This window comes from Lissotriton vulgaris, unplaced genomic scaffold, assembly GCF_964263255.1.
Source record: "Lissotriton vulgaris unplaced genomic scaffold, aLisVul1.2 SCAFFOLD_971, whole genome shotgun sequence".
Lineage (NCBI taxonomy): Eukaryota > Metazoa > Chordata > Amphibia > Caudata > Salamandridae > Lissotriton > Lissotriton vulgaris.
This window is the reverse complement of record NW_028255350.1, coordinates 489604-633782: the sequence shown is the minus strand read 5'-3', so window position 1 is coordinate 633782 and position 144179 is coordinate 489604.

The window sequence follows — 144179 nt, the reverse complement described above, 5'->3', positions numbered from 1 at the left end:
TATCACCCATTGAACCTTTGGCACATGTCATCCCGCCAATACATCAAGGCACGGAGACACCAGCCAGGTGTAGTGTAGTTCCTAGTTTCCCACTAGGCCCTGCGCATTGGAATAACAGTAGTATCGACGTGGAACTGCGGATATTCCAGGCCTCCACTGACTATGCTAAACTTAATTGGGTGTGTTACCAACTAGCTCAGAGGTCACTGGAAACTTTCTTCTCTGCATGGGAAGTGATCAGCTTTCCCTGGCACAGACAAGAAGGGATTCAGCTTTCCAACAACCGGGCAACATGACAACTTTGCTCTTCAGATCAAGAGTCAATCTCTAGGGTCGTGTGAAACAATAGACAGGTATTTCACTCAGTCAGGTTAGTGCAGTTTACTTTCACGATATGTAGAGAATAGAGAGACGGGCGTTTGTCAATAAAGGGTTAACATTTATTGAACAGTCTTTCTTCTCGTACAAGAGAAATGTATTGCCACAATTGCAAGACTTGTTATTATAAAAAGTACGTACAGTAAGATAAGTATTGCGAAATAGAACTGTAAAAGCATTGATATGGTTTCTTAGCCATACAATGGTTTAAAAGTAATAAAACATATATACATTCATATATACATTAGGCTAACATACTCAACTGGTGCTTCTAACTAAGCCTACCCCAGTGTGCCTGACCTAAGCCTAACACGTGGAAGGGGAGTAAGTAAGTAGCTTTAAGTTAAGTTGGTTTTGCCAAGGTTTGCTTCAAGAATTCTCGTCTAAGGGTTTAGTCAACACCATACCTCTGAATAGAATGATGGAAGTCTGGTATTTCCTTCAGGGGGCACTCAATATCCCAGTCACCCGCGAGGGCAGACCGGAAACGCTGGAGCTGGATTTCTCTGCAGGAGAAAGGCAGCGGGTCTCTTCAGCGCGTCGGGAGGAGGAGGCGGGGGACAGCGTCCGCGGCAGCTGGAATCTGCTGGGCTTCTTCGCAGAGGGACGGCTGTTCAGCTCCTAAGCATACCGCACCATCGTTCGCGCTTTAGCAGCGATAATGGTATCAGTAGCTTCACCACCAAGGGACAGCAGCAGCAGCGTACTGCCTGCAGCAGCAATGGGATGCACAACAGGGTGCACGACAGCATACAACAGCACGACAGCTTATTGCTTAAGGCAACGTTGGTAGTATTTATACCTGACAGGTGCCGGGTTTGACGCAAGTTTGCTGGACATAAAACGTCAATTAAAGATGTCACTAGGAAGTGATAGCTATCAGTTGCTCATTAGAGTTCCATTACTAATCAAAACACAGCAAGCGGGGATTTCCAGGTTTACTGAGTTTTTATCTTGTTGAAGAACTCGGAGTGTTAATCTAGGAATATCAGATAGTGACTTCTGCTCTGTCATTGCACTAATTGGTTGCAAAGGAAGTGGCAGAGAACTATGCTGGAATGTGGCTCTGTTCGTGTGAGGCCAGAGATGAGTTTCTGAATATCGCACTTGAACGGTTATGCCAATATAGGGAATAAATGGATTTATAGCCGAATAGGGGCATAAGGTCGCAGTATCGATCAGGAACCTAGATAAACACGCAACACAGGTTTCATATATCCTAAATGATGATGCTCTGCCACGAGGGTGGGCTGATAGGACTTTGTTTGCATCACTAGTGTCTCTTGACTACTGTAAGGCTGGTTCAGGGCATGTCCAGTTCTGAATTTTTCCGGTGAGAACACTTTAGACTCAGCTCAATTGTAGACCGTCAAGTTTTTTGTTGTTTCTAGTAGCTTGAGTAGGGGTTTTGACTTTGATGGTCTTTAAACTACTTACCCTTGACCCTCCTCTGAAACTTAGTATTTTCTGTACGTCAAGCGGACGGAACAGGAGGATGCTGTGCTCCAAAGGAGGAGGATGCAGGCCTGGGCGGCGAGTGCTCCTTTGCTGGCCCTAGTAAGTTTTCATTTAAATATAGAGGACCTATTGTTGTCCAAGCGTTCCTAATTTAATTTTTTCAAAATAGTGTTTAGATAGGAGCACAATCCATAATACTACTGTTGCACGGACTCATGCTTGCAAAAATTGCAAAACCTTTCGCTCAGTCACTCTAGTCTGGAGGACCAAAAACCACAGAGTCTATTCAAGTTTAAAAGCTTTATTAAAAGTAAACACATATATTAAAATTAAGTTAGCTGGAAATGGAAAAGTGCTTGGTGCTGAGTTGATGAGTAATGGAACACATTTCTTGTGGTCGAGCCGAGCTTTCACCTGGTTTGAAGTTGATGTTGCTCTTGTCCTTAGAAGTCCAGCTTCTGTCTGTTCAGAGAAAAATGGTGTGTGTTAAAATTAAGCAAGCATTCATCAATTGTGACAAAAAAGTGCAGCAAGACAACAGCCTTCCCTGGAAGGAGGGACATTTTTACTTTAGATTAGACAGTCAATTACTTTTTCTGTTGTTTTCACATTTCTTCATTCCTACACCAAATACTACTGAGTGGTGTAATCTAACATTCTTAAATCTACTTTGTAGGTGGAACATCTGGTGGCCGGGCCAGCTCGGATGTGGTGGTGGTGGTCGACTCCGAGGACAACTCTGGGGAGGAGGCGGCGCAAGTGGCCCAAGAAGATACTGTGAGGAAGCAGACATTGGTGTTGGCGGGTAGAGGTAAGCTGGATCATGGTACTATCTGACTCTTAGATAGCATATGATGTGTATCTACAGAGTAGACGGTCACTGGATGAACTACGAAAATACTATGAAATTTTCCAGGGGGGGGGGCAACATCATCACCATCTCCTGACATGATTGAGCACAAGTTTTAAATAATTTTTTTTTAAATCTTACACGACATAGAGCTTAAATAAACAAAGAACCCCATAGGGGGAAGAGAAAAATCTTGTGCGGCACCACAGCAGACGACCTGGCAACTACATTAAAACAGAGGGAAAAACTAAAGATGCCAGAAAAAAACAATTCTAAATCAGGAGGATGTGGTTATAGAGCATGGGTCCTCACAAACTTTCTCTCGGGCTGAATTGACAGTGTGGTTTGTGGTCAAGGGCCGCACCGATGGGGGAAGGGTCAGTGGGGGAGGGAGGTGGATCTAGAGCAACAAAAAAAACTATGACCATGAGGTTGAACTCATGCCCCTGCAGCGGACGCCTTCGTCCAATGAGCCACCAGACCTGGCATAAACACATCTTTCTTTCTCACTCTCTCTGTCTCCCTCCCACTCTCTGTTTCCCTCTCTCTCTCTCTCTCTCTCTCTGTCTCCCTCTTTCTGTCTCCCTGTGTCTCCCTCTACCTTGCTGTCTCTCTCTCTCTGTCTCCCTCCCTCCCTCACCCTCCCTCTGTCACCCTCTGGCTCCCTCCCTCTCTCTCTCTCCTTCTGTCTCCCTCTTTCTGTCTCCGTGTCTCCCTCTACCTCGCTGTCTCTCTCTCTCTGTCTTCCTCTCCATCTCCCTCTCTATCTCTCTGTCCCTGTCTCTGCCTCTATCTGTCTGTTGGTCCCAGCCTGCTGTAATTACCATACTGTCACTGGGCCAGCACTGGATGGACCTGCGATCCAGGGGGGGGCAAGCGCACCCCCTTGCCTCTCCCTGCGGACGCCTATGATACTGGCCTCAATAGTTTTGTACTGCGCTGGCTAGTTGCTAGTTGTACTGTGACACAACTTTCTGCTGAATCATTTTGTGTTAATCATATTCTTAAAGAGCATTGGTTACAGATTATGTCTTTCTTTCTTCATATAGTTGGTCGTACTAAAACATCCAGGAGTATGCAGGCTCTACTGGCCCGGCAACGGAGGCTGGATGCCACTGTTGCCGAATATCGGCGGCTGGTGGAACTGGAGGGGGAAGAAGCGCAGTCCAGTACATCTAATGGGACACCTGCATCCTCCTCCGCGCCCCCACGTTCTGCCGGTAAGCTTGCGCCATGCAACCCACAGAGTGTCCGACCTGGAGGCGGAGGTCCGCAAGTTGAAGGAATATCAAAATGTGTTGGAGAGCCTCCGCTTAGACCACGCCATCCTCCGGGAGCAGTACGATGCCCTGGCCCTAAGGCATGATGCCCTGGAGGCCAAAGTCCACAGCATACATCCCTAGAGTGTCCCTTGCCCCTTTTTAGAGACTTTTGGGGGGTGGGAATTGGGAGTTGGGGTTTTTGGGGACTTTTGAAGGACTATTTATTTGTTGGGGTTAGGGAGGGTATTGCGGGAGATTATTTTGTTAGGGATATAAAAATATACGTTTTCAAACTTTATCTGAGCATACCTGTTTTTTACTACTTTTGAGCCTGGTGGGTGGTGGTTTTGCAGTAAGTTCGTTTTACTGAACACTGTCATCGTGTTGGTTCACGTGTAATTGGCCAAATGTTTTCCAAAGTAAATGCCTGTCACAGAGTAAGTTAATTCAAGAGTCCTAGGACTTTACTAGTACCACTGTCACTCTCTCGCCTCCCCTAATACTCCATTATACTACCTCCCATCCAAACGCTTATCTTACCTGTAATTTGTGTTTGAGGGCTGGCTCCACCTGGAATTCACAGTGTCCTAAAGCGTTCTGCAGCAGGACCCCAACTGGAGTTTCCCGGCGTGGATTCTCTGCAAAACAAAAGCAATCAACATTAGAAATGTGGCAGCGGTGCTCACAGACCCCAAAACCCACACCCAAAAACCTAGTAGCCCCACAGACAGCAACCCTATGACAGGCAAGCGAGCAATAACGCCTAAACGTTCACGTGTAATTGGCCAAATGTTTTCCAAAGTAAATGCCTGTCACAGAGTAGGTTAATTCAAGAGTCCTAGGACTTTACTAGTACCACTGTCACTCTCTCGCCTCTCCTAATACTCCATTATACTACCTCCCATCCAAACGCTTATCTTACCTGTAATTTGTGTTTGAGGGCTGGCTCCACCTGGAATTCACAGTGTCCTAAAGCGTTCTGCAGCATGGCCCCAACTGGAGTTTCCCGGCGTGGAGTTTCTGCAAAACAAAAACAATCAACATTAGAAATGTGGCAGCGGTGCTCACAGACCCCAAAACCCACACCCAAAAACCTAGAAGCCCCACAGACAGCAACCCTATGACAGGCAAGCGAGCAATAACGCCTAAACGTTCACGTGTAATTGGCCAAATGTTTTGCAAAGTAAATGCCTGTCACAGAGTAAGTTAATTCAAGAGTCCTAGGACTTTACTAGTACCACTGTCACTCTCTCGCCTCTCCTAATACTCCATTATACTACCTCCCATCCAAACGCTTATTTTAGCTGTGATTTGTGTTTGAGGGCCTGCTCCACCTGGAATTCACAGTGTCCTAAAGCGTTCTGCAGCAGGGCCCCAACTGGAGTATCTCGGCGTGGATTTTCTGCAAAACAAAAGCAATCAACATTAGAAATGTGGCAGCGGTGCTCACAGACTCCAAAACCCACACCCAAAAACCTAGAAGCCCCACAGACAGCAACCCTAAGACAGGCAAGCGAGCAATAACGCCTAAACGTTCACGTGTAATTGGCCAAATGTTTTCCAAAGTAAATGCCTGTCACAGAGTAAGTTAATTCAAGAGTCCTAGGACTTTACTAGTACCACTGTCACTCTCTCGCCTCTCCTAATACTCCATTATTTTACCTCCCATCCAAACGCTTATCTTACCTGTAATTTGTGTTTGAGGGCTGGCTCCACCTGGAATTCACAGTGTCCCAAAGCGTTCTGCAACAGGGCCCCAACTGGAGTTTCCCGGCGTGTATTTTCTGCAAAACAAAAGCAATCAACATTAGAAATGTGGCAGCGGTGCTCACAGACCCCAAAACCCACACCCAAAAACCTAGAAGCCCCACAGACAGCAACCCTATGACAGGCAAGCGAGCAATAACGCCTAAACATTTTCACCTCCCATTTCCTCCTAACCAATTTCATCCCTTAATAGACCTTGCCAGCAATAGCCCAGCCAAGACCCGTAAACCCAGGCACAAACAAGTTTGACACCCCCAAACAGCCAAAAAGCAAATCCGGGAAAAAAGCCACACTTAGCAAAATGTATTCAAATGAGGACTCACTACTTCCAGTCCCTCTTTAGGTGACTTGTCAACGTAAGTTTCTTCATTGTGCGGAATCCAGGCATCAGCATTACGGGAAATGGATAGGGTGAGTCTGGAGGAGGAGGATAGACGACCAGGACTGAGTTCTTGTCAACTTGTGAACCTGAGGAATGCTGCGGCATCAAAATCAAGACAGTTCTGCTGATGGGCTTTTTGTTGTGATTGGGTGATTACAGTTTTGTTGTGAATGTGATCAAGCACTTGCTAAACAAAGAAAGACAGACACACAGGAATAAAAGTGAATAAGGACGAAAAATAAAGTTAGTGATTCATTGACTCATTTTCAGAACTCGCTGTCAGGGAAGCAGAACTCGTCCTCAAACTCTGCGAATTGAGTCTGTAGTACTTTTGGTAACTGAGGAAAACTTCCCTCAGGTAGGTCGGTGTCCTCTTCTTCCTGCGTGCACTCTCGTACTTTGTAATCTGGTGGTATGAAGTGCTGGTTCATCTTTATCATGGTGAGCCGCTCCACATTTGCGGGCAAGAGGCGGGACCTTTTGGAAGTCACAATGCCACCAGCAGAACTAAAAACACATTCTGAAGACACGCTTGCGAGTGGGCAAGACAAGTAATTGATAGCCAGGTTGGTGAGCTCTCGCCATATGTTTCTTTTCCCATGCCAATACGCCAATGGGTCCTCAGTAATATTGACCGCTGTTGAGTCATCCAGATAGGCCTGCACCATTGAAACAATGTTCTCCTGGATTCCTGTACTTTGCACTTCTGTGTCCTTTCTGGGACAAGGAAACCCTAGCTGACTTAGCCAATCCTCTTCAGACATATCGCCTGGGCCTGGTGCAGATGATACGGTTGCTGGTGTGGTTAACGGCTCAGAGGAAAAGTCACTCACTTCTGCCACAGGCACAGATGCAGAAGTGCTTTTTTGGGACGCCTGATGGCCTGCTGATTCACTAGTAGTACTGTCTTCTCCTACAGTTTCCTTTCGCTCTCTTTCAAAACGAATGGCTGACTGAGCTAGCCAACCTTTGTACTCTGTAACATCTGATGTTTCAAAAGGAATTAATACTTTGCCAAACAATGGCTTTTTGTAACGTGGATCCAGAATAGTAGCACAAATGTAGTGCGGTTGTTTCATGATATTTACAAGCCGTTCATTGCTAACTAGGCGTTGTAATAATCTCTGCGCCAACTCATATGCTTCATTCGTTCCAGCATCCTTTAATTTTGAAGACACCGCCTTGACTTGGTGCTCGAGCTTCAGCAACAATGGGATAGCTTTTCTCAAATTACAGTCCTCCCTGCTGACTTCACGCGTGAAGACCTCAAAAGGACGAAGCATGTCTGTCAGGCTTTTAACTAGCTGCCATTGCTCCACCGCTAGCATCATTTCTGTCGTCGCACCACCCAGGTTGTAGACATACTCATTGACTACTGGAAACAGCTCATGCAGACGCTCAAGCATGTAGAAGGTTGAGTTCCAACGTGTTGCCACCTCCTGGATAAGTGCTTTCACTGGCATTCTACGATCATTTTGCTTGCGCCTCAGCTCCTTCCGGGCCTTAAAAGAATGGTTAAAATGTGTGCATATTCTTCTGCAGATGGTCAGTATTTTGTCGACTGCAAGTTATTTTTTCAAGAACTTTTGCACGACCAGGTTTATACAGTGCGCCAAACACGCCACTCTGAAATAGTCACCGTCCTCCATGGCCTTAACTACATTGCTGCCATTATCAGTGGCAACATAACCAACCTTGCATTTTCTTGGGGGCATCCATTGCGAGACCTTTTTGTTAAAGTCATCCAAAATGTTGTCTGCAGTATAACTTTTCTCCAAGTCAAACATGGCTAATGTTGCATGTTTACGAGCACCCTTAAAAATCTCGACCAAGTCACCACCTGCATTTATCTGTTTTGCAACCCCTGAAAAAGAGACCCAGTGTGCAGTGATGCACATGTAATCAAGGGCTTGGCAACTGGTCCACATGTCTGTTGTCAGGTGTATAGTGTGAACAGCACTCTTCTGCAAAGCTTCCCCAATCAACTCAAGCACCTCTTTATGTAGTGCTGGAACAGCAACCCTGGCAAAATAGAACCGGCTAGGAACCTTCCATTTAGGGGCCAGTGTTGCCACGAGTTCAAGAAAACCCACACCTTCGACAAACGAAAAACGGAGAAGGTCCACCGCTAGCATTTTAGCCAGCTTAGTGTTATACAGGCGCACAATTGGGTGGTTGCATTGAAATGGCGCATCTGAGGAGAACATGGCTGTAATGGTGCGCTGGACAAATTTACTGGATGATGCTGATGACTTCTTCGACCCAGTTGTGCTCAGTGTTGACATTTTCCGCATTGGTGTGTCTCCCAGACTCTCAGTGTGCCTCCTATGTGTTGCGGAGGGTGTGGTGCTGCCAGGGGTACTGGGTGCAACCGGACAAATGTCTGGTGCTTCTTCTTCCTCCCCGTCATCTTCAGATGAAACACCTAGTACGGGTATATTTTGGCCACTTGCCCTTTGGGATTGCTTTCCCTTGATGTTTGCTAGGTGCGCAAACCATTCGACAGCGTGCCTTCTTTTAAGATGACCTATCTGGCCTCAGGTACCATAGTTGGTACCAGTCTTACCACGGCTAACTCTAGTCTTACAAATGGAACAAATGGCTATGTAATCATGCTTTGCATGGACACTAAAAAAGTTCCAAACTGGGGACTGGAAACTTCTGGTTTTGCCGCACGAGGTGATACTACCAATGCCAGATGAAGCAGTGGTGGATGAGCCTTGCAGACATCTACTGGGTTGTGCAATTATTGCAGCAACCCTACTTGAGGGAGTCGAGCTGGATGGAGGTCCCCTCTGGGGAGAAAATATGGGAGCTGTAGGTTTTGTTCAACTTGTTGTACTACTTGACTGCTTTGGTGGTGCTACCAGTGCCACGTCGCCAGCGTCACGCTCAGCATGACATCGGGATAGGGTATAAATGTCTGTCTGCTGCATGGCCGGTGTGGCTGGAATGACGTGTGTGATGACTAGGTCATTGCTGTCATCCTGTTCATCAACATCAGAATGCACCACTTCATCAAGTCCGACGTTCGGATCCATAAGTATGAGCTTTCCGGGGCCCTTCCTTTTAACATTTGATACCTTTCTCAGCTCATGGTGTGCCTCCCTCTCAGACGTCGGAGATGGTTGCCAATCTTGATCCAGATTATCTGATGGAGCGGGGCTTGAAGAGGAACTTCTACACACCCTCCGTGATCTTTTCCTTGCTGGGGAGCTGGGAGAAAATGAATCATCAGGAGGAGTGGCTTCATCTTCCTGACATGATACCCCGGCTCCAAAGTCAATTTCCTCCTGTGCCCCTACTTCTGGAAGAACAACCATTGTGGGCACTTGCACCGCTCCATGCGCCGCTACATGGGCCTCTTCACTGACCTCTACTTGCAACTCTCCATGGACCTCTCCTTCTCAGCCCTCTCCTTCTCGGCTTTCTCCTTCTTGGCCTTCTCCTTCTCGGCCTTCTCCTTCTCAGCCTTCTCCTTCTCGGCCAGCTCCTTCTCGGCCAGCTCCTTCTCGGCCAGCTCCTTCTCAGACAGCTCCTTCTCGGACAGCTCCTTCTCGCCAGCTCCTTGGACAGCTCATTGCGCATGTACTTGTGCTTGTACTAGTAGCCCATGCAGTTGTTGTTGCGGCTTTGGTTGTTGAATAGTACTTGTGAGATGAGTTACAACCTGTGATGATTGTGTGCTGCTACTTTCTTGCGATGAGCCAACATCACTGGTCGTTGGTGATTGAACCACTAAACAGGCTACCTGTGCAGCACTCATGGTGGACTTTTGTTTTTTCCACAAAAATTTAGTGGTCGAGGCACCAGTCTCCTTGGTAAGTGGTGCCACTTGCTTCTTCTTCTCCTTAGTAGAGACCTCTTTCTTGCAAGAGGAGCTACGGGCACCTCTTTTTGGAGCCATCTTCTTCAGATGTCGGAACAGCAGGCCGCAGCAGGACTTCTTCCTGGCACTGATGCTCAACGATGATGCGGAGTTCTTGACTTTGTGCACCTAAAAGCAAACGAAGACAGAGGAACATCAGTTAAATATATGTTGCATATGTAGTGCTTCAATTAATAATTTGCAAGTAGGCATTTATGAATACACACGTGCACACCACAATATGGAAATATCAAAAAAAAGGATTGCTAAATTTTTGGGAAACAGGAATTTAACATTGATCCAAGAGAGCCCACAGAGAGGGTTGTAGTTTCATGTACCACTGACTCACCCTGGGCACAATGGGTGAAAGCAAGGCAAAATGGGTGCAGGCCTATGGCACAAAGCTCACTGCCTGCCTTCAAAATGGCCGCTTGACCCCCATCCACATGGCCAGGACCATGCCTCAAAATGGCCCCCACCAACATAGCCAGCCCCCAACCCCTACTCCAAAAAGTAAAAAAACACAACACAAATCACCACAATCCAATGCCATCCATCAAGTTTCAGAAGGTTTATGCTGCCTGCTGGTGGTTTTCTGGTTCAGAATTGCAATTTTTGCAATTTCGCGAGTGCGAGATTGTTGCTTCACGACGCGAACGTGGCGAAAGACCCGCAGAATCCGCAAACAGACCAATTCTGGGCCCCCTGGGCATAATGAATGAAATCAGAGCACACTGGGTGCAGGCCTATGGCACAAAGCACACAACCTGGCTTCAAAATGGCCCTTAGACCCCCACCCACACGGGACCAGGCAATAAAATGGCCTCCACCCACATAGCAAGCCCCCAACACCACCCCAAAAAGTCGTAAAACACACAAAAATCACCACAATCCAATTCCATCCATGCCCTGGGCAGAATCATGTTAAAATTAAACAAAACAGTTGTATCATGCACCCATAACTAAGCCTGGTCCAACTGGATACTGTGGCTAGCCAGTAGCCACTATATAATATTTTACTTAATGTTTTGAAAAAAGTTCCAAAATTGTAGCTAATGCCCCAAACAAACATCAACTTATCAACTTACTTGTGAAATCAAATTTCTAATCCAAAAGTAATCCAAAGAAAGTCAAAAAGGCCTCAAATCCAAATATCCAGCAGCATCCACAATAAGTAATCCTTCCCAGTCAAGATCAAATTCAAAATGGACAAAGCAATGGGAGGAGCTTGCTGGACAGGAACAGGAAGAACTTGGTGACTGGGGCAATTCCTTCACCCCCCCCCCACACCCCCACACAAAATGGACTCCTTGCAATTAATTATGGTGCCTGCTGGTGGTTTTCAATTCATGTGCAGAATTGTAATTTTTGCAATTTCGCCAGTGCGAGATTGTTGCTGCGCGGGACGCGAGCAGTGCGAACACAAGCAAAAAAATCCGCAGCTCGCGAACTTGCAGATTTTGGGTAAATCCGCGGGAGTTCTAGGCGCCCTGGGCATAATGAATAAAATCAGAGCAGACTGGGTGGGCCTATGGCACAAAGCACACTGCCTGACTTCAAAATGGCCGCTTGACCCCATCCAGATGGCCAGGACCTGCAGGACCATGCTCAAAATGGCCCCCCACCAACATAGCCAGCCCCCAACACCACCCCAAAAAGTCGAAAAACACACACAAAAATCACCACAAACAAACAACATCAACTTATCAACTTACTTGTGAAATCAAATTTCGAATCCAAAAGTAATCCAAAAGGCCTCAAATCCAAATATCCACCAGCATCCACAAAAAGTAATCCTTCCCAGTCAAGATCGAATTCAAAGTGGCCAGGAAATGGACTAAGCAATGGGAGGAGCTTGCTGGACAGGAACAGGAAGTTGGAGACTGGGGCACTTTCTTCACCCCACCCCAATGGGAGGAGCTTGCTGGACAGGAACAGGAAGATGGAGACTGGGCCACTTCCTTCACCCCTCCCCAATTGTAATTCTTGTAATTTCGCGAGTCCGAGATTGTTGCTGCCCACGCCGCGGGCCGCGAGCAGTGCTAACACAAGCAAAATATCCGCAGCGCGCGGATTTGCGGATTTTCGGTAAATCCGCGAGAGTTCGCGGATTGCGGATTTACCGAAAATCCGCAAAATCCGCGAGCGTAACGGATTTTCCACCCATGCCTAGCAGAGATGCAGAAAGGTGCAGAAATGTGAAAGATAGAAAGGGTAGAAAAACGAGTGAAGGAGCAGAGTGAGAGAAAGGAGACAGAGGTCCACTGGACCACCAGGGATGAGGCGCAGGGAAACCTACAGGTGGAGGAGGGCCTTGATCACTAACACTCAAGAGTGCAGGGGCACCTCACTTAATGGTGGAGCTGCGAGGGTGGGAGAGCAATTTCACTGACAATGAGTCAGTGGTCTTGCTCGCCTGTCCCCGCAGTGGCCGCCATTAGGTAGGGGTCGGGGAGGGCTGGACAGCTGGGAGGCGGGAGCGGGGAGAGGAGCTGGATTGGGCCGGTCGCGCCTGGGGGAGGGGCCGCGGAGGCAGCAGCGGCAGGGAAAGGTAAAGGGAGGAAAGAAGGGATAAAGAAAAAAGGGAAAATAAGCAGAAATAAGGCACAAAAGAGCAGAGATGCAGAAAAGGGCAGAAAGGTGAAAGATGGAAAGGGTAAAAAAACGAGTAAAAACGAGTGAAGGAGCAGAGGGAGAGAAAAGGAAAATGGGCAGAAATAAGGCAAAAAAGAGCAGAAGTGCAGAAAGGTGAAAGATAGAAAGGGTAGAAAAACGAGTGAAAATGAATGAAGGAGCAGAGGGAGAGAAAGGGAAAATGGGCAGAAATAAGGCACAAAAGAGCAGAGATGCAGAAAGGTGCAGAAGGGTGAAAGATAGAAAGGGTAGAAAAACGAGTGAAGGAGCAGAGTGAGAGAAAGGAGACAGAGGTCCACTGGACCACCAGGGATGAGGTGCAGGGAAACCTACGGGTGGAGGAGGGCCTTGATCACTAACACTCAAGAGTGCAGGGGCAGGGGCACCTCACTTAATGGTTGAGCTGCGAGGGTGGGAGAGGAATTTCACTGACAATGAGTCAGTGGTCTTGCCTGCCTGTCCCCGCAGTGGCCGCCATTAAGTAGGGGTCGGGGAAGGCTGGATAGCTGGGAGGAGGGAGCGGGGAGAGGAGCTGGATTGGGCCGGTTGCGCTGGGGGGGGAGGGGCCGCGGGGGCAGCAGCGGCGGGGAAAGGTAAAAGGAGGAAAGAAGGGATAAAGAAAAAAGGGAAAATAAGCAGAAATAAGGCACAAAAGAGCAGAGATGCAGAAAAGGGCAGAAAGGTGAAAGATGGAAAGGGTAAAAAAACGAGTGAAAACGAGTGAAGGCACAGAGGGAGAGAAAGGGAGAATGGGCAGAAATAAGGCAAAAAAGAGCAGAGGTGCAGAAAGGTGAAAGATAGAAAGGGTAGAAAAACGAGTGAAAACGAGTGAAGGAGCAGAGGGAGAGAAAGGGAAAATGGGTAAAAATAAGGCACAAAAGAGCAGAGATGCAGAAAGGTGCAGAAGGGTGAAAGATAGAAAGGGTAGAAAAACGAGTGAAGGAGCAGAGTGAGAGAAAGGAGACAGAGGTCCACTGGACCACCAGGGATGAGGCGCAGGGAAACCTACGGGTGGAGGAGGGCCTTGATTACTAACACTCAAGAGTGCAGTGGCAGGGGCACCTCACTTAATGGTGGAGCTGCGAGGGTGGGAGAGCAATTTCACTGACAATGAGTCAGTGGTCTTGCTCGACTGTCCCTGCAGTGGCCGCCATTAAGTAGGGGTCGGGGAGGGCTGGACAGCTGGGAGGCGGGAGCGGGGAGAGGAGCTGGAATGGGCCGGTCGCGCTGGGGGGAGGGGTCGCGGGGGCAGCAGCGGTGGGGAAAGGTAAAGGGAGGAAAGAAGGGATAAAGATAAAAGGGAAAATAAGAAGAAATAAGGCACAAAAGAGCAGAGATGCAGAAAAGGGCAGAAAGGTGAAAGATGGAACGGGTAGAAAAACGAGTAAAAACGAGTGAAGGAGCAAAGGGAGAGAAATGGAAAATGGGCAGAAATAAGGCAAAAAAGAGCAGAGGTCTAGAAAGGAGAAAGATAGAAAGGGTAGAAAAACGAGTGAAGACGAATGAAGGAGCAGAGGGAGAGAAAGGGAAAATGGGCAGAAATAAGGCACAAGAGAGCAGAGATGCAGAAAGGTGCAGAAGGGTGAAATATAGGAAGGGTAGAAAAACGAGTGAAGGAGCAGAGTGAGAGAAAGGAGACAGAGGTCCACTGGACCACCAGGGATGAGGCGCAGGGAAACCTACGGGTGGACGAGGGCCTTGATCACTAACACTCAAGAGTGCAGGGGCAGGGGCACCTCACTTAATGTTGGAGCTGAGAGGGTGGGAGAGCAATTTCACTGACAATGAGTCAGTGGTCTTGCTCGCCTGTCCCCGCAGTGGCCACCATTAAGTAGGGGTCGGGGAGGGCTGGATAGCTGGGAGGCAGGAGCGGGGAGAGGAGCTGGATTGAGCCGGTTGCGCTGGAGGGGGAGGGGCTGCGGGGGCAGCAGCGGCGGGGAAAGGTAAAGGGAGGAAAGAAGGGATAAAGAAAAAAGGGAAAATAAGCAGAAATAAGGCACAAAAGCAGGGCCGGACTGGGATCCAGAACCGGCCCTGGCAAAGTGCTCGGCCGGCCCCCTCCTCACCTCCCCCCCCCCCCCTCCCCACCTGGGGGGCGCGACCGCGCTCTGTGCCAGGGTCGGTTTTCAGCCGTTTTTGTTACAGGGCCGTTTTTGCAGCAAAAACGGCCCTGTAACAAAAACGGCCCCAGGGGCCCAAAACCGGCCCCCAACCATGCGGCCCACCGGAGGATTGCCCGGTGCCCGCAACGGCCAGTCCGGGCGTGCACAAAAGAGCAAAGATGCAGAAAAGGGCAGAAAGGTGAAAGATGGAAAGGGTAGAAAAACGAGTGAAAACGAGTGAAGGCGCAGAGGGAGAGAAAGGGAGAATGGGCAGAAATAAGGCAAAAAAGAGCAGAGGTGCAGAAAGGTGAAAGATAGAAAGGGTAGAAAAACGAGTGAAAACGAGTGAAGGAGCAGAGGGAGAGAAAGGGAAAATGGGCAGAAATAAGGCACAAAAGAGCAGAGATGCAGAAAGGTGCAGAAGGGTGAAAGATAGAAAGGGTAGAAAAACGAGTGAAGGAGCAGAGTGAGAGAAAGGAGACAGAGGTCCACTGGACCACCAGGGATGAGGCGCAGGGAAACCTACGGGTGAAGGAGGGCCTTGATCACTAACACTCAAGAGTGCAGGGGCAGGGGCACCTCACTTAATGGTGGAGCTGCGAGGGTGGGAGAGCAATTTCACTGACAATGAGTCAGTGGTCTTGCTCGCCTGTCCCCGCAGTGGCCGCCATTAAGTAGGGGTCGGAGAGGGCTGGATAGCTGGGAGGCGGGAGCGGGGAGAGGAGCTAGATTGGGCCGGTTGCGCTAGGGGGAGGGGCCGCGGGGGCAGCAGCGGCGGGGAAAGGTAAAGGGAGGAAAGAAGGGATAAAGAAAAAAGGGAAAATAAGCAGAAATAAGGCACAAAAGAGCAGAGATGCAGAAAAGGGCAGAAAGGTGAAAGATGGAAAGGGTAAAAAAACGAGTGAAAACGAGTGAAGGAGCAGAGGGGGAGAAAGGGAAAATGGGCAGAAATAAGGCACAAAAGAAGAGAGATACAGAAAGGTGCAGAAGGGTGAAAGATAGAAAGGGTAGAAAAACGAGTGAAGGAGCAGAGTGAGAGAAAGGAGACAGAGGTCCACTGGACCACCAGGGATGAGGCGCAGGGAATCCTGCGGGTGGAGGAGGGCCTCGATCACTAACACTCAAGAGTGCAGGGGCAGGGGCACCTCACTTAATGGTGGAGCTGCGAGGGTGGGAGAACAACTTCACTGACAATGAGTCAGTGGTCTTGCTCGCATGTCCCCTCAGTGGCCGCCATTAAGTAGGGGTCGGGGAGGGTTGGACAGCTGGGAGGCGGGAGCGGGGAGAGGAGCTGGATTGGGCCGGTCGCGCTGGGGGGGAGGGGCCGGCGGGGCAGAAGCGGAGGGGAAAGGTAAAGGGAGGAAAGAAGGGATAAAAAAAAAGGGAAAATAAGCAGAAATAATGCACAAAAGAGCAGAGATGCAGAAAAGGGCAGAAAGGTGAAAGATGGAAAGGGTAGAAAAACGAGTAAAACGAGTGAAGGAGCAGAGGGAGAGAAAGGGTAAATGGGCAGAAATAAGGCACAAAAGAGCAGAGGTGCAGAAAGGTGAAAGATAAAAAGGGTAGAACAATGAGTGAAAACGAGTGAAGGAGCAGAGGGAGAGAAAGGGAAAATGGGCAGAAATAAGACACAAAAGAGCAGAGATGCAGAAAGGTGCAGAAAGGTGAAAGATAGAAAGGGTAGAAAAATGAGTGAAGGAGCAGAGTGAGAGAAAGGAGACAGAGGTCCACTGGACCACCAGGGATGAGGCGCAGGTGAACCTGCGGGTGGAGGAGGGCCTCGAACACTAACACTCAAGAGTGCAGGGGCACCTCACTTAATAGTGGAGCTGCGAGGGTGGTAGAGCAATTTCACTGACAATGAGTCAGTGGTCTTGCTCGCCTGTCCCCGCAGTGGCCGCCATTAAGCAGGGGTCGGGAAGGGCTGGACATCTGGGAGGCGGGAGCAGGGAGAGGAGCTGGATTGGGCCGGTCGCGCTGTGGGGGAGGGGATGCGGGGGCAGCAGCGGCGGGGAAAGGTAAAGGGAGGAAAGAAGGGATAAAGAAAAAAGAGAAAATAAGCAGAAATAAGGCACAAAAGAGCAGAGATGCAGGAAAGGGCAGAAAGGTGAAAGATGGAGAGAGTAGAAAAACGAGTGAAAACGAGTGAAGGAGCAGAGGGAGAGAAAGGGAAAATGGGCAGAAATAAGGCACAAAAGAGCAGAGGTGCAGAAAGGTGAAAGATAGAAAGGGTAGAAAAACGAGTGAAAACGAGTGAAGGAGCAGAGGGAGAGAAAGGGAAAATGGGCAGAAATAAGGCACAAAAGAGCAGAGGTGCAGAAAGGTGAAAGAAAGGGTAGAAAAACGAGTGAAAACGAGTGAAGGAGCAGAGGGAGAGAAAGGGAAAATGGGCAGAAATAAGGCACAAAAGAGTAGAGATGCAGAAAGGTGCAGAAAGGTGAAAGATAGGAAGGGTAGAAAAATCGAGTGAAGGAGCAGAGTGAGAGAAAGGAGACAGAGGTCCACTGGACCACCAGGGATGAGGCGCAGGGAAACCTGCGGGTGGAGGAGTGCCTCGATCACTAACACTCAGAGTGCAGGGGCAGGGGCACCTCACTTAATGGTGGAGCTGCGAGGGTGGGAGAGCAATTTCACTGACAATGAGTCAGTGGTCTTGCTCGCCTGTCCCCGCAGTGGCCGCCATTAAGTAGCGGTCGGGGAAGGCTGGACAGCTGGGAGGCGGGAGCGGGGAGAGGAGCTGGATTGGGCCAGTCGCGCTGGGGGGGGGGGGGCCGCGGGGGCAGCAGCGACGGGGAAAGGTAAAGGGAGGAAAGAAGGGATAAAGAAAAAAGGGAAAATAAGCAGAAATAAGGCACAAAAGAGCAGAGATGCAGAAAAGGGCAGAAATGTGAAAGATGGAAAGGGTTGAAAAACGAGTGAAAACGAGTGAAGGAGCAGAGGGAGAGAAAAGGAAAATGGGCAGAAATAAGGCACAAAAGAGCAGAGGTGCAGAAAGGTGAAAGAAAGGGTAGAAAAACGAGTGAAAACGAGTGAAGGAGCAGAGGGAGAGAAAGGGAAAATGGGCAGAAATAAGGCACAAAAGAGTAGAGATGCAGAAAGGTGCAGAAAGGTGAAAGATAGGAAGGGTAGAAAAACGAGTGAAGGAGCAGAGTGAGAGAAAGGAGACAGAGGTCCACTGGACCACCAGGGATGAGGCACAGGGAAACCTGCGGGTGGAGGAGGGCCTCGATCACTAACACTCAAGAGTGCAGGGGCAGGGGCACCTCACTTAATGGTGGAGCTGCGAGGGTGGGAGAGCAATTTCACTAACAATGAGTCAGTGGTTTTGCTCGCCTGTCCCCGCAGTGGACCTCCATTAAGTAGGGGTCGGAGAGGGCTAGACAGCTGGGAGGCGGGAGCGGGGAGAGGAGCTGGATTGGGCCGGTCGCGCTGGGGGGTGTGGGGCGGCGGGGGCAGCAGCTGCGGGGAAAGGTAAAGGTAGGAAATTAGGGATAAAGAAAAAAGGTAAAATAAGCAGAAATAACGCACAAAAGAGCAGAGATGCAGAAAAGGGCAGAAAAGGGAAAGATGGAAAGGGTAGAAAAACGAGTAAAACGAGTGAAGGAGCAGAGGGAGAGAAAGGGAAAATGGGCAGAAATAAGGCACAAAAGAGCAGAGGTGCAGAAAGGTGAAAGATAAAAAGGGTAGAAAAATGAGTGAAAACGAGTGAAGGAGCAGAGGGAGAGAAAGGGAAAATGGGCAGAAATAAGGCACAAAAGAGCAGAGATGCAGAAAGGTGAAAGATAGAAAGGGTAGAAAAATGAGTGAAGGAGCAGAGTGAGAGAAAGGAGACAGAGGTCCACTGGACCACCAGGGATGAGGCGCAGGGAAACCTGCGGGTGGAGGAGGGCCTCGATCACTAACACTCAGAGTGCAGGGGCACCTCACTTAATGGTGGAGCTGTGAGGGTGGGAGAGCAATTTCACTGACAATGAATCAGTGGTCTTGCTCGCCTGTCCCCGCAGTGGCCGCCATTAAGTAGCGGTTGGGGAGGGCTGGACAGCTGGGAGGCGGGAGCGGGGAGAGGAGCTGTATTGGGCCAGTCGCGTGGGGGGGGGGGGGCCGCGGGGGAAGCAGCGACGGGGAAAGGTAAAGGAAGGAAAGAAGGGATAAAGAAAAAAGGGAAAATAAGCAGAAATAAGGCACAAAAGAGCAGAGATGCAGAAAAGGGCAGAAAGGTGAAAGATGGAAAGGGTAGAAAAACGAGTGAAAACGAGTGAAGGAGCAGAGGGAGAGAAAGGGAAAATGGGCAGAAATAAGACAAAAAAGAGCAGAGGTGCAGAAAGGTGAAAGATAGAAAGGGTAGAAAAACGAGTAAAAACGAGTGAAGGAGCAGAGGGAGAGAAAAGGAAAATGGGCAGAAATAAGGCAAAAAAGAGCAGAGGTGCAGAAAGGTGAAAGATAGAAAGGGTAGAAAAACGAGTCAAAACGAGTGAAGGAGCAGAGGGAGATGAAGGGAAAATGGGCAGAAATAAGGCACAAAAGAGTAGAGATGCAGAAAGGTGCAGAAGGGTGAAAAATAGAAAGGGTAGAAAAACGAGTGAAGGAGCAGAGTGAGAGAAAGGAGACAGAGGTCCACTGGACGGGTGAAGGAGAGCCTTGATCACTAACACTCAAGAGTGCAGGGGCAGGGGCACCTCACTTAATGGTGGAGCTGCGAGGGTGGGAGAGCAATTTCACTGACAATGAGTCAGTGGTCTTGTTCGCCCGTCCCCGCAGTGGCCGCCATTAAGTAGGGGTCGGAGAGGGCTGGATAGCTGGGAGGCGGGAGCGGGGAGAGGAGCGAGATTGGGCCGGTTGCGCTGGGGGGAGGGGCCGCGGGGGCAGCAGCGGCGGGGAAAGGTAAAGGGAGGAAAGAAGGGATAAAAAAAGGGAAAATAAGCAGAAATAAGGCACAAAAGAGCAGAAATGCAGAAAAGGGCAGAAAGGTGAAAGATGGAAGGGGTAGAAAAACGAGTGAAAATGAGTGAAGTCGCAGAGGGAGAGAAAGGGAAAATGGGCAGAAATAAGGCAAAAAAGAGCAGAGGTGCAGAAAGGTGAAAGACAGAAAGGGTAGAAAAACGAGTGAAAACGAGTGAAGGAGCAGAGGGAGAGAAAGGGAAAATTGGCAGAAATAAGGCACAAAAGAGCAGAGATGCAGAAAGGAGCAGAAGGGTGAAAGATAGAAAGGGTAGAAAAACGAGTGAAGGAGCAGAGTGAGAGAAAGGAGACAGAGATCCACTGGACCACAAGGGAGGAGGCGCAGGGAAACCTGCGGGTGGAGGAGGGCCTCGATCACTAACACTCAAGAGTGCAGGGGCAGGGGCACCTCACTTAATGGTGGAGCTGCGAGGGTGGGAGAACAACTTCACTGACAATGAGTCAGTGGTCTTGCTCGCCTGTCCCCTCAGTGGCCGCCATTAAGTAGGGGTCGGGGAGGGCTGGACAGCTGAGAGGCGGGAGCGGGAAGAGGAGCTGGATTGGGCCGGTCGCGCTGGGGGGGAGGGGCCGCGGGGGCAGAAGCGGAGGGGAAAGGTAAAGGGAGGAAAGAAGCGATAAAGAAAAAAGGGAAAATAAGCAGAAATAAGGCACAAAAGAGCAGAGATGCAGAAAAGGGCAGAAAGGTGAAAGATGGAAAGGGTAGAAAAACGAGTGAAAACGAGTGAAGGCGCAGAGGGAGAGAAAGGGAAAATGGGCAGAAATAAGGCAAAAAAGAGCAGAGGTGCAGAAAGGTGAAAGACAGAAATGGTAGAAAAACGAGTGAAAACGAGTGAAGGAGCAGAGGGAGAGAAAAGGAAAATGGGCAGAAATAAGGCACAAAAGAGCAGAGATGCAGAAAGGAGCAGAAGGGTGAAAGATAGAAAGGGTAGAAAAACGAGTGAAGGAGCAGAGTGAGAGAAAGGAGACAGAGGTCCACTGGACCACCAGGGATGAGGCGCAGGGAAACCTGCGGGTGGAGGAGGGCCTTGATCACTAACACTCAAGAGTGCAGGGGCAGGGGCACCTCACTTAATGGTGGAGCTGCAAGGGTGGGAGAGCAATTTCACTGACAATGAGTCAGTGGTCTTGCTCGCCTGTCCCCACAGTGGCTGCCATTAAGTAGGGGTCGGGGAGGGCTGGACAGCTGGGAGGTGGGAGCGGGGAGAGGAGCTGGATTGGGCCGGTCACTCTGGGGGGTAGGGGCCGCTGGGGCAGCAGCGTCGGGGAAAGGTAAAGGGAGGAAAGAAGGGATAAAGAAAAAAGGGAAAATAAGCAGAAATAGGTCACAAAAGAGCAGAGATGCAGAAAAGGGCAGAAAGGTGTAAGATGGAAAGGGTAGAAAAACGAGTGAAAACGAGTGAAGGAGTACAGGGAGAGAAAGGGAAAATGGGCAGAAATAAGGCACAAAAGAGCAGAGATGCAGAAAGGAGCAGAAGGGTGAAAGATAGAAAGGGTAGAAAAACGAGTGAAGGAGCAGAGTGAGAGAAAGGAGACAGAGGTCCACTGGACCACCAGGGATGAGGCGCAGGGAAACCTGCGGGTGGAGGAGGGCCTCGATCACTAACACTCAAGAGTGCAGGGGCAGGGGCACCTCACTTAATGGTGGAGCTGCAAGGGTGGGAGAGCAATTTCACTGTAAATGAGTCAGTGGTCTTGCTCGCCTGTCCCCACAGTGGCCGCCATTAAGTAGGGGTCGGGGAGGGCTGGACAGCTGGGAGGCGGGAGCGGGGAGAGGAGCTGGATTGGGCCGGTCACTCTGGAGGTTAGGGGCCGCTGGGGCAGCAGCGTCGGGGAAAGGTAAAGGGAGGGAAGAAGGGATAAAGAAAAAAGGGAAAATAAGCAGAAATAAGTCACAAAAGAGCAGAGATGCAGAAAAGTGCAGAAAGGTGAAAGATGGAAAGGGTAGAAAAACGAGTGAAGGAGTACAGGGAGAGAAAGGGAAAATGGGCAGAAATAAGGCACAAAAGAGCAGAGGTGCAGAAAGGTGAAAGATAGAAAGGGTAGAAAAACGAGTGAAAACGAGTGAAGGAGCAGAGGGAGAGAAAGGGAAAATAGGCAGAAATAAGGCACAAAAGAGCAGAGATGCAGAAAGGTGCAGAAAGGTGAAAGATAGAAAGGGTAGAAAAACGAGTGAAGGAGCAGAGTAAGAGAAAGGAGACAGAGGTCCACTGGACCACCAGGGATGAGGCGCAGGGAAACCTGTGGGTGGAGGAGGGCCTCGATCACTAACACTCAAGAGTGCAGGAGCAGTGGCAGCTCACTTAATGGTGGAGCTGCGAGGGAGGGAGAGCAATTTCACTGACAATGAGTCAGTGGTCTTGCTCGTCTGTCCCCGCAGTGGCTGCCATTAAGTAGGGGTCGGGGAGGGCTGGACAGCTGGGAGTCGGGAGCGAGGAGAGGAGCTGGATTGGGCTGGTCGCCCTGGGGGGGGGACCCGCGGGGGCAGCAGCGACGGGGAAAGTTAAAGGGAGGAAAGAAGGGATAAAGAAAAAAGGGAAAATAAGCAGAAATAAGGCACAAAAGAGCAGAGATGCAGAAAAGGGCAGAAATGTGAAAGATGGAAAGGGTAGAAAAACGAGTGAAGGAGCAGAGGGAGAGAAAAGGAAAATGGGCAGAAATAAGGCAAAAAAGAGCAGAGGTGCAGAAAGGTGAAATATAGAAAGGGTAGAAAAACGAGTGAAAACGAGTGAAGGAGCAGAAGGAGAGAAAGGGAAAATGGCCAGAAATAAGGCACAAAAGAGCAGAGATGCAGAAAGGTGCAGAAGGGTGAAAGATAGAAAGGGTAGAAAAACGAGTGAAGGAGCAGAGTGAGAGAAAGGAGACAGAGGTCCACTGGACCAACAGGGATGAGGCGCAGGGAAATCTGCGGGTGGAGAAGGGCCTCGATCACTAACACTCAAGAGTGCAGGGGCAGAGGCACCTCACTTAATGGTGGAGCTGCGAGGGTGGGAGAGCAATTTCACTGACAATGAGTCAGTGGTCTTGCTCGTCTGTCCACGCAGTGGCCGCCATTAAGTAGGGGTCGGGGAGGGCTGGACAGCTGGGTGGCGGGAGCAGGGAGAGGAGCAGGATTGGGCCGGTCACGCTGGGGGGAGGGGCCGCTGGGGCAGCAGCGGCGGGGAGAGGTAAAGGGAGGAAAGAAGGGATAAAGAAAAAAGGTAAAATAAGCAGAAATAAGGCACAAAAGAGCAGAGATGCAGAAAAGGGCAGAAAGGTGAAAGATGTAAAGGGTAGAAAAACCATTGAAAACGAGCGAAGGGGCAGAGGGAGAGAAAGGGAAAATGGGCAGAAATAAGGCAAAAAAGAGCAGAGGTGCAGAAAGGTGAAAGATAGAAAGGGTAGAAAAACGAGTGAAAACGAGTGAAGGCGCAGAGGGAGAGAAAGGGAAAATGGGCAGAAATAAGGCAAAAAAGAGCAGAGGTGCAGAAAGGTGCAAAAGGGTGAAAGATAGAAAGGGTAGAAAAAAGAGTGAAGGAGCACAGTGAGAGAAAGGAGACAGAGGTCCACTGGACCACCAGGGATGAGGGGCAGGGAAACCTGCGGGTGGAGGAGGGCCTCGATCACTAACACTCAAGAGTGCAGGGGCAGGGGCACCTCACTTAATGGTGGAGCTGTGAGGGTGGGAGAGCAATTTCACTGACAATGAGTCAGTGGTCTTGCTCGCTTGTCCCCGCAGTGGCTGCCATTAAGTAGGGGTCGGGGAGGGCTGGACAGCTGGGAGGCGGGAGCGGGGAGAGGAGCTGGATTGAGCCGGTCGCGCTGGGGGGCGGAGGGGCCGCGGGGGCAGCAGCGACGGGGAAAGGTAAAGGGAGGAAAGAAGGGATAAAGAAAAAAGGGAAAATAAGCAGAAATAAGTCACAAAAGAGCAGAGATGCAGAAAAGTGCAGAAAGGTGAAAGATGGAAAGGGTAGAAAAACGAGTGAAAACGAGTGAAGGAGTACAGGGAGAGAAAGGGAAAATGGGCAGAAATAAGGCACAAAAGAGCAGAGGTGCAGAAAGGTGAAATATAGAAAGGGTAGAAAAACGAGTGAAAACGAGTGAAGGAGCAGAGGGAGAGAAAGGGAAAATAGGCAGAAATAAGGCACAAAAGAGCAGAGATGCAGAAAGGTGCAGAAAGGTGAAAGATAGAAAGGGTAGAAAAACGAGTGAAGGAGCAGAGTAAGAGAAAGGAGACAGAGGTCCACTGGACCACCAGGAATGAGGCGCAGGGAAACCTGCCGGTGGAGGAGGGCCTCGATCACTAACACTCAAGAGTATAGGGGCAGGGGCACCTCACTTAATGGTGGAGCTGCGAGGGTGGGAGAGCAACTTCACTGACAATGAGTCAGTGGTCTTGCTCGCCTGTCCCCACAGTGGCCGCCATTAAGTAGGGGTCAGGGAGGGCTGGACAGCTGGGAGGCGAGAGCGGGGAGAGGAGCTGGATTGGGCCGGTCGCGCTGGGGGGAGTGGGGCGCGGGGGCAGCAGCGGCGGGGAAAGTTGAAGGGAGGAAAGAAGGGATAACGAAAAAGGGAAAATAAGCAGAAATAAGGCACAAAAGAGCAGAGATGCAGAAAAGCGCAGAAAGGTGAAAGATGGAAAGGGTAGAAAAACGATTGAAAACGAGTGAAGTCGCAGAGGGAGAGAAAGGGAAAATGGGCAGAAATAAGGCAAAAAAGAGCAGAGGTGCAGAAAGGTGAAAGACAGAAAGGGTAGAAAAACGAGTGAAAACGAGTGAAGGAGCAGAGGGAGAGAAAGGGAAAATGGGCAGAAATAAGGCACAAAAGAGCAGAGATGCAGAAAGGAGCAGAAGGGTGAAAGATAGAAAGGGTAGAAAAACGAGTGAAGGAGCAGAGTGAGAGAAAGGAGACAGAGGTCCACTGGACCACCAGGGATGAGGCGCAGGGAAACCTGCGGGTGGAGGAGGGCCTCGATCACTAACACTCAAGAGTGCAGGGGCAGGGGCACCTCACTTAATGGTGGAGCTGCAAGGGTGGGAGAGCAATTTCACTGACAATGAGTCAGTGGTCTTGCTCGCCTGTCCCCACAGTGGCCGCCATTAAGTAGGGGTCGGGGAGGGCTGGACCGCTGAGAGGCGGGAGCGGGGAGAGGAGCTGGATTGGGCCGGTCACTCTGGGGGGTAGGGGCTGCTGGGGCAGCAGCGTCGGGGAAAGGTAAAGGGAGGAAAGAAGGGATAAAGAAAAAAGGGAAAATAAGCAGAAATAAGTCACAAAAGAGCAGAGATGCAGAAAAGTGCAGAAAGGTGAAAGATGGAAAGTGTAGAAAAACGCGTGAAGGAGTACAGGGAGAGAAAGGGAAAATGGGCAGAAATAAGGCACCAAAGAGCAGAGGTGCAGAAAGGTGAAAGATAGAAAGGGTAGAAAAACGAGTGAAAACGAGTGAAGGAGCAGAGGGAGAGAAAGGGAAAATAGGCAGAAATAAGGCACAAAAGAGCAGAGATGCAGAAATTGTGCAGAAAGGTGAAAGATAGAAAGGGTAGAAAAACGAGTGAAGGAGCAGAGTAAGAGAAAGGAGACAGAGGTCCACTGGACCACCAGGGATGAGGCGCAGGGAAACCTGCCGGTGGAGGAGGGCCTCGATCACTAACACTCAAGAGTATAGGGGCAGGGGCACCTCACTTAATGGTGGAGCTGCGAGGGTGGGAGAGCAACTTCACTGACAATGAGTCAGTGGTCTTGCTCGCCTGTCCCCACAGTGGCCGCCATTAAGTAGGGGTCGGGGAGGGCTGGACAGCTGGGAGGCGGGAGCGGGGAGAGGAGCTGGATTGGGCCGGTCACTCTGGGGGGTAGTGGCCGCTGGGGCAGCAGCGTCGGGGAAAGGTAAAGGGAGGAAAGAAGGGATAAAGAAAAAAGGGAAAATAAGCAGAAATAAGTCACAAAAGAGCAGAGATGCAGAAAAGTGCAGAAAGGTGAAAGATGGAAAGGGTAGAAAAACGAGTGAAAACGAGTGAAGGAGTAAAGGGAGAGAAAGGGAAAATGGGCAGAAATAAGGCACAAAAGAGCAGAGGTGCAGAAAGGTGAAATATAGAAAGGGTAGAAAAACGAGTGAAAACGAGTGAAGGAGCAGAGGGAGAGAAAGGGAAAATAGGCAGAAATAAGGCAAAAAAGAGCAGAGATGCAGAAAGGTGCAGAAAGGTGAAAGATAGAAAGGGTAGAAAAACGAGTGAAGGAGCAGAGTAAGAGAAAGGAGACAGAGGTCCACTGGACCACCAGGGATGAGGCGCAGGGAAACCTGCCCGTGGAGGAGGGCCTCGATCACTAACACTCAAGAGTATAGGGGCAGGGGCACCTCACTTAATGGTGGAGCTGCGAGGGTGGGAGAGCAACTTCACTGACAATGAGTCAGTGGTCTTGCTCGCCTGTCCCCGCAGTGGCCGCCATTAAGTAGGGGTCAGGGAGGGCTGGACAGCTGGGAGGCGAGAGCGGGGAGAGGAGCTGGATTGGGCCGGTCGCGCTGGGGGGAGTGGGGCGCGGGGGCAGCAGCGGCGGGGAAAGTTGAAGGGAGGAAAGAAGGGATAACGAAAAAGGGAAAATAAGCAGAAATATGGCACAAAAGAGCAGAGATGCAGAAAAGGGCAGAAAGGTGAAAGATGGAAAGGGTAGAAAAACGATTGAAAACGAGTGAAGTCGCAGAGGGAGAGAAAGGGAAAATGGGCAGAAATAAGGCAAAAAAGAGCAGAGGTGCAGAAAGGTGAAAGACAGAAAGGGTAGAAAAACGAGTGAAAACGAGTGAAGGAGCAGAGGGAGAGAAAGGGAAAATGGGCAGAAATAAGGCACAAAAGAGCAGAGATGCAGAAAGGAGCAGAAGGGTGAAAGATAGATAGGGTAGAAAAACGAGTGAAGGAGCAGAGTGAGAGAAAGGAGACAGAGGTCCACTGGACCACCAGGGATGAGGCGCAGGGAAACCTGCGGGTGGAGGAGGGCCTCGATCACTAACACTCAAGAGTGCAGGGGCAGGGGCACCTCACTTAATGGTGGAGCTGCAAGGGTGGGAGAGCAATTTCACTGACAATGAGTCAGTGGTCTTGCTCGCCTGTCCCCACAGTGGCCGCCATTAAGTAGGGGTCGGGGAGGGCTGGACAGCTGAGAGGCGGAGCGGGGAGAGGAGCTGGATTGGGCCGGTCACTCTGGGGGGTAGGGGCCGCTGGGGCAGCAGCGTCGGGGAAAGGTAAAGGGAGGAAAGAAGGGATAAAGAAAAAAGGGAAAATAAGCAGAAATAAGTCACAAAAGAGCAGAGATGCAGAAAAGTGCAGAAAGGTGAAAGATGGAAAGGGTAGAAAAACGCGTGAAGGAGTACAGGGAGAGAAAGGGAAAATGGGCAGAAATAAGGCACAAAAGAGCAGAGGTGCAGAAAGGTGAAAGATAGAAAGGGTAGAAAAACGAGTGAAAACGAGTGAAGGAGCAGAGGGAGAGAAAGGGAAAATAGGCAGAAATAAGGCACAAAAGAGCAGAGATGCAGAAATTGTGCAGAAAGGTGAAAGATAGAAAGGGTAGAAAAACGAGTGAAGGAGCAGAGTAAGAGAAAGGAGACAGAGGTCCACTGGACCACCAGGGATGAGGCGCAGGGAAACCTGCCGGTGGAGGAGGGCCTCGATCACTAACACTCAAGAGTATAGGGGCAGGGGCACCTCACTTAATGGTGGAGCTGCGAGGGTGGGAGAGCAACTTAACTGACAATGAGTCAGTGGTCTTGCTCGCCTGTCCCCGCAGTGGCCGCCATTAAGTAGGGGTCGGGGAGGGCTGGACAGCAGGGAGGCGAGAGCGGGGAGAGGAGCTGGATTGGGCCGGTCGCGCTGGGGGGAGGGGGCGCGGGGGCAGCAGCGGCGGGGAAAGTTGAAGGGAGGAAAGAAGGGATAACGAAAAAGGGAAAATAAGCACAAATAAGGCACAAAAGAGCAGAGATGCAGAAAAGGGCAGAAAGGTGAAAGATAGAAAGGGTAGAAAAATGAGTGAAAACGACTGAAGGAGCAGAGGGAGAGAAAGGGAAAATGGGCAGAAATAAGGCACAAAAGAGCAGAGATGCAGAAAGGTGCAGAAGGGTGAAAGATAGAAAGGGTAGAAAAACGAGTGAAGAAGTTGAGTGAGAGAAAGGAGACTGAGGTCCACTGGACCACCAGGGATGTGGCGCAGGGACACCTGCGGGTGGAGGAGGGCCTCGATCACTAACACTCAAAAGTGCAGGGGCACCTCACTTAATGGTGGAGCTGCGAGGGTGGGAGAGCAATTTCACTGACAATGAGTCAGTGGTCTTGCTCGCCTGTCCCCGCAGTGGCCGCTATTAGATAGGGGTCAGGGAGGGCTGGACAGCTGGGAGGCGGGAGCGGGGAGAGGAGCTCGATTGGGCCGGTCGCACTGGGGGGGGAGGGGCCACGGGGCAGCAGCGGCGGGGAAAGGTAAAGGGGGGAAAGAAAGGATAAAGAAAAAAGGGAAAATAAGCAGAAATAAGGCACAAAAGAGCAGAGATGCAGAAAAGGGCAGAAAGGTGAAAGATGGAAAGGGTAGAAAAACGAGTGAAAACGAGTGAAGGAGCAGAGGGAGAGAAAGGGAAAATGGGCGGAAATAAGGCACAAAAGAGCAGAGATGCAGAAAGGTGCAGAAAGGTGAAAGATAGAAAGGGTAGAAAAACGAGTGAAGGAGCAGAGTAAGAGAAAGGAGACAGAGATCCACTGGACCACCAGGGATGAGGCGCAGGGAAACCTGCTGGTGGAGGAGGGCCTCGATCACTAACACTCAAGAGTGCTGGGGCAGGGGCACCTCACTTAATGGTGGATTTGAGAGGGTGGGAGAGCAATTTCACTGACAATGAGTCAGTGGTCTTGCTCTGGCTTGACAGTTCGGGCTGTACTGTTCCCATGGGGCACAGGGTCAAGACTGATTTGCATATGGCCAGGTCTAAACTGGGGTGGCATGGTGAGCAAAATAATGATAGATTTAACCCAGATCTCTTGACTGGGTGTGATTGTTTTGATTTATTCTGCATTCCGTCCATCAATTGTGTGTCTTTTAGAAAGTTTAACCATTCTGTGTGCCTATGCCTGTTTGTGTATTGACTGTCTGGTTTTCAATGACAGAGGCTGGGGATGTGCGTTCTCTTAGACAGCCACCAGGGGGGTTGATGTGTGTCCTGCCTTTCCTGGATGAGTTCGAGCTGGGCTGAATAGACCCTGGCTGAATTTTGAGTAGTGGGAGGAGAATTGTTTGCACCTGAAGAGGGCTTGTCTCCCTTGCACAATGTTGTCTCCACCACTTGTGGTCATATTTCATCATTGAGGACAGAATTGGTTTGGTCTGGGCTCAAAGGCCCTTGCACAAAGAGAACACATACATTTTGGAGTATAAGTATTAGGCCTACGACTCCTGAACTTCAGACTCCTTCTGGAATCAAGAGGAACCTTTGCCAAGGAGAAGAGCTGGAGAAACTGAGGAGAAGTACTGCCCCTTCTGTGTGTTTGGGGTTGGTCTGCAATTGCTGCTTCTGCCAAGGAAAGGTGAAGTACTTTTTGCTGCTGGAAGCTGAAAATCAACACAACAACCAAAGAATTGTTACATCGCTCTTCTTGCAACAGTTTTCCAACGCAACGCCGTGGTGCGAGAAGAATCTCCATGCATCGCGGGTCTGCTGCCGAAACCGACACAGCGCCTGTCGCCGCTGCAAGAATCAATGCATTGAGGGATCATGAAAATCATTTTTTATCATACCTGTATGTTCGATTTTTGTCTTTTTGGTCTTGTTGAGTTTAGATTAGGATACTTTATTTTTCTAAAATAGTGTGGTGCCTCTTTGTGGTGTTATCACTGTATAACTGTGTGTTTTGAGTACAAATACTTTACGCACTGCCTTGTCTGCTCGTGCCAAGCTACCCAGGGGGTGAGCAGGGGTTATCTATAGTGTGTATCCCTCTTACCCTGCTTAGAAGCAAGGATCCCTATCTGTGGGGGTGGACATGGGACTAAGTCAGGTGGCCACCAGGAGAAGTCACAAGGTGACCTCTTACTTCCAAAGATAAGGATCTCCATTATGTCTGTGTTGCGTATGAGGCAGTTCTGGTGCATCCATTTGTCCATGATGGACATGCTGGCAGTGAAGTTGGTCCTGGTGGTGTTGTTCATGTCAGTGAGAGAAAGGATGAGCTAAGTGTAGATGCCGTAAGATGCAATGTTGATGCCGTTGGTTCTGATTATGCGAGTAAGAGGTGCCATGTACATGTTGAACAAGGTTGGGCTGAGGGATGAGCAACGGGGTCTCCGCAGACAAACTTCTTGCATTCCGAGGTGAAAGCAGAGAGTCTGACTCATTGTGTCCATTTGGAGAGGAAGAGGAGTTCCAGACTGAGCCCTGGTGTCTGGCAATGAGGGTGTCATGGGAGATGGCACTGAACGCTGGTAAGAGATCAAGCAGGATGAGAGCGGCAGTTTCTCCTCTGCCCATAATGGACTGGATTTCCTCTGTTGCTGCCATTCTGTGGTTGCTGAGGCACCCTAACAGAGTGGAGTGCAGAAGGTGGTGCTGTTCAGGATGGACCCAGAGCTGCTTGTTGATCTCTTTCACCAGGAGATTGACTGGAAAGGGCAGCAGCGAGATGGCCCTGTAGTATCTGAGATCTTTTGGGTTGACCAATTGTTTTTTCAGGAGGCTGTGACCTCTCCATGTTTCCAGCTGTCCAGGAAGTTTCAACTCACACTGTAGGAGCTAATGATGGTGATGAGGTTGCTGCTGATCAATGTACCTTAAAGGTTGTACAAGTGTTAAGGGCATTGGACTGTGGGGGCCCATGAGTGAATGGTCTACATGATTCTGCGGTGCCATTTGTTATAATGGGTCTCCAGTTCATAAGGAGGTAGATACTCCTAGTGATGGTAGGAGGTTGCATGGTGATGTCCTCTACAATCAGTTGGGGTGCAAAGTTGGCGTAGATCTTGATTATTTAATTGTGAAAAATGTCAAAGGTTGTTACAGAGGATCTATGAGGGGACGATAGTATTGGAGGCTGCTGCTGAATTGGTGAATTCTTTGACTGTGTTCAAGAGTTCTTTTCTGGCGTTGGTGCAGGATTCGAGTCTGAGCATGAGGGCAACTTTACTTGGCTTCTATGATCTGTGCCTGGTACCTTTTAAGTGCGTATTAAGTGTCTATGAAGATGTTGTTTTGGCTGCTTCTCCATTTTCTTTCCTCAGTTGTTTGCAATAGCTCTCGAAGTCTTTTAGGTCTTTCTTCTGCTATCATGCTTGAGCGCGAGTTCTTGTATATCTGATCTTCTTCATGGGACCAGGGTGTTGGCACAGTCTGAGATTCAATTGTTGAATGTTGATAGGTCATTCTTTAGGTCACCTGTTAGGATAGGCTGGTTGGATCTGTGGGTGTGGGTCCAGTCTGCCACTGTTATGTGCTGTCAGTTACAGCTAAAGTTGATGGTTGTCTTCAGTTTGCTGGGGTGGGATGCACAAACGTAGAATTGTACGATGAAGTTATCTGTCCATGTGAGCAAGGTGAGTTGGCTGAAGGTAATCTTGGTGTTGGCTATGAAGACAGGGTAGACTGTGTGTCTGGTGATGTGAGTCAGGCCTTGTTGGAGCTGTGTGAGTCTGATGTTGTCGAGGCTCTCTAGAAGGTCGGTGGTGGTGCTGTCCGTTGGGTCATCAAGATGAAAATTGAGGTCGCCGAGCAGGAGGAAGTCATTCGATCAGATGGTGATGGAAGTGAGGAGGATGCTGAAGGTGGTGCATGGTCCTGGCGGTCGGTAAGCAAGGGTACCTGAGATGGTCATGGAGTGGCTGAGATAAGGTTTGAATTGTAAGTGTTCCATGAGAATGGTTTGTTCATCCGTTGAGGTGGTGCAGGCGAGGGGGCGTTTGTGGGTGATTGTGAGGCCTTCTCCATGCTTGTGGATCCTGTTGCGGTGGACGATCTTGTAGCCAGGGGGATAGCCAGTGGCTGCAGACAACCTTGTAGCCAGGAGGGATGGCCAATGCGATAGCAGTAATAGATGACAGTTTCACCCATGTTTCAGTGAGAAAGAGGATGCCCTAGGAGTGTGTGCTGCTGAGTTGCCAGATGAAGTGGGCAAGTTCTGGTATTGAGGATTATGCAGGCAATGTAGGGGGAGGTGTGTGCAGAGCATTGCCTGGGGAGATGTTGCAAGGGAAACAGCAGTGATTGCATGAGAATGGCCGTGCAATGTGGTGCTGAGCAGTTGCAGCAGTGTTGACGGAGTCCGGTGTTGAGTGCTAGAAAGTCAGTGATTCACTGGAAGTGTGGCGAAGACGGTTGGATGGATCAGGGCCCTAGCCCTAGCACTGGATAGGGTATAGATGGGCATGTCTTGTGCGTGTCTTCGTCATAGGAGGGAGGAAAAGCGAGGGCTAGGGATGGGTGGAGAAGGCACTCTGGGACCAGTTGAGGAGAGGGGGAAGTGAGAAAAAATAGGTGAGGGGGCCTGCAGAGAGGGGAAACGTGAAGAGAGAGTAGGAGTGAAAGCCGAAGGAGCAGAAAAAAACAGAATTGAAAGACTGGAAAAGTGTAAGGAATAAACACAGAAGACTGAGCTATGAAAGGGGCAGAAGAGAAAACCAGGTCTAAAAGACAGGCAGGCACAAAAAGAAATGGGCACGGGAGGAGCTAGGCTAGTAACCAAGATGGCCGCGTAAACTCCCGGCTCCGCCGACCTTCGCCAGTTGCTTATAAATCCTGATATCGATCCTGAATTCGCACCGGATTCCCGTGTGGCTGAAGTGTCGCTGAGCCTAAAGCTGCAATCCCGAGCTTTTTATCATCTCGAATGGTGAAACTACGCCGTGTTTTCATTCTCGGCCTAACCCAGTGTGGAAGCTGGGGCCTTGATTTCTGACCCATCCGTGTTGGAGTTGAACAACATCAGCCGCGGGACCTGGGCGGCGTCCGTTCTCCCGAAGTGGAGATTATCCTGACCGGTTTGGATGGTGGTACTGTGGTCAGTTTGATACCAAGGGTATGGCGGCAAGAAGCACCGGTAGCTGTGGACGGGGGTCTGTGGCCCGTAGACCCTGCTGATCCCCGGGGTCGATGGGTTTGGATCCTTGCTGGCGGCGATGGTGTTGAGACTACGAGTCTAATGGGTGCACACCATTACCGTCTACCCAGCCTGTGCCTGTTACCCCGGAGTAGTCGATCTCCGGGGTTAAAGACCTGATCTGTTGCTTTGCGAGAGGAGATGGAACGGGCGGAATGTGTGCCATCGCTGCAGACCGTAATGGCTGCCATTGGGTCGCTTCACTCGCAAGTCACTGCCATCATCCATAAAATGGTCGTAACAGCTGAAAATATGTGCATGAGACCGGACTACGACCCTTTGCCAGATTTGAAACACGTTGTGTTACCCGCGCAGCATATCTCGCCTGAGACAGAAGGCCCTGCACGGAAACAAGATCTGGTGTTTTTTGTCAGCTCCAGAACAATAGCTCACGAACTTGGAACCACCAAAAACTCATCATTCTCAATGGCGATACCGCCCAAGATGGACACAGTCGATCTTATACTCCTGGATAACGTCCTCAGTGCCTATCGGATTGATTTATCATTCTTCCTCTCCCAGTTGGTTCCACTACGTTCTCGTGACTTACTGTTGATGGACGGATATCTTCCTTTGGCTTGGGGACTTCGAGTACTAAAACTTTGGATTCGATCCTACTGTATTGGTTTTGACTTTCTTGAACGTTTTGATTCTCCTGTCAAGATGGCGGTTCGAGCGGAGAGAGCTCGCACGAAAGATCGGAAGGGCCAGGGATGAGTTTAATTGTCTGGGTTTGATATAAAGGCTTCATTTGAAACGGGACTTGCAGCTTATAATGATGTGGGAGTCGGGCGGTTTTTGAAAACTTCCCCGGTTTGTTTGGCTTGTAATCGCTGCTTATACAATGTTTTGACTATACTTAGGGGTAGTTTGCTTCTGGCGGGGAATAAGGGAGACCGGGAGTCTGTATTACATCTCCTCCTCCACTCTTTCCTTCTTTTAGGTATTAGTTTTTGGGCGACAGGCACGCTGCTAGTGGGGTCAGGCCGTAGCCATTGCAGGGGTGCAGGGGGGAAAGGGGGGGGTTGTTTTGTCTTTGTTTAGTTCTATGGCCTTTTTCTTTCCTTTTCCTTTGTATACGAGAGGTGTTTCCCTATCCTGATTCGATCTTTATCACATTTCTGGGTGTCTACTCTAGTCTTAATTATTCTGAGTCATGGGTGGACGGGCCCTGCAGGTATCAGCTTTACGGGGTTGTTGATTGTACTGTTTTTCTTCTTTCACATACCTATTAATGTTGACACTCCATACTCTGTGCTTGATTTTACCACATTGGTTTATTCGCCTGCTCACCATTTTAGAGTACCCTATTGTATGATACCCGATATGTGTACTATTTCCTCTTGTTTTTCTTCAATTAATAAAAAGAAATATAAAAAAAAGAGAAAAAAAAAAGAAATGGGCACAAGAAATGGGCACTAAGGCAAATTGACACAAAAGAGCACAATAGCCAAAAAGATAGAAAAACAGGGGCAGAAGACAAGTGAGCTCGAAAAACAAAAGGGTGCTATGCATAAGGGCACAAAGAGCACAAGAGCCAGAGAAGGTAAACAAGCACAAAATACAAATCGGGCACGAAGCAAAAAAGAACACAGACGGCTGAATGCAGAAATGAGAGTATCAAAGCAGAAAGAGAGGGGTAGAAGAAGAGCACAGCAAGTTTGGACCTTGCGGCAGACAACCTGGTCCTGGTGCTGTGATGTCTCATCCAAGATGGAAGAAATGCACACAATTGTAATTTAGCATAAGCTTGGTGAATTGTAAACTCTACACATCAGTAAAAACAGATCCCACAAATTGAATTTGTTAGAAATGGGTGTATCTAGTTGGCAATGGCTGGCGCCAATGCCCAAATAGAGACCCTTCTTCCTAAGACAGGGCAAGTGGGCCACCCCCTTTGATAACCCCTGCTCAACCCTGTGGTAACGTAGCACGAGCAGTTAGGCCTATCTCAGAGGCAGTGTGTAAAGCATTTATGACCATGCACAATAAGGCAGTAACAACACCACAAAAGGATACAACTCAAGTAGGTATCGAAAAATAGTATCTTTATCTAAAGTTTAACTCAAGTCTCTCAAAGCATTTTAACAAGCTACCACGCACGTAAATCAGTAGGGACTAAAAAATGCAATAACGTATTCATCAGAACGTGGCACTGATTGAGTTCAAGGCCAGGGCCTACGCGACCCATTGCGCACCAGATACCTGCCGTTGGGAGGGGACTTAGCATGTAGCTTCTCGAAGAAGCGGAGGCGGTGACAGGCGGACTCCCAGCAACCACAAGTCTTGGCTGCAGTGGTCCACAACGTGCACCCACAATGATTCCAACTTATTTTCTTCTCCGAATTATTTTGTCCTCCTGTCCCCGCAGCTGCCCTCCTTTTCTCGGGCTGCTTCATGGACACCCGCACTGACTCCCCCTGACGACGATGTCCCAACATTACCTTTGGTTCCCTCCTGCCTTCCTCCCCCCAAATCTGGCAGCTGCCTTCCACATTTCAGCCCTGCTCCGGAGGTATATTTCCTTAGTGACTTTGTGTTTCACTGTAATGATTTTGTGTTTGGATCTCTGTCTCTCCCGCAATCCCGCCATTTTGTTCAGATTTATTTGGGGCTCATGACTTGGATTCTTGCCGCTGGTCTCCGCCTTGACCACAGCCTTCAGTCAACCCCTTCTTAATGGCTCTTACACCCTTAACTACTTGTTTTGGTCATAGTGAATCACCCTTGTGACCCGTTCGGATCCACGCCATTTATTTTTCGACACGATGCAGCTAGGTTGTATGACATTAGTTGTTGTTTTATCACCGGTCCCCTTCCGGTTTGTAGATTATCATACTAAGACGTTTTCTTTGATGCCCCCTGTAGTAAGGATCTTCATGAAAAGCCCTTTACTATCCCCCCACTGCTATCCATGCTCTACAGGACTTGCTCTCTTTTTTTTAATTAATGTCCTAGCTACTGATGTAATTTTATCATTTGGTTTTTCTCTATGCTATGTTTTATTCTCTAATAACTGATGTAACTTTGTAACTGTTGATCTGCAGAATTTTATATTAGTTTAAACTTATGATTGTTTCACCCCTATTCCACCCCTCTTCTCTAGTGCTACTTTTCCCTATTGTTTACACCTTGCTCCACCTCATTTCCAATGTTTTTCTAGTTCAATGCAATCTGCATCTTCGCATGTTACTTGTCTAATCTCTTATGTCAAGCGCTCTGTTTCCTCCGGGTCTAGCCAACTATCTACCTAAGTACGCCCTTGTCCAAAGCACTCCTACTCACCTTGTTGGGGATGGATCAGGCATCTTTGCACTGGAGTCTCAGAGACCCCTCTGAGAGAGTCCACAGTGATAAGGGTATCACACATAGTGGTGGACTGGGATTGATCCCTTTCCCCTGGGAACCGTATCCTACACTACTGGACGTCTGACACTGTATTCACGCCATGTTTTCCACCCCTCTTCCCTCCTTCTATCTTCTGAGTGTGCCCAGTGATCCAGAATCTATGCCCTGGAGTCTCAACGAGCCCGCTGAGAGAGTCCACCACGTCAAGGGAATCACACGTAACCGAGGACTGGAAATGATCCCTTTACAGCAGGGTGCTGTCTCCCACCCTGGACTGTGCCTGACCTGAAGATGGCATCTGGAATTCATTCGGTCCATGGTTTCTCCTCCATCCCCCACTCAAATCTGTACTGTGTACAAGGACTGTGCCTGACCTCAAGATGGCATCTGGAATTCATTCAGTCCATGGTTTCTCCCCCCCCCCAAATCTGACATTCTCTGAGTACTCCTGATCTCCATCCTGACAGCAGAGTCTGAGCACTATGTCCGATGCTCGGTGGAGCTGCTCTGTTAAACTATTGAGGAGTTTGGCCTTGGTTCATCCCCTGACCATCACCTACCCAGCCGGACTTTGGGCATAGTTTGGGCACAGTTTTTCTCCCCATCTCCCTGTCTCACTCCCCCCATCGAAGCAAAAAAGAACACAGACGGCTGAATGCAGAAGTGAGAGTATCAAAGCAGAAAGAGAGGGGTAGAAGAAGAGCACAGCAAGTTTGGACCTTGCGGCAGACAACCTGGTCCTGGTGCTGTGATGTCTCATCCAAGATGGAAGAAATGCACACAATTGTTGTAATTTAGCATAAGCTTGGTGAATTGTAAACTCTACACATCAGTAAAAACAGATTCCACAAATTGAATTTGTTAGAAATGGGTGTATCTAGTTGGCAATGGCTGGCGCCAATGCCCAAATAGAGACCCTTCTTCCTAAGTCAGGGCAAGTGGGCCACCCCCTTTGATAACCCCTGCTCAACCCTGTGGTAACGTAGCACGAGCAGTTAGGCCTATCTCAGAGGCAGTGTGTAAAGCATTTATGACCATGCACAATAAGGCAGTAACAACACCACAAAAGGATACAACTCAAGTAGGTATAGAAAAATAGTATCTTTATCTAAAGTTTAACTCAAGTCTCTCAAAGCATTTTAACAAACTACCACGCACGTAAATCAGTAGGGACTAAAAAATGCAATAACGTATTCATCAGAACGTGGCACTGATTGAGTTCAAGGCCAGGGCCTACGCGACCCATTGCGCACCAGATACCTGCCGTTGGGAGGGGACTTAGCATGTAGCTTCTCGAAGAAGCGGAGGCGGTGACAGGCGGACTCCCAGCAACCACAAGTCTTGGCTGCAGTGGTCCACAACGTGCACCCACAATGATTCCAACTTATTTTCTTCTCCAAATTATTTTGTCCTCCTGTCCCCGCAGCTGCCCTCCTTTTCCCGGGCTGCTTCATGGACACCCGCACTGACTCCCCCTGACGACGATGTCCCAACATTGACTTTGGTGCCCTCCTGCCTTCCTCCCCCCAAATCTGGCAGCTGCCTTCCACATTTCAGCCCTGCTCCGGGGGTATATTTCCTTAGTGACTTTGTGTTTCACTGTAATGATTTTGTGTTTGGATCTCTGTCTCTCCCGCAATCCCGCCATTTTGTTCAGATTTATTTGGGGCTCATGACTTGGATTCTTGCCGCTGGTCTCCGCCTTGACCACAGCTTTCAGTCAACCCCTTCTTAATGGCTCTTACACCCTTAACTACTTGTTTTGGTCATAGTGAATCACCCTTGTGACCCGTTCGGATCCACGCCATTTATTTTTCGACACGATGCAGCTAGGTTGTATGACATTAGTTGTTGTTTTATCACCGGTCCCCTTCCGGTTTGTAGATTATCATACTAAGACGTTTTCTTTGATGCCCCCTGTAGTAAGGATCTTCATGAAAAGCCCTTTACTATCCCCCCACCCCTATCCATGCTCTACAGGACTTGCTCTCTTTTTTTTAAATTAATGTCCTAGCTTCTGATGTAATTTTATCATTTGGTTTTTCTCTATGCTATGTTTTATTCTCTAATAACTGATGTAACTTTGTAACTGTTGATCTGCAGAATTTTATATTAGTTTAAACTTATGATTGTTTCACCCCTATTCCACCCCTCTTCTCTAGTGCCACTTTTCCCTATTGTTTACACCTTGCTCCACCTCATTTCCAATGTTTTTCTAGTTCAATGCAATCTGCATCTTCGCATGTTACTTGTCTAATCTCTTATATCAAGCGCTCTGTTTCCTCCGGGTCTAGCCAACTATCTACCTAAGTACGCCCTTGTCCAAAGCACTCCTACTCACCTTGTTGGGGATGGATCAGGCATCTTTGCACTGGAGTCTCAGAGACCCCTCTGAGAGAGTCCACAGTGATAAGGGTATCACACATAGTGGTGGACTGGGATTGATCCCTTTCCCCTGGGAACCGTATCCTACACTACTGGACGTCTGACACTGTATTCACGCCATGTTTTCTACCCCTCTTCCCTCCTTCTGTCTTCTGAGTGTGCCCAGTGATCCAGAATCTATGCCCTGGAGTCTCAACGAGCCCGCTGAGAGAGTCCACCACGTCAAGGGAATCACACGTAACCGAGGACTGGAAATGATCCCTTTACAGCAGGGTGCCGTCTCCCACCCTGGACTGTGCCTGACCTGAAGATGGCATCTGGAATTCATTCGGTCCATGGTTTCTCCTCCATCCCCCACTCAAATCTGTACTGTGTACAAGGACTGTGCCTGACCTCAAGATGGCATCTGGAATTCATTCAGTCCATGGTTTCCCCCCCCCCCCAAATCTGACATTCTCTGAGTACTCCTGATCTCCATCCTGACAGCAGAGTCTGAGCACTATGTCCGATGCTCGGTGGAGCTGCTCTGTTAAACTATTGAGGAGTTTGGCCTTGGTTCATCCCCTGACCATCACCTACCCAGCCGGACTTTAGGCATAGTTTGGGCACAGTTTTTCTCCCCATCTCCCTGTCTCACTCCCCCCATCGTATTTCTGTAACTCTGCTTTTTCCTTGTCTTCTATCTAGCTACCTGTTCCCATTTAGCACTCTTTCTTTCTAGCTTACTTCCTTTGCTCCTATTCCCCTCTCACCTGAATCTTTCCCCTTGCCCACTATACCGCCCATCCCCCTGACCTTTTGTGCCCTTTGACTAAGCACTCCTTCTCCCCTTGTTGGGGAAAGATCCAGTATTTATACTCTGGAGTCTCAGCGAACCCACTGAGAGAGTCCACAGTGCCTAGGGAGCCACTCACAGTTGAGGTATGATATGGGACCCCTTGCTAAGGCACTCCCTCACCCCTTTTTGGGGAAGGATCCAGTATGTAGGCCTTGGAGTCTCAGAGACCCCTCTGAGAGAGTCCACTGCATATAGGGAGCCTCTTGCAACAGAGACAGGGAATATGATATCACTTCCCTTGGGATCACAGTTTACTGGACTTTGGAAGCAGCTCTGACTGTCCCCGTCACCCCACTTTCTTTTTCCATGCTGTGTCTCTCACCCTCCCCTCTTCTTCCCTCCTCCATTCGGTCTTCTTCCCCTGCTCTTACCCCCTCCTCCCCTGAATCTCTCCCCTTGCTTGCTTTTTCCCTTACGTATATGACCTTTTTGTTTGTCTCAACCTTACTTATCACTATGTTGCCAGGCTCTTATAACTACGTAACCTTTGTAGCAATGTAACCTGCAATTATGGTCTTAATACTCATGTAAAGCGCTCTGATACCTCTGGGTCTAGCCAGCGCTATATAAAACCTTTAAAATAAATCAATAAATAAATAGCAGCAGCAGCACGCGGCTGCGGCGGCCTGGGCTGGTGATGGCGAATACTCTCGTCGTGCAGCTTCGTCGTGGGCTCACAGCAGCAGCAGCTCTCTCTTAGCTGCGGTGGCCTACAGGACAATTCACGATGATGCAATGTTGGCACAGGTGCAGGCACTCAACGGCAGCAGCTCTCTCTTGGCTGCGGAAGCCCTCAGGACAAATCACGATGATGCAAAGATGGGAAAGGTGAGGGCACTCAGCGGCAGCAGCTCTCTCTTAGCTGCGGCGGCCACAGGACAAATCACAATGATGCGAAGTTGGCAAAGGTGTGGGAACTCAGCGGCGGCAGCGCTTCCTTAGCTGCGGTGGCCCACCGGACAGATCACGATGAGGCACAGTTGTCAAAGGTGCAGGCACTCAGCGGCAGCAGATCTCTCTAAGATGCAGCGGCCCACAGGACAAAGGATGGTCTCAACCTGGCTGCCACAATGGTGGGCACTCAGCGGCTACATCTCTCTCTTAGCTGCAGCAGCCCACACAGATTCAGTGAAGGTACCGAAGGTTTAAATCCAGGCGGGCTTACAGCGGCGGCAACTCTCTCTTAGCTGCAGCAGCCCACACATAGAGTTAATAAGGGTTACCAGTCTGCGCTTCTCACAGTAGAACTAGAGACTCCAGATTACTCGACGGAGGCCTCACCTGTAGGTAGAATTCCCCAGACAGGGATTCCGACGGCTGACGGGGTGAAGTCTAATGTCCCTGAGACTTCAGCAGGAGGCGCTCTCGATTCAGGCCCTCGGGTAGTTTCTTCAGCAAGCTTGGTGAAAGTTTCAAAGTCCTTTCCTCTGTTCGCTCGGACAGAGTGTCGTCTTGAGATCCAGAAGGAACACATTTGAACAAGGTTCCAGCGCAGCGTTTTATACCTAAAAAGTCTTTGTTCTCTAAAGTCACATATCCCTCAATCCAGCCAGAACCGGTTCGGTGGGGTCGGGGAGCACTTGGTTAATGAGGCGACATCCTGCACTTTCAGAATGAGGGGGTCTGCTATCAGATGCCCAGTGGGAGGTGGAGCCATCATTCACCTTGTCAGCCACGGCCCTGCTCAGATCAAAAGTCACTCCTCCCCATGGGCTAAATGCCGATCTCTCACCCCAGCCAGGTCTGAGCCAGCTGGCCTTGCTGCTCTAAAACCAGAGGGCCAATACACATACTAGAAAAGCCTACACAAATGCTTAGGCAAGAAAATACCGCATTTCCAGAAGAGGCATTTTCGAACATATAAAGGGCCCTTACTAAAAGGTGTAGCTCAATGTCCTGAGATTAAACATATCAAATTCGAATTTCCTATCAAGTTCCTGGGGTCAGATAGCATTAGGGAAGGTAATCCTCAGCCTGCCCATTGTGGCCTATAAGAACGGATAACTTAACAATAGTAAACAGCGAAATGGAGGGTAACTCGCTATTAGAACATGCTACACAGACCTAGGCATTATGGTTAGCTCAATTCATACAGTCATCTTTACACAGGGAGCATTCGCCCTGTGGCACTGATTAGCAGTAGCACAGTGCCCAGAGCATCTAAATCCAGCCAAAGTAAAAGATAGAAAGCAAACAGAGTAAGGGAGAACCACGCCATTGATGCCATGTCTAACACACGACCCCTCAAACTGAAATGTGGGGAGAACTAACCATCCCCTTGGGAGATCTCGTCACTAAGGCGAGAAAATCTGGACAGACCATCAGCATTGGTGTGTTCTGTACCAGGGCGGTGTTCCATAACCCTGGGCGAAGCACTACGCTACGCTCACGCAGTTTGCGAAGTTTGCGCAACTTTGCCCTACGCGAGCTGCAGGTAGCACAGTGCGAACACGCGTAGCGCAGCGTAGCGTAGTGCAGCGGCCTTTTTCTGCTTGTTCACGGTCCTCAACGTCATGTTTGCGATCGCGAGCAAGCAAAATGACATCCTGGCGAGACTCTCAACGCGGGAAGGTCAGGTTTCTCATTGCGAGTGGTCGTGCATGCTCGCGACTGCTCGCAATGAGAAACTACCAGTTCGCGTTGAGAAAGCTGCCGCTCGAGTAAAAATTTACTCGAGCGGCAGAAAACTACAGCTCGCACTGTTCAAGATGCCGTTTTCAATGATTGCACAGTGCCGGATGCTTGTTCACACTGTGCAATCATTGAAAATGCATCTTGCACAGTGCGAACATGCTACTTAGCAGCTTGCGTAGTGCTACGTGAAGTTCGCGTAGTGCGAAGTGCACTTCGCATAGCTTCGCGTAGCGCTACTTCACGAAATACGCCCACCCCTAGTGTTCCACCGTGAAATCCATACCCTGTAGAGAAATTGACCTCCTCAACAACTTGAGGCTACTGGTTGGTCTAGTCCCGCCTCATTGATCTATGACAGAACTGCCATCATACCATGCTCAGGTGTCTGTCTGGACAACAAATTCCTTTGAAAAGTTAGGTGCCTGAAGCACTGGTTTGGTGCAGAAGGCAGTCTTCAGGGCATCAAAAGCTATCTGACAGGTGTCAGTCCAGTACAACTATTTTTGGCTGCTTCTTAGAAGTCAGCTCAGTCAAGGGAGAAACAATGTTGCCATATCTCTTCCCAAACCTCCTGTAGGACCCTGTGAGTTCTAAGAGGGCTCTCACCTGCGTCTGAGTCTTGGGGGTTCCCACGCAAGGATAGTTTCAATTTTGGGTAGTATGGGTGCCACCTCGCCGCTCTCCATCTGGTGCCCCAAATACACTACAGAGCCCTGCCCAATCTGGTACTTACTGACTTTGATTGTGAGGCCTGCCTTCCGCAGTGCCATCAATACCTCACAGGGGTAGCACAGGTGGTCCCCACCCGGAACTGGAAGTGCCCATCGGGTGTGGAGAATGCCGACCTCTCCTTTGCTCCCTCGGTCAATGCGATCTGCCAATACCCAGACGTCAAATCAAATGTGCTGAGGTATTTTGCAGCCCCTAACCGTTCTACGAGTTCATCAGCTCTAGGAATGGGGTGCGCATCAGTCTTCGTGACTGAATTGAGGCCCGATTGTCCACACAGAACCGAAGTTCTGGGGTGGCACCAGGCGCTGCAGTTTTTGGGACCAGGACCACTGGGCTGGACCAAGGGCTGCTAGAGGACTCAATCACCCCAAGGGCAAACATTATGGTAACCTCATCCTTAATGTAGGCCCTTACCCTGTCAGTCACTCGGTAAGCCTTGCGCTTAATGGGAGGACTATCCCCAGTGTCCATGTAATGTTATGTTATGTTATATTGTGATTTATAACGCGCACAACTACTCCTGAGTATCCTGGTGCGAATCAGTCTAGAACAAGTGGCGAGAGAAGATGAATTAGTAGGCCTGTTTAAAAAGGTGGGTTTTGAGTAATTTTTTAAAACATCTTAGGTCCTGAGTGAGCCGCAGCACTAACGGGAGTGCATTCCAAAGGATGGCTGCTTTAACCAAAAGAGACTGACCACCCATCCTAGCTCGACGAAAATGAGGATTTACCATCAGTCGTTGGGCAGCAGACCTAAGCGAGCGTCGGGGAATGTAGAAAGCCACTCTCTTCTTGATATAAGAGGGGCCGGAGTCATGTAAAGCTCTGTGTGTTAGGACCAGAGCCCCTAATTGTACCCTCTGGATCACCGGTAGCCAGTGTAGTGTGCACATTTGTGTTCTTATACTGGTCTGTTTAGAGACGCCTAGAAAACGTCTTGCTGCCTCATTCTGAATAAGTTGTAGCTTGTTGGTCAAGTATGTTGGAATGCCAAGGAAGAGTGCATTGGCATAGTCTAAGCGGGACAAAATAAGTGCCCGGGCAACCATCTCCTTGGCAGGTTGCGGGAGCAGAGGGAGGAATCTGTCTAAGGATTTGAGGGTCCCGAAGCAGATGCCTGTAAGTCTTTTTATATGCTCTGTAAATCTAAGATCTGCTCCAAACCAAATGCCTAGATTCTTAGCTGGACCACCCTCCGATAAAGGCCGGGGAAAATCAGGGGGCCACAGAGCTTCTGTGAACTGGGGGGGAAATTGACCATAAAGTATGATTTCGGATTTCCCCTCGTTGCATTTTAATTTCGCCTGGGCAAGCCAGGTGAACACGGCGGCTAAGCATCTTTGCGCCGCTTCTGTGCTGACGATCGGGTCATCCCAGGTGAACAGCAGCTGGGTGTTGTTGGCTTATGCCATAATCTTGGCGCCCAGTTTTTAAGCCAGAAAGAGCAGTGGGGTGATATAGATGATGAAAAGAAGCGGGCTTAGCGTTGAGCCCAGCGGGACATCCGTCTGAACTTCTCTGGTCGATGAGGAATAGGGGGGCATCCAGATTTGCTGGGAGCGGGAGGTCAAAAAGGATTCCAACCATGACCACACTGACCCAGAGAGGCCGATGGCGGATAGGCGCGTCAGGAGAAGCTGGTGAGGTACCGTATCGAAGGCGGCAGAGAGGTCTAATAGAATCAGCGCCGCTCTGCCGCCCTTATCCAGACATTCTCTGATTGCCTCCGACACCTCCACCAGAGCAGTCTCCGTACTATAGGAGGATCTAAAGCCTGACAGTGCTGGATGGAGGGCCCCTGAGTTTTCAACAAGGACATTCAGTTGTCGAAAGGCCACCTTCTCACAGACTTTGGCCAACGCTGGTAGCAGGGAGATCGGCCTATAGTTTGCCGTTACAAGGGGGTCAGCCGATTTTTTTTTAATAGTGGAAGGGGCTTAGCCTGCTTCCATTGTATCGGCACCATAGCAGACTGCAGTGACCTATTAACAATCGCTGTGACTTCTGTGCCTATAATATCAGCAACTCCAGCCAGAACTCTGGCCGGGCAGGGATCTGAAGGAGATCCTGATTTTAGCGATTTGAGGATGGAGAGGATATCTGGCGGTTCTACCAGGTCAAACTGTGAGAAAGACTTGTTGGGGGGCGAGCAGAGTGGCAGATCAGGTAGAGGGTGTGAGGGCGTGGCAGACACTGCTAAGCTTTCTTCAATCAGTTTGATCTTATTGATGAAAAAGGACGACAGCTCCTCACCAACCTGCAGAGATGGGAATGGGTTTTAGTTCTGCTTGAGGTGACATAAAGCTTTGTACGATGGCAAAGATCTCTTTGCTATTGTTATCTGCCTTCAGTATTCTGGACGCGTAGTACTCGCTTTTGGCCTTCCTAACCGCAGTGTAATATATTCTCTGCGAAGAGCGAAGCTTGGATTTGGCTAGTGGGCAATATGCCACCCTCCAAAGTCGGTACAAAAGGGGGTGGTGATGGACGGAGCATCTGAATCAATCAAAAACTCACACCCAGTCAAAAGATCTGGGTTTAATCCATCACTGTTCTTTAGCCCACTCTGCCACCCCAGTTCAGACATGGCTATATGCAAATCAGTCTGACCCTGTGCCTCATGGGAACAGTCCAGCCCGAACTGCCAAGCCATGTCTTCCCTGGACCGGAAACAAGCTTCCGGGGACCGGTTTCTGGCATTCCAGCCGTCTTCAGCCCGGCTTGCTTGAATCCAGTGGCAAAGTGAGCAAGGGACTCACGTCTGAGCATACCCTGCCACACTTATGGTGGCCAAAAGCGGTACAAAAGGGGGTGGTGATGGACGGAGCATCTGAATCAATCAAACACTCACACCCAGTCAAAAGATCTGGGTTTAATCCATCACCGTTCTTTAGCCCACTCTGCCACCCCAGTTCAGACATGGTTATATGCAAATCAGTCTGACCCTGTGCCTCATGGGAACAGTCCAGCCCGAACTGCCAAGCCATGTCTTCCCTGGACGGGAAACAAGCTTCCGGGGACCGATTTCTGGCATTCCAGGCGTCTTCAGCCCGGCATGCTTAAATCCAGTGGCAAAGTGAGCAAGGGACTCACGTCTGAGCATACCCTGCCACACTTATGGCGGCCAAACGCGGTACAAAAGGGGGTAGAAAAGGGGGTGGTGATGGACGGAGCATCTGAATCAATCAAACACTCACACCCAGTCAAAAGATCTGGGTTTAATCCATCACCGTTCTTTAGCCCACTCTGCCACCCCAGTTCAGACATGGCTATATGCAAATCAGTCTGACCCTGTGCCTCATGGGAACAGTCCAGCCCGAACTGCCAAGCCATGTCTTCCCTGGACCGGAAACAAGCTTCTGGGGACCGGTTTCTGGCATTCCAGCCGTCTTTAGCACGGCTTGCTTGAATCCAGTGGCAAAGTGAGCAAGGGACTCACGTCTGAGCATACCCTGCCACACTTATGGCGGCCAAAAGCGGGGGTGGTGATGGACGGAGCATCTGAATCAATCAAACACTCACACCCAGTCAAAAGATCTGGGTTCAATCCATCACCGTTCTTTAGCCCACTCTGCCACCCCAGTTCAGACATGGCTATATGCAAATCAGTCTGACCCTGTGCCTCATGGGAACAGTCCAGCCCGAACTGCCAAGCCATGTCTTCCCTGGACCGGAAACAAGCTTCCGGGGACCGGTTTCTGGCATTCCAGCTGCTTCAAACTGGCTTGCTTGAATCCAGTGGCAAAGTGAGCAAGGGACTCACGTCTGAGCATACCCTGACACACTTATGGCGGCCAAAAGCTGTACAAAAGGGGGTGGTGATGGACGGAGCATCTGAATCAATAAAATACTCACACCCAGTCAAAAGATCTGGGTTTAATCCATCTCCGTTCTTTAGCCAACTCTGCCACCCCAGTTCAGACATGGCTATATGCAAATCAGTCTGACCCTGTGCCTCATGGGAACAGTCCAGCCCGAACTGCCAAGCCATGTCTTCCCTGGACCGGAAACAAGCTTCCGGGCACCGGTTTCTGGCGTTCCAGCCGTCTTCAGCCCAGCTTACTTGAATCCAGTGGCAAAGTGAGCCAGGGACTCACGTCTGAGCATACCCTGCCACACTTATGGCGGCCAAAAGCAGTAAAAAAGGGGGTGGTGATTGACGGACCCTCCAAAGTCGTTCCAACTTCTTACAATTGAGCTTCAGATCTTTTAGCGTCAGGTGAGTACCAGGGTTGCGATGGCGTCTCACGCTGATGGATTCTAGACATGGGTTTGCACGTGGCTTCGACCCCGTGGCTAACCCAAGCATTGAATTGGTCGATTTGCCCTTCCAGATCATGTACTAGGGCTGCCTGCGAGTGAGACAAGGCCTCCACCAGCCCAGGTATAATAATCTTGCGGGCAAGAGGTCCCAAAGGAGAAGGGGATTGGCGGGACGACTTGCTCATGGCCCATGAAAAAGTAATCAGAGCATGGTCTGTCCAAGTCACCGGCTGGGGATCATCAACCTCTAGTAGAAAGTTAGAACATACCAGATCTAATACGTGGCCCTGTGTGTGAGTAGGTTTAGCGACCCACTGGGTCAGTTGGATCAGACCCAAGAGATCCAGAAGGGCCCGAGTGTCAGGGGCCTCTGAGGAATCCAAATGGATATTAAAGTCTCCAAGAAGTAGAAATCTGGAAAAGCGAAAAACTCGTTCTGCCAGGGATTCACCTAAAGATTTTATAAATGGCCCAATCTGCCCGGGAGGGCGGTAGATCAGAGTTCCCCCTAATGTAAAATGGGGCGTTAGGATGAAGGAGAAGTCAAATGCTACCCCCTCCACTACCTTTGAAGATTTTTCACATACAAATGTCCATGATTCCCTAAACACCACAGCTGTTCCTTCTCCTCTCCCCCAACTGCGATCGGCACGAGCAAGGCGATAGCCTTGGGGGACGGACAGCTCGACCACCGGTGTACAGGACTCCCTAAGCAATGTTTCTGTGATAAACAGAATATCTAGTTTGTTATCAATTCTAAGTTCGTAGATATTCACTGCATGTTTCACCATAGAACGGGCATTAATCAGGGCTGCCTGTACTGTCGGTACTTGCAGGACCGTCCGGTGGGCTCTCGTCCGGAGAGTGGGCAGATGGAAATTGCAGTCAGGGCATCCCCACACCCTGTCAATGGTCAGGTTACAACATTTCTGACCTGTATGAGGGCCCGGATTCCAGGACAATAAATCTGCTCGGCTATAAGGGCGCCGGCTGGCATCTCCCTTTCCAAGACGGGCAGAGTAACTGGCCCTCGGCCCGGTCCCGGCGCGGACGGGCGCAGACGGGCTTTCCTTGAGCGCACCTTAATGGACACACCAATCAGTGACACTAGGCACCAGGGTGAACAGATCACTGAATTGCCCCAATAGTTGGTGACAATCGCTTCGCTGCTCAAGAGTCAGTGTGGTGGAAAGGACCACACCCTCCACTGACCCATCTCGCTCCCCGGCACACAGGAGGTTAGGAAGGGGCTCGCTCTCCTCCTCCATCCCAGCATCTGTGGCCAGAAGCATGCCCGCTTCAAACCTCTCACAGTGGGGCTTTAGGCGATTAACATGCAGGACCCTCAAGGGGTTTCGAGGAGATTGCAGCCATCCACGTAGGTAACAGGACTCTTGCGCTCCACCACCTCAAAGGAGCTGGTCCAACTATCCTGGAGCGCACAGGACTCCACTAGGGCCATGTTACAAACCTTTTGTCCAGGCTGAAACTCGATCATAGTGGCATTCTGATCATGCCAGCATTTCATCTCTTCCTGGCTGGCTTCCAGATTTGCCTCTGCAAGTGTCCTGAAGCAACAAGTCTGGTTTCTGATGGCCAGCATGTAACTAAACACATCCTGGGAGATTGCTCTCAGCCTTCCTTAACCAGACTCAAAGGCTCTCCTACCGGGTGACCATAGAGCAGCTCAAAGGGACTGAACCATAAGGACTTCTGTGACACCTCACGGTAAGCAAACAACAGGCATGGCAAGAGGGCATTCCACTTACGCCTCTTGGGCTCACCTAGGCCCATAATCATGCCCTTAAGGGTCCGGTTGAATCTCCCAACCAGCCAATTACCCTGGTGGTGGTAATTGGGTAGTAAGGAGTAGTGTACTTATTTGTTATCCCACACTCCTTCCACAGAGACTTCATGTACTTGGAGATTAAATTAGGTCCCCTATCGGACACCATCTCTCTGGGGAATGCCACACAGGAGAAAATCCCCATCAGTGCCCGTCTCACCACAGGGACCGTCACTGTCCTGAGGGGGATGGTCTCAAGGTACCTGGTGGCATTATTATTAGGGAGTTTTGTAAAGCGCCTGGTTTACGCCCAAGGCGTGTCCCCGCGCTGTGGTAGGTAGGGTGTCCGTGAGCAGCCAACAGTAGTTAGCGTCTAAAGAGATAGGTCTTAAGTTTTCGCCTGAACAGGGTTTCCGAAAACTCCATGCGTAGTTCCATCGGCAGATCATTCCACCGCTTAGCGGCCAGGTATCTGAATGATCTACCCCCCATTCGTGTTTTCTTTATTTTGGGGATTTTCAGAAGACCTGTGCAAGACGAGCGCAAACTCCTGGTGGGCTCATACCAGGTGACCAGACTTTGTAATGGGGCAGGGGCTTTTCCTCTCAGAATGCGGTGGCATGTGGCCAATGCCCTGAATTCCACCCTACTCCTGACCGGAAGCCAGTGCAACTCCTGGAGCGCTGCCCTGGAGGGGGATCTTCTAGGAAGCCTCAAAACAAGGCGGGCGGTAGCATTCTGCAACACCTGGAGGCGGTTTAAAACCTTTTCCGTTGCCCCCAGATACAGCAGATTGCTATAGTCCATGCGAGATGTAACTAACGCATGCACCAGCGTCCGGCGAGCATCAATGGGTAGGAAATCCAGGATCTTCCTCATGGTTTTTAGAATGCCGAAGCATGTCCCCACCACTCGACTAACCTGGGAGTCAAAAGCAAGATCCTCATCTAGCCATACACCCAGATTCTTTGCTTCATGACATGGAGCAGGTACCTCTCCCAGGCAGGGTGGCCACCATGCCGACGACCAGACAGGTGGACCCCCCCCCACCACGAGCACCTCGGTCTTGCTGCCATTAAGTTTTAGGCAGTTGGCGGACATCCAGGCTGCCAGTTCTTGCATGCAGGCTCTGAACTTGTCCGCCATTAGACCAGGTGCGCGTGAGAGGGATACCACCAGCTGAGTGTCGTCAGCATAGGACACAAGACGTAGTCCGTGGCCTTCAACAATGGTCGCCAGCGGGGAGACATAAAGATTGAACAGGGTAGGGCTCAGGGACGAGCCTTGCGGCACTCCCTGGCCCAACCCAATCTCCCTAGAGTAACACTCTCCCTGACGAACTTGGAAACACCTGCCCGTCAAGAAGGACCGGATCCATCCAAGCGCAGCTCCTACCACCCCTCCATCATTCAGACACTGTAGCAAGGTGGAGTGAGCTACAGTGTCGAATGCTGCGCTTAGGTCCAAGAGGATCAGGGCCATGGTTTGGCCCTCATCCACTCCCTGTCGCAGAGCTTCCACTGCCATGAGCAATGCTGACTCCGTCGAATGGCAAGGACGGAAGCCAAATTGAGAGTCATGGAGTAGAGAAGCTTCTTCGACAAAACCCATTAGCTGGAGGTTCACGGTTTTTTCGGCAATCTTCGCCATATATGGCAGGAGGGAGATGGGGCGAAGATTGTCTAGCCTATCATAGCTAACATTGGGCTTTTTTTGAAGGGGGAGAACCACCGCTCGTTTCCAAGCATCCGGGACAGTATGAGTCTCGAATGAGAGATCCAGAAGACGACGGATATGAGGCTCCAAGACATGCAAACTGCCCAACAGGCGTCCAGGAGTGGTGGGATCACGAGGGGAGCCTGATTTAATTGAGCCACAAATCTGAACGAGTTTTTCAGTGGGTGGGGTTACGAATGTTGCTAGCATCCGTCGTTCATCACATGCCTTAGATACCTCTACCACCTCGGGGTCCATGTCAACCCTACTGGGGAAGGTTGAGTATATAGTAGCGACTTTGTTGGAAAAAAATTCCGCTACTCGGTTGCAATGGTCAACTGTACAGAGCTCCTCTGGGACTGCTGCAGGCTTTCCCACTGAGAGGGATTTGTATATTGAAAACAATTCTTTCGAGGAATTTTCGGCTTCCCCAATCCTAGTACCATAGTAGATTTTTTTGGCCTTTTTGATTAGTCCATGTCCCACCAAAACCAGGAGGAACCTGTTGCCCATGGCTGTTTCGGGATCCAGAGGCCCCACAATATCAATGCCCACTCTCTCAAATGGGGTACTCACAATGGGAAAGGGCTGTAGTGGGGCCTTAATCTTCCCCCCACTCTTTCCACTTGCATGGCAAGTCTCACACGTCCTGCAGTGAGTGTCCGAGCTCCTGCGCATCTGGGGCCAGTAGAAGTGGGTGATCAACTGGCAATCAAAAAGAGAATAGACACTAGTTTCTGCAAAAAAAACCAAATAGTTTTTTATCGAGAACCCTCATAGACTTTCTGGAATTGTATCGTAGCGGTATATCTTTTTTCCGCCCCGTCAGGAGTCATGGCATAGTCATAGGGTCAACGATTAACGTGCAGGATGCCTGCCTCACCAGAGGCTACTTCTGGTATTTACAGAAGTGTCCAGAAATAAAAAGTGGGTAGGAACATTTTTTAAATTAATGACTAGATCAAAAATAGACTTTATTTACAAAAACAGGAGACTAATCACTATACTTAAAACCGTTGTGATATATCGGTAGTCGAGTTATTGAACTACCATATCGTTTTCAAAAAAGGTGTCGACATGTTTCAGCTCTCGGGGCCCTACAGGGTCAGGGGAGCTTTCGTCAGGACAAGGACAAATAACAAACATACATGAAAGCACACACACTTGTTGTGTGGTTCGAATTTTTGATGAAATGGAATTTCCAAGCTGTATTCAACAAAAAGGAGGAAAAAACCAACAATCAAATTGTAAGTTGGTTTGTATGTGAGGTACGGCATTCTAGAGCACACATTATGTACAAAGCATGATTAACGCTATATAAGACTACCCTTATTGTAGAAGTAATCTCGAGGAGAGTTAAAAAAGGGAGAAACGGCAGGTCTAAAATAAGGGGAGTGGGAACCAGCCAAATGGCCGTTAGGTGATCAATGTCTTAAAGACGGATGTCATGCAGAAGTCTTTATTTGGTGACCGAGTTGGGAGCAGAACATTGGGTAGTGATCATGATCCAAATCTCTGCTCTGTAACCACACCATACATCAGGCAATCAGTGTCTGTTTACAACTGCCGTGTGTAAAGTATCCAAGGGATACCCATGCATTCATTAATGTTTTACCTTTTTAGTTGAGTTATTTGGCATCAACAGGGACTGGGAGTCGCTCCTGGAGTTTTACTGAGTGGGAGACAACAGAGGGTCTATGGTTATTAGCAGAGGCGTTCTTACCTGGTTGCTGCAGGAAATGTCAGGAAACGCCATTCTTACCCATGTGGCCCGGATTTCGTGCCTAGTGCTGACTCTGCCCCTGGTTCAGGGTGGGTCTAAACTCTCTGCGCTTATATACTGGTCGCAGACACTAAAAAAGGACTCATGGCTGGAAAGAGAATCGGCACTGTAAGATGGTGGACTCACTAGTGGAGTATTAGGGTATCCTTTGGATAAGATGATTGGGTCCGTGCGGTTATGACTCCATTGATTGGCAGGATTAACCGAACTGATGCCATGGAATGTGGTCATTCATACCTACTACGTCAGTTCTCAATCGATCAACCCATCTCTGTTCTTTGTTGAACAAGACTTGTTCTGCATTTTGGTCTTTGAAATCTAGCATTTCCAGAACTGTCCATTTTAGATCATCACACGTATGACCCGCTTCTACAAAATGGGCACACAATTTAGTTGTGTTCTTTTTCAGCCTCACATTGCTCCGGTGTTCTCCTATACGGAGTTTGACTTTGCGGCAGGTCATGCCGATATATTGTTTTTGGCAGGGGCATGTGATTAAGTAAATCACATGTGTGGAGTTGCAATTCGTATGACTCCTTTGTGTCCAGAGTAGGTTTTCATTCAGTTGAAGAGTTTTAGTACAAGTGGTAAATTTACAAACCCCGCATGTGCCACAAGGGTAATGTCCAGTGACTGGTATCATATTGATGTCTCTGATGTTTGACCTAGGTAGAGATTTTTTCGGTCTCATGTGAACAAGAACGTCTTTTATGTTTTTCGTTCTTTTGTTTGCAAACCTTGGTTTAGGCCAATTTAAGTTTCCAGAGGTGAGTATTTGCCATTTTTTCTTTATAAGTTTTTGGACTTCATAGGTGGCAGGGCAATAGGTCGTTACACAGGTCACGAGATCTTTCACCGGTTCTTTAGTGATACTTTGTAGGAGGCACTCTCTCGGCTGGTGTTTAGCTCGTTTCTCGCACTTCTTTATTATTGCCGGTGTGTAGTTTCTTTTCTTTAATTTCCGACTGAGTTCCTCGGCTTGTTTTTTATAATCAGTTGTTTTGCTGCAGTTACGCTTGTGTCTGAGAAATTGGCTGTACGGAAGGTTGTCTCGTAACGGCCGGGGGTGGTAACTGTAGTATGACAGCAGGCAGTTTTTGGCCGTCGGCTTCGTATAGGTTTTTGTTTCTAGTTTTCCATTTCATCAAAAATTCGAACCACACAACAAGTGTGTGTGCTTTCATGTATGTTTGTTATTTGTCCTTGTCCTGACGAAAGCTCCCCTGACCCTGTAGGGCCCCGAGAGCTGAAACATGTCGACACCTTTTTTGAAAACGATATGGTAGTTCAATAACTCGACTACCGATATATCACAACGGTTTTAAGTATAGTGATTAGTCTCCTGTTTTTGTAAATAAAGTCTATTTTTGATCTAGTCATTAATTTAAAAAAATTTCCTACCCACTTTTTATTTCTGGACACTTCTGTAAATACCAGAAGTAGCCTCTGGTGAGGCAGGCATCCTGCACGTTAATCGTTGACCCTATGACTATGCCATGACTCCTGACGGGGCGGAAAAAAGATATACCGCTACGATACAATTCCAGGAAGTCTATGAGGGTTCTCGATAAAAAACTATTTGTTTTTTTTTGCAGAAACTAGTGTCCATTCTCTTTTTGATTGCCAGTTACTCATATAGGGGAACCGAATGGACTCTGTATCCTCTTCCCTCCCTTTTTGATATCGAAGTGGGTGATCAGCCTTACAAAGGTCTTGGGCTGACCCAGATGTCTGGGAAATAGCAACGCATCATGAGCCAACCCCAGTAGGAAGGTCCTTAAGCGCTGGGGTACCACCAGAACATGGGCTGACCTAGGCTCAGCAACCTTTGGCTCGATGTAAAGGAGGTGATTCTCCCAATAGATCCAATGTGACCCTGCCTAATCACCTGCTGCCTGGGAGGCGGCTTGTCACCGCACCCCCTCAAGAGAAGGGCAGATTCTTTGTTGCTCACAAAATTCCTCCCTGGAGGGCCCCCTTCTTGCTGCCAATGGGTCAGCTCTGGTAGGTCGCCCAGTTCAGCTACTTGTTCCCCTGTAGGTTCCAGGGCATCCCCTTCAGGGTCTGCTCCCTCTGATACCATGGTAACCGCTGGGGTCGGTTTCCCACACCCCTACCCCTTCTCTTTAAGGCAGGGGCCTGGGCCATACTTTAAGGCTCCAGGCCCTCCTGAACACACTTCTAAGCTGTCATAGCTACGGACGGGTTTAAGTATTTAGGGATATTTGTTTCATTGGACTCCGCAACTCGAAATTAGAGGAATCTCCTTCCCCCCTTGATTAGACTTAGAAGCGATGTGGCCAGCTGGAAGAGGATCCCTCTCTCCCTGCTGGGGCATGCAACCCTCTTTAAAATTATGTCCCTGCCCCGTTTTCTTTATGCTTTTCAAAATACATTGGATGTGGTGCCAGCTAGCTATTTTCAAGAGGTCGAGGGGCTACAGCGTATGCTGTTATGGGATGGCAGACCCCGGATCGCATTAGCCAAATTGACGCTTCCGTGCTATGATGGTGGGATTGCACTCTCAGATATCAGGCGATACTATTGGGCCTCTCAATTGGCCGCCATTAACCTTAGTACTTATGGGCCAGCTTCGGACCTGGGATATGCGATGGACGGATGGCTTCTTCCTGGAGGCAATTATAGTAGAGAATTGTATGCTACATTGGCGGGAAGAAGTTTGACGGGCCGACTATGCATGCGGTGCGGATCTGGTGAGATGCCACGAGCTCTCTGGGATGGAGGGATCGATTGACGTTGGCCACCCCACTATTTGATTCCGAGAAGTTGTGTAAGCTCTGGAATACAAAGGGTTTTGATAAACGGGACCTGATTGGGATTTCAACTATTGGCGATGTTTGGCCAAGGAAAGGATTAAAACGTTTGAAGAATTGCAGGCTGAATATAAATTAGGTAGGACAGAGTATTTTCGCTATGCACAGGTCAGGCATGCGTTGACAGCGGCTCTCCCGGCAGAAGCGGACTTGCCCGAGTCGTCGCCTCTTGAAGACAGAATTTTAGATGGCCATTTGCCCAAAAAGACGATTTCCCTAATTTATAAAAAGCTGATTAATCACAGGGCAGATCTATTGGTTGAATTGAGGGAAAAATGGTCGCAAGATGGTGTTGAATTGGATGATGAGGATTGACAGTCTGCTGTGTCGTTGCCAAAGGTGGTGGCGATCCCAGCACAATTGAGGCTTGTTCAGTTGAAAATATTGCACAGAGTGTATGTCACAGGGCCCAGCCTGGTTTGAATGGGGCTGTCGGATACGGATTTGTGCAGACGGGGGTGCGGTCATGTGGGAACATTCCTCCATATCATCTGGGAGTGTTGCTCTGTGGCCGAGTATTGGCGTGGGATACATGATGTCATGCAAGAGGTTTTGGGGGTGGCAGTGCCACCAGAGGCGAGGAGATGCCTCCTAAATATTTGGGAACCCACTGATCTTAATACAGCACAGACTAGCTGGGTGACTCTAGGTGATATGATAGCGAAAAGGAATATAGCACAGAGGTTGGGATCCGAGAGGTTACCAACGGTCGAAGAATGGAAAGAGAATATGGATTGGTGTATGTTCTGGGAGAAAACTGTATATAGCTAGGGGCCGCCCCCGTTATTGGATATCTGTGTGGGGGTTCTGGAACCGCTACAGGGGAGACATTTGTAGGCCACCTGTTGCTTCTCCCATTGATGTTCCTACTTCTCTGTGTTCTGTAATTGAGTATCATGTTCTCTGCTTTCCCCCTCACCCCCCTTTTTTTTTCCTGACGAGATGATGTGCAATGTTGAAGAATGTCTCCTCCCTGTAATGTCCCCTTTTCTGTTGATGCCTTGTTTTAATGAAAAGAAATATAAAAAAAATGCAATAACGTATTCACCAGAGCGTGGCACTGACTGAGTTCAAGGCCCGGGCCTACGTGACCCGTTATACACCAGATACCTGCCGTTGGAAGGGGCTCAGCACATAGCTTCTCGAACAAGCGGAGACGGTGACAGGCGGACTCCTAGAGACCACAAGTCTTAGTTGCAGTGGTCCTCAGCGTGCACCAACAATGATTCAGGCACTCAGTCTTAGTTGCAGTGGTCCTCAGCGTGCACCCACAATGATTTAGGCACTCAGAGACATGCAGGCTCTCAGCGGCAGCAGCACGCGGCTGTCGCAGCCCGGGCTGGTGATGACGATGACTCTCTTCATGTAGCTCCGAGGTGGGCTCACAGAGGCAGCAGCCCTCTCTTACCTGCGGCAGCCCACAGGACAATTCACGATGATGAAATGTTGGCACAGGTGCGGGCACTCAGTGGCAGCAGCTCTCTTTTGGCTGTGACAGCCCTCAGGACCAATCACAATGATGCAAAACTGGCAAGGTGCAGGCACTCAGCAGCAGCAGCTCTCTTTTAGCTGCGGTAGCCCACAGTACGAATAAAGATGATACAAAGTTGGCAAAGGTGTGGGCACTCAGTGGCAGCAGCTCTCTCTTAGCTGCGGCGGCCCACAGGGCAGATCACGATGAGGCACAGTTGGCAAAGGTGTGGGCACTCAGCGGCAGCAGCTCTCTCTTAGCTGCGTTGGCCCACAGTTCAAAGGATGGTCTCGACCACAATGGTGGGCACTCAGAGGCTACAGCTCTCTCTTAGCTGCAGCAGCCCACACAGATTCAGTGAAGGTTCCGAAGGTTCAATTCAAGGCGGGCTCTCAGCGGCGGCAGCTCTGCCTTAGCTGCAACAGCCCACACACAGAGTTAACAAGGACAGAGTTAACAAGGGCTACCAGCCCAAGCTCCTCACAGTAGAACTAGAGGCTCCAGATTACTCGACAGAGGCCTCACCTGCAGGTAGAATTCCTCAAATAGGGATTCCGACGGCTGACGGGGTGAAGTCTAATGTCCCTGAGACTTCAGCAGGAGGCGCTCTCAATTCAGGCCCTCGGGTAGTATCTTCGGCAAGCTTTGTGACAGCTTCAAAGTCCTTTCCTCTGTTCACTTTGACAGAGTCTCGGCTTCACATCCAGAAGAAACACACTTGAACAAGGGTGCAGCGCAGCGTTTTATACCTAAAATGTCTTTGCTCTCTAAAGTCACAAATCACTCAATCCAGCCAGAACCAGTTTGGTGGGGTTGGGGAACACGTGGTTTACGAGGTAACATCCTGCCCTTTCAGAATGAGGGGGTCTGCTATCAGATGCCCAGTGGGAGGTGGAACCATCATTCACCTTGCCAGGCACTGCCCTGCTCAGATTAAAGAGTCACCCCTCCCCATGTGCTGAATGCCGATCTCTCTCCCCAGCCAGGTCTGACCCAGCTGGCCCTGCTGCTTCAAAACCAGAAGGCCAATACACATACTAGCACAGCCTATAGGAAAGCTTAGGCAAGAAAATACCGCATTTCCAGAAGAGACATTTTCGAACATGGAATATATAAAGGGTCCTTACTAAAAGGTGTAGCTCAATTTCCTGAGCGTAAGCATATCAAATTCGAATTTCCTATCAAGTTCCGGAGGTCAGATAGGATTAGGGAAGGTAATCCTCAGCTTGCCCATTGTGGCCTATGAGAACGGATAACTTAACAATTGTAAACAGTGAAATGGAGGGTAACTCGTTATTAGAACATGCTACATAGACCTATGCATTATGGTTAGCCCAATTCATACAGTCATCTTTACACTGGAAGAATTCGCGCTGTGGCACTGATTAGCAGTGATACAGACTCCAGAGCATCTAAATCCATCCAACATAAAAGATACGAAGCGAACAGAGAAAGGTAGACCCACGCCAATGATGCCAGGTCTAACATTACAATATTTCGTTGAGTTATTGCTTTATTTTCTGCCAGTCCAGTTCAGGAATTAATTCACATGTGGCAAATATAGGAAGCTTGGTTTCATATGCTGGTAACTTTCAGTTTCCCAGGAATATAAACCATGAATGCAGGAAAGGAACGTCACTGTGTGATTTCCACTACCTTTGAGACAATTCTATGTAATTTTAAATGTTCAAACAAGAAGATGAGTCTGAGCCATTCCTACATCTCCAGCAAACAAATATAGGAGATCATAGGCGATAGACCGGACTTCTGTAAAGAATAAAACGGCTGCAAAAACAGGTATGCCTCAAAAGGTTATATTTTAGAAAATGTTGTTTTGGTTTTTCTTGCTTGCTTTAGGCTTATTTCAATTTTGAGACTGATCCAATTCCGGGACTCCAAAACACTTACAGAAGTATCTGGCGGCATCTTAGAAAGCAGGGCTTTAAGGAACTAATCAAAATGCAGCATAGCAAAGTTGGTATGTTAAACACCATGATATATGAAGGCCTCCATTGCTGTCACCTGGTAAACGCAGGGCGGTGTGAACTAAACACTACCCATATAACAGAGTTTTTCCACATGCAAGGTCCATGATACAAAACACTGTTGAATAAATTACTTTCCTAAGTCTCCCTATGTCAATGTCAGCTGCACCATACGCAATGTGCATTAATGTTCTTAGAAAAGCAGAACATTGCCATCACTCATGCTCCAATCCACCAGGAGGAACTCATGCAGCCTTAGGCTGCACCCATACTTCAAAACTAACAGCTTCAAGAAAGACAGCACAAGTTGGAAGAAGTGAGCAGTGCTTGCCTCCTGCTGTTTCCGAGCTCTCCTGCCTGAAGTTCATGGTTTAACTCTCACAAATTCTGAGTTATAAGTATCAAAGTTGAATGAATGTGATATACTCTGATACCATATAGTGTCTGATATGGCTCTTGCACTGGTGGTGTTTACAATATAGCTATCACAGATGGGATGGACACAAAACACAGCAGTCAGACTCACACTCAGACTCAGGCTCACAGCCAGCATGCACATAACCACAGACATCAGAGGGCTCCACTGGATCCCCGTCCACAAACACACTATCTTCAAGACAATTATCAAGTCTTTTTTTAATTACTTTTTTTGTTGTCTTCATTTGTGCAATCTTATTGTGAAGAGCAACAGGGTCACCTCTTACTATGCGCCCTTGGGGAAGAGGTAGGAGACCATGCCTTGATGCCAACATATTACAATCTGTACATGGGTTTATACATTGCTGTCCCAGCCCCTATTAACCTCATGCGGCTCTTGATCGCATTAGTTTAAATCATTGGACATCCCTTCCTATCCTACCATCTGGAAGTGTCTCACAGACCCCAGTACTTTGTACGCTTACTTTCCCCTCTGAGTCTATCCAAATTCCTGAATTTGTCTACTGACCTAACCCAGTCTTCAAACTTAGGGGGAGAGGGAAGAATCCAATTTATATAGATCTCGCGTTTGGCAATTAATATTAGTGTAAACAAGAGGAATTTTTAGTTACTTGTTAGAAAAGTATTACGTTTGTTGGTATCTAATATGCCAAAAATAACATTAAAGGTTCTTACCTTAATGGACGTTTTTAAACTTTCATCAATAATCTTACCGATTTCACTCCAGAATATGTCTAATTGATGACATGAATGAAACATATGGATATCATTGGCCTCCGTCTCTCCACATTTTGGACAATTCTTAATCACCTGGGTATTCATTTTGGATAGCCTTTTGGGGTTCCAATAGGATCTGTGTAAAGTAAACAAATGATTTTTCCTGAGAGGTGTAGAAATTATAATGTGCCATAAACAAAGTACAGGACACTTGCCATGCTTGTTGCAGGTCTTGAGATGGAAAGAACTTCTTCCACTTAATCTCTGGGGTATCGTTTTCGGCTTCCATTTTTTCCACCAAATGGCAATACCACTTTGAGACTCCTTTCTTCCCGGGGGCCTTATGAAGTTCATGGTCAAGAAACCCAACGTAGTTTGGCAATGACGCTTGATCTTTAGCCCAGCTCTATTAACCACAACAAGGCATGACCAAACTACACAACACCTAATTCTAAGGTTGCAACACTGGAGGGGTTTCTTAAACTTTTATGACTCCCTCTCATACATTTTTAGCCTAAGTGTTGTTGTGTGTCTTAATGAAATCAACCTATCATCATAACCCATCCATAAGCTGAAAAAAAGTGTGGGAAAAGAGAGAAAGCACCTCACGGTCGTAACACCAAGAAGGCCGCTGGCTGGTACTCACCAGTAAGCCCGCTTATCATCATAGGTTACTTTCTCTCCAAAGAAAACAAGTGACTGTTCTATCATAAAGGAATCTCAAACCCATGAAATCAGAATGAAAGATAGAGAAACCTGAATGTGAATAAACTATCTGTGCATACCATCATAGCAAGTGCCCATTGGACCCCGTGAGAATATAGGCAAATAATTCTCACTGTTAAAAAATGGTAAAGCTTACTAGCTCAAAGTAACTTTATTAAGTGCTGTAAGCCTTCCCAAATTAAAAATGGTTCCGATCAAACCATAGTCAATCTTCTTAAGCCAACATGTTTCGTTGCCAAAAAACAACTGATAAAATTTGAACCTAAATATTCCGTCCTTTGTCATCCACTAGCTCATCCCATGATTTTAGTTCACCAAATTCCAGTAACTCTCATAACCTGGTGATTCCGGCACTTTTCAGTGGAATAGCTAAAGAGTCTCTCAAACATTCAGGTGTTCCAGGAGAGTTGCATATCGGAGCATGAGGGCTATGGTATGGATACTGCCATAATTTCCTTATATCTGTCCAAAGTTTGAAAGCAGCTCTTGGTATCTTTAACCTAATTTAAAAAAAAAAACTTTTAGTGGCCAAACTTATATAAACAGTGACCTGCTTTCCAGTAAGGAGGGCATGACTTATAGCCTCAGAGAAGATGTCTTATGTTCTTAAACTCGAAGGCTTTATAGTAAGCAATGAGGTCTGGGCTAGCTATACCCCCCTTCTTCCGGCTCAGTTTCCTCCAATCTACCCTGACACTTTTGAATGCCCAGATGAAAGAGTTTATTTAGCCCTGAACTTTTTTCAATCATCGTAAATCAAACTCCAAAGGAATCGTATTGAAAAGAAACGTACATTTTGTAAGAATGGCCATTTTTATAACATTGGCCCTCCCCATAAAAGTAAGAGATAAGCAACTCCAGGACTTCAATAATTTCCGCATCTCTTTAGTTATTATTTCTGAGTTTGTCTGGGCTATATCATCAATACTTTTCATGGCTTGGATGCCAAGATATTTAATTTTACTTTTAGACACAATTCGTGGAATTAATATATTCCAATGCATTACCTTGGTTTTAGGATGGTTTATTTGGTAACCAGATATTTCCCCAAAACTTCTCAATATATCAGTTACACTATTAAATGACTCATTAAGACTACTGGAATAAATCATCAAAGCGTCCGCATATAATGCCACCTTTAAATCCCAACTATTATAGCTAAAAGGTATAATCTCATCCTGATCATGTTGGCTAGCGGCTCTATACATAAATTGAAGAGGTGTGCGGAAATGGGGCACCCCTGCTTGGTGCCTCTTTTAATTTGAAAACTATTTGAGGTGCTTCCATTAATAAGTATTTTCCCTATTGGTACTGAATAAATATTATTTATTACCCGAGAAAAATTCTGACCTAAGTTATTGTGTATAATGACTTTTTGTAGATATGCCCAATTGACGCGGTCAAAAGCTTTGGCTGCGTCAAAAGGGAAAATTGCTAGGGGTACCTTCTCCTGCGTTGCTATGTCAATGGCTCCAAGCTGTTGGTGTGTGAGATCGTGTAACTGCCTCCCTTGTGAATAAGCTTGTCAGATAAGGAGTCTTGGGGCAGATGTATCAACCTATTTTTTAGTCGCAAACGCTGCGAAATCGCAAAAAACAGCGTTTGTGACAAAAAAATAGGGAAAAGGTATGCATGAAAGAAATCGCATCTCAAAATAAGAAATCGCATAAAGTGCGTTTTCTTACTTTGCGAGAACCTGAAATCTGCGAATATTATTGCAAATTTTTATTTTGCGATATTCCAAATTTGCGAAATTCGCAAACCTGATATCGCAAATTAAGAAATCGCAATGACATGTATGAAAAATTTGCAAATTGCGAAATCATGAAAATCGCAATTTAAGAAATTGCAATTACCACTAAGAGGATGCAGGTTGTAACCAGGTGGAAGGTATAAAAAGCAACCCACAATGCAACAGAATCTTCCACAATGGCAGGACTATATGTGGTAGCCAGGAGGCTGCGTATCCGTGCCCTTGCACGGATGAGACTGAGACAGGAGAGAATATTCAGACTGCGCATCACGCTGTTCCAGCAAACTGAAGAGAACATCCATGAAAAATACAGGCTACACCCACACACCATCTTGGACCTCATAGATGAGCTGAACCCCTATTTGGAGCACCCAACAGGCAGGACACAAGTAATTCCCACCCATGTGCAGGTATTGTGCTCACTGCACCTTCTGGCCTCAGGGAGTTTCCAAGGAGTCATAGCAGAGGTTGGTGGGGTGTCCCAAAGTACTCTTTCATGCTTTTTTCATGCCTTTTTGGATGCAATGCTGAACAGTCTAGGACATCACATTTACTTATCAAGCACCCAACAGGCATTACAAGAAACCAAATTAGACTTTTATCAAATTGCACGTTTCCCCCATGTTATTGGCTGCATTGATGGGACCCATATTGCCATCACACCGCCAGAAGCTACAGAATATGTCTTCAGGAACCGGAAAAGCTACCATTCCCTGAATATCCAGATTGTGTGCAATGCAAACTACATCATCAATGACATTGTGGCAAAATACCCTGTCAGCACACATGACTCTTTCATCTTCTGACATAGTGGGATACATGGACGTCTGAGTGCTGGACAGTTTGGAGAGGGATACCTGCTAGGTAAATAAATATCACACATCCATCCATCCATCCATTACTCATTTTGCAGGGAAACATTTACTTACTTTAAAATTCCATCCATGCAGGTGACAGTGCCTACTCCGTGCGAGACTTCATCCTAACAACATATCTTAATCCAGCAAATGCAAGTGAGAGGAGGTACAACAGGACACACCGGTCAACGGGCAGCATCATAGAACACACATTAGGCATTTTGAAAAGCCGTTTCAGGTGCATACATAAAAGTGGAGGGGCACTGCAGTACAGCCCTGAGACATGTTGTAAAATAGTAACAAGCTGCGAAATGTTCCACAACATGGCAATGAGGAAAGTTACTATAATTGAAGTGAGTGACTCAGACACATCGGATGATGATTGTACACCTCCCCGAGGCAGGGCAGCAGCAGGAGTAGGGGCAGCGGCTGGACGCCAGAGACAGTCTGAGATCACATGGAATTACTTTCAGGTAAGAAATGCATGTATTGTAACCAAATATCTGTGTCACATGTGCTGTGTTTATTCACACTTCACACACATTTTTGATATAAGAACCCATAACATGTTACAACACAGTCATGGCACTGTTAAGTAAAGTAATTACAAAATCATAGTTTGGTTGATTCACCATTTTATACAATAGTGTTCTAAAGCACTTCACTTTCTACAGTGGCGGCTGGGTGCAGGGTGGTGTTCAGATTGTGTGCTCTCCATTCCATGGCTACTAGCAGCACCATGTCTGGCACTGCGGCGTTAAGTGAGTGGCAATGTAGGAGTGTTACTGCTCCTGCTGTAGGTCTTCTCACTTTCTCCTGAGACCATTAGGGTGCTGGCACCAGAGTTGTCTGTTTGCAAACGTTCAACAGCATTAGTGACTTGCTCTAGACCTCTAGCAATATCTTGGCTGCAGTGAGTCACCTGCATCTGCTTGGTGATGCTGCGACGTGTGAGGTTGGATGATGCTGTGCAGAGGCGCTTCACAGCCTTCGTGTAGCTGTGCATACGTGCATGGGCACGTTGTGCAGCCCTGTTTCTTGCACTTTCAGTGCGCTCAAGTGTACAACATAATTTTTCAATTGCACCTGCCATCGCCATCATGCCCTCACCCATGTTACGCTGATTTCTGTTCAAATTGGATAGCTGCCTGTTTATTGACCGCAGTGCTTTGTGTTGCAGGCGCTGCACTTGAAGCATGTCCTGCTCCAGTCCTGCAAATACAATTGCCGCCTCTACATTTACACTACTACTCCTGGACAAGGACCTTTGTGCTCCATATGTGCGTGATCTTTGTTGTGGTTGCTGTTGTCCTTGGCTCTCACCAGGTTCGTGAGTGTCTTGACTACTGTCTCTTGCATCCATGTCATCCTCCAAAGGAGGCAGAGGTGGCACATGTTTACGCTTCCTGTGCACTATTGGTGCTGTCACACATTCCTCACTACTTACCCCTTCATTGCCAGAATCCACATTAATTTGGGAGTCCTCTCCCTCAGCAATGTCCCCTGGTGCCCTTGATTGTGCTGTGGATGTAAAGGGGGACATATGAGTTTGTGTATTGTGATGCATCTTTGACCAAATAAAGTTTTCAATTTTGAAGTTCTATCAATCCTGACAATCTCATTTTGCCTACAATGCAATCCACAATCTAAGCATGTGCATCATTGCTCTCATTTACAAAATATCCCTCATCATACTACAACTCCCATGATGCATTTGTATGTGTGTAGTAAGGAGTGGACCTGAAGCCAAATATGTTTACTTAATGTCCCTCTATCTACACTGTGTGCATGCAACACCTAGCTGATTCTATCTTTTTGCCATGCATCTTACCTTGAGAACTGGGAGCAGGGTCGGAGCTGTCAATCTCAGCCACTCCACTAACACTCTTGGGCATGAGAGTGGCCTCCACAAGCTCCTCATGTGGTGTTGGTTGTTCAACAGTTGAAGTTCCACCACCGGTCTTGTGTGCCTCTTTCAACCTGGCTGCCACCCTCTCTTTTGACCTCTGGCGCATGTCGTACCATCTTATTTGCGGTTCCTCTATGGTACGTGTGGTGACTCCAACTGCATTTACCTTTTGTTGAATTTCAAGTCAGATCTTTCTCTTCCTTGACTCTGGAACCTTCTAAGCTTTCTTCGCAAACAGCAGTTCATGGCTGCAAACTATTTCCTCTATCAAGCTGCACCGGCATTGCAGATTCCCGGATTGCGAATTCTTAAATTGCGAATTTTGCAATTAAGGAATCGCAAACCATGATCCTGCAATTATTTTGCAACTTTTAAGAAAACGTAAAAATTACGCGAATAATTACATACATCCCGTTTTACGAATCTGCAACTGCGAATAACAAAATTTTGCAATTTGAGATTCGCGTAACGGAATCTTGATACATCTGCCCCTTAGTCTCTTTGCTAGAAACTGAGTGAAGATTTTATAGTCTGCGTTAAGAAATGAAATTGGTCTATAAGATTCGCAGTAGTGGGGATCTTTTCCAGGTTTTAGTATCAGGCTGATTACAGTTATAAAGTCTTGAACAATTTAAGTCTCTCATATATTAACAGCCACATCAGTTTCCATTCCCCTACCACAAACTTATCATCAGCCGGCCGCCTTCTCACTGGCATGTCTGCATCCATAGAGCCTGCGGCTACACCTTCTTGTAATTCACACTCAAACAATAGCCTAGAACAACCTCCCTCTACACATCAGAGCCATCTCCCCGCTCCCTGGATTCTGCAGGAAACTGAAGACATGGCTCTTCACCTAGACCTAATACTCAGGCAGTCCAGTGTCCCCTCATCTCATGCCTGGATACCGTCTTGAGTGAGATGTCCACCGTACAAATAGTCATAACATCACATGTAATGAAATAGTTAAAAAAGATTTATATATTTCCCCGACAAAATCATTGGGCTAATCACCTATAGGCGAAACACATGTTGGCTGGAGTTCTTATCTTGATTTAAAGTCTGAAACAAAAAGAAACCTGCTTATGCTTCTTTATTTTATAATAACTACAGTGGTTCTGTCGGGTACACAACCTGATTACTTCAAGCTATGAATTGAATCATTCATAATTTATTTTGTCATACAGCTATTTAGACCAGAGCTCCAATTATTTGAGCTCATTCACAATGCAAATCCACAATACACAAGACGTTTTTTTAGGATAAACATCCGTTTTTAATTCATGAATTGATTTTTCATTCATAAATACGTACCCTGTTTATACATGAAAATTACTCAATTGGAATTCATTTACAGTTCATAAATATTGTGACACAACGGCACATTATAGAAAGGGTGATTAAAGTGTGACATAAAGTGCAACAGTGACATTTAGAGCGTACTTATTAGCCAGTAAATCGGGGAGAGGGGAAAGAGAAAAAAGCAACAAAGTTTTATGTTAAAGTTCTGCGAGGGGTTTGTGAGTATTCAGAAATGAAATGGCGCACAACATAATGGTTGGGTCAAAAAGAAATGTTAATTGTGGTTGGTGCAACTGGATCAGAGAAAACCCTAAACTCTGAAAACAAGGGTGGAAGAATTCCTGCCTTGTGGTAAATATAAGTAAGGTCCGATCCACACAACAGAGTATGTGTGATATGATTGATCACAAACACTTAGCAAGGATGGAGTCGTACAAATGTGTTCTTATTGTATTGTTTTATTGGAAATCAATAGTTAGAACATGAGACCAGCCGACACGTGTTTCGTCAAGAAGGGTGATGACCCTTGACTCTTCAGGGGGGGAAAGGGTGGAGGATGACGTGGAAATACGACAGAACACATTACACTGTATACAAGAAGGGAAAGGTATAGGCCAGTGGTTAGGGGGAAACCAGAGTGTGTGTGAAAAACCGAAAGGTGAGGTGAGGGGAGACGATAGTGACATTATGTGGGTGGTGATAGCAAAGGAAAACCCCAAGTGGTTGTGTGATCAAGCTATGGTATAATAGCAACTTAGTCATTGAGGGGCAAAATAAACATGATAATTTGCGTATGTACGCTTGATGTAAGTTGAGGGAGGAAAAACAACTTGTTGAGTGAAGAGGAAGAAAAAACACAAAAGGAGGAGATGGTTCCTCTGTGAAACATCTGCGCCTGGGTGGCATTATTGCAACCTGTATTACAACCAAAAGTTATATGCAAACATCTGCAAGGCATCTAGGTGAAATGTGAAGTGAAAATCCCAGAGTAAAGGAAAAATTATATACATTGGTTTAGAATATAAATTTTAGCCTATCAAGTACAACAGTTTCTCATTGATAACTTGGTTTATCCGATGAACATGGCTGACCAGGGAAGGAAAACAAACTGGATACGGAAAGCACACAGAGAAATCAAATTCACTGGGTAATCTTTTTTTGAGAAAGTTGTTGCATCTTTCTTTTTGAGCGAGAAGAACCTGTAGAGGGAAGAAGGGGAAAAGGAAAAATATACAGGCTCCATATGTATCAATGCCTCGCACGGGCCATGGGTGGCTTCGTGTTCAGAAACAGTAAACCATCATTGAATATCTAAACAATAGGTACTTAGCGATAACCTCAATGAGATTATTGGCACATTCAAAGCAAATGATCTTAAAGCGTGTGTTCATTATGGGTTAAAAGACCTTATGCCGACAACTGGTCGAAATGTCCAATTTTACAGCCTGTATTTTGAAATGTATGGTATCTGCAGAAAAAGTTTTTGGGGAAAAAAAGGAAGAACATCGAAACCCACTATATCAGGTGTGCTTGTCCACGTTTGGAGCTACTCCAGACAAAATTAGGATGACAATCATTGGGCGGTCATATACAGCCTTCCTGCAATCAGGTAATCATACGGCACCAAGTTGGTCTTTCGTGCGCTGGTTAACCGGCACGAAGAAATTAGGCTAATACAACGGATACAAACACAAAATGTGAACGTGCCTAGTTCGGAAAAGAGAAGGAAAATGAGATAGAAATACAAGGTGAAAGGTAAAGAGCGGTACAGATAAGAGGATGGCAAAATAAGGAAAGCTGAAAAATGTACCTGTTGACAGGTCATGAAGGGAGGGGTCTGTATAAAAGAGAGGGAAGGGGGTAACAATAAGTGGCTTTAGAAAAACATAGGGGATATTGCGAGTGTAAATCGCAAAGAAACCGTGCTACTGTAGCGATTAGCAATTGGAACTGACTCACCGGGGGACCGGTGATAATTCCAACCCGGTGCTAGTTGGGTATAGTCACAGCAAAAGACAACGCACTCGGAGGTGCGTGTAGAGTTTGTGGGCCAATATGTTTGATGAAATCCAAAGCTGCGCAGGCGGCGTGTATTGCCGTATCTGTAGGCAGAGGTGTTTGAGCACTAAAGGGAAAATGGAAAAAAGGCATGCCAGCTGTCAGTCGGGCCACAATTTAAATTTAAGTAAAAGGTTCGGGTCAGTAACGCTCTTAGTGAAAAGCAAGGCGGGCGCTAGCGAGGTCTTACCTTAATGCGTGCGAGATGCGGGTATTGCCGGAAATGGTTTTCGCCGGGTACAGGGAAGACCAAGTCGCACAGGAAGTGCGTACTATTTATACAATAGCGCGTGGCGCTTTGGATGCAAAAAAGACTAGACCGAGTAGGGAGGGTCGAGTCGGGAACTAATTGTTGGGACATAGGAGAAATGGAAACTGGGCAGTAAAATAAAAAAGGGACTTAACCCTGGTGCACAGGCAAGAAGGTGGTAAATATGGAGTCCTGGAAAGGGTGTTTCAAGATTAACATGAAAATTGAAAATGAAAAGGGGGTGAAGTTTCAGGGAACGTGTGGGTTGAGGGAAAGAAGAAAATTAGGTAATTTAAAGAACACATAGGGGAAAGAGTATTAGTATTGTATACATTTTCTTCAGAAACCAATTAAATACAGGCTTCCTGGCATCTTAGTCTCAGTTCTCTGTTTCCGCCTCTGTCACGTCTATTCCGTAAAAAAAGAAATTCTTAGTGTTTCCTTGTGAAGGGCAGGTGGCCATGTGAGTGGCCATTGGGTATCGTGCATCCTGTTGAAGTATGGCCCTTGCATGTTCTCTGATTCGTTCTTTTAGGGGCCTGATGGAACTTCCAACATACATGCTGTGGTATTTGCATTCAATGATATAGATGGCGTATCAAGTGTTACAGTTGATGTTAGTGTTGATAGTGTATTTTTGCTTAAGAAAGCCTTTGAAGAACTTGGTGCCATGTTTGGCCCTGCTACACATACTACAACTGCCACATCTGTAGAAACACTTGGACTTTTCTGTTATCCACGAGATGTTTTTGGTTCCTCTTGGAACAGTGGGACAAAGTCTGTTTCTGAGGTTCTTGCCTCGTCGGTAAGTAATCTGTGGTTTGGTGTCAATGGCATGTTACAAAGATTTATCCGCCAAAAGGATGCCCCAGTGTTTATTCATGCTTTTTTTCACTACTGTGCTTATTTCATTGTAGTCCATGATTAACCTTACCGGTTGGTGAGCATCTGTCTTGGTTTGTTTGGTAGCTAATGTCAATTTTCTGTCAATTTGTTGGATTCTGTTTTTGGCCTTTCTTAGCACTTGAGGTTTGTACCCCCTTTTGGTGAAGCGCCTGGTCATGTCCTGTATGCAGAGATTAAATTCATCGTTGTCACTGCAATTTCTCTTAGCGCGGACAAATTCTCCATATGGGATCGTATTGATTTGATGACTTGGATGTGAGCTCTCAGCGTGTAGAACCGCATTGCACGCTGTTTCTTTGCGATACATGCGGCTATGGAGGGTATTGTTTTTGATGTACAGTTCTACGTCTAGAAAAGAGACCCTGGAGGTGCTGATGTGACTGGTGAATTTCATGTCCATATCATTATTATTTAAATGATTGCAAAATTCTATTAGGGCTTCTTGGGTGCCCGACCAGATCAATAAACAATCATCAATATATCATTTCCAGTATATTATGTTATCCATCCAAGGCTGGCCTTTGTTACCCCAGATGTATTCTGCTTCCAAAGCCCCCATGTAGAGATTGGAAAAGGATGAAGAGTCAAGGGTCATCACCCTTCTTGACGAAACACGTGCCTGCTGGTCTCATGTTCTAACTATTGATTTCCAATAAAACGACACAATAAGAACACATTTGTACGACTCCATCCTTGCTACGTGTTTGTGATCAATCATATCACACATACTCTGTTGTGTGCATCAGACCTTGCTTATAACAAAGTTTTATGGCCAGTTTCACCATTGATTCAAGATTATTCCAGTGGACTATTCAAATTGGCTTATTTTCAACTGGAAATCCTATACTGGTCAACCGTTAAAAAGCGTTGACGTTTCGACCCTCTGGACGCCTTGGTTGTGGGTCTAGAGCGGGTCTTCTTCAGGACATGGGATGGAGGTGTAGCGCCTGAAGGGTCAGAAAAATATGCTATCAGAGTGGATTTGCAAGTTAAGAATGAGCGTGAGGAAAAGATTTAATTATGTGTACACTCACCAAAAGGGTCTTTCTAAAATGGGACCTGGGATGCAGTTGAAGAAGTGGACTATTAAAATCTGTAGAAATCAGTAAGCGTATGAAGTCATTAGTACATATCGCTTTTTGAGGGCTAACTTCCTCAATACGTAAAAGCAGGGAACATAATCCCTAAATCCGCACACTGAATGCACTCACCCAATTGCTGGAGGTAATGATTCAGCCAAGAATATGCAGCTTTCCTAAGTCCAACAAAGTGCGGAGCCGTGAACAGGTAAAGGTCACCGTGACACTCGTGCAATCTATAAAAGAATGGGTGCGCGTAATTAGTGTTGCTACGAAAGCAATTAATGGTGGATGGTGGTCGGTTTAGGTTTAGGGGACCTAGTAGGGGTCTTACCTGTCAAAGTAGACCTAGTCCCTTAGTCTAGAGTCGAGCGGCAAAAGTCCGCTTGAGTCCATTTCTTCCTGCACATGAATTGCAGGTCTCTCAGGATAACGTCGCCGTGTTGTACGATCTAAACAAAGGCGCATGATTAGTTGAGTAATCAATGCATGTATGCAATATTTAAGCAAAACCTGTTCGGCAGGGATTACAGGCCATCTTACCGTTTGCTCGATGGGCCGCTCGTTCCAACGCAGGAAGTCCATTGACTTTCTAGACCTGTCTTTCCAAGCAGAGGATGGTTTATTGTACAGTGATCTATATCGTAAACCTATGGAGAGAAATACACTACTAATATACGGCTCTCACCACCCAAGAAACCTAAGGGACAATCTGCCCTATGGCCAGTATCTTAGACTTAGGAGGAATTGTTCAAAAAGAAAAGATTTGTTTGACGAGGCAGATGAACTAACAGAGAGGCTGAGAAATCGAGGATATCCTAAAGGTCTACTAAAGCTGGCCAAGAAGCGGGCATGGTACCAACCAAGAGAGGAACTACTGAAGATAAAAGAAAAGTTTGATGAGCAGAAGGGGATCGTATGTGTGACAGCATTTAACACTAAGAGCAATGGTATACAGAAAATCATTAAAAAGTACTGGAACCTGGTACAAGGGGAGTTACAAACGACACAACAACCGCTGTTCGCTTTCAAGAGGGACAAGAACATAAAAGATGCTGTGGTGAAAGCGTTTCTGGACCCCCCCAAACAACCAGATTTGAGAAACTTATTAAACCTGCCACCAGTGACGGGATACTATAAATGTGGCAGTTGTAGAGCATGTGACTATTGCTTGGAGAGCCCGAGCTTTACCCACAGCACCAGGATATATAAACTCGCACTATTTACCAACTGCAACAGCACACATGTCATTTATGCCATTACATGCCCCTGTGCCTTGACCTATGTGGGACAGACTAAACAAAACGTTAAATCCAGGATCCTACAGCACATGAGTAGAATTAGGTGCAACACAGTGGGTGCCCCGTTGGTAGAGCATTTCCTTACCCATAACCACACACCAGAAGACATCAGGTGGAGGGTATTGGAAAAACTGACACCCAGTGCTAGGGGCAGGTCCATCACAAAGTCAATCAATTACAAGGAGTGTAGGTGGATACACTCCCTCAATGCAGTGCAGGGACAGCTGAATGAGCGAGAGGAGACAGCCAAGCAAATGGGGCAACTGTAAAAAATGAGTTTAACTGTGTTATGATTTAACTGTCAATGTGGGCTTTGGTACATTTTGCGTTCCAGACTTTGCATCCTGTGTTTTTGCATTATCGCATAAGCATACTCTGGCACTGGTTGTAGGCAGTGTGAAATATGTCTATCCCTACAAAAATGCTGCATTGTATATATTGCATAAATTACTGTGTAAATAGTTTTTAACCTTGTTGGGCATGTAAGGACCCATGGATGATATAATTTGTTAATGTGTGTCGTATTCATGCGTAGTTATGAGCACCAGTATGTACCTTTTTGTAAATATAGATGGGCATTTGATCATTCCATTCTGCCCCTTTTGTACTGACCTAACCCTGGTCGGTATAGCTATGGCATAATCTGGTTTAATGTAGCCCAATTCGGCTACGCAGTAATAATTGACTTTCACATCACGAGGAGTGTGCACGCCCTCCTTATCAGTCCCAAAAACCTCCCACCGCGTCACTTAAGCATAGCGTAATCCAACTCCTTGCTCGCAATGTGTTAGCATGAACGCTATAGTGCAAGGAATGCACACGCCCTCTCTGACAGTCAGGGCGTTGCCTAGCAACCTCCTCAAGCGTCATACGATCATAGCGTATGGTTGCATAGTAACGAGGCAACGCTAACGTGACTGTGCGTCCTCGCACCGAATGAACTTAGCCACTCCCAAGGTCCGGCTTCACTTCGTCTAAGCGAGCGGACTGAAGCGGGACTCGCTGCCGGTATTGGAACGAGCGGCCCACCGAGCATACGATAAGATGGCCTGTAATACCTGCCGAACAGGTTTTGCTTAAATATTGCATACACCCATTGATTACTCAACTAATCATGCGCCTTTGTTTAGATCACACAACACGGCGACGTTATCCTGAGAGACCCGCAATTCATGTGCGGGAATAAATAGACTCAAGCGGACTTTTGCCCCTCGACGCTAGACTAAGGGACTAGGTCTACTTTGACAGGTAAGACCCCTACTAGGTCCCCTAAACCTAAACCGACCACCATCCACCATTAATTGCTTTCGTAGCAACACTAATTACGCGCACCCTTTCTTTTATAGATCGCACGAGTGTCACGGCAACCTTTACCTGTTCAAGGCTCTGCACTTTGTTGGACTTAGGAAAGCTGCATATGCTTGGCTGAATCATTACCTCCAGCACTTGGGTGAGTGCATTCAGTGTGCGGATTTAGGGATTATCCCCCAGATGCATCAAGCATACATTTTGCGAATTCTAAATTGCGAAAAATACTGAATCGCAATTTAGAATTCGCAGAATGGTATGCATCATTAAAAGCAATGAAAAAAAGCAAATCACAATCGGCAGCAAGTGCTGATTGCGATTTTCGCAAAATCGTATTAAATTCGCAGAATCGGCCGATTCCCATGTATAAATTGTGAACTCGCAATTATCAAAATCGCAAATTGCGATCTCGCTAATTGCGAGATCACAAAAACGGGAAGTCGCATTTCGAGCACATTGATGACATCACAACCAGGAAGTAGGCAGTTCCCTCCCTCATTCAGATCACTGAGCCTGAAAGTGGTAGCAGCACTGGCCAGAGCTCCACAACAGACCACCTGCAGCACATCACCAGGACACAAAGACCTACTCAAAATGTCCCAGGAAGCAGCAGGGAGCAGTGCATCAGGAAGGAAAAGGAAAACTAAATTTTCAGAGCAGGAACTGGAGTACCTCATTGAGGGAGTGACAAAGGACCATGATCGCCTTTTTGGATAGGAGTCCCGGAGGGTGCCTGAGGCGGACAAGAGGCGCATCTGGGTGCGCATCCGCGCAAAGGTTAACTCAGTCGGAGTGACCCAGCGCTCAATAGATGAACTAAAAAAGCGATGGTACGACCTCAGAGGGCGTGCAAAGGAACGCATCGCTGAGAGGCTGGGGGAGCGACTTTCCACCGAAGGAGGAGACCACACTGTTGCACCCAATACTCCACTGGAAGACCTTGTGGAGGACACCCTAAATCCTGCAGCCTGCGTGGGGATCACCCGGCTGGACTCCTCCCGACCCACCCAACAATCCCAAGGTAAGTGCCATGCACTGCGACCCCGTCCCCTAAAAATTGCCCATGACTCCAGAGCTAGCTATTTGATAACCCCAGTAATGCAGGCCATGCACACCTGAAATTCCCTATTGCATTTTGGTACTTGTAGTGTGACTACAATTCCCGGATACCCCCACACAGCCAGACCTGTCAAGTGAAAGTAATTCCTAAAGCCAGTCAGGGAATGCAAGCCTGCATGCATGTAGCAACATCCCATGTGCAAGATACATATCATTAATCATGCACCCATTTACATCACAGGTGCGTCTGAACAACCCAGCACTGATAGTGAGGCCCTACACATAGAGGAGAACCTGGAGGACACCAAGGGTGAGGGCCATCCAGCCCCACGACCCGGACCATCTCAGCCACCAGCAGCAGTACCACCACCTCCCCATGTGGACAGGGCCACCCCTGTAGCCACAGGTGCCCAGCAACCACCCCAAGTGACACCCATGGCAGTGGTACAGGCCACACCACCAGCATCCAGGAGGCAGACATGGCACACAGCCATTGTGTGATCCCAGTCCAGCGGACTGAGGCAGCAGCGCAACGTCACAACACGCGCTGCCAGGGGGGTACATGTCCGGGATCCTGGGCTGGCCATAGAACGCTGGATGCTTGCAGTACACCAGAAGCAGGCACGGCACCTGGCAGCCATCCACATGCAGCTGAACAAGATGGCGCGAAATGTGGGCCAGCTCACAGAATGCATCCAGGCCATGACCGCAGCTGTCCATGAGAACAGCCAGCTCCTGGTGTCCCAGCCTGATATCACCCGCCGCCAGCTGCTGACCCGCCTGTCAGCCTACACCAGATCGAACCACATCATAGGGAATGCCACCTCCCAACTATCGCGCCGCTCCCTTGCGATGCAGATGCAGATGGTCCAATGCATCCGGGACGTCGCCAGGGCCCTTGAGCAGGTGACAACAGCTGTGCAGTGTCTGCAGGCTTCTGGCCATGGCCAAGCAAGTGGGGGGGATGATGCCAGCGAGGGCACTTCCAGTCACATCAGCCTGTCCTTGCCGCAGGTAACGGAACGCCACCACAGCACCAGGCCCACTGCAGCATCACGGGCCAATAGTAACGTGGAGGACGTGGAGAGGCGACCGGGTGCATCCGGCCGGAGGCGCCAGTGATACTTTGATCTCTACCAGCAGGGCCATGCTGATTACACAAGCATGCCCTCTACCCTCTCATGGGGCTGTATGAGGGAATACAGTCCGCATGTAAAATTTACAATAATTGTAGTACCCATTATTGTGAAAAAACAATAAGAATTTATGGTCACAAGTAAATCCGACTCATGTCATTATTACATTTGTCATGCATGAGTGCAGTGTTGCATGAGGGGAATGGGTGCACTAGAAACAGTTCATTGTGATTTGGTTGCGGTGCCTGTGTCCTACAGCAGGATTCTCCCCGTGTGCATGATGCACATGTGCAGGTGGGCGGTGGTCCCCTTCCGACTCACTGCCAGAGATATCCACAGGTATCCTCCGCTTGGTAGCAATGTTGTGAAGTATTGCACACACGGCCACGATGCGGTAGCAGACTTCAGGCTGGTATTTGATGGCCCCACCAGTCTTGTGTAGAATGCGGAATCGGCTCTTTAAAAGCCCAAATGTCCGCTCAATGCAATTTCTAGTGCAAATGTGGGCAGCTTTGTAACGCCGTTGCTGTGGTGTGGCAGGGTTGAGGTATGGGGTGAGGAGGTACTCACGGATGCCGTATGCGCTTTCACCTGAATGAAAGGAGCAGAGGGTGAGTGCCTGTCATGCGCAGCTACATGGTCTCCATGTACTGTTTGTTGGCATGTGTACTTACCTAGAAGGTGTCGTTCGCCATAGTGTCCCCTGGCCAGTCGTGTGTGCATGCCGCTGTGCCAGAATATGAAGGAGTCATGCGTGCTCCCTGGGTATTGTGCCACTATGTCGGTGATGATTCTCTTAGCGTTGCACACCATCTGGATGTTCAGTGAGTGGTATGACTTGCGGTTCTGGTACATGTATTCTGTCTCTGTGGGTGGGCAGATGTGGATGTGGGTACAGTCAATGCACCCAATTACATGGGGGAATTGCGCAATGTTGTATAATTGTAGCTTGGTTTGATTCAAGTCCTGTTGGGTGGTTGAGAATGTAATGTAATGGTGTAGCCGGGTCAGCATGGCCTCCAGGAAACCTCTTAGGCAGCGGGACATGGTGCTCTGGGAGATCCCCCCTGCAACGGCAACTATCCCCTGGAAGCTTCCGAAGGCCAGGAGGTGCAGGCAGCACAAGACCTGGACATGGGTGGGAACGGCATTGGTCCTCCTCGTTGGCTGCTGCATCAGGGGGTCAATGTCCCGGATGAGCTTTGTAATCATTGCCCCATTCAGCCGGTACTTTGAGTAGATTTCCTCCTCAGTTTGGCCCAGTAGTGTGATCCGCTGGTGGAATATTCGCTCCTGGAGCCTGCGTCTTTTCCTTGCTGCAGCCTGGAGCCTTCGCCGCCTGACCACAATGTAGAGTCCTGGCATTGTGAATGTCCTCATGCTCCTACTGTGTCTCCTTAAGTGTGTTTGTTCAGCCCCGCACCTGCGGCTAGTTAGGTTTTTATTTATTTTTTGACTTCATGGTTACCGCCTGGTTGGGGTTCTCCTTAAATTGTGCCTCGCAAATTGCGATTTTGAGGTTTTTCGCTAATTGCGATGTTTCATGCATTTGGTTTGCGAATATTTTGCGTATTCGCTAATGAATTCGCAGAATCATTGGGAACTCGCAATTTCTGAATCGCAAAGGGGGTTCCACCTAGATTCTGTGATTTTCTTTGCGAAGTCGCAAAATATGTTTTGCAAATTCTGAATTTGGTCAGGTTTTATTTCATGAATTGCGATTCATTGGATTGCTATCCCAATAGCTAATTCACAGCTATTGCGATCGCAATTTGTGTTGATGAATCTATGTGTATGTTCCCTGCTTTTACGTATTGAGGAAGTTAGCCCTCAAAAAGCGATATGTACTAAGACTTCATACGCTTACTGATTTCTACAGATTTGAATAGTCCACTTCTTCAACTGCATCCCAGGTCCCATTTTAGAAAGACCCTATTGGTGAGGGTACATATAATTAAATATTTACCTCACGCTCACTCTTAACTTGCAAATCCACTCTGATAGCGTATTTTTCTGACCCTTCAGGCGCTACATCTCTATCCCATTTCCTGAAGAAGACCCGCTCTAGACCCACAACCAAGGCGTCCAGAGGGTCGAAACGTCGACGCTTTTTAACGGTTGGACTAGTATAGGATTTCCAGCTGAAAATAAGCCAATTTGAATAGTCCACTGAAATAATCTTAAATCAATGCTGAAACTGGCCATAAAACTGTGTTGCTTTTTTCTCTTTCCCCTCTCCCCGATTCACTGGCTAATAAGTACGCTCTAAATGTCACTGTTGCACTTTACGTCACACTTTAATCACCCTTTCTATATTGCGCCTTTGTGTCACAATATTTATGAACTGTAAATGAATTCCAATTGAATAATTTTCATGTAAACTGGGTACGTATTTATGAATTAAAAACGGATGTTTACCCTAAAAAAAATTCTTGTGTATTGTGGATTTGCATTGTGAATCAGCTGAAATAACTGGAGCTCTGGTCTAAATAGCTGTATGACGAAATAAATTGGGAATGATTCAATCCATAGCTTGAAGTAATCAGGTCGTGTACCCGACAGAACCACTGTAGATATTATACTATATTGCCAAGGTTCTGAGGGATACTGGGTCACCCCATGGTGATTTACATATGCTTCTTTATGGACTTGCTTTGAGTAAGCTTTTATGAAAAGATTACTGCACTAATAGATTTGCTGGTAAAGCAATTATTTTAAAAATGCTAAGGAACTTTAGTGTTCTAAGTTTTAGACCCATGGGGTAGCTGCTTTCTTTGCAAGCTCAGCACCCATTTAAACATATACATATATTTGTGCTTTTAGACATTCATATTTTCTGTGCAAACGTGTATTAGGTGTGCACCACTAATTGCTGTTGGTACCCAAAAAATGTATACTGTGAAAGGTATCAATCCACCAGTGACACTCTATTCTGACATATCAAATGCTAAGACTCTGGAAGTATTTAGAGGAATTGGCTACCCCAGATTTGAAGATATCTGAATAGTTGGGTGAAACCTAACTACCTTGCCAGTCACACTGTCAAGATAGTCTCTTCAGCTCTTTCCTCTAACCTGAGCTTCTGTACCCTGCTCCATAAAAGCCTCTTCAACCCTTTATGTTATGTTATTATCATTTGTGTAGTGCACAAGCTGCAGTTTGTACAACATTGAAGTGGGTTAAGCTTTTTCAGTTTCCTACTCTTCTCATCCCTCCTCTTGCCCTCCCACACTCTCCCAGTGACCCTTACTTTCCCAATAACCCAACCTCACCTCCGCCTTTCATTGTAGCACCCTTCATTAAGCCTCTGTCTGGGTGTTCTTCTGCCTGATCATTTAGCTCTACTCATTTCACCTGTGGCATCCATCTGCCCTCCCCATCCCCATTCTGTCTGTACTTTCTCAGAAAAACCTCTAATTCCCCCGTCATTTAGTGCTACCCTGTTGATGTTCTTTCCTGACTTCCTAGCCTATTGCTCAATTCTCTTCAACATGTGTGTATGTATGTCTGTATGTATATGTATTTTGCATGTGGAATTTATCTGAAAGATAAAACAAGAAAAAATATTTCTCTGCTTCCCTATCACTCGCCCCCTCTCCCAGCATCTACTGAAGCAGAAGTGAAGCGATTAGTGAAGGGCGTGCTTAGGATGACAAAAGTCCAGAGATCAAAGTTCTTTATTGATATTTAAGATACATATCATTAATCATGCACCCATTTACATCACAGGTGCGTCTGAACAACCCAGCACTGATAGTGAGGCCCTACACATAGAGGAGAACCCGGAGGACACCGAGGGTGAGGGCCATCCAGCCCCACGACCCGGACCATCTCAGCCACCAGCAGCAGTACCACCACCTGACCATGTGGACAGGGCCACCCCTGTAGCCACAGGTGCCCAGCAACCACCCCAAGTGACACCCATGGCAGTGGTACAGGCCACACCACCAGCATCCAGGAGGCAGACATTGCGCACAGCCATTATGTGATCCCAGTCCAGCGGACTGAGGCAGCAGCGCGACGTCACAACATGCGCTGCCAGGGGGGTACATGTCCGGGATCCTGGGCTGGCCATAGAACGCTGGATGCTTGCAGTACACCAGAAGCAGGCACGGCACCTGGCAGCCATCCACATGCAGCTGAACAAGACGGCGCGAAATGTGGGCCAGCTCACAGAATGCATCCAGGCCATGACCGCAGCTGTCCATGAGAACAGCCAGCTCCTGGTGTCCCAGCCTGATATCACCCGCTGCCGCCACCTGCTGACCCGCCTGTCAGCCTACACCAGATCGAGCCACATCATAGGGAATGCCACCTCCCAACTATCGCGCCGCTCCCTTGCGATGCAGATGCAGATGGTCCAATGCATCCTGGACGTCGCCAGGGCCCTTGAGCTGTGCAGTGTCTGCAGGCTTCTGGCCATGGCCAAGCAAGTGGGGGGGATGATGCCAGCGAGGGCACTTCCAGTCACATCAGCCTGTCCTTGCCGCAGGTAACGGAACGCCACCACAGCACCAGGCCCACTGCAGCATCACGGGCCAATAGTAACGTGGAGGACGTGGAGAGGCGACTGGGTGCATCCGGCCGGAGGCGCCAGTGATACTTTGATCTCTACCAGCAGGGCCATGCTGATTACACAAGCATGCCCTCTACCCTCTCATGGGGCTGTATGAGGGAATACAGTTCGCATGTAAAATTTACAATAATTGTAGTACCCATTATTGTGAAAAAACAATAAGAATTTATGGTCACAAGTAAATCCGACTCATGTCATTATTACATTTGTCATGCATGAGTGCAGTGTTGTGTGAGGGGAATGGGTGCACTAGAAACAGTTCATTGTGATTTGGTTGCGGTGCCTGTGTCCTACAGCAGGATTCTCCCCGCGTGCATGATGCACATGTGCAGGTGGGCGGTTGTCCCCTTCCGACTCACTGCCAGAGATATCCACAGGCATCCTCCGCTTGGTAGCAATGTTGTGGAGTATTGCACACACGGCCACGATGCGGCAGCAGACTTCAGGCTGGTATTTGATGGCCCCACCAGTCTTGTGTAGAATGCGGAATCGGCTCTTTAAAAGCCCAAATGTCCGCTCAATGCAATTTCTAGTGCAAATGTGGGCAGCTTTGTAACGCCGTTGCTGTGGTGTGGCAGGGTTGAGGTATGGGGTGAGGAGGTACTCACGGATGCCGTATGCGCTTTCACCTGAATGAAAGGTGCAGAGGGTGAGTGCCTGTCATGCGCAGCTACATGGTCTCGATGTACCGTTTGTTGGCATGTGTACTTACCTAGAAGGTGTCCTTCGCCATAGTGTCCCCTGGCCAGTCGTGTGTGCATGCCGCTGTGCCAGAATATGAAGGAGTCATGCGTGCTCCCTGGGTATTGTGCCACTATGTCGGTGATGATTGTCTTAGCGTTGCACACCATCTGGATGTTCAGTGAGTGGTATGACTTGCGGTTCCGGTACATGTATTCTGTCTCTGTGGGTGGGCAGATGTGGATGTGGGTACAGTCAATGCACCCAATTACATGGGGGAATTGCGCAATGTTGTAAAATTGTAGCTTGGTTTGATTCAAGTCCTGTTGGGTGGTTGGGAATGTAATGTAATGGTGTAGCCGGGTCAGCATGGCCTCCAGGAAACTCCTTAGGCAGCGGGACATGGTGCTCTGGGAGATCCCCCCCTGCAACGGCAACTATCCCCTGGAAGCTTCCGAAGGCCAGGAGGTGCAGGCAGCACAAGACCTGGACATGGGTGGGAACGGCATTGGTCCTCCTCGTTGGGTGCTGCATCAGGGGGTCAATGTCCCAGATGAGCTTTGTAATCATTGCCTCATTCAGCCGGTACTTTGAGTAGATTTCCTCCTCAGTTTGGCCCAGTAGTGTGATCCGCTGGTGGAATATTCGCTCCTGGAGCCTGCGTCTGTTCCTTGCTGCAGCCTGGAGCCTTCGCCGCCTGACCACCATGTAGAGTCCTGGCATTGTGAATGTCCTCATGCTCCTACTGTGTCTCCTTAAGTGTGTTTGTTCAGCCCCGCACCTGTGGCTAGTTAGGTTTTTATTTATTTTTTGACTTCATGGTTAACGCCTGGTTGGGGTTCTCCTTAAATTGTGCCTCGCAAATTGCGATTTTGAGGTTTTTCGCTAATTGCGATGTTTCATGCATTTGGTTTGCGAATATTTTGCGTATTCGCTAATGAATTCGCAGAATCATTGGAAACTCGCAATTTCTGAATCGCAAAGGGGGTTCCACCTAGATTCTGTGATTTTCTTTGCGAAGTCGCAAAATATGTTTTGCGAATTCTGAATTTGGTCAGGTTTTATTTCATGTATTGCGATTCATTGGATTGCTATCCCAATAGCTAATTCACAGCTATTGCGATCGCAATTTGTGTTGATGAATCTATGTGTATGTTCCCTGCTTTTACGTATTGAGGAAGTTAGCCCTCAAAAAGCGATATGTACTAATGACTTCATACGCTTACTGATTTCTACAGATTTGAATAGTCCACTTCTTCAACTGCATCCCAGGCCCCATTTTAGAAAGACCCTATTAGTGAGGGTACATATAATTAAATATTTACCTCACGCTCACTCTTAACTTGCAAATCCACTCTGATAGCGTATTTTTCTGACCCTTCAGGCGCTACATCTCTATCCCATGTCCTGAAGAAGACCCGCTCTAGACCCACAACCAAGGCATCCAGAGGGTCGAAACGTCGACGCTTTTTAACGGTTGGACCAGTATAGGATTTCCAGCTGAAAATAAGCCAATTTGAATAGTCCACTGGAATAATCTTAAATCAATGCTGAAACTGGCCATAAAACGGTGTTGCTTTTTTCTCTTTCCCCTCTCCCCGATTCACTGGCTAATAAGTACGCTCTAAATGTCACTGTTGCACTTTATGTCACACTTTAACCACCCTTTCTGTAATGCGCCTTTGTGTCACAATATTTATGAACTGTAAATGAATTCCAATTGAATAATTTTCATGTATAAACTGGGTACGTATGTATGAATTAAAAACGGATGTTTACCCTAAAAAAAATTCTTGTGTATTGTGGATTTGCATTGTGAATCAGCTGAAATAACTGGAGCTCTGGTCTAAATAGCTGTATGACGAAATAAATTGTGAATGATTCAATTCATAGCTTGAAGTAATCAGGTCGTGTACCCGACAGAACCACTGTAGATATTATACTATATTGCCAAGGTTCTGAGGGATACTGGGTCACCCCATGGTGATTTACATATGCTTCTTTATGGACTTGCTTTGAGTAAGCTTTTATGAAAAGATTACTGCACTAATAGATTTGCTGGTAAAGCAATTATTTGAAAAATGCTAAGGAACTTTAGTGTTCTAAGTTTTAGACCCATGGGGTAGCTGCTTTCTTTGCAAGCTCAGCACCCATTTAAACATATACATATATTTGTGCTTTTACACATTCATATTTTCTGTGCAAACGTGTATTAGGTGTGCACCACTAATTGCTGTTGGTACCCAAAAAATGTATACCGTGAAAGGTATCAATCCACCATTGACACTCTATTCTGACATATCAAATGCTAAGACTCTGGAAGTATTTAGAGATATTGGCTACCCCAGATTTGAAGATATCTGAATAGTTGGGTGAAACCTAACTACCTTGCCAGTCACACTGTCAAGATAGTCTCTTCAGCTCTTCCCGCTAACCTGAGCTTCTGTACCCTGCTCCATAAAAGCCTCTTCAACCCTTTATGTTATTATCATTTGTGTAGTGCACAAGCTGCAGTTTGTACAACATTGAAGTGGATTAAGCTTTTTCAGTTTCCTACTCTTCTCATCCCTCCTCTTGCCCTCCCACACTCTCCCAGTGACCCTTACTTTCTCAATATCCCAACCTCACCTCCGCCTTTCATTGTAGCACCCTTCATTAAGCCACTGTCTGGGTGTTCTTCTGCCTGATCATTTAGCTCTACGCATTTCACCTGTGGCATCCATCTGCCCTCCCCATCCCCATTCTGTCTGTACTTTCTCAGAAAAACCTCTAATTCCCCCGTCATTTAGTGCTACCCTGTTGATGTTGTTTCCTGACTTCCTAGCCTATTGCTCAATTCTCCTCAACATGTGTGTATGTATGTCTGTATGTATATGTATCTTGCATGTGCAATTTATCTGAAAGATAAAACAAGAAAAAATATTTCTCTGCTTCCCTATCACTCGCCCACACTCCCAGCATCTACTGAAGCAGAAGTGAAGCGATTAGTGAAGGGCGTACTTAGGATGACAAAAGTCCAGAGATCAAAGTTCTTTATTGATCGATTTATATGAAAGTTCAAAACAGAAGGTTCAGCCAACGCATTTGGTTCTCTAGGGAGAATTTTGTCAGGGATTCTAAAGGCAATAACCCTTACGAAGGTAGAATAAAATGACTTGGCAAGCGAGATGCACAGAGAAAGAATCCTGGACTGTATATGGGCCTGACCACAGCTTCATATTCTAAGTCAGACACAGGTCCATTGGAAGTCCAGGTCAAGCTCTCTAATCAATGTCCTCCAATTAAGCTCATCAGTGATGTGGACCTAGAGAAGTCTGTCCGAAGTCTGTGTGAAGACCAGCGTGTGTCGGCACTCCGAACGCTGGTCTTCAGGCGAACAGGCCCTACATGGCCGTGGGGTATTCTCCTTAGGACTCCAGAGTTACTGAATGGAGTATCTACTAATTGTATACTTGCTCCTGTATTACACATACTTCTATAGTTCCACATCATTGATGAGCTAAATTTGTCTATGTTCGTCTATGTTCGTCTATGTTCTGGGCACGAACATAGACACCACGCTACCCTGCCTACTGAACGACTGGTTGAGTTACATAATAAATAACGCATAGGATACCCTTGTCTCCATCCCGGTCGCTCAACAATTATGTGCACCTCGCCTTCGGAGGAAAGCTGTATGCTCCTTTTATATCTGAAATATAAGATATTTACTTCTCTTGAAACTGGTTGACTTTCAACTGTGCTGGCTCCAAATTGAGGAGGACAGATTTTGATTCCACTCCACATCTGACATATTAGATAATGACGCATCTCTAGTTTTGAAAGAAAATTTGTAAAAGTGGAAATATATAGTGAAGATTTTAGACCGAGTGTTCTATCCTGTTTGTAGCCCTGAAGAAGTCTGCGAGGATGAAAAGCGTTGCCTATGGTCATTTAACTTGTTGACAAAAAGAAAAAGAGAAGTCATATTAATAAAGGATTTGGAGATACAACTTCTGCTGGAATTGCCATTATTTGACTTTGATATATGAATGATAAATGTTCACTTGTATGTTAGCTTATTTTTTGACAAACTACAATTTAGTTTAATTATAACATCAGTCAATCAGAAAAGTAAGCACAAGAAAGGGCGAACGCACCCCAGCTGTGAGCAGCAAAAAAGAAGGAAGATGGCTGCCTCACTCTGGATTATATGGTCTTTGGAATGTTTAAGACTACTATTCTAAGTTCTTTTACATTGTTTGCTGTTGCTGCTTGTGGGTTGGCAATTAAAGAAATATGCATAATATTGGCTGCCGTGCCTAGCCATAAAATTGGGATTACACTTAAAAAAGGAAACAAGGTAATCCCAGTGTTATCCTATGGGAGAGATATGCCTTGTAGTGCTGAAAAACGAATGTCTAAGTTTTTCACTACCAGGACATGTAGGGGGCATATTTACGAGATTGTCACGCAGTGCAGTGCAGGAAGTAACCTTACTGTACTGCACTGAGTGACAAGGATAGGCATGAGCTGTATTTAGGACAACTGGGCACATTCTTGCCTATTTCCCCTGAGCTGGCACCCTTTTAGCTGTCTAATGCCAGCGCAGGCACCCTTGCACCATGGTGCAAGGGTGCCTATGTAGAATGCAATATTGTGTCTGTGCAGGAAGGCCACCAATCCTGATAGGCAAATTCCTGCAGAATGCAGAACACTTAGAAAGAATAGGTAACAAGGACAAATAAAGATATTTCTCCTTTTTACATCTCCCCAGGGATAACATATGTTTTTGGCGCATTTGCTTATTTACCAATTCTGGTAAATCTCGGTAATTGTCAAAAACCGTGGGAGATGCATGGGAACACCCATGTAACGCCCCTGGAATGCTTTCTCAGAATAAGGCAATTCTGTGATTTGCGTTTTGTTATTTTACATCAGATTTTTGAAGCTTCTCAGTCCCAATGGCTTAGCCTGGCTTCAGAAATCACATTTAAGGTTTACACCACGCAGGAACGATTTTGCATTTGCAAAGTGCTCAGCAAAACATAAAAGTACATGCCCTGCCTTTAAAATACATTGCAACCTGGCCTCTGGATTATCCAGGGCCTACCATAGGGGTATAAAGAGGGAAGGATTGGCCCTGGCAAAATGTTTATTTTGCCCGGTCAAAATGGCAGTGTAAATTGCACACAGGCTCTGCAATGGCAGGTCTGAGACATGGTTAGTGGGGCTACTTAAGTGGGTGGCTCCAGAAGTTCTACAGGATCACTAGTAGCATTTAATTTACAGGCTCTGGGCACATGTAGTGCACTTTACTAGTTGTTTGTGAACAAATTAAACATTCCAGTTGGGGATGAGACAGTATTACCATGTTTAGGAGAGAGAGCACAATCACTTTAGCAATGGTTTGCAGTGTTAGCATGCACTAACAAAACAAGGTTAGAAAAACTGAGGAGGTAGGCGAAAAGTGTGGGGGGCACCCTAAGACTGTCAGGTCTAACAAAGATGCTACAAAAATGTAGATGGCACTGAAGTCTCTGCTCTGTATGGCCTTTTGTTGCTATCTTCATGCGGGCCAATATAGCAAACTTCAGCTCGGAGGTGAGATGATTAAAAAGGTGAGATCTTTTCCTGAACTATCTTTTATGTATTTGCGAGATTCAGACATCGCAGTCATGCTATGATCTTTTTCACTTTTGACAACTTCAGGCGGCTTCAAGTAGATTGCAGCCAATTCACCAGTTTATGGATGGCGGATACCATTTACTTTTGTTGCTGTTACTTAATTTGTGTTTTGCATAGCACTCTCAGCCTTTGGCTCAGATTCCCAACCCATTAAAATAAAGATTGATGAATAAATGCATATTTTATTTATTTTTTGTTAGTTTACATTTGCTCACAAAGTGTTATTATCATTTGCTCCAGATTTATTTTTGTTGTGAAGGCAAAAATTAATCTAGTACTAAGAAATTGATCACTGCCCCTCGTGATCAGTGCTGACAACAACATAGCACTTTTTGCCTAACTTTCAGCCATGTTGCACAGCAGCCGCGCTACTTGATAACATGGCTAAGAGACACTGACAAAGCCAACAGCTCTTACATAGGCAAGACCGATTAGCTTTGGATTCTGGTCTGTGATTTTTGGTTTGCATTATAATTCCTGGACTACAAACACCAAAATCCAAAAATCGCCACTGGAAGACATGTAAGAACTTGGGATCAGCCCATCTGGGAGACGGGGAGGGGAAGTGGAGGGGGAGGGCTGGATGTCACATCTTGGAAACAAACACCAACATGCAATGAATCTGTTAGTATGACTACAGCACCGTACAAACCTAGCAGGAGAGCAACCTTTGACCCTGCCCTCATTTAGGTCACCCCCCCAGCCGCCACACGGTCCTCCTGTGACGCTACCCCCGCAATTAGCTGTCGCCTGCTCCTGCCGCTGCCTGTTGTAACATGAGTCCCCTGCCGTCCCCTTTACCTCCTCAGGTCTTTGTCCCTCGCCCCTCTTGTTGCCTTGCTGCCTTTTGTATTTTGTTGCCCTGTTGCCTTGCAGCCTTTTGTATTTTGTTGCCCTGTTGCCTTGTTGCCTTTTGTACCACCTATTTTCAACTGGTGTGTGCCCTTTGTGCCCCTCTCCCCAAGCCAAGCAACAACAACCACCTCAAGTGAATCCTCCTCAACACACGCTCCGTCCACAAGCACGTCATCAAACTCTGGGACCTCCTCGACACAACAGCACCAGACATCGCCTTCCTCACGAAAACATGGATGAACGCCTCCTCGGCCCCCGACATCGCCATAGCCATCCCAGATGGCTACAAGATCACCCGAAAGGACCGCATCAACCAAACCGGAGGAGGAATCGCCATCATCTACAAGAACACCATCAACATCTCGACCAACGCTGAGGACACACTCTCCTCCGCCTAACACCTACACTTCCAGATTCACACCGACCCTAAGACCACCCTCAGAGGAACACTCATCTACAGACCCCCGGGCCCGCGCACACAATTTAGCGAAACAATCGTCGACTTCGTCAGCCCGCACGCCCTAGCCTCACCAGAATACATCCTCCTAGGGGACCTGAACTTCCACCAGGAGAAAAACAACAACAACAACACCACCCTGTTCGCCAACCTTGCCAACCTCGGTCTCAAACAACTGGTGGACACCCCCACCCACCTCGCTGGCCACACGCTCAACCCCGTCTTCTCCGCCAGCAACCACGTCTCCTTCAGCCACTCCACCGGACTACACTGGACCGACCATAGATGCATCCACTTCACCTTCAAAAAGACTACGGGCCCGATGTAGGTCACCAAATCCCGGTCGGTAATGGTGGAATTCGGCCGTTACAGACCGGTATTTGGTGATTGAGATGTAGGGGGCATTATTTTACAGAATAGGTAAATTTACCGATTCTGTAAAATACCGAATCGGTAATTTTACCGATTGGTAACTCCCAGATGTAGGTAGCACTGTTTACAGTGCTACAGGCCTTCAGAATTCGGTATTTTACCACCCAATACAATTGGGTGGTGAAATACAAAATTCAGGTGTACATGCACATCTGTGCATGTACACCTGTGCCATGTGACACACAGACATGCCCTTAGGGCATGTCTGTGTGCCACATGTCACACAAGCCCGTTCTTGGGATGCTAGAGAGTGTCAAAGGGACACCCCCTGCACCCTTGCAGGACTCGGTATTTACCGATTCGGTAAATACCGAATCGGTATTTAACAATGATTCCTATGGGCTTCAAGGCCCATAGGAATCAATGGGCAATACCGATAAATACCGAATCCTACCGAATCGGTAATTCTAAAATAAGAATTACCTACATCTGCCTACTTCCGATTTACCGACTCTTAAATACCGGATCGGTATGATTCAGTATTTAGGAGTTGGTAAATCGGATTTACCTACATCGGGCCCTACATCCCACCACCGCACGCAACAAATTCCCCGCAGATGCTGGAGCAAAACCACCACAGACCAGCTCCTCTCATCACTGAGCCAGAACCCGCCAACCAACACTGCTGGCACCAACGACGCAGCCCACAACCTCGCACAGTGGCTCACCAACTGCGCCAACGACCTCGCTCCACTGAAGATCCACCCAGGCAAGACCGGCAACAGGAAAACCCTGTGGTTCACAGACGCCCTCAAAGACTCAAAGAAATCCTGCCGCACCCTCAAAAAAACATGGTGCCAAGAACGGACAACAGAAAACATGACAGCCCTCAAGAACGCCACTCGCAAACACAACCAGCTGATCTGCACCACCAAAAGGACATCATTCAAAGAGCGGCTAGACAACAACACCCACAACAGCAAGGAACTCTTCAACATCATCAAAGAGCTCTCCAACCCCAGCAACAACAACATCACACCGTCACAAGACCTCTGCAACTCCTTCGCCACGTCTGCCACCAAAAGATCGCAGCACCACCCTCAGCACCTGGACCCCCATCAGCACTGAAGACACCACCAATGTCATGAACTCCATCCACTCCGGCTCCCCCTCTGACCCATGCCCCCATCACATCTTCAAAAAATCCAATACCTGGCTAGCAGCCGGAGGGAATGGCCGCTTGTTAACGCGACTCCCGGCCCTAGCCCGAATATCCGTAAAAAAGATCTGTTTTTAGGCTGGGGACTCCCCCGTAACTGGGAGGCCCCCCGGCCTTGACCACCGTAGCACGACTGGTCGCGGTGCTCGGCCGATGGGAAAAACTTTGCCGGGGATAGAGCTGCTTCTACAGAGGCCCGCCCAGAGCTCGCAAGATGGCGCCTGTGCTCGAGCTCCGACCGGAATACTCCCTCAGCTGCTGAGTGTGAGACGGAACCTGCTGGAGCCCTAACTGCCCTGCCACTTTCCATCGCGCCTGTGTCGTGGCCTTCTGCAGCTGCCGGAGCTTCCCCTCAGCTGACTCGGAGCCTGTGGGTGACCTGCGGATTGACCGAGAGTACATCGCCAGCCTTTTGGGGCGCCAATCACGCGACACCCCGGCTTTGAGGCCTACCATCGCCAGAGCTCCGGTGAGGGGTTGTTTGTTGGCCCACGGATTGCGGCAGACCTGCCGCCTGCTGCCCATGGGACACACTGGCACCCTGGGGACCAAATCCTGCTTCTTTGCCGGGCTGCGGCGCTGACGTCGATCTGGGCCTTCCGGAGCCTGTATTGCCTTGCTGCCCTATGCCGAGCCTGAGCTCCGACCTTATATGTTTGCTGGGACTCCCCCCCACCCGATGTATTAGAGCCTGTGGGAGGCTCATGGGCCGATCGAGAGGACTAATCCAATAATATTCAGAAGTAGGAGGCGCACAGCTGATTTTCAAACAAGTTACAAGAACGTTATGCTCTTAAAAAGTTTTCAAGGGTTGGGTGCTCCCAACAGGTAACGTGTCCGTCCTAGGTACGTCTCTCAAACACTGTGTCATGCGTCACCATGAGACCATAGTGACATCCCTGAATGTCGGGCACTCCGTAGGCTAGGACGGACACGTTACCTGTTGGGAGCACCCAACCCTTGAAAACTTTTTAAGAGCATAACGTTCTTGTAACTTGTTTGAAAATCAGCTGTGCGCCTCCTACTTCTGAATATTATTGGATTAGTCTATCCGCCCAACCAGGCGGCAGCACGCACTAATTGAACATGCAATATGAAGAAATAAGCAGATCTACTGATGCCAAAGCAGATGTTTTGGCTTTTGACGCAGATGAAACGGCTCGTATCTACGCGTTAATTAACGAAGACATAGCCTCTAATACTTCTAATCGCACTAAGGAACAATGCATACGACAACTGTTGTATTTATCCAAAAGGGAAATAAATAAGAAGCTACATGCTAGCACGCTTTTAAAATACCATCGCGCCTTACGCATCCCGAGGGGTTTACGCATAGCATTGAACAGCATCACTCCCACCACTTTTGACCCCTTAAAAAATTGTTTACGAACCATCGCCCAGTGGATGGATCATAACTTCTTGAGGTTGAATGCTGGAAAGGCGGAGGTCCTTTTCTTCCATCAGCCAACCCCATTGGACCCTAACATCTGGTGGCCTCTGGATCTAAGTGCACCTCCCATCCCCAAGGACTCAGTGAAAAATCTAGGAGTCAGATGGGATTCCAACCTCTCTTTTAACCATCAAGTTCACACAGTTTCCATGGCCTGTTTAGCAAAAATTCGAATGATAAAGAAGTTTATTCATTTTTTGCCCAGTAACACCAGGAAGACAGTGGTACAGGCGTTAATCACTTCACACCTTGATTACGCCAATGGCCTTTACACTGGTCTGTCTGTAGGACTTTGCCACCGCCTTCAGACGGTCCAGAATGCCGCGGTGCGACTGGTCCGCGGCATCCCTCTGCGTGAGCACATAACCCCTCATCGTCGCGACCTTCACTGGCTTCCAGTTCATAAGAGGGCAGAATTTAAAGCTCTGGTCCTGGCTCATCGAGCCTTGCGAGGCAAGGGCTCTGCTTATCTCTCCACGTGCCTTATTCCCTATAACAACTCCAGGACCCTTCGTTCTTCTGGCAAAAACTTACTTTCCGTACCTAGATTCAGGAAAACCCGCTCGGGGGGGAAATCCTTCCCAGTGCTGACAGCGGCCATCTGGAATAAATTACCCAATGCCATTCGCCTGATCAAGGATGAACAACCCTTCCGGAGAGCTTTAAAAACTTATCTGTTTTGCTGATTCTCTTCTTTTTCAACCATCTCATGCAGCTTGAAGTTACTCAGAAGCGTCGGGACACCCCGTTGGGGTAGCTGTACGCTATATCAAGATACACTTAAAAAAAAAAATAATAATAATTGAAACCGTCGCTATGTAAGAACTCGAAATCCTTTCAAGAGAAATGGAACGCAGTGTTAAACAAATGCAGCTTAGATCTGATTTTGTTAATCATACAAGAACTTTCAAATATTCTAACTGAATTGAATAAGGAGATTAAAGAAGTGGAGAACGAATTGTCAGAGATGACTACTTCTGAGGAATGGAGCAAGATACTGGAAGATATCAAGGTGCAAATTGATAAACGCTCTCGTGAGATTAACAACAGAAAAATTAGAAAATTCAAGAGAGACACCCAAGATTACAAATTGGGAGAAGTATACACGTGGGCTGATGTGTACGCCCAACGTAGAAGAAATAGACCTCCTAATTCTCAGACTGACACATCCTCCTCAGGGAGTGACACCTCCAATCGTCCACTCAGAAAGACTCCTATACCTACAAACAAATCAACTGAATCCACCACAAACGTTGAATCTCAGAGTCAACAACCAGGTTCCTCATCTGCGGTGCCTTTTTTAGACGAGGGCAGAGACATTATAAACGACCCAGGCGGGGCCTTAGAAAAGGAAAAAGGAAAAGAGAAGGAATCAGTTCAACCGAGCACACGGAGCAAGAAAGACAAGAAGAAGAACACTTGATCATCAATATTTCTGAAACTTCTTTGAACAAACACGAAATGGATTTACTATCTAAAGGCACATCTTTTGTACCGACATACAGGACCAATGCACTAGAACTACAAGTCAATACGTATAAGTTTATCAGGAAACTTAAATTGAGACATTACTTTGATCATGTACTACCTCCATTACCCAACAAACAAGATCTACTCATGGGCCTTAGACCGACCAGCACTTTTGAAGCACCAATAAGTCACAAAAGTATTGATTTATTTGAAAACTTGGTAAATCAAGACATCTTAAAATTGAACTACAGTAAGAAAAAACAAAAAAACATCACACAAAAAGATCAGGACACCTTGAGAAGACTTTCTGAAAACACAGAAATAAAATGCATCCAAGCAGACAAGGGCGGCGCACTGGTGATAATGAACTCATCTTTATACCATCGGAAGATGCAAGAACACATTCAAGATGAACAAACTTATATGAAACTACTGAGTAACCCCACCATGCAATTTAAAGAGATTTTGACTAACATTGTGCAAAAAGCCTACGAAAGTGGAACAATCGATGATAGGACAAGGAAATACCTACTTAAACCCTTCCCAAAGAGTCCCATCATCTACCTAATACCGAAGATCCACAAAAGCCTAGAGGATCCCCCTTTTAGGCCGATAGTTTCCACCAAGGGTTCAATACATGAACCTGTTGGTAAATTTATTGATCGATACCTACAACACAGTGTCAAAAATATGCAGAGTTACATTCAGGATACTACAGATTTTCTTCAAAAGCTTGCCAGTGTGAACATCACAGAAGGAGAATGCATAATATTATGCACAGCGGATGTCCGCTCTCTTTACACTTCCATCCCCCATGCAGGAGGCATTGAAGCCATGGAAAAATCCATCCTAGAGAGCAACCTTGAACCTGATATGCAACGATTTCTCATGGAACTAACCATATTCACCCTATATCAAAGTTACTTCCAACTTGATAACGACTGGTATCTACAGCTGTCCGGAACCTCTATGGGTAATTGTGCAGCGCCCACCTACGCTAATATCTATATGAAGTACTTTGAACAGACACACATCTATGAAAACCCTACTTGGATTAACAACACCAAAATGTATGCAAGGTACATTGACGATGTGTTCATCGTATGGAAAGATACGAAAGAATCCTTGACACAAGCCCTCACTGTTCTAAATCAAGCCAACGAATGCATTCAACTCACTTGGGAGATTGACAATAAAACCATTACTTTCCTTGATGTTAGGATCACAATCACCACCAATGGTTTTGAGACAGATCTGTTCCGCAAAAAGACTGACCGCAACAATGCATTGCATTTCTCAAGCCACCATCAAGGATCTCTGAAAACACATTTGCCCGCATCTCAAATGCTGAGGATTAGAAGGATCACCTCTAACCCTGATCAAACTCAGATCAGATTACAAGAAATGGGAGAAAGATTTTTAACCAGAGGGTATCCTCCAACTCTTAATGAGAGTGCGAAAAAGAAAGCCTTGGACATTCCCAGAGAGTCACTGTTTGCTAAAACTCCTCCTAAAATCACAAATAGGATGGTACTAGTTTCCAAATTTTCAAACATGAGTTCCGTATACAAACGGATAATCCTAAGACATTGGCCTATTATGAGCGTTGAACCAGATTTTGGTACGACTTTCAAGGAACCACCTCTTTTTGAGTATACCCGCAGTGCAAACCTTAAAGAAATCTTAACAATTAAACCTCAGGAGAGAACATCTTCTAAAGGCACAAGGCCATGTAAAAATTGTGGAAACTGTAATAATATCATCACAGGAACAACAGTCAACCACCCCATGAGAGGCAACCCCATTAAGTTGTATGTAAATGCCACATGCGACTCTACCAACGTCGTATATATGATTAAATGTCCTTGCGGTAAAAGCTACATAGGAAAGACTGAAAGAAAGATAAAAATTCGTATCAATGAGCATAAGTCCAACATTAGGCTCCAGAACACCAAATCCAATGTGGCTACACATTTTAATGAGAACAGACATAACGTTTCCCAACTAAAGTTTTTGGTTTTGGAACAAGTGTGTAAAATTGAAGGAATGGACAATACCAAGCACTTACTACAGAGGGAAATGGCTTGGATTTATCGTATGCAGACTATGAAACCAGTCGGTCTTAATGATCGCCTGGAGTTTTCATGTTTCATTTAACTGACTGGCATTTGTTTCCAGAAATGCGATTATTCTTGGTACCATTTGTTATCTGTATCCTCATTGTTTATTATTGATTGTACTGATTTTGGTAACCTTCCAAGATGGCCACCAGTTTCACACGGATAGTCCTTTGTCTACCTTCGCACTGCTCTGATAGTCCTTTGTCCACCTTCGCACTGCTCTGATAGTCTCGTTTCTACTGTTCCGATTTTTACTTAACTAACAACACTTCCCGGTCTACACCGACTTCGGCGTTTGAAGCCTGTGACCTTACGAGCACCCGTGAGTAAACCATTCCATCATAGACTGTCACTTTTCAGTGGTTGTTCTAATTGTTAAACGCTACATGCGTGAACTTGAATTTAATGATATACACACGCGTTTGTTGGTTTCCACTTTCCTTCTTGGGCACTCTATAGTAATTTTTATTGTTAAGCTTGCTGTCACACTTGGAGTTACACGTTAGTCTAACTCACTTGTACGTTTCCTTTATTTCCGTCATTTCACCCGATCTAGTTACTTGGCCATCTTACTATACCTACCTGTTCACCTCATTTTATTCCATCACATGCACGTATGAATTTCACCAACTTTCTCATCGGATATACTCGTTTGACTAAGGTTACTTTAGCACCATTTACACTCACTAACAATTGACGTTACCATCTCATTTAGTTTGTTCTGACTGCTATGTCTGGGTTAATTACAGAGGCTCCCCGATGAAGGGCTAGGAATGCCCGAAATGCATTGAAGCATTGGGAAAATTTACTTTGGATGCATTTAACTAATGAAAATTTGAAAATTTAACAAAACTTGGATGACTTAAACTCAAGTTGAATGATTAAAATTCTATCTTGAACCTTATTTGGAGTCTCATTTCTTATGAGAACCTACGGAGTGCCCGACATGCAGGGATGTCACTATGGTCTCATGGTGACGCATGACACACCGATCGAGAGGACACCATTGACCTGCCAAGGTGTAATTTACGCGGCACCCAGGCTTTGGAGCCTACCACCACTGGAGATCCGGGAGGGAGGTCCTTGGCCCACGAAGAGCTGCGATCTTTCCGCTTGCGACCTCTGCCAGGCTACTTATTTGAGGGCTGACACCTGCCTATTTGACTACCTGGAGCACTAGACACCGGACTTCCCAGCGCTGATCCAACTGCGTATTGCTGCATTCGAAGCGTAGACCCAGCGGGGCCCAAAAGTGACTCCTTTGCCTGCAGCGGCGGTGGGCCTGTCGTGGTAGCGGTGAGTGACTTGCCGAGGACCCTCTCCCTGAGTCGCGATCCACACCGTGTCTTGTATCCTGAACCGTTCCAAATTGGGCAACACGTGGGTCACCCTAGAGAGTGGAGGATGTTTGGACCCTACATTATTTACGCCACTGATTGGTTCTGGCCGCTCTTGTGGCCCGCTCTGCGGACGGTGATGTCGTCTAGCAAGGGCGGCAGGTCCTCGACCCAGAGGCAAATAACTAAAAATTCCTGGGGCTCCAGAGCAGAGAACAAGGACGCAGCCCCCCCCCCCCCCGCTGACTCAAAAACTGCATCTCCGTCCCAGGGAGGGAAGTCGCTTACACTGGAAGACGTCATGGAGGTGATTGCTGGAGTCCGATCCTCCCTGAAAACCCGAATTGACTCTGTTAATATTGAGGTGACCCTCTTGCGAGCTGACCTGCGAAAGATGGACACTAAGGTCAAAGATGCGGAGGTCAAAACTGCGGCCCTCATTGACAATACCTCTATGCTCCAAAAGCAAGTCGTCCAGCTCCAGAAACAACAGAAACAGATGTCTGACCTGCTGGATGCCTATGAAGGGAGGGCGCAACGAAACAATGTCCGACTATTGGGAGTTCCGGAGAAACTGGAGGAGCCGTCAGCGGACCTGTTCGTTGAGGAACTGGTCACGAAACATCTCCGACCTAAACAACTCTCGAGTTATTTTTCCATCGAACGGGCGCACAGGGTCCTGGGGGGCAGACCGAGACCGGGGGCTCCACCTCGCCCCATCATCGCGAGGGTCTTTAATTTTAGGGACCGAGACGCTATCCTCCAAATCGCCCGATCTGGACCGCATCTTCTCCTTGAAAACACTTGCATCTCGATATTCCCAGACTTTACTATGAAGGTGCAGGCAAGACGACACAGCTTTCTTGAGGTCAAGAAGGCCCTGCGAACTCAAGGCATTAAATACTCCATGCTTTTTCCTGCTAAGCTCCGCCTACAGATGGATGGCAAAGCTTGGTTCTTCCTATCGCCGGAGGAAGTGTGGGACTGGCTAGAGGGCTGGCGCCGAGCGGGAAGGTCTCCGTGAGCCACTGGGGGTTTGGAGGACCCTCCGAGAGAGGACCATCTGCCAGAGAGCCAAGACTTATTTACCGGAGCTACAGACAATGGACAGGGATGATTCCCGGTCCAGCAGGAGCCACTTGGATAGCTCTTAACTGGTCTTCTGCCGACTCCCTTTTGTTTCTTATTATTGACGGGGACGGCGGACCTCTATATTTCATTAGATATCTGCTCTTGAGCAATGCTCTATTCGCCCCGATCGGGCTGCACCGGCTGACTAACAAGTAACTTTTCTAATTTGTGATTGCTGAACAGGGTCTATTTGTAGTCTTACACATGTATATTACTTGCATCGCTTTTAGAATCGGGCGAGTGGCTCTAACGGCCAACCAAGTACCTCGATTCTGGTGGGGAGGGCGACAGGCACTCTGCCTAGTTGGGGTGTGGATAGTCCTAAGTCCGCGGGCAGGGAAGCAGGGAGGGGGGAATAGGGATATGGGGTGGTTTTGTTATTGTTTTGATGCTTTTTTATGTTTTCAGCGGAGTCCTCTTTGGTCGTGATTTTCTGCTTACACATGGGGCCCGATTCACAGAATTAACTTAAGACTCAATCCTAAACTTAGTACTATTTTAGTATTCACAGAATGCACTTACTACTTTTGGCATTCACAGAATGAACTTACTACTTTTGGTATTCACAGAAGTTAGGATTTTGTCTTAAGTCTGTCTTAAGTCTGTCTTAAGTCTGTCTTAAGTTTGTCTTAAGACAAAATCCTAACTTCTGTGAATACCAAAAGTAGTAAATTCATTCTGTGAATGCCGAAAGTAGTAAGTGCATTCTGTGAATACCAAAATAGTAGTAAGTTTAGGATTTTGTCTTAAGTTAGTTCTGTGAATCGGGCCCATGGTTCCTTCCTGACAGATTGGCCACCTTGGTTGGCCTCCGGCCCCCCTGGGGCCGGAGATCCTTCTGATCCTATGCTCCGATGGGTTCCGGGGTTTCGCCGCTACAAGCGGTTCCCCTCCAGCCCTCACTCATATCAGTTCCATCACTCCCGCTGCTATGACACAGACTCTCTCTAAGACCCTTACTATCCTGTCCTGGAATGTCAATGGGCTGGGTCACAAAATAAAAAGGAGTGTAGTCCTCCAATTTCTTCGGCGCCACTCCCCTGACACCGTCTTGCTCCAGGAAACACACTTAGTAGGTAACACCTGTCAGGCACTCCAACGAGGGGGATACAAACTATTAGTCCACGCAGGGTTCTCTTCGGGATCCCGAGGCACCGGGATTCTGGTCCGCAAGACTCTTACACTTACTCACACTCGGACTTGGGCGGACCCACTGGGCCGTTTTGCGCTAGCTGAGGCCGCCTGGGAGGTGCGCCCCCCTAAATATTATCTCAGCGTATCTTCCGCCGACGTTGATCCGAGACTCCCTTAAGGAGCTAGGCACTCAATTGCTAGGCCTTTCCCCGGGTACTCTCCTGATCAGCGGTGACTTTAATGTGACGATGTGTGACGACATTGATCGTAAACCCAAACGAAGTTCCCATCTACATAATTCGGACTTGGAAGACTTTGCGCGCGCTATGGGGCTGGCAGACATTTGGTGTATCCACCATCCAGACACGCCGTACTTCACTGATTCCTCATTCATGCGTGACTTGTGCCTGGTGCTTCGTGCTCTGTCTGCCACCTATTTGCTTGTTGTAATTGCCCAGGGAGACCTGTGTACTGGTGGATTTGCCTGCCCGCCGCCTTACTCCTTTTACCAGCGTGGAGTCAGGCCGCTGAGCGGAGCATGGGCGGGGCAAAAGACTTCAACCCGCAGCAGCCTTAGTGGCACCCAGATACAGCTTTTCGCGCCAGGACGCGCTTAAAAATATCGTCATCCCGGTCGAGTGGGGGCTTCCTGCGCGACTTGTGCCTAGTGCTTCGTGCTCTGCCTGCCACCTATTTGTTCGTTGTAATTGCCCAGGGAGACCTGTGTACTGGTGGATTTGCCTGCCCGCCTCCCGCGGCCTTACTCCTTTTACCAGCGTGGAGTCGGGCCGCTGAGCGGAGCGTGGGCGGGGCAAAAGACTTCAACCCCCAGCAGCCCTAGCGGCACCCAGATACAGCTTTTCACGCCAGGAGGCGCTTAAAAATATCGTCATCCCCGTCTCGCGGGACGCCGGGCGAAGCCCGGGCAAAGGGCGGGCCATTTTGTGGCCGTTCGGTGGCTGAAGGAGGCTGGGCTGGACCCATTCTCTTACATTTGCTTAAGCCACCGCCTGTTGCCTCCGGCTCCAAAAGTAAGGTTGTCGTGCATTTTATATTGCGCACCCATGCTATGTGCTAATATATCACCTACTCATAGGAACTGTCTCTTTATTGCCATACTCTACAAAGATTATTGTACCCCGTTGACACCTATAGGGCTTCCTCCCTTGTTGCCTCTCAGAGTAAATTCACCTGCTGAGTAACGGCGCTTGGGGGTATTTACCTGGGGTTTGCACTGTCACCATTATAGGCTGTTCTTTGGTAGAGTAAAGTAACTCTGCTACATAACCCTAACATCTGTCTGTTCATCTTCCATGGCTGCTACCCCTGAAACAATTGTGCTGGCTGATGTAGGGGGAAATAGCAAAGGTACCCTGGATAATTATTTTATAAAACCTGCCCCCGATATGGAAAGGAAATGCCTACTGGCTGAACGTAGGGAAGAGGGTTGCCGCTCCTTTGAATCTATTAAAACCAGACCCCCTTTGGTAGCACCACCCCAGACTAATCCACCAGGTGTAGGTCTGACCTCAGAAAATGAGGACCCGTTATCTACGCAGGGTATTCCAATGCTTCTGCGAGATACGCCCCCCTCATCGGCTGCCCTTAATAGTGTGGGTAAAAATAACACATTAATCTCTAATGACATTAATACAGGCATAGAAGTTATATCTGATACTCCTCGAGTAGTAGTGGGGAATTCCAAAAAGAAAGCTGGGAAGTGGGAGGTCCCTAAAGTCTTTGGACCGCCACCAAATAAGAGGCGGAGGAGGGGTGGTGTTCCACAAAGAGGTAAGACTAGCCTCTCCGACTTTGGCAAGGGCAGAAAGGCTAGTGTTACACCTGCACTTACTACAAAGGCTACTTTAGTTACCGATTCAGGTCAAGAGGTCCCGCACAAAACAATACCTCCTATAAATACCCCTTCATTGACTGCATTTAGACCTGGTTCAATATCTACCAGAAATTGCACGTCTAAGGAACAATCGTCTGCTGTCTCCCTTGACAGCATTGAACATCTACTCAGGTCATTTACATCTCCCATACTAGAGAGGCTGAAGAGGCTGGAGCAACGGCTGTGGGATTTGGAAATGGCCATCACCAACAAAGCAGGCCTGTCGAAAGATACTGCAAAGCCAGTCTCACCCCCCGTAGTCGCAGCACCAACCTCTACCCCTGCTATCCAAAAGGACCTAAATCCATCTAGCAACTCTGTGAGCCGTAATCATCAAGGGGTAAATCTTTTCCACAGGTGCATGCAGGCTACAGCGGAATGGCTCCGTTTGAACTCGTTACAGTTCAATGGAACCAAGACAGAGGTCCTGTACTGCTCCAATGACCGAGTTCCCCGAGATCTCCTAGACGACTTCTGGCCCCCGTCCTTTTCAGAGACGGTGTCAGCCGCACAATCGGCACGTAATCTGGGCGTCACTTTTGGGCCCAACCTGCAGCTAGATCTGCACGTAAATAAGACCACCTCAACGTGCATGATGTTGATCCGTATGCTGCGCAAGGTTTTACCCCTCCTCCCTGAGCAAGCCAGACCAGAAGTAGTGCGAAGTACCATCCTAAGTCGACTCGACTATTGTAACGCACTACTTCTGGAGGCCCCGGTAACACTTCTGGGCAAGCTTCAAAGGGTGCAAAATCTGGCTACCAAACTCGCCCTTTCCCGCCCCTACCATAGCTCTTCTACGGCAGCGCTACAGGAACTTCATTGGCTGCCGGTTCACCTACGCGTCCGCTATAAAGCAGCGTGTATTGTGTTCAGGGCTATTCATGGCCTGGGCCCAATCACATTGCGGCGAATGTTTGCCTGGTATCTTCCATCCCGAGCTCTACGTTCCTCTTCATCCAGGCTACTTATAGTTCCGCGCTTCCAGAGAGTGAGGATGGGTGGCCGTTCGTTCAGAGTGGCGGCGGCTAAACTCTGGAACTCTCTGCCAATATCCCTGAGAAGTCTTGAGGATCTTTTAGCCTTTAGAAAGGCACTGAAAACTTACCTCTTTCCGAGGATTGGTTGAGCTGCTGAATTTTGCTGGATCATGAGTCAAAGCGCCAGGATGCCCTTGGTGGTGACAGGTTTGCGCTATAAAAGTATACCACAATACAATACAATACTTAAAATAGCCCATTAACCCGGCCCACACACTTCTAAGGAAATCTCGAAGGGGGCTAATTCAGCCGCTATTAGAAATAAGCAGGAGGTAAGGGGGAGGGCGTACCCAGATAGAATAGAAAACCACTGGGGCCGCCAAGTTGAATTACCACCAGACGCGGTCCCCTATGTGGTTGTACTCACGGGTGTCCCTACCTTGGAAGACGGCAGGAGGGAAGGCTTCAGTCAATTAAAAAACAAAACCATGCACTGGCTTACCCAGCACAGACCGCTCCCATGTAACATCAATGGTGAGATTATCCACGTGCGGCGACTCTCCTGGCTGGGGAGCCGAGAGAAAGACATCGTGGGCGATCTAATAGTCATAAATTTCAGAGATCCAGGTGCGGTCAGACACATCCTAAACTGGATGCCAAGGACCGCTGTTAGAACCATCGTTCCCTGTGACCTGACCTATTTCTACCCAAGATCCCAGGTGACTCCTACAATGTGCTCAGGGGTCCCTTCTGGCCTACCAAATAATCCTCCTATAACATTTAACAATCAATATATGTTGCATGCTCCCAACCATATGATGGCAAAAAATTTATTTGGGTGGAACACTGTACCTTTCAGGGGACATGGTAACAATTTTAGGGGGTTGGACCACCCGCAAGGAATTAGGGGAATGGACCATTTGTTGCCATTTACCCCCCTTGAAGTCGCTAACAGATTTGAAGCCTTCTCAGGCTTGGATGACTGCGAATGACGGTTGGGGCCCCCTGCTAATATGTTTCCAAGTCACAAGATAAAAGGTAAAAAAGATAATTTGAGTTCCCAAAAACATATTCTGGCTCCTGTACATATTATTAGTACACAGGAACCCTGCCCTGAGATAGTCCTTCAGCCTGAAACACAAGTACCTGGGGAAGAAACAACATCACCTCCCCAGTTGGCTATATTGGGATAACTCCCAATGTTCTATTGGAAACGGCCCCTGTGACACCTACGGATGTAACATGCCCAATTAGTATCGAAATTCGAAATTCCTGGTAGCATAATATCGTGGAATATAGCGGGTCTTGCCCCAAAAATTAATGACGCAGATTGGCGATTAGTAACCCACTCCATCCTAGCTCTCCAGGAAACATGGGCCAGCGAGCAATCCCATTTGTTAGGATATAAAACCTTTTTTACTCCGGCAGTTCCTAACAAAATGGGTAGACATAAGGGAGGGCTGTCTATATATTTGTCGATCTAATCAGGTCCTACTGTCCTTCGGAGCTTTTTGGATTGTCCATACTATCAAATACTAATGGTAACATGGGGATCCCTGAAAAATGTAGCTATAATTAACTTCTATAATAACATCCCAATAGTACATGTGGAAACCACAGTCAAGAAATTGTCAGGCACTCTTAAGATGATCGAAGATAGCTGTCCGGGGGATTTGGCTCTTATGTGGGTAGGGGACTTTAATTGTCCCTTATGTCCAAGGAGTTTACAGGGTGTGTGTGGCTGGGAAGATGAAAACTTAGGGGCGTCAAGCCATTTTGCCCATACAAAACTAGGGGACATGCTCAACAACTTGTTGGTGGACCATTCTATGGTATTTATTAATGAGGCTTGTTCCGTGCCTAAAACATTTACACCCACCTTTAACGCAAGAGGGGCAAAATCAATTATTGATTTTACCTTACTTTCGTCACGCTATGCCCCACTAGTTACAAAATGGGAGACACTCATAAGTGGCATTAGTGATCATTACCCTATCTCAGTTATCTTTAAGCTAAATCTGGATGCGCCGCCCCTTAATATTCAATGCAATTATGACCTTAACCCCATTCTTGGTCAGCGTAACAGATTTTGCATTAAATGGGAGAAGGTAATTCCTGAGAGTTTCCTAAAAAATCTAGTGACCATTTCCCAAAAGGAAATCAATACGTGCTTGACTCTAGAAGAGGACGAAGAACATATTTTTGACTCCTTCAATAATATCTTGCGTTCAATTAAACACCTCTTGACCAGAAACCCGCGCAATATAGTCAAGAGAACCCCTGGGTGGTTTGATCCAAACTGCACTAGGGCACTGAGGGAACTTAAACAAGCACTGCATGCTACCCCGTTAGACAGAGCACAGGTCCAGATGGCAAGGCGTAACTACCGCGTCGCGTTGGCTAGAAGAAAGAAAGATATAAAAGCTGAAGCTTGGGAAGCCCTCCACGCAGCCGCATTACAAAAGGACACGGTTGCCTTTTGGAAGGCTGTGAATGCTCCCTTTTACCAAGATGACCATGGCCCTCGTCTAGATAATGCCATTACGGCTCAGGAGTGGGTGTGTCATTTCCAAGCCCTTTATGGCATGCCGGTTCTACCTGTACCTTCCCCCAAAACTGCAATAATCACGGAGGTTGAGATTGCCCGTTCCCCTTAGATATTCAATTCAAACTAGAGGAGGTATATAAAGCCTTAAGGGAAAGCCCAGCCTCTAAAGCACCAGGACCAGACTCTGTCCCTATTGACGTGTTTAAAACGTATCCAGACCTGTGGGTTCCTCTACTCACTAGAGTCCTGAATTGCATGGGCAAAAGAAGTTTTATTCCAACATGGAAGGAGGCAATCTTGGTCCCGATTTACAAAAAGGGGGACAGGAATGATCCTGCCTGCTATCGGCCCATCTCTTTGTTAGATGGCTTTATGAAGATGGCAGGCAGGGTCATTCTTGCTCGCATTCAGGACTGGCTGGAGGGACAGGAAGTGCTATCACCTTTCCAGTATGGGTTTAGGGGAGGGCGGGGGACAATTGAGCAGGGGCTAAATCTCTCCCTAACAATCTCTAAATATATACACGCAAAGAACACTAACCTATACGTGACATTTGTGGACCTCAGCTCTGCATTTGATTGCGTTTTGCACGACAATCTCTGGCAGACTTTGAGGGACATTGGGTTGGACAATAAAATAATAGATTACATTAGAGAACTCTATGCTGAGGCAGGTGCACGAGTAAGATATGGCCAGAGGGGGGAATGCACTGAGCTCTTTAAGATTAATAGAGGGGTAAGGCAGGGATGCATATTGGCTCCCCTGCTATTTACCCTCTATATTAATGGGGTGGGTTCTTGCTTAACACAACAGTATTACGATTATCCTGTAATCAAAGGCAAACCCATCCCCATTCTACTCTATGCTGACGATGCAGCTATCCTCTTGCAGACAAAGGTGGGTCTCCAGAAAGCCGTACAGACCTTCACTAACTTCATGAAGATCAGAGGTTTACGTGTAAATGTCTCGAAGACGTTTACCATGTCGTGCGGCCCAAACAAACAAAGATCACCTTGTCCAATTACCTTAGATGAAAGGAGGGTGGAGTTAGCCGACATCTTTTGCTATTTGGGGGTTCATTTTGATAGGCAAGGCACGTGGAAGCCTGCTGTGAATGCAAGGGCCCTGGCATTTAATAGAGCAACTGGTGCTCTTGTGACCTTTGCAAAAAAAATAGGGAACAGGCCAGTCAGGGAGCTCCTCCAAATATTCAAATCGAAATGTGTGGCTATTGGGACCTACGGGGCGGGCATTTGGGGCTGGCAGCAAGTGGAGGTGATACAGCGAATCGAGAATAGGTTCCTGCGATTTATAACAGCTACATCGAAGAGCACTCCTATATATGTCTTACATGCCGAAGTTGCTCTCCTTCACATCACGGACACTATAAAACTAGCCCCTGTTTTACTTTGGCATAATGTCTGGACCAACCCTGCCACAGAATTGAATAGATCTATTATAGAGGACTGCTTAAGTTGTGATGGGATGAAAAATATTAAATGGCTTAGTTACATCAAGAACTTTGTCAGCGAGATTGGTCATCCTGAATATTTCACCGACCCAGCCTCACTGGAATGGCTCTCGCGATCCACGTTCAAAAAGATTTTGTTGGAACATTTGGAATTGCAAAGGTGGAACGGTGAAAGGAACAAAAAATCTGTCTTGAGCCACGACGAAGTGACATCTCAGAGGGGCCCTCAGTTGTATCTTGTAATAGATCATCCCCTACAGCATCGTAGGATCCTGACATACTTTCGCCTGGAAACCTTTTATAGACTTGTATCATTTCCGATTTGCAATGACTGGGCGAGAGTAAAAAGGCGGTGTCCTTGTGATGACAAATCATTCCAATCAAATATACACTGCACTCTTTTTTGCACTTTATACAGCCACTGTAGACGACAAATCTTAAAACCCCTCCTGTTAACCTGGGGCCTAAGGAAAGCAAGAGACGCCTATAATAAACTTGTGAGCCTCTACTTGAACACAATTTTAAGAGTGAGAAGGACCATGGTCATGGGATAGCAAGAGTTAATTAAGTATTTTTAACTACTATGTATTTTAATTGATTGCATTGTCTTATCTATTTTAACCTCTTTTTATTAATTTTAAAAATCTGTCTTTAGTAATGTTTAATTCTGAATGGAAAAGATGGAATTTTAATTGTGATTTTATTTGTATACTTTTATGAATTATGAATTCAATTCGAATAAAGTCTTTGAACTTGAACACTCATTATTCCAATGCACATAATAGTATGTCTAGGATCGAATATTTATTTTGCCCCACCGCGGACGTCGGTTGCTTTGTCCGCCCGAGAGGCATCCCCCGCGGCATCTCCGACCACTCACCGCTTAGTGTAGACCTCCATTATAATCGCCAATTTACACGGGGCCCCATTGTCAGTAACCCCTGGCTAATGCAAATCCCTGACATTAGGGAAGCATTTCAGAAACGCACTAAACTCTACTTCGCTGAAAATGCTGGGTCTGTAAATTCGATGGTCACACTCTGGGAGGCATACTTGGCGGTGATGAAGGAAGAGGCACTGGCCCTAAAGAAGAATTACATGCGGAAGCATAACAAACAAGTCTTTCAGGCTGAATCGGAACTCATCAACCTCGAGACGTCCTACAGTGTCGCCCCGTCAGATGCTACGGCTGCTAGGCTCCGTACCCAACAACTGGCCTATAAGGCCCTGTCCCAAAGGCGCAGGCGCGACTGCTCCACACGTGCCACTGGGTTTACGAGTTTAGGGACAGCGCGGGTAAGATGCTTGCTTGGCTGGAGCATCAGGATCAGGGGTCCAGATGGGTATCGTCCATAGTTAAGTCAGATGGCTCCACAGTGACGGACCCTCAGGACATCGCTCAGGCCTTTGCTGACCATCTAGAGAGGGTCTATACAGCTGGTGATGGCTACACGTCTGAGGAGTCCAGGCAACTCCTGGACGAGATGCGTCTCCCAACTGTGTCAGACGAGGATTGGCTGGCCCTTGGCGCAGACATCACGGCGGAGGCACTAACCGCAGCACTGTTTGCCGTTAATTCTGGCAGGGCTATGGGCCCAGACGGGGTCCCTATCGAATTTCTGAAGGACATGGTCCCGGACGCTATCCCTCTTCTTCGGAATATGTTTATAAAAAGTCGGGAGATCGGGATCCTTCGGCTCGCTCAAAGGCTGGCCTCTGTAGAGGTCATTCTCAAACCCACTAAACCACCCAATGACTGCGGCTCCTACAGACCTATCTCCTTGATCAGTGCGGAGGCAAAGGTTCTGGCTAAGCTATTGGCGACTCGCCTTCACCTAGTGCTCCCCTCCCTGATTCATGATGATCAATCCGGTTTTCTTCCGGGTCGCAATACAGCATTAAATCTTCGCAGGGTGTACAATGTAACGAGTCATAGACCCACTTTGCAGCAAGATGCGGCCATTTTGTCCCTCGATGCCACGATGGCATTTGATTCCATCGAATGGCCATATCTGTTCGAGGTCCTCCGCTGCTTTGGATTTGGGCCCCAGTTCATTAGCTGGGTGCGACTTCTTTATACGAACCTTTGGGGTCAAGTCTGAGTTAATACACACACATCCAGGAGGTTTCCGCTTCATCGGGGCACCAGACAGGGTTGCCCCCTCTCCCCACTACTGTTTGCCCTCACCCTGGAACCCCTGGCTCATTGGATCCGCACAGACGCCTCTATTAGAGGCCTGCAATGGACTGGGGACGTCACTGATAAAATTTCCCTATATGCGGACGACATATTGATATACATGTCATCCCCTCGATCCTCTATTAACAGCCTGTTTCATGTGCTCACCAATTTTGGGAAGTATTCAGGATATTCCATAAATTGGACTAAATCTGTGCTCTATATGTTACATGGCCCCCGCCCTTACTTCCCAGAGGGTTTTCCATCATGGGGGCCACGGAGGGCTTCATGTATCTTGGCATCTTTGTTACGCCAGATTCCAGGGTGTTCTATGATCGCAATTTGTTGGCCCCCCTGCGCAGGCTCCGCAGTGACGTTGCCCACTGGGGCTCCCTCCCACTATTGCTTCCGGGTAGAGTTGCGCTGTTTAAGATGATGGCACTCCCGCGCATCCTATACGTTCTGCAGAACTGCCCTTTCTTGGTTCCAGATTCCTATTTTCGTACAGTTGAGAGCAAGCTTCAACTTTTGCTATGGGATGGGGGGCCGCTAGGATTGCCCTCTGTAAACTCTTTCAGGGTTGGTATGACGGGGGCATCGCCCTCCCTAACCTCTGCCTTTATTACTGGGCTTCGCAGCTAGTGGCTGTGAATCGATGGATACACGGATCGCCCCTGAACCCGGCCTTCCTCCTGGACAGATGTCAAACTGGTCATGAGGGATACCTGGGGGCTCTGTATGGTAAGCCCTCTAGAGCTAGGTATGTCGGACCGATGGCACACACAGTGGCTATTTGGCACATGGCTACTAAGTGTTTGGGGTGGGCAAACAGGTTCACTAAAGCAATGCCTCTGTGGTCTGCACAGGGTCTGGGCTCCCTCTGCTTCTGTCGGGGTTTCGATAGGCGGGACATGCTTGGGATCTCGGAGCTAGGAGACCTTGTCCATAAGGGTAAATTGTTGATCTTTAACGACCTTCAGACTAAATATGCCCTTGCGCCCACCAAATTTTTCCGATATCTGCAAATTAAACATGTTATTTTTGCGGCTGTCCCAGACCTTGCCAAGCTTCCCATGACTTCTCCCCTCGAGGGCAGGTTGCTATCGGAACCTCTCCCTGAGAAGGCCATCTCCCTCACCTACTGTAATCTGTGCAACAATCTCCCTGATCCCTTTCAGTCTCTGCGGTCCAAATGGGAGGCTGACTTGGGCCCCTTAGACGAGGAGGATTGGCGCTCGGCCTTAATGTCCCCGAGGCAATCGGCTATCTGCCATAGGTTTAGGCTGATCCAATTGAAGGTGTTACACAGAGCGTATATGTCTGCCCTTACCTTGGCCATAATTGGGCGGTGCCCTGACACCCTGTGTCTGTGGGGGTGTGGCCTCCCTGGTACCTTCTACCACGTTTTGTGGGATTGCCCAGTGGTGCAACAGTTTTGGAATGGAGCGATCTGAAAAATAAGTAGCTCCCTGGATAAACCGCTCTTGTCGACACCCAAGGAATGTGTCCTTAACATCTGGGGGGGCCAATGACCTGACTGACCCTGAGCTGCAATGGGCGGCGCTAGGCTTCCTGTTGATCAAGCGCTCTATAGTGATGAAGTGGAGTTCTCCCGACAGAATATTGGTGGTGAGCTGGGTGGCTGAAATGGATCGATGAATGATCGCTGAAAAGACAGTGTACAAGATTCGAGGATGCCCCAAAATGTGGGACAAGAAATGGGGGCACTGGAATGCTTATCGGGGGAACTATGTGACTCTCCTATGGCGGAATTGGGCATGTCCCGAGATGGCCCTATGGGAGGACCTGTACTGTAAACAAGTAACTTTATTTGGTTTGTGTGTGACTCGATGTGCAATGCAGTGCTCGCGACTGATTTCTGACTCTGCTTTCCTTGTTTCAGTTTAAAAAACAAAAAAAACGGGTTGTTAGTACATCCTTGTAGGAACTGATAGTTCTGTATGCATTTTACTCTGCTACTCCGCCGGACCCCAGGGTTGTTGGCTGAAGGGCTGTGTTGCTTTGATGCGGTTGTGATTATGTCTGCCGGCCCCTGGGTTGAAGGCTTGAAACTATGTTTTACAGAACTGAATAATAAAGGTTTTTTTCAACAACAAAAAAAAAAGCAGATACCATCATCGTACCCCATCTCCGGAACGTCATAAACAACTCCTTCATGTCAGCTACCTTCCATGAGATCTGGAAGCACGCAGAAATCAACGCTCTTCTAAAGAAACCCACAGCGGACCCCAAAGACCTCAAGAACTTCCGCCCCATCTCTCTTCTTCCCTTTCCAGCTAAAGTCATCGAGAAGACCGTCAATAAACAGCTGATCGCTTTCCTCGAGGCAAACAACTCGCTCGACCCATCCCAGTCTGGATTTCGAGCCAACCACAGCACCGAGACCGCCCTCATCGCAGCCACCGACGATATCAGGACCCTGATGGACAACGGAGAAACAACTGCTCTCATCCTCCTAGACCTCTCGGCAGCCTTTAATACTGTTTGCCAGCGCACCCTGATAATCGGCCTCTTCCACGCCGGGATCCAAGGAAAGGCTCTGGACTGGATCACCTCGGTCCTCTCCGACAGAACCCAGAGAGTCTGCCTCCCACCCTTCCGTTCAGCGGCTACCGAATCATCTGCGGCGTATCCCAAGGATCTTCGCTCAGCCCAACCCTCTTCAATATCTACATGAGCCCCCTCGCCGCCATCGCACGCAATTACAACATCAGCATCATCTCCTACGCCGACGACACTCAACTGATACTCTCCCTCACCAAAGACCCAGCCACAGCCAAAACAAACCTCCAGGAAGGAATGAAAGACGTCTCAGAATGGATGAAGCTCAGTCGCCTGAAGTTGAACTCAGACAAGACTGAGGTCCTCATCCTCAGACAACTCCCATCGGCCTTGGACGACTCCTGGTGGCCCACGGCACTGGGCTCCGCACCTACACCCATGGACCACGCAGGAAACCTAGGATTCATCCTGGACTCCTCACTCAAGATGACCAAACAAGTCAACGTTGTCTCATCTTCTTGCTTCAACACACTGCGCATGCTCCTCAAAATCTTCCTGTGGATCCCCACCGAAACCAGAAAAACCGTCACCCAGGCCCTCGTCAACAGCCGACTGCACTACGGAAATGCCCTATACGTGGGAACCACAGCCTAACTTCAGAAACAACTTCAGCGCATACAGAATGCCTCCGCACGACTCATCCTTGACATTCCCCGCCACAGCCACATATCCGCCCACCTGAGAAACCTACACTGGCTCCCCGTCAGCAAGAGGGTCACGTTCAGGCTCCTCACCCACGCACACAAAGTACTCCACAACAAGGACCCCGAATACCTCAACAGCCGCCTCTCATTCTACACCCCCACCCGCCAGGTCCGCTCAGCCAGCCTCGCCACCGTCCCACGGATCCGCAGAACCACCACCGGAGGAGGATCATTCTCTTACCTGGCACCAAAACATGGAACTCCCTCCCAGCACACCTACGACTGACGCAGGACCATCTCACCTTCAGGAGACACCTCAAGACCTGGCTATTCGAGCGGTAGTGACACCTCCCCCGCCCCCCTCCCTCCAGCGCCTTGAGACCCTTACGGGTGAGAAGCGCTCTCTATAAATTTACTGATTGATTGATTGATGGTTTAGTGCAGAAGAACTGACCTTCACATTGGAGCGGGGAAAGAGAGATTTCACCATTGTGGCAGCTGCAGAGATGACATAGGAGAGAGCTGGCAGTGGGAGGAGCCACCAACAACATCATCACAACAATATCTGGCACTTATTTATTTTGAAAATACGTCATTAGTATAGAATAGAAACAGGTTAGACAGTGGATGTTGATACACATTATATTCAATTTCATCTTTCTACTTCCTCATACCAATTTGTGTAGCAAAGGGGAAAAAAGGGAGTGTGTACCTGTTGAAGGTGTTTCTAAGTTCCCTTACACATAACGAAGGAGGGATAGGGGAAAGCATGAGCAGCGAGCAAGAAAACGAGGCGCAATATTGAATGAAAAGAAGTGGAAAATGTTGTACTCTAGTAAACAGGACATGAATGAAAGCACAAGAAACTGTGGAGATGATGTATGTGTTGAAGTCATCAGAGAATTGTTCTCGGTTACTTGGCACGTTTTAGGAGAAATGTAGGCAGTATGGAGGAGAATCTCTCAAATGATAGGGGATTTGCAGAATATTCTGCGTGCATTGGTTAGAAATCTCTGACAGGTAGAACCAGTCTTGCAACGTGAAGTGAACATTGAGAAACTTTGAACCTCAATGTGAAAGAAATGTCAATTACAAACAGAGGCGTTTTAAGGCATGGGCAAAGAGGGCCTGGCCCCGGGACCTAGTCTGTCAAGGGGCCCCCTGATAGAGCCAGCTAAATTCTGCAAATAATCTTGCCGTGATGACCTTTAATAATTCGACAACAGATGTTTTAGATACTGTTTTCCTTTCATTTATTTTAATGTGGGTTATGTGTGAGAGTATTACGAACATTTTGCATAGAAACGTTGTGATTAGTGTTCAAGCAACATCCATAAAAAAGTTTCTTTTAGATCGAAACAGGACATCACATGTTAGAAAAGGGAAAGGGCCACAAGATTATTTGCAGTAATATTGGTGAGCTGCTGCTGTGTCACAATATTGAAAACACACATCACTATCCCAGAATATTAGATGTAAACACATTTAGAATTTGGATGAGTGTGTCTGTGCACTGTCAGTGACCTGGCAAAAGGAATTAAAGAGCTGAAATTGGATATTAAATTCAAAGCCGTTCAGAACAGAAGCCACTGATGTGCGTTTGGCTACCCCCAAAAAAGAGTCTTGTCCTGATGACCTTGTTTATTTTTCATGCAACAGCCATCACACATGAAAAAGAAGAGGGTATCACAGAGATTATTTGCAGTAATATTAATGAACTGCTGCTGTGTTACAATATTGAAAACACACATCACTATCTCTGAACATGAGATGTAAGCACATTAGAATTTGGACTGTGCACTGCCACTGACCTGGTTAAAGACGGCATGAAAGAGGTGAAATTGAATCATAAATTCAAACCTGGTCTGATCAGGGGCCCACAAATTAGGCTTGGCCCAGGGCCCCTAAAATCCTTAAGATGTCCCTGATTACAAAGAATGCATCTGGAGGCTCTGATAGTGCACAGAAACAAATGCATGGCAATGACGGTGGCTCGGCTGGCCAGGAGGACACACAGAAACACCACCCTGGGATGCAGGAAAGTGAGACACTTTCAGATCTGAATGGACGTAGAAGGGATCCTCAGCTAACTGGGACAGGGTGCTACACCATTAGCCCCTCCCAGTTCCTCTTGAAAGCAGCTATGAAGCAGACGCGGAAGCCGCTTTACTTATAGACACATTCAATTGGACTTGTCGACACCTGCTCTGCTCACTCAGTTGTATCTAGTATGGTGTTAAAAGAATTCCAGGTCTGCCTTTAGCTCACAATCCAGCTCTTTCTAACATGAGTCATTATTGTAGTACATAAAAGGTTGACTATATTTAATTCCCTTTTGTCAGTTTGACACTGGAATATAAGCCATACAGGCGTCTAGCCGTATAGCTAGTGAATCTAAAGAAAATAACATTAGTATTACATCAAGCACCCATGATAACACACGCAACTCTAAAATATACCTTAAAGAAATAGGCATTTAAGCCTTGCATGGAAGTGCACTCAGAGGTTGGGCTTGCAGAAGTCTTTTCTAGGATACCTGGTGCAGTCCAGGAGGAGGAAGGAGGGGTAGGGGAGGTAGCAAACCGTCTACAAAGATAAATAATATTTGTGGCATTCTTCAGGGCAATTTTCAGGGTGGGTATTTAAGGTTCAGTGGACAGTGGGATCTACAGGGGCTACTTCCTGTCTCATCTGTACTGCGACTAAGACCCTTACTGGTCTTGAACATCCATGATAGCACAGGGCTCCTTTCCTTCCTCAGCCAAATTGGGTGGAGAGGTGCTAAGGGATGGTGAAATTTAAGAGGCGCACAGGCTCCCTGTTCCCACCATGAAGAAAGTGCAGAAGATTAAAGTGGAGAGAAGAGGCAAGAGCATACTTCTCTCCAGTGGCACAGAAGATTGGAGGTCATTGGAGATCTGGTCAGGAACGGGCTGGAGCCAGACAATCGCTAGGGTATATTCCTGTTGTTATCTTTACCAGGGTCACATAGAGCATTTGCTTAGCTAGGGCTCCAAATGGTGTAGGACAGTGTGTCCCACCCTTCCCATCCTGCTGTGGGGGTGCTATGACTGAAGGTTCATGAAGTTACTGTTTGGAGCCCATGGAGGGATGGAAGTTTCAGTGTAAAGATAGTAGGTGTAAAGCCTACAGGGTCCCTGTGGCATTTCAGATTTACCGGAGGTAGATGCAATTGAATGGATTGAGTCTCAGAGAGAAGCAGTGATGCCGGACAGATGGTGTGTAGTCAAGGACATTCTGGACAAGCAGCAGTAAAGTCTGATTGTAGGAAGGGGGAATGCCTCAGTTCAGACTGAGCCCCATTGTTGTGTGACCTTGCAGTTTGTAATTTGTCTGCATTGTCTGTCTGTAAGGTGACTCTGGCTGAAGTATTGGTGACCTGGTGCTGGAAGCTATGGCCAGGCAAGATGCTTGTTAAGGGAGTACGCAGAACATTTAGAGATAGGGTGCAGGAGGAGATCTCCTCTTTCACATCAGTCTTCTCCATGCTACTTTTACCAGTTGAGGGCATCGCGGCAGGGTAGAGTTTGGGTCCAGGTTGCCTTCAGTGATAAAAGAAATGATTGGAAGTTAAGAGCACAATGCACATGTCTCCTTCCTTGTCGTGCTCTACTTTCAAACATCCTTATATATTTTCCATCCATGCATTAGTAATACATTTCAGTCCAGGGGCTCGAGAGAGATGCTTCATTTTAGGTGCTAAGTGTTCTTTGTGCTTCACCAGTTTATTAGGAACCCTGATTATTGCCTGAGTCTGAAATTTACTCTTTTCTTCTCGGTCTGGCTGGAGGTTACTAAAGGGTACTAATCAGTGGAATCCACTGGAGAATGGTGGGGCCAGCACAGCTCAAATTTGTTAGCCTTCTGCAGTAAGAATAAAGGCTTTGGCAATAATATTCATGCAGGTCTTGTCTTTGGGTCTCATGGTCTTGTGCTCAGCAAAGGTGGGAGGTTCTGAATGTTCTACCCTCATGGTGTTCAATGGGTGCTGGATTAAGTTTCTAGTGGATCAGGTGTCTAGTGGCCAATGACATATATTATTGATATGCTCATGTCGGCTAGGCTGAGGTCACTTGGGCTGTGAGTCAGATGGGAAACTCAAATACACTGCTTGATGGATGACATTTTAATGATGCAGGATTATGTGGCGATTAAATGTTGGCTAATCATCCTGATTATATTCTAGATTGGTATAAGTGAGCGGGGGCAGGGGACTGTAGCTGCACGTTTCTTGTCCAAGGGGTTACACCTTTGGTACCTGCAAGGTGTACACGTCTCATTCAGTCCTTAGAAGAGGTGCATCTTGGTGTCTTCTTCCTATTGTGGTGGGTATTTTTGTCAGTCATCTGCATGCCTTCTTGTTTTATGTAACCTCATCTTATTCTGACTGCAAAAAGATTAGTGATTCAGGCTCTGATTTTGTCCAGACTTGATTACGGAAATGCTCTATATTTAGCTGCCCTAAGAGGAGGCGATCTTAAAACTGCAGTTAGTGCAGAATTGTACTGTGAGGATGCTTATTGACACCCCGGTGAGGATGCTTACTGACCCCTAACCGATGTTCAGCTAGACCTTCACTACACGCTCTCCACTGGCTCCCAGTACAGGAGAGAATACACTTTAAGGCTCTCTGTATAGCCATAATGCACTGAATGTAGGAAAGCCTATAATTACAAATGCCATGATCTGCCCTTAAAGGGCTAATAGGAAACTCCGCTCTAATGAACTCCACCTTGCGATGGTTCTAAGGATTAAGAAGGCAAGAAGTGGTGGAAGGCTTTTCTCGGTAAATGCCACCAAACTCTGGAATGACCTCCCACTACACCTAAGACCTGGCTTTTCCCCCAAAAGATCGGTGCCCATAGCAACATTTCACAGCGCTTGTAATTTGGCAGTGATCGGGGTTAGCATCTAGCTGAAGACATCTTGGATTCAGCAGCCATTTTGTCTGCCATGTGCTACCATTTGCTCACCATGTGCTCTGTCCTACCTTTCTGTTGTCTGCTCTTGTACTCGGCCAAGAGGCAGGTTATATTTAGCCTCTTCTACTCTGTACATGCTCAGTTGAGCTTGCAGCTATCCATGCAGCTGTTTTTAGTCTGTAACTGTCAGGATATGTTTGCTAGAATTAGCAACTGCTAGCTCCTCCCTCTTGTTGACTGTGCATTTTCTGTATGACCTCATATGTACATAAAACCTTCTTTCTGTACTTGTACCACCTTTTAAGCCCCTGTGTGGGTATAAAAGGAGCATGTTCCTTCTGTTCAGGGTGCTACTTCATACACTACCGAAGGGTGTTGTGTGAGTGTAGTTCCATCTCTTGAGGTTACTAAAGAGCTCTGTTTTGTATTGCAGTTTCCATGCCAACTTTTTCCTATTGGTCTAAGGACTTAGAGCCATATGTACCAAGATACCCATTTGCGATTCTCAAATAGCAATTTTTAAGAAATTGCTATTTGAGAATTGCAAATGGGTATGTATGTACAACATCGCATTTTTTTAGCGATTTCTTAAAATTCCTTAATTGCGATTAGCAAATTGCGAATCGCAATTAAGGAATACTTTCCCATTCATTTCTATGGGCCAGGAGGCCCTTAGGAATCAATGGGAAATTATTCTCAATTTGCGATTTGCAATTTGCTAATCGCAAATTGAGAATAATTTCAAGGGTGCAGGAGTGTCCAAAGGACACCCTGTTGCACCCCTGAAATATGCATGGGTGCACATGTGGCGCACATACATACCCCAAGGGCATGTATGTGCGTCACATGGCACTTTGAAAAACGCAAAAGTTAGCATTTTTTAAGGAATTCGCAACTTACCACCAACTAGAAGTTGGTGGTAATTTGTGATTCCTTAAGGACATTTAGCAAATTCTTTTTGCTTCATACATTGCATTTAAGGAATTGCAAAATTTGCGATTCCTTAAATGCAATTGCAAAATAAGGAATCGCAAATTTTGCGATTCCTTATTTTGCACCAGATTTTGCTTAATACATACCATGTAGCAAATTCACATTCGTAAAGGCCATTTGGTCAATTCAAGAACTTGGCAGTTGGAATCTGGACGCTAGGGATTGGTAAGGTCGTTTTGCAATGCTTGCTGTGGCTTTTGGAATTTGTATTGGCCAATTCGCGATTTTTGAGTAGTTGATACATGAATTGCAATTTATATAGGCAGGTAATGAGGAGAATTTTCTCTGTTTTGAATTGATTTGAACGGCACAGAGTACAAGCGTATTTTAAGTGCTACTTTGGGTATAATACTGCATATCTTGCACTAGTTTTTGGCATGCTTGTTTCTAGCAAACTTCGTAGAATGTGTTGCTTTTGTAGTGGTACCAGTTTGAGACTTGATGAAGCGCAACCGGCTCCCCTGGAGGGGACGCCTAATAGGGAGATGTATGTTAATTATGGTATTTCTTCTATAATGTACAGCACGTTGTGGAATAAATATACTAATAAGGATCCTGAGTTGCATTGGCCTATGCATGGGTCATTTGATTTGCGAAAGATTCAGTATGTAGAACGTATGTTAAGCAAAAGGCTAGGCAAGACATGTTTGACTGTGTACGAATGTGGGAGAAAGAAGTGCATGAGCGAATGAAGCGTGAGCAAGCCTTGATTAAAAAGGAACAGCGTAAGAGCATTCATGCAAAAGCATTAAAAATGAAAAATAAAGAAATTAAAGAGAGCGGAAATAGGGAGCGTCATTTACAGGTAAATGGCCAATATGCTGTTCGACGACCTCTCTATCCAATTCTTAATAAACCCCAAGATGATTCTCTTTGGTTAGATCATTCTCCACCGCCGTATACCCTTCCTTCTGCTCCTCATGAGTCGGATGAATACTCTTCTACAGAGCAGGAGAAAGCACAGGAGACTCGTTCTATGTTGTCTGCTGAGCGTCCGTCTGAGCTTAGATCTGCTGCTTGTATAGGCGTTCGTAGTGTTGCCCCTGCTTCTGAACATTTAGATGACATGAAAGATTGGCAGGAAAGGGAACAAATATATTTTACCGAGACATTTGCTGCAGAAGTTATTGAACGGTTTAGGAGACATTCTGAGGAAAAGGACGGTAAGCAAATGTGTGATGGTCTTTTTGTCTTCTCTCAGGCCGTTTGGTTAAACTACGTGCTGAAGCAGTCCGTTTGCAAGAGGAGAAAAAGGCGGCAGAGGCAGCTGCACAAACATCTCAGATCAGCATGGCACGAGCTTCTACTCCCGGAACAGATAAGACTATGATAGTTCATGCGAAACCTATGCGGGAACCCGCACAGAAACCATGTCAGCTAATTCTAGATCTTCTGGCAGCTATAATAGTAAAGTTAAAGACGATTATTCCTCCTAAAAGGATAGACTGGACTGTATTAGCATCTTGCAAAAAAAAAAGTGGACATATCGGTCTCTGACTTTACACGCTTTGAGGAGGCATTCCATTATTTTAGTGGCCAGTCATTGACGGATGACACAGGCAGGCATCTGTTTGTCGATAAATATGTCGCCAACCATTTGCCAGGAATAGCTAGTCGCCTAAAGGCCAGTGAGAGTTCATGGACTACCTCTTCTCCGGTTTCTCTTGTGACTATTGCTCTGCATTATGAACAACAGGAGTTAGATGCGAAGGGCAATGAGGATAAAAAGACTAGAGTTAAAAACGGAGGTTATGTTGGCTCAGGCTTATGGTCCGGTAATGATAGAGGTGGACGTGGATCTTATGGTTCGTCTTTTCCTTCTTATACTCGTTTGAATTTGTCTGTTGATTAGTGTGCATACGCGCTCAGCAGTATCCACGTGGACGAGAAATCGCTCAGGATAACCAGGGCCTAGAGGGAGCACAGATGATCATGCTAGGTTTGATTCTAATATGCGTGGACAGGATGGGTTTAACACGTTTGACAGACGAAATCAGTATTAAATGTCCGATTATGTCCCCTCTGATTTGACAGATTCTGCTTATGCATAGGATTGCCTAGGATCGGGTAAGGAATCAGTTGAAGGGCCAGTAGATCAGAAGGGTCCCTATGTTATAGCACATGTTTTGGGTTCTACTGATCAGTTTTTGGTTGATACAGGAGCTACTCATAGCACCTTATCCAAACACTTGGTTCCAAGGGCTCCCCTATCTGGCTTAACCATTACATTGATAGGTTTCGATGGAAAGCCTTCCCTTAGCCCACTGTCACAATCACTTGCATTCCATGTTGACAAGTTTACTGCTCCATGTCCATTTTTTGCTTTCTCCAAACATACCAGACAATATTGTGGGTCTTGATATGCTCAAATACAAAAAGGGCTACGATACGAGGTTCTCCGGAAGGAGTACGTGTTATTTTGAATGATAACTATCCCATTGCTAATGCAATGCCCTCTTGTTAAAGAGGACATTGCATTAGCTTCACTCCCTAGTACTTTGTGGGCTACTTCAGACACCGATGTAGTGCACATATTTATTCCGCCAGTACATATTAATGTCAAAGAGGGCGCTTTATTGCCACAATTGCCTCAATATAAGATTTGTCAAGTAGGCGAAGAAGCACTTATACGCATTGTCCATGATTTGATTAAAGTGGGGGTTGTGGAAGAAGTTCCTTACAATGTTCGCAACAGTCCAAATCTTCCTACTTTGAAAAAAGATACTGACACTAGGATTTACAGATTCAATATTGATTTACGAGAAGTCAACAAGATTGGGGTACCGCAATACCCTGTGGTTTCTGACATAACAACACTGCTAGACCTGAAGAATGCTTTCTTTTCGGTTCCTATTCATCCTGATAGCCGATATTTGTTCGGTTTCACTTTGAATAATCGATCCTAAAGATTTTGTAGAATTCCTCAAGGGTACACTGAGAGTCCTAGCATTTACAGCCAAGCACTGAAACGACAATTTAATTGTTTCACTTTGCATGAAGGAGTGACTCTCATACAATATGTTGATGAAATCTTGTTGGCAGCCGATACTCCTGAACATATGAAAAATGTACTTTGTCTTTGCTTTCCTTTCTTCCTACACACCACCATAAAGTGTCACGGAAGAAATTGCAATATTGTAGACCGAAGGTTACGTTACCTACTTAGGTCACTTTCTGTCTAAGGAGGGTTGTGCACTTACATCAGATCGCATTCAAGCAATTTTAGACACACCAGTGCCTCCTACTCAGAAAGATGTCCGTGCATTTGTTGGTTTGACCTCGTTTTGCAGCAATGGATATTAGGTTTTTCACACATTGTTATACCCTTGTTAGCGCTTTTGACTAAAGATACTCCAATGCCCCCTCTATGGACAGATGAATGCCAGGATGCTTTTTGTCAGTTACGACCAGGTCTTTGTTCTACACCAGTGTTAGGCACTCCACGCAGTGACAAGCAGCGACCCTGTGCATATTTTTCATCGGTTCTTGATCCTGTTGCTCGTGCATTGCCTGGCTGTTTCCGTTCAGTTGCAGGAACAGCTGTGTCCATACATCAGAGTGAAGGGATAGTTTTGTCACATAAACTGTTGGTACTAGTACCCCATGGGGTGGATGCTCTTTTGAATCAGACCAAGATGAAACATTTAACTAGTGCTCGCTTGAAAAGATACAAATTGACACTGTTGGCCCCTCACATTACACTGAAGAGATGTGCAACTCTAAACCTAGCTACCTTGTTGCCATATCCAGCGACTCATCCTCAGTCACAGGAGTCTCACAATTGTATATTCCTTACTGAGGAACAGACAAAATGTCGTGTTGATTTGCAAGATATGCCCCTTTCAGATATAGATGGGGAACTGTGGGTTGATTGGTCCTGTTTGAAGTTACCAGATGGCACGATTTCAGCTGCATATGCAATTACGACACTTGAGACAATAGTGGAGACAGCTCGTATACCACAGAAGTCAGCTCAAGCAGCTGAACTAATAGCTTTGACACGAGCGTGTGAACTTAGCACTGGTTTGTGTGTGAACATCTATACAGATAGCCGCTATGCTTTTGGAGTGGCTCATGATTTTGGCCTACTTTGGAAGGAAAGAGGCTTGCTTACATCCCACGTGATGCAGATAGTGCACGGAGAATTAGTGCATAATTTTTTGACTACCCTGACATATCTGAACAAAATAGCTATTGTTAAGTGCAGTGCGCATAAGAAAGTGATTGATAAGACAGGACAAGGCAACGCCTTTGCAGATCGCATAGCTTGTGAAACTGCGATGCAACGAAGTACTACATCCATGTACGTAGTGATGTCATAAGCTAAGCATTGGCATGATGCTAAACAAGAAGTACTAGATATACAGAGATCTGCCTCTGTGGAAGAACTTGAGCAATGGTCTAAAGAGGGCTGTTGTCACAACAAAGAGATGAATAATGCTTATTTACAACCTATGGTTCAAATGGCACATGGGCCGGCACATGTTGGAGGTCACAAGACATCTCACCTCGAGCAGCGAGGCAGCCGTGAGAGGTACGGACACGCAGCCCAAGCGCTTAATCACCGTTGCGCCACCAGCAGAGAGGGGCAGGAGAACGTAACGCTGCTCCAGGGCCTCACACTGCTGTAGGAACTACATCACCCAGCAGCATTTGTGACGCTCCCGCCGCGGCTGGAGGCGCTTCAAGACCACGGAACACTTCCTGCCCCGCGGGACGCGCACGGGCGGGCGCCGGGCTAAGCCCGGGCAAAGGGCGGGCCGTCTGTGGCCGTCCGGGGACGTACGAGGCCGGGCTGGGCCACCCCCCTGACAAACCGACAAAGGGTAAGAGGAAACAACTGTGCAATGGGGGTCAAGGGGGCCAGAAAGCCAAGGTCCTGAGAAAGGCTGAAACCATAATCTCATACCTGACATCAGCTGTGGGGGTTATAAGAAAAGAAATAGCAAATGCGGAATAAGAACTGGGCATGCCTCCCTCGGGGGTTGAGGGGGTTGAACTGAACTTGGAAAGTGAAAATTTAGATCTTTCACATGTACAATCAGTACCCTCCGTTGGAGTAAGTCCCACCACACTGGCAGCACCTGAGCTAAACTTGGATAATCAGGCTTTGTTGCCCCTCCACGAGGTTGTGCCTAGTACATCTGCACAACAGGCAAATAGGGGTAGACCAACAAAGAAGTGCCAGAGAAAGACTACACATGGGAACAACCAACGGACTGACTGGGAGGATGACATAGTAGCCAGACTTAGTGCAAAAATCGAAGGAATGATAAGTTCACATCTAGAACCGGTCCTGATAAGTGTCGGCAAGGACATTGTGGACACATTAAACACTTGTGTTGTGGAGCTACTTAAGAGTTTTGAAGCTTTAGAAGCTTTTGTGAAAGAATATCGGGGATTGCTTGGCGCAGCGACTTCATCACAGCAACCGTATTTAACTAGAGTAGGGTTAAATACGTCTATGACTAATGTTAGTCCTAGTAACAGCCAACCCAGTACAGATGCATCTGATGCTAAAGTAGTCCCAGACGCATCCCTGAGGATCTTCCCTCCCTTGGGAAAAGCTCCAGAAAAAGTAAATAAACAAAAATCACTTGAACTAAACCAGCCATAAAACAGGTTAACACCTGACTACTGTCAAACGAAGTTACACCTCCCACCTGAAGCGGTCCCACTAGTGGCAGTATTAACAGGGGTCCCCCCTTTGGAGCGAAATGTCGATGAAAGTACTCAGGACCTTATGAGAAAAAGTAGAGGTTGGTGTAACCATTACTCTACCGGGGACACAGACATATCCACTAGTATAAGCATGGTAAGAAGAGTGGGATGGGTTGGCCCATGTCAGAAGTCTATAGAAGGGGACTGTATTGTCGTAAATTTTAACACACAAAACATTGCTGAACGTCGATTTTGGGATGGCTCAGAATCGTTAAACTCTGGCATTAGGCCATTCCCACTGGGGTTTTTCTATCCCCCGACGCCTAAAAGGTTATGGCATCTAGTCATCGGGCAGAGTAAATCCCCTGTCCCAGATCAGAAGGCAGTGCTTTGCCCACAGACAGCTCCAGCAGTTTGGATCTCGCCCCGGACATCTGAAACCCCAATGGACATGGGCTTGCCACTGGCCAATCGTTTCTCCCCGGTATCTGTAATGGGGGAGGGCGACTGACTAGAGGACAAGTCTGGCCCACCGGGTGAGATCCAAGTCCGTAAGTGCAGAATTATGAGTTGGAACGTAGCAGGAATAAGAGCAAAGGTGGGCAATGAAAACTGGGAGAGGTTCCTAAAAACATACGATATAATAGTGCTTCAAGAGCCCTGGGACCCCCTAAATAATTTTTCCCTGGATGGCTACAGTCTCTTCTGTATACCGGCAAAACGCAGTAAGGTGGGTAGAGCCAAGGGGGGGTTTAATTAGTCTGTTTACCCTGGAGCTTAAGGGCTCACTGACTCAACTTGATTCAAGCTGTCATAATTGTCTAACAGTGGAAATGACATCACCTGATACTTATAAAACACTATTTATTAATTTTTATAATTCTATTGATGAACATAATAATTTAGTCTCATTAGAATTTTTTTTGTCTGTATATAGCTTGAGGTCAAATACTTTTGAGATCATACTGTTGGGAGATTTCAACATTCATCCTTGTGATCAACTCTGTGCTAGTATGGATTATGAAGGCCCCTATACTCTGCCCCCACTCTTTTTGAGCACTCTAAACAGGTTGATGAATTGGAACATTTCTTGGCCATCTGGAACCTCTACGAGTCAGCCTATGGGGAGGGTGGTCATAGGGCCCCAATGTTTAAGGGGAAAGACGCAGGTACAATTATTGATTATATTTTTTTAACATCTTTTATTTTATCCAAGATATTAAGGTATAAGACAGTGGTTTCTGTTTTTAGCGACCACAACCCTGTGATACTTGAGATGGTGACAGGGGATGCCTTGGGCTTTAGGAATGCTCCTTATAAGGGAGGGAAGGATGTGACCCTGAAAGATCAGGGGAGAAGATTAAAATGGGCCAAAGTAGTCCCAGAAACCTTCCTGCAGGAAGTTCTGTCTAAGTCTGAAGAGGAGGTTGATATATGCTTGAATAACAAGATCCAGGGTCCCCAGATGATTGCCGCCTTTGACACCATTTGTAGCCATATTAACGAAAGTCTACAGAATGGGAGAAGTCAGAATACAAATATCGGCAAAAGGTGGTTTAATAATAGCTGTAGTAAGGCACACGCTGTCCTCCTTGGAGCATTGAAGGCCAGCCCTAAAGACAGGGGGCTTATAGTGAGCCTAAGAAAAGCCTATAAAAGCCATTCATGACAGAAAATTAGAAATAAAGGAGGAAGCGTGGTCCAAACTTTCATCTCCTGCGGTCTTGAAAGACAGTGGGAAATTCTGGGAGACTATAAACCAACCCTTGTTTGCCACTGATTCAAACTCACCCCTAGAGGCCCCTGGCCCTGATGTGGTCCCCGCTGACCTGTTCATTGCAGCTCCACAATTTTGGTTGAAAATTTTGACTAATGTGTTTAATGTCCTCGGCACAAACAGCCTCACGGCTTCTTGGTTCAAATCCATACCTGTCCCGGTTTTCAAAAAGGGAGATAGGCAGGATCCCTCTTGTTACAGGCCTATCTCTTTGATAGATTCCTCCGTAAAAAATTTGGGTCGTGTCATCTTACACAAACTGACGGAGTGGCTTGAAGACAAGGGGATCCTGTCTAAAGTACAATATGGATTTAGAGCAAAAAGGGGTACACTCGATCAATGCCTTAATCTTCAGCTTATAATTGATAAGTAAACAAAAGCCAAGGAGGGGTCATTGTACATGGGGTTTATGGACCGCTCCTCGGCCTTTGACCTGGTCAACAGGTCAAAGCTATGGCAGAATTTATTAAATATGGACTTTGACCAGTCCCTAGTATGTTTTTTAGCGGACCTTCATTCTGGTCTTTCAGCTTTGGTGAGGGTTACCACTAAGGGGCAATGAACAAAGCACTTTAGTTCAGAATGGGGGATCAGACAAGGGTGTATCCTGGCCCCCCTTCTTTTTACCCTATATATTAATGCCCTGGAGCCAGCCCTAGGGGCAGCGTCACAGAATATACCGAGTATAGGAGATCTGGTTATACCATGTCTCCTGTACGCTGACAACGCCGTACTTCTGGCTCGCACGGGGGTAGGTTTATAAAAATTGTTAGATACCTTTGGAAGTTTTATTAGGACCCTGGACTTAAAAATAAATACAAAAAAATGCCATGTTATGTTGGCGGGGAAATGCTCCAGAAAAAACAGAGTTAACATTTTTACCTATGGTGCTGACGTAATTAGTAGGGTGTCTACGTTCCCCTACTTGGGGGTACTTTTTGATGAGAGAGGAACCTGGGGCCCACAATGCAACAATAGAAACATCGCATTTGCTAGAACTACATCAGCTCTTTTGGGATTTGTAAAAAAGCTGGGGGCCAGGCCATTAGAGGCAATAATCAAGGTATACAAAGCTAAATGCCTTGCGGTTGCAACATATGGCTGTTCGATATGGGGTTATACTCCCCAAGACAGAATTCAGGTGATAGAAAACAAATTCTTGAGATCATTCTTAATAGTCTCCCAGTCCAGACCAACCTACACGATTCATTCTGAGATGGGGGTGGGATATGTAATGGATCTGATAAAAACAGCCCCATCAACATGCTGGCTGAAGACTTGGCTCAACCATGAAATCTTCCTGAATCATAGCATACTTAAAGATTGTCTTCTACTGGATAATGCTAACAAGATTCCTTGGCTCACTTATATTAAATCTACCCTGGATAAAATAGGGCGCCCGAGCTTTTTCTCTCACCAGAGACGATAACAAGAATGGACATCTCACAGACAAAAAATGCTATGATGAACTTGCTATCCCTAGAGAGAGAGAGGAGGTAGAAATTAAGAAACCAATCGTTAGAGCGAACTATGCTTTAGTTGGCTCTCCTGGACTTGAGTTCTACCTCACTATAGTGAATCGCCCCTATCATCGGCACCTTTTAACTAGCTTCCGTTTTAATTTGATTCATTTCTCTTTAGGTTATTTTCACAATTGGTGCATCCCAGATAAGGCTAGCCCCTGTAGATGTGATGACTTCTCAATGAAGGGCACCCTACACTTTCTTATGTTCTGCAATTGTTACAGTAATATCAGGAAGAAGTTCTTGCTGCCAATTTTGAGGGAGGCTCGGTTTATACAGGTTAGGCCAGCCCTTCTGTATCTTCAACTACTAAGTACTTATTGCATAATTTTTTCTATTGCGAGCTTTTTAGTAGCCGCTGTACGAATTAGGAACAGGAGCATTAGCACGCCACTTGCCTAACTATTCTGGATTAGAATGAATTTAACATATTTTCTTTTATCTAAAACATGGCACCAACAAAGATATGATATGTAAATTGTAGTTTTTACCCTGTTTTTATGAAATTTTATATCACCATATTTAAAAAAAATATATATATATATATTATGGTGTCTATGGTTCATGTTGTGTAAATAATCTTTGTATAATTGTACTGTGTCTTTTTATGATATCAATTTATCGAAAAAAAGAATTTTGACTGACTGACTTACATGTTGGAGCTCTAGCGATAACAAAATTGCTTATGCAGGTCTGGGAGCATTCAGAGATTGCCGGTACAGCTAAAAGGCTGTTACAACACTGTTTGATCTGTTGGCAGTACAATCCTGGAAAAGGGACACAAACCCCTACAGGAGGGTTTGCTACACCAACTGTACCTTTTGAAGTTTTGCAAATGGATTACATCCAACTTGAACGTTGCAATAACTATAAGTATGTTCTAGTGGTGGTATGTGCCTTCAGTAAATATATAGAGGCATACCCTACAAAGGATAATACAGCTCTTACTACAGCAAAAGTGCTTTTAAAGGAGTTTTTCCCTAGATATGGTGTTTGTAAACTTTTATAGAGTGACAACGGACCTCAATTTATACGGCAAGTTGTTTAGAATGTCCTGCAAAGATTAGGGATCAAACATAAGTTACATGCAGTCTACCACCCACAATAGGAAGGATTAGTGGAGAGGTACAAAGCTACTTTGACATTAAAATTAGCAAAAATACTGGCTTCCACGTCTTTGAAATGGCCTGATGCACTACCCTTGGGATTGTTGTCCATATGATCAGTGCCACATTCACGATCTGGGATTACACCATATGAAGTAGTATTTGGGAGACCGATGAATATTTGGGGAGTTCCTAAGCCACGCCGCATACATGATGTACGATGTGTTCTGATGAATGATTACTTAGCACAGTTGACTGACAATTTGATCTCTATTCATCAGCAGGTTCGAGAAGCTCTTCCTGACAAATCTAGAGGTGAGGCCCATGAACTCTGAGCTGTTTACCAAGTGATGATTAAGGTCTTCGAGAGGTCAAACAGTTTGGAAATGAGGTGGCGAGGACCGGAGCCGGTGATCCTAGCGACGAGGACAGCCGTTCGAGTGATGAACAGAAAGAACTGCAAGCTAGTGTCGCCTGCCTTGGTGGAACCTGCTGTGTTGACCGACCATCGAGAGATTCTGGAAACGGAGAAAGACCACGCCATTTCATCTGACGAATGTGAGGGAGTCTTCCCAGACCACACGATCCCTGGAGTATCCCGATACCAACTGAGACCGAGGAAAGAGTCTGCTTTGTTGAAAAAGACTGGTTGAGCAACCGTCTCGGGTTGGTGAAACGGAGCACTAATGTGGCAAGGGGGGGGGTCAGTCCTACATAGTGATACCCGTTGTGACCCTTGGTGAAGAAATCAACGGCTGCCCAGGACTTTAGAGCTCCAACGATTGTTTTCAACGACGAACTGATCATGTTTGCAGAGAGATCCACTGTTGCTGTTGCTAAAATCAATAATAAAAAGATCATTTGTGCTGTAGGGTTTGTTGCTACTATGGTGGCTAGAGCAGTAATAACCTGGTTTGTTGAGAAAGTGGCTCCTACTCGACAATTGCTAATTGCCACTACTCCAGTACCAGTTGAGCATCATTATTTTACGTGTCCCTACCATGAGCAGAAGCATCGACAATCCTACCTGAACAGCAAGTTGATTCAGATGCTGCATCACACTCATAATGCCAGAAACACTACTGACTGTTGGGTGTGTGGGATGATACCTGCCCACCAGAAGAAAGGTGGAAGACCTTTTATTCCTCTTCCTTTCTCACATAATGTTCTTGTCAAGCTTGGTTTGCGCTTCTGATTGCTTCAGGAAAAGCGACAGTTGGAAGGATTAATAACCTTCTTAATAAAGTGTGTTATCCAGATGAGGATGGTAATCCACGAGCTGTAGGAACTAAATGGGAATAGGAAGAGTACCGGCCTGTGAACATTTCTATGCCATATGTTTTCCCAAATATGAGAACTATTAGGAACACTGGACCATTTGTAATTTGTGTGACCAGAGCTAAAGCAGACTTATGTATAGGAGGTGTTGGGAGAATTCCAGTGGGGAGAAGCGAGTGTACTGTGGTTCTGACTATTGAAGATGCCAATAACAGCAGTTTCATATCCTCACGTAATACTTATTTTTTGTGTGGTAATAAGGGATATTACCAACTCCCAGTTGGATGTTCTGGAATATGTTATGTGTCCTTTTTGTTGCCCCCTATGTTTCTGGCACCTGCATTGTTTCACCGAGACCTTAAGTTGTACAACAATATCTCTAAGAACATATATCAAAGGACAATAAGTACTGATGAGGTTGACCAGACTGATATCACTCTGCAACAATATGTTGATTTCAATTTGGGCTTATTTTTCTTTGAGGGTGCAGCATTAAACAGCAGAAAGATAAGACGATTGACTCGTGTTGTTAAAGCTGTTACCAATCAGGCAGCTATGGCACTTGGGAACATTACAGAAGAGCTGCAAGTTGCAAGGATTGTAGCACTCCAGAATCATTTGGTTCTTGATGTGGTTCTAGCTGATCGAGGAGGTGCATGTCGCATAATGGGTAACAGCTGTTGTGTTTACATTCCGGACCACTCACCTTCAGTGTTTGATGCAATCTCTGAACTGCAAAGCTCTCTATAGATCGGCTCTTAAAAAGTTTCATAAACTTAAGCGCAGTACCTTAAAAGACCATTTTGCAGAAAAATTTTAACTGGCAGAAAACTCAACTAAGACTCTCTTTAATATTATTAAAGAATTCACTAACCCCTCCGCCTTGACCTGCTCCACCGTCCCGAGTCAAGCACTCTGTGATGGTCTGTCAGACTTTTTTCACGAGAAAATTGCAAACATTACAGCAACTATCAGTCAGACCCGGGTAACGGTGGCTGCAGATAAAGGGATGATACCAGAGGAAGTGCTGACCTCTTTTAAACCCCTAACTGAAGAATATGCTCTGTCTCGGTTCTTAAAATGTAAATCGGGCTCCCCGCTTGACCCGGCCCGGCTCGGATTCTGAGCGATATGGCCCAGCTGCTGATCTCCCCTTTGTTGGAAATCTGGAATTACTCCCTTCGCTCTGGCCTGCCCCCCTCCCTGTGGAAGCAGGCGATGGTGATCCCTATCCTGAAAAAGGCAGATGCTGACCCTGTCTGCCTCAGCAATTATCAGCCCATCTCACTCCTCCCCAAGCCAGCTAAGGTTCTGGAGAAGGTGGTACAGGAACAACCGTCTGAATTCCTAGAATCTAATTAGTTGCTACACGACTCCCAGTCGGGCTTTAGGCCAGGTTTTAGCACTGAATTGGCACTATTGGAAGTATCTGAATCAATTCGCGATTGTGTGGATAGGGGTGAGGAGGCTATGTTGGTCCTCCTCGACCTATCCGCAGCGTTCGATACGGTCTCACATGACATCTTTTTGGACCGTCTCGGAGAGGTGGGTATCGGAGGTACTCCACTCGCCTGGGTGAAATCCTTCCTGAAGGATAGATCACAACAGGTTTTCCTCAGGCCGTATCTCTCCACTGAGAAACCATTGACATGGGGGGTCCCGCAGGGTTTGGCACTAAGCCCTCTATTCTTTAACATCTATCTTGCCCCACTTGCAAAAGTGGTGGAATCCTGGGGGGTCAGAGTGATCTCTTATGCTGATGACACGCAGCTTGTGTTTTCATTTAAAGATCACTCTGATAACTACATGGCAAATTTCCATCACTGTCTGGTGAACATCGCCTCCTGGATGTCCACCAATAATCTCAAATTAAATACAGATAAGACGGAGGTCCTATTCTTTAATCCAAAATCACCAATTCCAGCCAATATCTGGTGGCCGTCAGAACTCAACCCCCCTCCGAAGCCAGTAGTGTCTGCCCGTAACTTGGGTTTCCAATTTGATATGGCCTTGTCCTGTAAAGCCCAAGTCAACAAAGTTGTAGCTCTATGCTCCGGAAAACTCTGCATGATCCAAAAAATCGTCCCCTTTCTCCCACCTGATTCAAGGAGGACGGTGATTCATGGCCTAATAACGTCTCACCTGGACTATGCAAATAGTCTGTATGTGGGAGCCCCGGCGTACCTCATCCATCGACTACAGACAGTGCAGAATGCCGCAGCTAGGCTGATTTGTAACATCCCATATCGCCATTCCATCACACCGTATTTGGCTAAACTGCACTGGCTGCCGGTGTGCTACCGCATACAGTTCAAAGCCCTGGTCCTTGCCTTCAGGGCTCTCAATGGGCGAGGCCCTGCACACTCTAGGCATAGACTTAAAATTACGCAATCAGTACAGGACCTCAGATCCAATCATCTTCGCCTGATGCATGCCTCACGCTTCCGTCTTGCACGTACAGGGGGCCGGGCCTTTGCGGTGGCCACGGCAAAACTCTGGAATCATCTACCTACGGAGCTCAGATTTACCACCTCAGAGTCTCTGTTCTGGAGAAAACTCAAGACATGATTCTTCTCTATAATCTAGTTATCATTTATTTCCTCTGGTTGCCGTGTGTCTGCAGCGCCGGGACACCCCCGTTGGGGGTAGCTGCACGCTTTATAAGCTCCTAAATAAATAAATAAATAGGATTGCTGCAGAATATTCACCCAGAAACTGATACCTGGACATTTTCAAGCTGGTTCTGGACACCCTTTATTACTTGGGGCTGGAAGCTACTGACCATCCTATGTATAATTCTGGTGACGCTATTTACATGCTGTGTATGAATTCAATGTGGCCAATGCTTTGCTCTGTTTGCATTACTGCTTGTACACCTGCTAAGCAAAATGTTGCAGAAATAAAAGCCCAACAAATGTTGAATAAAGAAATTGTTGAAAATATGCAAATTAATGCACAGGATGCATTATTAGATTACCCCAAATGAACGAAAGTTTTCAGCTAATGCTAAAAGGGTTGTTTCTTGTAATTTGGCAGCGATCGGGGTTAGCATCTAGCTGAAGACATCTTGGATTCGGCAGCCAACCATGTGCTCACCATGTGCTCTGACCTACCTTTCTGTTGTCTACTCTGCATAGAGACAGGCTATATTTCGCCTCTTCGACTCTGCATATGCTCAGTAGAGCTTGCAGCTGTCCATGCGGCTGTTCTTAGTCTGTAACTGTCAGGATGTGTTTGCTAGAATTAGCAACTCCTAGCTCCTCTCTCTTGTTGACTGTGCATTTTCTGTACATAAAACCTTCTTTCTATACTTGTACCGCCTTCTTTTGAGCCCCGGTGTAGGTATAAAAGGAGCATGTTCCTTCTGTTCAGGGTGCTACTTCATATACTACCGAAGGGTGTTCCACCTCTTGAGGTTAATAAAGAGCAGTGTTTTGTATTGCAGTTTCGGTGTCAACTTCTTCCTATTGGTCTAAGGACTTTGTGCACAGAAGGGCGAACCCCTAGCACTGGTAGGCCTTGCTGAGGCCCACCACGACACACTGGGATGCCTCCGGGTAGCCATGCGCTATACAAGTGCCAATACAATAAAATACAATACAATCCTATAAGATTTAGAAGCAAGCCCACAAAGCCACAGTCATGAGAAATGCAGCACAAAACTGACGAGGTTTACACTGAGGTCAACAGGGTAAAGTTCTATTTTGTCATTGCCACTAGAAGCATTGTGTCAGCTCCATCGCTACAGGATGAACACAGTGTTGTGCTTTCAGATGGGGGGCTTTCCCCCCTAGATAGCATTCATAAGCACTCTAATATCATTAACCACTTTACTTAGAATGTCATTTTATACTTATCCAAAACCGAAGAGGATTGGCTCTAAAAATGGGTCATGAAATGTACAGGTTCATTTTAGGCTGACTTCTGAAAAGCACCAGCAATGGCACCTATTTAGCAGATGGCAAGGGATGGGGTAAGAATCCTCTCCTTTAACGCTAATGGCCTGAATAATAAAACTAAAGGGCAGGCTGTGGAAGAATGGCTAAAAAGCTACTCCCCAAATATGGTCCTCTTGCTGGAGACCCACCATGTAGTGAATAGAAAACTTTCATTCAATATGTTTCAGGAGTGGGCAGGCAGTTGCTATCTTTCCTCGACAAGCATCGTATAAAGAGGGGTAGCAATTTTCAGGTCACATATTCACAGATTGTTTAGGACGGTAGGTGGAGACTAGTTAATGGCATAGTTAACAACACCAAGCTGACTATAGCGATGATCCATACTCCAATCGAGGATAATCCCGCTCCCCTGACTAATCTTTATTGAGCATTGCTGCTAATACCCGGCCAGATTATTCTGGGTGGGGATGTTCACTAACTACAGAATACAGGTTTAGATTCTTTGTCTGGGGTGAAGAAGCAGAAATAATTACGGGTAGGAGAAGCATTAAAGGAATGTATGACAAATTTAAATTTGCTAGATTCTTGGCGGTCAAGATATCCAGAGAAAAAAGAGGATTCATTTCTTTCAGCAGACTGTAACTCGGCTGCTAGATTGGATTATTTCTTGATATCAAGGAAACTAACACAGACTAATTGCTTATGCATACTAAACAGTTTGTCAGACCATGCAATGCTAAAATTAGAATTAGTTGATACTGCCAGAAATTAAAATATTTCAAAATGGACATTTAATAGAATTTTTTGGGAGGACGAAGACTGGTGGGAGAAAATCCATAGGGAGATACGGGTATTTTTCCAGATCAATAGGGATACAGCATTGCCTGAGAATGTCTGGGAGGCTTTTACAGCATGCTTAAATCAACGAGAGAGAGAGAGGACTAGATAAACTAGACCGTATCCCCGGGATTATGTATGTATATCAATAAGGACTAGCTAGTTTAAGGGAAGTAGAAGACTCAGGAATGTACGTCAAAATAAGGAAAAACGTTGTTTTCCTTATAAAGCCCTCACCCACCGACCTAGTCGGTGGCATGCTTCATCATCGGGCCCACCACAGTGGCACCGAATGTGCCCCGGGTGTGCTTCAACGCCAGGTGACTGCGGAGCTGGTATGTTGCTGAGTGTGCAGTGAATAGGGTGAGAAAGGTGAAGTTTAAAAGCTATACAGTAGGTCCCAGCACCCGAGGGTAAATTATTTTAATGAACTGGGCCTCTGTTAGCAGATAAAAGGCAGGTAGACGTAGATTGGAATGCTAATTATGACTTCCAGCGTCTAGTGTGGTCTACATGTTTCAGCCAGTGCCTTGTAGATTTTAAGCTGGCTTTCCTCAGGACCGTTTTGCTATGTGAAAAACGTGCAGATTAAATAATAAAATTAAATGTAAGTGGTTGTGTTGTCTTTTGGCTAAGTGCAGCACACACTAAGGTGCTATAACTGTTAGAGGGGGATTCCCTCAAGCTTGACTACAGATAACACAAAGGACAAAGACAAGACGTACATGGTAAAGTCATATTAGTTTGGTATTTGATATACCAAAACATGCCGACTTATAAGGTGGTGTGCGACCTATAATCGGCTATTGTGGGTTCATGCCATGGGCACGAAGCTGGTGAGGCTTTTAAAGTGAAACCGTTAGTGCTGGTGGTGGGCTAGAGAGCGTATTTACAAGGTGAGATACAGGTAAGTATAACACTAAGTCCTCACTCTGTTTTATCTTGTAAAAAGCTTCATGGGTCGCCTGGCAGAGAAAGAGACCCTGTTGGAATAATAACTTGTTCATAATATGTTCAACCTGTAGGGAGAAAGAGTAGTAGCTTACCCCATTCGTAGCTGTAGTGGTTCTATTGTACTCACGAGTATTGCAGTCTAGTTCCCCCTTGGACTTATTCGTCTTTCCGTGGCGCCCGTTGAGAGAGAGGAGGGCCGCCCGGTCTCTTATTTGTAGTTTTTAGTTGATTGGTTTCACCTGTATTTGGTGGAAAGAGAGGGAGGGGTGCGCGCTGTTTGCCGTGTCATGGTTGCCCTTTCTGTGCATGCGCTGGAGAGTAGCGGAAGTTCTGCGCATGCGCGGCTGTCTGGCGCATCAGTGTTGCGCAGAATGAAGTTTACTATTGGCAAAGGTATGGCAATCATTTGTGGGGTTATATCATCTAAGCAGATCGCCATGAGAAAGGTACATAATATTGAGAGAGAAACCACCTCAAGGCCAAGGTTAAGTATACGACTGAGTTATACTTGAGGGGTAAAAATAAAAATAACAGGAATAAATTGGCATTTGGAGAGGCTTGTTAGCAGATGCAAGATTATTATTCTAAAGTTTATACTGCTAACTCTGCCTTTTTGCAGAAGGTATACGAAGAGAGCGAGTTTACAGGCAGGTTTGAAGCCTGGCAAACAAAAGATAAACAAGAATAGAATTCTTGCACTAAGCAATAAGCTCACTAAGAGTCGCATTACAGACCAAAACCTAATACAAAGTACAGAGTTTGTTAGACACTATGAGTCTATTTATTCTGTTAGACACAAAGTGGATATTACGAAATTAGATTCTAAGAATGTGAATCATTGCACTGTACTATCATTGTGGTTTTTACTGGGTATGGTTTTAAACATTGATTTACCATGAAGGTGTGTTGCTTGTGCTATACATGTATTTCCTCCTTTTAATGTCTGGTGTATTTATAATCTGTAAACTATCTCCAAATAAAAAAATAAACATTTTTTAAGGTGATCAAATACCCAACATCTAGTTTGTTGCATCACCAGGACTACGGCCAGATTCATCAAAGTAAAATCGGCTCGCAAAGGGCCAGATTCTGAGAATCCGGCCCTTTGCAAGCACTATTTTTGCATTTGGGATTCATCATCCCAAATGCAAAAATCGCAATTACAGAACTCGCTAAATTGCGTAGAATCGCATTTAAGGAATCTCAATTAGAGATTCCTTAAATGCTATTCATGAACCTTTTAAAAATTGCGAATTCGCAATATGGGGCGCTATTTACCGCAAAGTGTAACTTGGTGGTAAATAGCGAAAACTTAGAAAAATGCACTTTAGTGCATTTTTCTAAGTTGTATGTTACACACACACATGTCATTTGGACATGTGTGTGTGCAACGCACAAGTTACTTCTTGTGTAACGATATATCTGTAAGAGACATTAGTTAGTGATAGATTCCTTACCTTAGAATATTCCCAGGCGTCAGACTGGATCCAGAAACTTTTGCGTAGCAGTGCCCTTGCACGTCGGTAGGCGTCGTCTGCGGCTCCGCGTGCTGACGTCAGTTCTTAGACACAGCTTTTCCGCACCAGAAACGCAGAGCTATGCCAAAAACCAACACTGGTGCCTTGAAACTAGGGCCCTGAAAGGGGATGACCTTAACCCTAGATATCAGTTCGCAGAACAGGGAGGATGGGTGGGTCGGTAAGGAATCTATCACTAACTAATGTCTCTTACAGATATATCGTTACACAAGTAGTAACTTGTGCATCTGAAAGATACACGTTAGTGATAGATTCCTTACCTTAGAATAGATACCCAGCAATACCAACCCCGTGGTGGTGGATCTGCGAACCAATAATCACACCAGGCCCACGTAGCCGCCTGGCAAATGTCCTGCAAGGGCACACCTCGGCCCAAAGCAGTCGTAGTCGCTGTGGCTCGAGTGGAATGAGCCCTCAGCCCAACAGGGGGTTCCTTCTTTGCAAAGGAGTAACACGCCTGGATACACAAGATGATCCACTGCGAGATGGTCCGCTTGTGTACCGCTTTCCCCTTCTTAGCGCCCACGTAACCAACAAAGAGTTGGTCACCACCCGGAACTGGCGTGTGCAATCCAGATAGAACGAGAGCTCACGTTTTGGGTCCAGACGGTGGAGCCTCTCTTCCTCTCTCGAGGGATGCGGAGGCGGAAAGAAGGTGGGCAAGATAATGGATTGCATACAGGAACCTAAATAGTGTTCACTATGTAAAACAAAACCAAAAGGTTAATGTTTAGGTCATAACAATCCTAATTGATGTGTGACCGCAGGAGAAGAGGAAAATGAAAGATTAGAAGGGTAGCCTCAAAGGTGCTAGAAAAATCCCCATCAGCCCGCTCAATAGCGGAGCATCGTCATCTGGGTAGTATGGTTGACAATTGTGGTATCCAGAGTGCCCTTCCTTAGGAACAACCTAAGGCTAGCAAAACTTGGACCATCATGTTGACCCTCAACCAACAGAGATGCAGACTGAAAGGGTTAAGTTGCAGTGCTCAGAAAGTTGTGAAAAAGGAAAGGAAACAAAACTCTAAATCCAAGTGTTCTAAAAATACCTACCTTGATGTCATTGGAAAAACTTTATTGGGTCTGACCATCAAGGTGGTATGGTTAAAAGCAGAGTGAAAAATAGCATGCAAGGAATTGCTATTCACCATGAATCTTATTTGGTCGACATGTTTCAGCCTAGATAGGCTTTCTTCAGGACCTATGATGCACTACTGCAACATCAACTTACTGTGTCAAGGAAACTAATAAGTGGTTTCAACTCCTCTATAGTAGGGAGTTGGGTGTCTTCTCCCAAATTGTAGGGAGGAATAACCTCACCTCACCTGGCACTGGCTCACAGTGAAGGAGGCCACGCACTCTCCGTCGTTGCCTCGCTCTGGCTCACTTTCCAGAGCGAGGCAACGACGGAGAGTGCGTGGCCTCCTTCACGGTGAGCCAGTGCCAGGTGAGGTGAGGTTATTCCTCCCTACAATTTGGGAGAAGACACCCAACTCCCTACTATAGAGGAGTTGAAACCACTTATTAGTTTCCTTGACACAGTAAGTTGATGTTGCAGTAGTGCATCATAGGTCCTGAAGAAAGCCTATCTAGGCTGAAACATGTCGACCAAATAAGATTCATGGTGAATAGCAATTCCTTGCATGCTATTTTTCACTCTGCTTTTAACCATACCACCTTGATGGTCAGACCCAATAAAGTTTTTCCAATGACATCAAGGTAGGTATTTTTAGAACACTTGGATTTAGAGTTTTGTTTCCTTTCCTTTTTCACAACTTTCTGAGCACTGCAACTTAACCCTTTCAGTCTGCATCTCTGTTGGTTGAGGGTCAATATGATGGTCCAAGTTTTGCTAGCCTTAGGTTGTTCCTAAGGAAGGGCACTCTGGATACCACAATTGTCAACCATAATACCCAGATGACGATGCTCCGCTATTGAGCGGGCTGATGGGGATTTTTCTAGCACCTTTGAGGCTACCCTTCTAATCTTTCATTTTCCTCTTCTCCTGCGGTCACACATCAATTAGGATTGTTATGACCTAAACATTAACCTTTTGGTTTTGTTTTACAGAGTGAACACTATTTAGGTTCCTGTATGCAGACTTCTGGTATCTCTCATGTTGTTTATTGCTAAGTTGGGGGACAAGGTACCAAAATAGTCTATAAATACGATTCCCCTCAGGCCCTCCCCTACCTTGTGTGTTTTGTTAAGATAATGGATTGCCCAATGTGGAAGGCCATGACCACCTTGGGTAGGGAAGAAGGTCTTGTCCTTAACACAACCTTGTCCGGATGGACTGAAAGGAAAGGAGATTTACAAGATAAAGCCTGGAGCTCACTCACTCTCCTGGCAGAGGTGATGGCTACCAAGAAGGCTGTCTTCAACGTAAGAAGGCGTAGAGGACAGTTGTGAAATGGCTCAAAGGGAGCGCACATCAGAAAGGTAAGAACCAGGTTCAAGTCCACTGAGGCATCACAAAGGGAACCGGAGGGAACATATGAGTGATGCCCTTCAAGAATCTGTTAACAATGGGGAACTTGAACAAAGAAGGCTGATCAGGTAGCCTTAAGAAGGCTGAAAGGGCAGAAAGGTAGCCCTTGATAGTGCACAGAGCAGAGCCCTGCTGGGCAAGAGAAAGAAGGAAGAGAAGAACCTCAGAAAGAGGGGCAGAAAGAGGATCCACAGCCTTTGCTGTGCACCATGCCACAAATCTGTTCCACCTGCAGGCGTATACCGACTTTGTGGAGGGACGCGTGGCTGCCAGAATGATTTCACAGACTTCAGGAGGCAAGTCAAATGGCCTCAACTGTCGCCGCTCAATCTCCAAGCATGGAGGTGGAGACTGGACAGGTTCGGGTGGAGGACCGTCCCCTGCTGCTGCGACAGAAGGTCCTCCTGAAGAGGCAAGCGTACCGGGGGATCGACTGACATACTGAGTAGCTCGGGATACCAGTACCTTTGTGCCCAGTCCGGAGCCACAAGGATGACTTGTGCCCAGTCGCGCCTGATCTTCTTCAGCACTCTGGGCAGAAGTGGTATAGGCGGAGAGGCATACAACAGACCGCAACTCCACTCACGACGAAAAGCGTCTCAGAGCGAGTGCCGCCTTGGAAATTCCAACGCGCAGAACAGATGACATTGCGCGTTCTCTTCTGTGGCGAATAGATCTAACCAAGGCTCTCCCCATCGCAGAAAGAGACCTTGCGCCACGTCCGAGTTCAGACGCCATTCGTGATCCATCATGCACCGGCGGCTGAGTTCGTCCGCCCTGGCGTTCAGAGAACCTGCCAGGTGTTGAACCACCAGAGTCACGCCCTGATGTTCCAGCCATTGCCAGAGGCGCAGAGCCTCCTGGCAGAGGGGCCACGACCCCACCCCGCCCTGTTTGTTGCAGTACCACATGGCGGTGGTGTTGTCCGTGAACACCTGCACTACACTCCCTAGGACAGAGGGGAGGAATGCCTTCAGTGCTAGACGGATCGCCCGCAGCTCCAAAAGGTTGATATGGAGCCGGGACTCCGCTGGAGACCAGAGGCCTCTGATCTCCGCCTCTCCCATGTGGCCTCCCCAGCCCTGAAGGGACGCGTCCGTCACAACTACGTGCTCCGGTTGGAGAAGGGAGAGGGATCTGCCACTGACCCAATCGCGGTCCGTGAGCCACCACTGCAGCTGTCTTGCAGTGCCCTCCGGGATCAGGACATGGTCGGACAGGTTGCCCTGATGCTGGGCCCACTTAAACTTCAGGTCCCACTGCAGAGCCCGCATCCGCCAAAGAGCGTGATGCACCAGAAGGATGCAGGAAGCCATTAGCCCCAGAAGCCGCAGCGTCAACCTGACCGAAACTCGGGATAAAGGCTGGAAGATTGGAATCAAAACCTGTATATCCCGAACCCGCTGTTCGGGTGGATAAACCCGAAACTGCGCCGAGTCGAGAACCGCTCCGATGAAAAGGAGCTTCTGAGAGGGGCACAGGTGTGACTTCTGCACATTGACGGAGAACCCCAGCAGGTGCAGGAGATCGGCCGTAGTCTGGAGGTGGCTGACGACTGTCTGGGGCGAGCCCGCCTTCAACAACCAGTCGTCGAGGTAGGGGAAGACTGAAACCCCTAACCTGCGCAGATGAGCTGCGACCACCGCCATCACTTTCATGAACACCCGTGGGGCGCTTGTAAGGTCGAAGGGGAGCACAGTAAACTGAAAGTGCTTGTGGCCTACCGTGAACCGCAGGTAGCACCGGTGGGCCGGCAGGACGGGGATGTGGAAATAAGCGTCCTGCAAGTCCAACGCTACCATCCAGTCTCCTGGGTCCTGGGCAGCTAAGACCTGAGCCAGAGTCAGCATCTTGAACTTCTCCTTCCGGAGGAAGCCGTTGACGTTCTTTAGGTCCAAGATAGGGCGTAGGCCCCCTTTGCCCTTCTTGGGTACCAGGAAGTAGTGGGAGTAGCAACCACGTCCTACTTCTGGCCCAGGAACGCGCTCGATGGCCCCCTTGGCCAAGAGGGCCGGCACTTCCTCCTGATACGCGGTGGTGTTGCGGTGGCATGGCTTGAGGAGTTGCCTTGAAGGGGAGGGAGTAGCCCCTTCGGACGATCTGCAGCACCCACCTGTCCGAAGTGACAGTGCGCCAGTGAGAGTGGTGATGGCGAACCCTGCCCCCCACTGGCGTCACATGGGCCGAAAAGCATGGACTAGGAGGGTTTAGAGGCGGATGCTGCAGGGAAGGGTGTGGACTGGCCTCGCCGTTGTCCCCGACCGCCTCCACGGCGATTTCCACGGCCGCCACCGCGCTGGAAGTTAGTCTGCGGCGTGTGGCTGGCGGCACGTGTGGGGGCGCCCCTTCCTTGGCCACGAAAGGAGCGAAAGGCACCCGTTTGCTGGCGCGGGGCCGAGAGGCCCAAGGACTTGGCCGTAGCCCTGGAGTCCTTAAAGCGCTCAAGCGCATGGTCTGCCTTGTCGCCAAAAAGGCGACGGCCATCGAACAGCATGTCCATCAGTGTACTTTGGACATCGGCCGAAAAGTTGGCGGACCTCAACCAGGCGTGGCGTCTAACCGCCACCGTCGTTGCCATCGCTCTGCCCAGTGAGTCGGTGGTATCCAGCCCACACCGGATAGAATATCTGGCTGCATCTCGGCCCTTCACAAGGGCTTGGCCGAGTTTGGGCCGTACCTCCAACAGACACTCTGGCAGCACTTCCGCAACCATCTCCCACAGAGAGTGGGTGTAGAGGCCCAAGAGGCATGCGGTGTTGGAAGACCGCAGTCCCAGACTAAGGGAGGAGAAGATCTTTTTCCCGAACTGTTCGTACCTCTTGGATTCCCTGTCCGGCGGAGCCGACGGGAATGCGGTCTGGGAATTGGAGGCCTGGTAGACCAGGCTCTCGGGGGTGGGGTGGGTGAACAGGAAACATGGGTCGCCCGGGGCCGGGTGGTGGCGTCTGGCCACGTTCCTATCTAACCCATAGCGGGCTTGGACCAAGTGCCCAAAGGAACGTAGGTCAAGGCCTCATTAAAGGGCAGCAGAGGCTCGGCCGAGCTTGACTGCGGTTTAAGGACCTCAGTGAGGAGGTTAGTCCTCACGGCCGCGATGGGGAGCTCAAGGCCCAAGGCCTTGGCAGCCCTCATCAACATCACGCTATAGGTTGCCCCCTCCTCCGTAGCCACAGTAGGAGCTGAGACAAAACCAGTGTCTGGAGAGGTGTCCAGACCACTGGCCTCCCCAAGGTCTCCTGCCCAGTCCTCATGAGACTGACACTCTCAATCCTCCTCATCACCCATCTCCTGATACTCAGGGTTGTCAATTAATGGGGCCGGTTCATTGAAGTAAAACTCCCCAAGCCGCGTCGAAAGCGGCGCCCAGCGGCGCCGTTCCGACGCCGGAACCGGAATGAAGGAGGCACACCTGACGGACCAACGCCGGGGGGGGTCGTAAGGTCCAATGGTGATGATCCAGATCCCAAGGAAGGTCCAGCGGTGTCCCGCGGCACGGGGCCCGAAGGCGCTGGTAGCGCCAGGGGCGCTTGACCCTGCAGCGCCGGGCCCGAAGGCGCCGGCGGTGTCGGGACTGTGGGGCCCTGCAGTGCCGGGCCCGAAGGCGCTGGCGGCGTCGGGCCGAAGCACCCGACGGCGTCGGGGCCGAAGCCCCCGACCCGCTAGGGGCCCCAGACAGGTCCGTTAGGCCCAGAGGCGCCGCGGAGCCCGTCGGAGGAGAAAGGGAACTCATGGCCATGAGCAAGCGCTCAATCTCCTCCGGCGTCGCATCTCACCCAGGGACCGGAGGGTGTGGGGCGGAACGCGACGCCCGCAACTCCGAAGGAGCCGCGTGGGCGGTGTCACCTGAATCCCCGGACTCGTCATGCGAGCGTCGGGGGGAGTCAGAAGAGCAATGACGCCTCTTCGACTTCTTGTGCTTCTTACCTGACGACGACTTTGACCCGGAGGAGTGGTGCCGACTCCCGGAGCTGTAGTGGCTCCGTCTCCGCGACCTGTCCCTCGACCTCCAGATCTGCGCTGGCTGGCGCGGAAAAAAGAAGAACTGACGTCAGCACGCGGAGGCGGCGTCTAAGTACTCCGACGACGTCATCACGGCACCCACGACGCTGACGATGGACGCGGAGCCGCAGACGACGCCTACCGACACGCAAGGGTACTGCTACGCAAACGTTTCCAGATCCAGTCTGATGCCTGGGGATATTCTAAGGTAAGGAATCTATCACTAACGTGTCTCTTTCAGATACCTCTGTACATTTGCATTTCAGGGGTGCTACAGGGTGTCCTTTGGACACCCTGGCACCCTTGAAATCGCATCCTTATTTGCGATTCGCTAATTGTTAATCGTAAATAAGGATTGACTCCCCATTCGTTCCTATGGGCCTTTAGGCCCATAGGAATGAATGGGAAATCGCATCCTTATTTGCGATTAGCAATTTGCGAATCGCAAATAAGGAAGCAGTAGAAATAGCAAAAAATATTGCGATTTCTACATGCATCCCGTTTTGCGAGTCTGTGATAGCGAAAAGAGGACTTTACTGAATCTATATGTAAGTCATTTTTCTCCTATTTGAACCATTATCACACCTCATTGAGGTCAAGCACATGCAGGGCAGCAGCTGAAGAGCCTATGAACATTAGGATCTAGGCGCTTCGTTATGCAAAAGTTAGCTTTCTAACAGTTACTTATTCTAAGTATTTATTAAGAATATGACCTCACAAATCAATTGGACATTTAATACATATGAAAATTAGTCTTTGAAAGGCTATTTTCGCCAGTTCTTGTCAATAGAAAAAGAACAAGGTTTGTATTCTGAAATTTTACATTCTCTGGGATCCTGCTACAGCCCTGCAAGTGAAAATAGATGTTGGTGTCTAGTCACTGGAGGAGTATGTTAACTTTAATTTTGACCATGTTCCACTTTTAAATATCAGGGTCACTAGCTTGTGGGCAACAAGGAGACATAGGAGTGACATATTTGATATTTAAAATAAGGTTTTCCTACCTGGAAATAAGTCTACGTCCAGCAAAAAGAGGGTCCAGATAAGGCAAAAAATAAAGGGTAGCCATGCAGAAAATACACATTTCTCACGGTAGCGTTGCAGGGTACTAAGGCGTTTTAGGTATCAAGTATGAGTATCATTTGGGGTAGCAGAATGATTTTGGGTTTAATGGATTGGTAGGGTTAGTATGAGGGTTTTAGAATTCTTGAAAGGACAGTATTAATGGGTAGCAAGGTTTTTTTTTAAGGTTTCAGGAAAAGGTAGCATTAATTGGTAGTACAATGTTTTTTGGGTTCATGGAAGAGTGCATAAAGAGTGGTAAGGGCCTTTTAGTGATCCGCGAAGGGTAACGTTAAAGGGTAGTTAGAGCGTTTAGAGTTCAGGGAAAGGAATCTTTAGGAGGGACTAAAGGGCTATTAGGGAACAGTTAGATAAAATAATGAATGCATGTAATAAAACGGACTTTTAAAATTTTACATTTTGGGGATAGGTAATCACGAAGGACACAACATTATTGGCCTCAACCCTCTGGTATTCTAAATATCTCTCTGACTATGAATGATCCATTCACAGACAGGAAAGAAAATGGAAGGAAAGCAGAACTCCAGAGGACCTCTTGATATTCAAGCCCTCTGCACAACATGCAGTCAGCCAAAGCAAAGTACTACACCATCACCATTAATGAAGCCACGAACACTGTTCAATATAATCAAGCACTACATGGACCCCCTGTTAGATCCACCTATTCCTCACTCCTCAAAAAAGTGCAATGCCATCAACCTATTCTGCAGTGAAAAAATACAGAAGTTCCAGCATGACATAGATGATAACAAGCCAGCTTCATCTCTCACACCCACTCCTTCCAGTAAAATCTTGCTATGGTCAACCTTCAAAAACCTTGAGCCCGATTCACAGAATGAACATAAGACTAAATCCTAAACTTACTACTATTTGGTATTCACAGAATGCACTTACTACTTTTGGCATTCACAGAATGAACTTACTACTTTCGGTATTCACAGAATAGACTTACGACTACTAACTTTACGTCCGCACTCGGGCCGTAATTTTCGGCACCGGGCCGGAATCTACGGCTCTGCGGTGGGATTTACGAATCCGGCCCGCTATTTCCGGCCTTGTGTCATAATTTCAGATTCAGGGCCGTAATTTCCGATTCCAGGCCGGAAGATACGAGTTTTGCCAGTTGGTCATGTTAGCCAAGTGTAAACACCTGTCCAAGTACCTACCATCCCCCAACATGGATCAGCTGACACGCTGCAGCAAATCCTAGTTACGTAACACATCACACAACTCTGATAATGAGCACTCAATATGGATTACATGTCCCGTAATGCAAAACTGGGGTTTGATGTTGTGTCAGCCCCGCCCTGTCTGTGCAGAAAATACATCAAATGGTCTGTTCGACCTTTTGTTACATATACATGATTCTCACCTGCACTGTCATTTCAGTTTTTTATACAACAGAAAAGCAGGAGGGCAGTGGATTTGATTACTGATTGTGGATGGATCATAAATGAATACAAAATGGCTGTCAACTACTTCTTGTGATGTATTTGCTATCTCCAACTTCTTGTATGAAAACAAAATGGCTTCCTGTATAACATTTTGTAGTGAGGTCGATGAAATGAACAGCAGGCAGGCAGAAATACAATTGTGGAGGTTTTTAGTGTATCCTCAAAGTAAGAGACCCCATCCTACAAAGTCCAGCAAACAACTGACTTTGAGTTTGATACCAAACATTCTATTACAGCTACATTCTACAGTGGACCAAAAGAAGAGTGCATGAGCCATGAACATCACCAGAAAGCTTTAAGATAAGAACACTACACATTTCCTGTATAATATAATGTGTTTCGGGTCATTTTTGGAGGTTAGGGCCCAAAACGTAATTTCCGGTTTTGCGGCGTAGTGCATGTGTGCGTAAACAATGTTCCGGATCCGGAAACTACGTTTTCGGGCCACAATATCCGAAAATAAACTGGAACACATCATTTTATACAGGCAATGTTATACAGGGAGTGGGAGACAGGAAATACATCACAGGAAGTAGTTGGCAGCCATTTTGTGTTCATTC